The sequence below is a fragment of the Chenopodium quinoa genome, unplaced genomic scaffold (genome assembly GCF_001683475.1).
Source record: "Chenopodium quinoa cultivar QQ74 unplaced genomic scaffold, ASM168347v1, whole genome shotgun sequence".
Taxonomy (NCBI): Eukaryota; Viridiplantae; Streptophyta; class Magnoliopsida; order Caryophyllales; family Amaranthaceae; genus Chenopodium; species Chenopodium quinoa.
In genome coordinates, this window is record NW_018744100.1 from 133070 (window position 1) to 277248 (window position 144179).

Sequence of the window (144179 nt, forward strand, 5' to 3'; positions counted from 1 at the left end):
GGGTCGGGTTTCGACTTATGAGGGTGGGGGCTGAGTTAACGGTGGTTAGGGAAAGGGAAGGGAGGGAGGTCGGGGTGGCGCCGACGCCCGGGGGAGGTGGAGGGGTTTGGGAGTGCTGGCACCAGCAACAGGCGGCAGTAGGGTCCGACTGATGGCTAGGTGGGTGGCTGAGTGGTGGTTTTAATTTTTTTGATTTATTTTTTTAAAAAAATTAATCATGGTTAACCAAAGAATAAAAAAGTTAACCATAAAACCTAAAAGAGGACACTATGCTTAATTTTTCTAAACCTTGGTGCCACTTAAGAGAGTTCGAATAAAGTTCGTCTTCCACGTAGAAAAATTGAATTCATGAGGCCACCATGTAGAATTTCCCATTAAATTATAATCTTAATTGAGGTGACGGCATAGTTGTTTCGGGGTTTTCTGATGTCCTGCGGGAGAGTTACAATTCCGAGACTGGAACCGGACGCCTGTACCTGCAAAATAACGGAGACTCCTGAGAGCTCCGCCTCCAACGGTCAAGTTAGTACCTGATTAAGGAGTAATTAATACAGAAATTAAAGTAATAAGGTCTCTCTAGGTGAGAGTATTTAATGTAGGTAATCTGCTTTGCTAGCGAGATCAGCCGGTTATTAGTGTGTTCCGTAATGTATTCGGTCCCCTGATTAATGAGGATTAATCGAGTATTTATAGCCTTGGGAAGCGTGCAACTCTCTAGGTTTAAGGTAAACCTAGGGCCGATCGGGCTTCTAGACTGAAATGGGCCTTGATGGCCGGTTGTCCCATTTGGCATGGGTGGACACGTGGCGTGTCTTAAGTGGTCCGTGGAGGACGCGTGGCGGAACCTGGTTGGTCCACTTGTCAAACGGCGCTTGGTGGATAAAAATCCCCTAATCATTTGCCCCTCACAGGTGGCACGCGACTGGTCACGTGTCGCCTGTGACAGGCGTCGCACGGTGACAGGCGACGGCCCGTTACAGGTGTCACCTTGCAGACGGCCGGGAGACTCTCCCGCCCAAATTTGAATTCGGAAGCGACCCTTCGCCTTCTCATTTTGCCTATAAAAGGAAGTGCTGACTTCGGTCATTTTCACATTTGAGAATTTTTGCGAGAACATTCGGACCCCTGAACTTGCTCTGACATTTTCGGACTTTTTCTGCCTACCGCCTGTTCTGACAAGCCGACTGACCCGAACTTTCAGGACTTCATCAACTGTCATCCGTTCAGGTAACTCAGTTCTCTTACTCTTAATTTTCTTTTTATTTTTTGAAATGGCACCATGGAAGCACACGACACGCCCTAAGTTAGTGATCAGCCGGTCACCGGGGACGGCTGAATCTAGGACTAGGAGTGCCGCCTGCCCTTTTCTGGACCCATCTTTGCCCTTTATACAAAGTCCGACTGAATCTGTGTCTGTGCAGAACGTGATGGCCAGAACAAAAAAGACTGCTAGAATATCAAACTCAGACGGCTCCTCCCAAAGGGTACTCCTTAGCGAAACATCTGACCAGGCGCCAGATGTGGAACGAGGCGACTGTCAAGCTGACAGTTCTGAGAGAGGGACCAAGGTGTTCCCTTCTCATCTAACCGTGGACATGTCTAATTTACCTTCTGCTCCTTCTAAGGGAGAGGAGGCGGGCCCCTCTAGGAGAGGGGAGGAGTCGTCCTCTTCGGACTCGTCAGGGGACGAGTCCGATTCCAGCTCTTCTGACCATAGTTCTTCTAACCATAGTTCTTCTGACTCAGAAGAAAAACATAACCGCCTACAAGAGGCGAGAAGTTCCCATGCAGTGGAGAAGGGGGATAATTGGGCAGAGCCGTCCGCCTCTTACAGAGAGGAAAACACCCCCTACTACTGCAGGGTGCCCCGGGGCCGGATCGCAACCATGCGAGACAACGTGGCGAGCTTTATTGCTAACCACAAAATGGGCCCGGAGTATTTACTGTTTGTGCCGGATCCAGAAGATACTGTCGTCTGGCCGGCTGGTACCAGCTATGGTGACGGCTGTTTTGGCTGCTATGTGGCGGCCATCAAAGCTGGTCTGCGCTTCCCATTACATCCGGCTGTTCAGCGGATTTTAGATGGGTATGATCTGGGGTTATGGCAGTTAGCCCCCAACTCTTGGGTAAACGTACTCGGCTATGTGGCCGGGTGCGAACTGAACGGGGTGGAGCCAAGTTTTGAGGCTTTCGCCCACATGAACTATCTCAGCCGGACCCCTAAGACGGGAGGTACCGGCTGGTATCAACTAACAAGCCACAGGGGTTACCTCATGACGAGAGGTAAGGCAAACAAATGGAAGGATTGGCGGAACACCTTCCTTATTATCGAGAGTTCAGACACGGAGCTGAACAAACGTTTTAACAAGTGGAACAGAGATCCGCCTCTTCTTGCAGGCGGCCGCAGCATGCCGCCTGTTCCCCCAAAGGCTAAAAGAGAGATCCTAGACAAAGGACTCTTCAAAGTAGAGACTAGGGTGAACTCTACTTCAGGGGTACGAGAGCAAGTACCCCTACACTGCGTCCCGAGCTTCAAGTGGCTCTATGATGAGTACTTCTTGGCCGCCTGTGGCCTCGGCAGTCGGTGCTCTAGAGGTAGCCGGCCTGACGAATACTCTGTTTTCTCACGCCTTGTTTACTTGGGATTTTTACTAACTTTGCTGTTTATTTCTTTCAGCCGACGCCATGAGTAAAATAACAGCATCTAAGACTGCGGCGGCCATGCTGCGGGTTTCGCTAATGAAGCAGTCGTACGCCGACTCCCCCAGCAAGGAGGCACCCTTGGTAAGCTTTGAAAACTCTTCCCCTTTAAGTTGTATTATGCATATACTAACTCTTTTTGTTTTCAGTCTGGCACTCCAAGGGCTTCTTCCTCGCAACAGCCGGACCCCAAGGCCCGGAGAACGACTGTTGCAAGCTCTCCTGGGTCTTCCAGGAAAACAGTGGCGGCTGAGAAGCAGCCGGCCACTTCTTCAAAAACCCAGGCGGGGCCGCCTAGATGTATGGACACTTGCTTGTAAAAACTCACTCTTGATTCCTTCTTGATTAGGTCTAACTTGTTTTTCCTTCTGCTTAATGCAGCCGGCCCCCAGGGACTTGACTTGGTTGAGGTAGCCAAGTCAATGGTTAAAGTAGTTCCTCCCTCTGACAGGGAGGCGGTCAAGGGTGCCGGCACCCTTGACCTCGATGGAATTTCGGGGATCCTAGCTGAGGTATACCCTTTTGAAGTTCCAGGACGCCTGTTAACCCTTATGATTGGAAACTGACGCCTGTTTTTCTTTGTACTTAGGCCCTGCTCCGAGTCAACAGCCTTCGCAAGCCGATTGATCGGAAAAACAAAGAGGTAAAGGCCGCAAAGGCTATGGCCGCCTCCAGCTGTGATAAAGCAATGTTTCAAATTGCCCAAAATGAAGTACTGACCATTGATCTTCTTTATTATCAGGCGCAGGCGACCGCCGCTGTTCGGGCTCAGCTAGAGGCGGCCCAAAAGAAGGTTGACGAGCTGGAGGGGACCGTCACCAAACTTAAAGCCGAGCTGAAGCCCCTTCGTCAGAAAATGCACTCTTACGAAGCCATGGAGAAATCTTTGGCTAACGTAAAAGAACGCCTGGTGAACCAGGAGAAGAGTCTTACCCAAGAGCTCTCGGACAAGGCCGAGCAAGAGAAACAAGAGCTCGTCCGGGAGATGGTGGAAGACTCCGCCCAAATCCAACGCATGACCTGGGAACGACTGTTCCCCAGTGCCGACTTTGCCTCATGGGAAAGAACGTACCGCCAGTGTTCGGAAATATATAATCAACAGATCCTGGCGGCTGCTGAAGAAGAGGCGATGGACGTTGCGTTGGAGGAGGAAGAGCCGGTTGTGGCGCTTGTGCCACTTGGGGGTAAGGCATCAAAAGATGATGCAGCTAAGGCCGAGTCCAGCAAGAAGAGTGCTGACCAGGCGGCTGCTGCTGATACTGAACTGCCCCCTTCTTAAGCTTTAAGTATATTTTTTTTTTTTTTTTTTTTCACGGCCTGCGTGCTGTTTGCTTTGTAATTACCCGGCCAGGGGGCCGGGGTTTTGAATATTCTGCTGGTCTTTTATGGCCGGCTCATTTTAATCAAATTTTTTGTTTTTGTTCAAATTTGTCTAAGTATTTGAAATTTGCTCACTAGACAGACTGTTGTGCATGGCCGAACGTTAAGATAGGTACAAATAGTAAGTATGCCGCCTATGCCCCTGGACGACTGGTTGTCTGTTTCCAGGATAGATGATCAGTCGGCCATTTAATCAATCGGTATTCGAACTCTTTATTCAATTTGACCAAGTAAATAGAATTACCAAGTAGCCAAGGAATTTAAGTAGGAAAACAAGCGGCGGGTACCGGTTGTTTCCCTTTATTGCCAATGTTGGCCTCTAATTTGTTATTTGTTAACCTAGCAAGAGTATTGGTTGAGAGCCTTTGTTTATTAAAAACAAGTGGACGACTCGTACCTTTTAGGCTCAGTACTAAGTTTGAGTGACTATTAAGTTAACATAGGAGTTACTTAGTCTTCGTCACAATCTTGATTGAGTAGTAAAGGTATCAGGCGGCGTAGGCCGGCTAGACCCCTTGATTTACCAATGTTTGTTGGCTATTTACTCAATAGGTTATCCAGTAGGAATAGGGGTTCGAGTGCCCTTGTTTGTATAAAACAGGCGGACGACTCAAACTTTTTAGGTTCCGTACCAAATTTGAAGGAGTGACTATGAGTTAACTTTGGAGTTACTCAGTCGCCGTCACTTTTGTTTGAGAAGTAGAGGTACCAGGCGGCGTAGGCCGGCTAGACCCCTTGATTCGCCAATGTTTGTTGGCTATTAACTCAATAGGTACCCCCTGCATTTATCCCAAGTAATACAGGCGGTCATCTGACTCAGATGTCAACTGCTACCACTGGTTTGGTTAGTGATAGAGTTATCCTTGTCTCAAAAACGGCTACGTGGTTGCCCTTTGGGACAGTCGTATAGGTGCCGTGTAATTAGTTTATAGAACAATGTTCCACCCAAAAGGGAGCTGCTCTCTGCGACGAATTTCATCCGAATGGATGCCGCCGGACGCCTGCTATAATGTTGGGACAGGTCGGATTAGTTTTTAAAAGTTAGATCAGTTGACTAGGCGCCTGGTCTGATCATTCGGCCAGTGGCCTTGGTATGTTCTTGGTGAACGTATGTGCTAAGTAAAAGAAGGGTAGCCGCCTGTTAGTTACAGGATCGGCCAGGCCCTAAACTTTTTAGCTAAGTATTGTGAGTAAAATACTCGAGGGAGAGTAGCCGACTGTAATGGAACAGACGGCATGCCCCTGTAAAGATAAAGAGTGAAACTCAATGGAGAATAGCCGACTGTAAAGGTACAGACGGCATGCCCCTCGTAATACAAAATTGAATAGTAAGTGCCAACTTTTTTAAGTAGCTCTTTACTTTACATCATTCAAAAGAAATATTTCTTAAGGTTATCTACATTCCAAGTTCGAGGCAACGGTTGTCCGTCTGGTGTTTCCAGACGGTAGGTACCGTCCCTGACTTCCGCATAGATTCGGTAGGGTCCTTCCCAGTTGGGAGTTAGTTTGCCAGACTCGTTAGCCCTACCAACTGCTTCCATTTTTCTAAGTACAAAGTCCCCTACTTTGAGTGGACGCCTGTGCACTTTTTTGTTGTATGATCTAGTCATTCTCAGGCGGTAGATTTCATGGCGCAAAACAGCATTGCCCCTCTTTTCAGGAAGTGAATCTAATGCCAGGCGCATAGCTTCCCAGTTTGCCTCTTCGTCATATAGCATTACTCGAAGAGTCGGCTCGTAGTGTTCTATTGGAAGAACAGCTTCTGCACCATAAGTTAGGAGGAATGGAGTTTCTCCAGTCGCCCCTTTTTCAGTCGTCCTAATGGCCCAAAGAACATGTGGTAGTTCATCTGCCCATAGGCCGCCTGCTCGTTCAATTTTTTTCTTGAGACCGTCTGAGATGATTTTATTAAAGGCTTCTACCTGGCCGTTTGCTTGTGGGCGGCCGACAGATGCAAAGTAATGTCCAATTCCTTGGTCTCCCAACCAGCTTTTGAGAACAGGCGTCTCAAATTGGGGACCATTATCAAAAACCATAGACATGGGAACCCCGAACCGAGTGATGACGTTTTTCCAAATGAATGAAATTACATCTTTCGTCTTGATTCCCTTTACAGCCTCCGCCTCTACCCATTTAGTGAAGTAGTCAACGGCAACAAGTATATACCTTCTGCCGCCTGTAGCAGGCGTATATGGACCCAGAATGTCCATGCCCCACTTAGCAAACGGTAGTGGGCTGTGAATGGTAGTGAGGTCAGTAGCCGGACGGTGAATTAATTTGCCAAACCTTTGGCACTTGTCACATTTTTTCACCATCTCCATTGCATCTGCTTCCAAAGTAGGCCAAAAGTAGCCCTGCCGCCTTGCCCTTTGAGCAAGCATCCTACCACCTATATGGGAAGCACAGAAACCAGAGTGAAGATCATCTAGTATCTCTCGTCCCTTTTCAGGAGTAACACACTTTAAGAAGGGTTGGAGGTGCCCCCTCTTGTGCAGTTCCCCCTGTATCATTTCAAAACAGGAGGCTCGTTTTTTCAGTGATGCCGCCTGTTGAGGATCATCCGGCAGTTTACCGTTTGTCAGATATGCCCTGATTGAATCCATCCAGGTTGAGCTTCTGTCTAGAATTCCAATAGGATTTTCCTCGATGCTTCTCTTCTCCATTACTTCCCAAAACACAGTTCGAGGAGTATCGGAGGAGGCGGATGATGCTAATTTCGAGAGTGCATCTGCCTGGTTGTTTTCTGATCTCGGTACTTGGATCAGATGGAAATCCTCAAGGGAGCCGACTGCTTGTCGGACCGCCTGTAAATATTTGATCATGGCCGGATGTGTTGCTTCGTATTCGCCATTGTACTGACTCACTATCAGTTGTGAATCAGAACAGGCGTCTATTTTCCTTGCCCCGGCCGCCTTACACATGCGGATCCCGGCTAGTAAAGCTTCATATTCTGCCTCATTGTTTGAAGCCTGGAAACTGAAGCGTAGAGCATACTCGAACCTGTCGCCCTCTGGAGATTGACATACGACGCCTGCTCCACAACCGTTTGAAGTAGAGCTTCCGTCCACATATACCTTCCAGACTTGGTCTGGAACTTGAGAGTCAGGAGGACGAGTCATCTCTACAATAAAGTCAGCAAAGGCTTGCCCCTTCACTGCTTTTCTAGGCTCGAAAGTAACTTCGAGACTCTGCATTTCTATGGCCCATTTGATCATTCGTCCGGAGGACTCCATGGTGGTAAGGGGCCGTTTGATCGGTTGGTCGGTATACACGACGACTGCATGTGCCAGAAAGTAGGGCTTCAATTTTTTAACAGCCATGAAGAGTGCAAGACCAAATTTCTCCACTAGGGGATACCTCAACTCGGCATTTTTCAGTACGTGACTGACAAAGTAGACCGGAAGTTGACAGCCGTCCCTTTCAGCAAGGAGCACCGCGCTTAACGCATGATCAGAGACGGCCAGGTACATGTAGAGATTTTCTTTGGGCAAAGGGCTGACCAGCCTTGGCAAGGAATGCAAGTGAACCTTTAATTTCTGGAAGGCGGCCTCAGCATCCGGCCCCCATTCAAACCTTGCCTTTTTCTTAATTGCCTGGAAAAAGTATAGGCATTTGTCGCCTGATCGGCTTAGAAATCTTCCCAAGGCCGCCAGACAACCTGTTAACTTCTGAACCTCTCGGACGGTACGAGGCGACTGCATGTCAATGACCGCCTGTACCTTCTCAGGGTTCGCCTCTATTCCTCTCTGGTTGATAAGGAATCCGAGAAATTTCCCAGACTCAACTCCAAATACACATTTCTTGGGATTGAGCATGACATGGTGCCGCCTGAGTGTGGCGAAAGTCTCTCGGAGGTCCGTCAGATGATCTTTCTGAAGTTTAGTCTTGACAATCATATCATCAATGTATGCCTCGACGTTTCTCCCAATCTGATCAAAGAACACTGTGTTTATCATTCGTTGGAAGGTAGCCGGAGCATTCTTAAGACCAAACGGCATGACCGTGTAACAGTATAATCCCTGATCAGTGACGAAGGCCGTCTTCTCCTGATCTTTCTTCCACAAAGGAATTTGATGAAAACCAGAATAGGCGTCCATAAAACTCATCAAGGCATGGCCGGCTGTTGAGTCGACCAGGTTATCAATTTTGGGCAGAGGGTAACTGTCTTTGGGGCACGCCTTATTCAAGTCTGTGTAGTCTACACACATTCGCCAGGTGCCATTCGGCTTTTTAACAAGTACCACATTTGCAACCCAATCTGGGAAGTAACATTGCCGAATGAACCCTGCATCAAGTAATTTTTTGACTTCGGCGGCGGCCGCCTGACCTCTTTCTTCACCATGGTTCCGCTTCTTTTGCCGTACCGGCTTCTTTTTCGGATCCACAGCGAGTTTGTGTACTGCCAGATCAGGACTAATGCCTGGCATTTCATGGACTTCAAATGCAAAGATGTCCTTGTATTCTTTCAACAGGTTGTGAAAGTCATCACCAAGGTTTCTCAGAGCAGTCGTCCCAACTTTGACTGTTCGGTCAGGGCGGGAGTCGTCTAATATCAGGTCCGTATGCTCACCAGCCGGCTGAGGGCGGAACTCATCCGGCCGGTCCTCTGCCAATGATTGCTATTTTCTTGCCTTTCTGGCGGACTCTGTCTGGGACGCCTTTCTTTTTCTGTCGCCTGTTTCTTGAACAGGCGCACTTTCCTTGACATTGTCAAGGTCTGTTTTTTCTCCACTTGACCCAGTGGCCTTAGCAGTGAGTTTGACATCCGAGAGATAGCACTCTCGGGCCATCCTCTGATCTCCCCTTAGGGAGCCGACTGTTCCATTGTCCCTTTCAAACTTAAGCAGCATAAGTGACGGGATTATAACAGCCTTGGCACTATTCAGGGTTGGGCGACCCAGAATCATGTTGTAGGCAGAGAGTTCCTCTACAACTAGGAATCGGACTACCATGTGTCGTCCTTCCCCTTTTTCGCCCAGGCGGACGGGTAGATCAACTCGTCCCAGTGGGTGGACGACTCCTCCTCCAAACCCTATTAAAGGGTGGGAGGCCGGATGTATGCAGTCCGTCTGATATTTCAGTTTTGACAGACATTTGCTGCTGATGAGATCTGAAGAGCTCCCAGTATCTATGAGGATTCGACCAACTCTCTGGTTGGCCACTTTACATTCAATAACGAGAGGGTCGTCATGCGGCCCCCTTATTCCTCCTAGATCCTCTTCAGTGATGACAATCTCAGGAAATGTATATTTGGACGGTCGTTCTTGGTGAACGGAATTTACATCTAACCGCCTTATATTATCTTTGTTGCCCCTGATAGTGGGGCCGCCTCCTGAGAAGCCGCCTGCAATGGTGTAGACGACTGCATCATCTGTATCGGAACTGTCGGCCTGTTGATTCTTTTTGGCCGACTGCTTTTTTGAGGAAGTATTCCCCGTAGATTTCTTGACATAAGTGTCAAGATCACCTTGATCAGCCAAGCGGTCTAGGTACCGCATGAGACTAATGCAGTCGTTGGTGTGATGACCAATGTCGTCATGATAAGCACAGATTTTGTCTTGGTTCCGGTTGCTCGCAGAACCCTTCATGGGGAGCGGTTTCTCAATTGAGAGCCGTCCCTTTATTTCTTTTAGGATAAACTGATTATCCTTGTTAAACACATACTTTGGGGAGTATGGTTTGAATTCCTTTTTCTTCTTGGCCGGCTGTTTAGAGGAATCAGCCGCCCAGACCCCTTTTCTTTTTTCATCTTTGTTGGACGACTGTTTCTGTCGTCCCTCTCTATTGTCGAACCTCTTCCCGTCCGACTGTTTCATTGTACACAGATCAGTCGCCTGTATATAGGCTTCTGCTTCAATCAAGGCCTCTTGAAGAGTCGCCACCCTTTTTCGAACTAAATCAAATTTGAAGGTAGACCCGTCTTTGAGACCTCTAAAAAAGTCAGTATAAGCTACCTCATCCGGTAACCCTTGAATCTGTATTCTCATCAGGTTGAACCGCCTGATGTAGGAACGAAGCCCCTCCTTTTCACCCTGCTGAATTATTCCCAAATCAAGGGTCGTTTTCTTCGCAGGGATGTTCATTGCAAAGTTGGAGGCAAATAAGTAAGCAAGCGTCCTGAAACTGTTTACACAACCAGTCGGCAGGTTGCCGAACCATTGCTGTGCAATTCCCTTGAGAGTTGCTGGGAAACACTTGCACCAAGTGGGATCATCCAACCCTTGAAGGTACATCAGGTTGGTGAATGCCATCAGATGGTCTTCCGGGTTAGTAGTGCCATCATAGGCGCCTACTAAAACATTTTTTACTTTGGCCGGCTGAGCGGCTTCAGTAATTTCCTTGGAGAAGGCCGACGGCTGTTCACCAAGTCTAAGCAGCCGTAGCTGCCAGTCCATAGGTTGGACGTTTTTTGCTGCAGGTCCACCAAATGGAGGTGGCTGCATAAAATATTGTTGTTGCGGCACAAATGGCAAATTTGGTACCGCCTGCGCACTATGAAAGCCAGACTGACGGGAGGTGCCGCCTGACTGACTCTCATGGTACGACTGAGTTGACCTCATCGAGGCATTTCGCAAACTGTCCTGAAAATTTGAAGTAGAAGCCGACTCTGATAATCGGTCACTCTTCTTCTGCTCTAGCAGGTGCCGAGCATCTGTGAACGTTTGCTTTGACCCGTCCGCCTGAATATGACGAACCGGTTTCCTATTTCCCGTAGGATAACGGAGTTTTGTGAAATCAAGAGCAGACGGCTCCCGCTTCTTAGATTTAGGATGGGGAGTCGCCTCTCGCCCTTGAACTGGCTTCCTCTTCAGTGAAGTGGAAGGTTTTTTGGCCGCCTGCTCTTTGACTGAAGCAGGCGGTTTTTTGTTGATCAACTCTTGGATCTCTCCCTTGAATCCCCTCATGAAGGTCATGAGTTCGTTCCTTGTGATGGGAGCAGACCCATCAGTCGGCTGTTGCCGAGCAAGCGGTGCGCCTGCTGGCTCGCTTCCTGTTTGAAGATACTCCCGTTCCCTTATTTCAGTATGACGGGTACGGCGGGCTCTTAGGGTCCCGTCTGGAGCTGTATGAGTTTCAACTTCAAATTCACTTTCGGTATCATGGTCCGACTGAACTTGAGGGTCGTCTAGGGGACGCCTCTCTTCTGGGGTCGGTACAGACTTGGATGCCATCTCTGAAGTACTCTCCCCACAGACGGCGCCAAATGTTTCGGGGTTTTCTGATGTCCTGCGGGAGAGTTACAATTCCGAGACTGGAACCGGACGCCTGTACCTGCAAAATAACGGAGACTCCTGAGAGCTCCGCCTCCAACGGTCAAGTTAGTACCTGATTAAGGAGTAATTAATACAGAAATTAAAGTAATAAGGTCTCTCTAGGTGAGAGTATTTAATGTAGGTAATCTGCTTTGCTAGCGAGATCAGCCGGTTATTAGTGTGTTCCGTAATGTATTCGGTCCCCTGATTAATGAGGATTAATCGAGTATTTATAGCCTTGGGAAGCGTGCAACTCTCTAGGTTTAAGGTAAACCTAGGGCCGATCGGGCTTCTAGACTGAAATGGGCCTTGATGGCCGGTTGTCCCATTTGGCATGGGTGGACACGTGGCGTGTCTTAAGTGGTCCGTGGAGGACGCGTGGCGGAACCTGGTTGGTCCACTTGTCAAACGGCGCTTGGTGGATAAAAATCCCCTAATCAATAGTGGTACTGCTTCCCACTCTAAATCATTGGTTTAGTGATCAAATCTCGTGAAAACTCATTCGATACCAGTTAACTAATTTTCTTCCAACCGTTAAAAATATTAAGTGATACCAATGTACGAGAGCACTTCTCCTATCCCACTAGCCGAGAAAGTACTAATGCAATATTGTTACGCATTTGCAAATGCATAACAAATACTAAAATATTAAAAATCACATGAAAAAGAGAGAAAGAAGGAGAAAAAAAGGTGAGTTGCACCACTATTAATTATACCACTTAAAGCTTATATAATACCATTATATTAGTTATTTAGTGATACTATATATGCACGTAATTAGTACTACTGAATGCATATATAGTACCACTACATACATACATAGCACCACTGAATATTCAATGGTACTATTTGATCACCCAATGGTACTATTGATCACTCAATGGTACTACTCTAAAGTCAGAATATACATTACGTGTAATTACGCCTTTACCTCTCGTTATACAATTGTTTATGCATAACAATACTCCCTTTAAGCTCCCTCCACTAGCTAATTTTACTCGATTCCCAATTCCCAAGAAAAAAAAAAATTTGGAGTTATTTTAACACCTCCACGTTACGTTGCATGCATGCAAAAATCAACAACACTCTTACACGTATACTTACAAACTGCCACATTACACTTTGAAACCGCCACTTATCAACAACTAACTAACCAATTCTAACCACAAAACCCTAATTAAATAGAAAACAAAATCCAATTTTGCTACCTTCAACCAAAAAACCAAGCAAAAATAATATAGCATAAATAACATGGTAATAATAAAGAGCTCAACATCATGCGTTACAATATCATTATTAATCGTTACACTAAATTATATCGCAGTTGTTAAAGCTCAAAACTATAGTAATTCACATAATAATTATATCTACCAAGTTACGGAAGATAGGAATTTAGTAGGAGTTGAAGGTAAGTTTGTGAGTTTTATGCGTGAACATGGGAAGGAGTATAGTACAAGGGAAGAGTATGTCAAGCGGTTGGCGATTTTTTCGAAGAATTTGGTCCGGGCCGCGGAGCATCAGGTGTTGGACCCCTCGGCGGTCCATGGGGTTACGCCGTTTATGGACTTGTCTCCCGAGGAGTTTGAAACCGCGTTCATGGGCTTAAAGCCCAATTTTGATCATCATAGTGGTTGGGGTGCAAATGGGGCCTCCGCTGATGCGGTGGCCCCTAGGTTGGATGTTCGTGGGTTACCTAAGAGTTTTGATTGGAGGGAAAAAGGGGCTGTTACTGATGTCAAGATGCAGGTATATGCATGCTTAAATTAATTTCTATTGTTTATTTGTAATTTTAATGTGGATTTTTTGGAAGAGATGAGTTCATGCTAAGTAGTGGAAGGCCCAATTAATTTTAGTATTGTTTGAAAATCTAAGGTACAATGTTTATATTACTCCCAAGTAATAATGTTTGTTAATACTTCATTTTGACACTTTATTGACACTTAAGAGTAGAATACAAGGATTTGGACTAGATCAAACTATAGCTCTTTGTTTCCGTTAACTTAATTTTCAATTTCTTTGATTGCAATTGATAATATACTTCTACAAAGGGAGTGAGGGATAGCTAAGGTGGTTAGAGCTCCCTTCTAGTTAACTGGATTTTAAAATCGATTCTAATCACCCGCCAAATTTGAAAGGGCAAATCGAACACCCCTTTTTTTTGGCCCAAGTTCGGTTGTTGCCCTGCCCAATCGAACAATTGTTCTAGCCATACTATATACTTCGTACTTAGTACCTTTTTATTTAAGGCCATCTTTGCATAGAAATTATTCAAATTCAATACAACATACTCCGTACAACTATACTTCTTCATGGCTTAAGGAAATTTATAAACTACTAGTTAGAGTGCTTAGACTAGTAACGTGTAACGTCATCCTACGACTTACATCATGTGTTAGTAAGGGATTTCTGATGTAGTGAATTTCAATCAGGGAACGTGTGGATCGTGTTGGGCTTTTAGCACAACTGGAGTTATTGAAGGAGCTAATTTTATTGCAACAGGCAAGCTTTTAAGTCTCAGTGAACAACAGCTTGTGGATTGTGATCATAAGGTAATAAGCTAAACGATTAACAAGTTACGGAGTACATATTAATTAAGAGTAATTACAAATTGCTAGTACTAGTAGAGACCGGGATTAATTTCTGACTTGATAATGTGCTTCTTAATTATGTTGGCTAGTGTGACGCGAGCAAGAAAACCGAGTGTGACAGTGGGTGTCGTGGGGGTCTTATGACCAATGCCTATAACTATTTAATGGAGGCAGGAGGCCTTGAAGAGGAAAAATCTTACCCTTATAATGGCAAGCAGGGCAAATGCCAATTTGACCCTGACAAGGTGGCCGTCAAAGTCGAAAACTTTAGCACCATCCCGGTTGATGAAGAACAGATTGCAGCTTATCTCGTTCATCACGGTCCTCTTGCAGGTATACCATCTTATTGAACATCTGATATTTAGAATCACTATATGCACAAACATTTGTTACAAAAATATTCTTAGGGAACATATTTTTTTTTGTTCATGTGTGTTCAACTTAGCTATGAATATCATCTAATTTGAACATGGTACAACCATCTCAAAACAATATAGTTAGTCATGTTGATATATATACTATATATTTATATATGCTCAACTCTGATGTGGTAATATCGTTCGATTTATGAATTTATAGGTACTCATGTAAGTATGTAATTACGTTACCACTATAAATTAAGTTGATATGATAATTTGACTTACAATGAGAATTTTTATTGTGGCATTGTGAGATCGATTGTAAATATGATTTTTGTTGGTTATCACGTATGTAGTTGGATTAAACGCTGTGTTCATGCAAACATACATTGGTGGAGTATCGTGTCCCTTGATATGTGGTAAGCGAATGATAAACCATGGTGTTTTGCTTGTTGGTTATGGGGCAAAGGGCTACTCCATTCTGAGGTTCGGCTACAAACCTTACTGGATCATCAAAAACTCATGGGGTACAAAATGGGGTGAAGATGGATACTATAAACTGTGCAGGGGCCATGGTATGTGCGGGATGAATACAATGGTGTCCGCGGTTGTGACTGGAGCCTAGTATTAATATGTAACCATTTGTCACTCTATTTTACTAGCTCGAATGATCGAAACAAAAGTATGCAGCAAGCTAAGCATGGTTTACGGCTGTCATAATTAGTTCCAGTAGATTACATTTCCTTTCACATAATGGTGCTAGTTGTAACTTGTAATATAAGTGCAGTTTTTGCTGCATCGTTTTTTCTTTTTTTGCATCTTTCTGGATGTTTGTTTAGTAAGTGAAGAATCTGAAAACTTATTTGCTCGATAATACTCTTATTTGATGTTCTTAAGCAAGCTTTGATGTTTTTCGAGCATATTTTTCAAGCTGTTATTCATGCTTCATTGAACATGTTTGAAAATTCACCACTAGATTTTGTGAAGCCAATATTGGGTTCTTCTTTAATCAGCAACAAAACAATAGAAAACAGGCATTTTCAAATATTCTTCACATCGATCAATTTACAATGTATTTTTTCGTGTATTATCATGATATGATAGATTTTCATATACATTTAAGACATGTTTTTGATTCTCAGTGTAATCCTTGGCTTATCTATAAAATTATTGGAAAATCACTATTTCAATCAAAGGAATTTTCACCATCATCCAATATAGTACCACAAGTCACAACTAAAGTTTTTCTTCTAGATGACACCACCAAGACCCTAGTTTTCCTTGCGCCAAAACCCTCCTCCAACTCCCACTAATGACTTTCATCCTTCTCGACTCTAAGGGGTTAGGGGTTCCTTCTCAAATCGATTTATAGCATTAGCACATTTTTATAAGCCATTTGACATTTTTTTCTAATTAAAAAGCAAAAATTATCCATACCTTCTCTCTACCCTCATCTCGAGTGAACCCTCTTCTTAGTTGTCAACCTACGTCACTACCTTCTTTCTTGCTAGCAAGCTTGCTCTCTCGGCCCTCCCTACCCAAACAACCACAAGGGCACAAGGTACGTCCAATCGTCTTGTCGTCCACAAGACGACTACCACTTTCTCTCTTAGTTGCCTTGTCGCAAGCTCGTAACCCCTCCTAACAAAAAAAATCCCTCCATACCTTCTTTCCATAATGCATAGTTAAAATGAGATGCCCTTCATTGTATATTAAACTATGTAGAGCCTTGCCATTCTAGTAGCCAAACTTCAGCACCTCTACTCTCTATCATCCCTCAAAGTCTTAGCCACTTCATATGACATGCGAAAGATAAGTAGATAAATTTTAAGATGTAGCTAAAAATTAAAGTGATCGGAAAAAATGTAGGAATTAGTAGATCTATGGTGGTCGATGATAGGAGGGAGTATGACACCTAAAAAAATCCTTTTTTGAAACTTTGAATTATTAATAGATTAAAGAAAATAGACACACAAGTTATTGTTAAACTTTATTTTATAAGAAGCTCATAATATTCGCTCTAATTATTAAAATTTGATTATGGGTCTGAATATTAAATATCATTGTTTTCAAGGAAATAGCTTAATGAAATCAATTTCGAAAATAATTTTGGCTCTATAAAATAAATTAAGAGGTATTTTGTGAAAAAAATAAAAAAAAAAAACTAATCAAAACAAACCAAATTTGAATTAGGGTAAACCAAATTTGAATTAGGGTATAAGTTAAGAGGACCAAGTGTATAGAACATACGAGCTCCTCTTCCATTTTATTACTTCAATAAACTAGGCTTTTACTGATGCATTGTTTCCTTTGTTACAAATTGGTTATGATTATTCTCACTTAAGTTCATGCTTAATAATGTCACATAATTCAGGCATTGTCAAACACATTCAGATACAATATACGGGTACAATTTATAAGGAGATAATTCATGCAATTTATGGAGTTTTGACCATTTGAACAATTAAAAAATTACTCTATATGCCGAATTACCGATCACTATTAGGTTTGAACCCACTCACAAATAATAACCCCAATGACCGGCTTGGAATTTGGATCGGTTTCACCGGTCTATTCTAATTCATGTCTTAACCATAATCGATCCAGCCTCCGAATCTTGAATTTTAAAATTTCCGACCTTCGGTCTTGTCCGGTTTGGTCCAATCTTGGACCGGTGAAACAGCCCTAATTCCTCCTCCTATGTTTACTTTACAGTACTTCCCCCAACCTCCTTGAGCCTTTTCACGTTCACGCTGGGTTGCTGCAAGCCTCCCTCTCTCTCTCCTCCATTGAAGCGGCTTCTAAGCTTTCTCTCCTCCATTGAAGCAGCTTCTCTTCTTAGGTAAAATATTCTTCTTTCCTTTTCTTTTTCTTTAATTAATCATGGAATTCAATTTCACAAATCTAGTATTAATCGTTAATTTAATTGTTACTACACTCAATTTAGGGTTCATATTCTGAAGTTGTGAAATTGAACCATTTCTCACCCTGGTTCAGCTTTGATTTTAAGCTAATTTTTGTGCTTTCGTTTGATTAATCGTAGTTTCAGCAGGAAGAGAGATGGGTCCAGCTCCATTTACTGATATTGGCAAGAAAGCCAGAGGTAATTTGGAATTAGGTTTATTGTAATTGTGATTGATTTTGTGATATTTTGGTTGATTAATTTGTTTTTATACCATTTTATGTTATGATGATGTAATTGTGATTGTGATTGCCTTTTTGTCATTTTATTAGATTGAAGTGTTAATTTTGTATGCACATTTCAACAACTTTGTATTTAGGATGATACCTTAATTGCTTCGTATTTTTAATGATACCTTAGGCAAAATGAGTTTGGTGCATAATGAATTTGTGTTTTTCAAGCTTTCTTGGTAAGGGGATGAATTATAGCAAGTCTTGGGTGAGACGGTTTACCAATAATTCATTGTGAGGCATTACATGTTGCACAATAGCTTATTGTGGGATCTTTTCAAACAAAATGTTGCGTAATTTGAATGTTTGTTACCTTTTCTGTTTTGAGATTCCTTAGGCAAACGTGCTTGAAGCAAAAATATTAGTTATGGAATTTAGAAGTTTGATAATGAACTGTAAATGACTGTGGTCTTTGGAAACATTAGTAACTATGGTAGTACTGTATGACTGATTTCATAAACCCGTATTTCAGAATAAGAAATGAATGATTGAAATTTAGGATGTTTTGCTAATAAGATTTTGAGATGAGGATTTTTAGTATTGAAGTTGTGAATTTCACCTATGTGAATATAACTGAAGTAGTTAATCATGAAAAGTCTGGAAATTAAGCAACCATCTTCATGAGCAATCATACATATATTAATCCCTTCATTGCCCAAATGCTGGCATTTATGTATTGATCATTAGTGTTTTTTATTTTTTTTTATTTCCACTGAATAGAAGTCTATTTCTATTCTGTAAATAAACTTGAAATGTTTCATTTCTATGAATGGATTATTAGTTATCATGAAAATAGTTGGCAAGTTTTACCATTGGTAATATGTATAATTTGAAATAAGATTAGATAAGAAAACTTGTATGTTGACTTATATCCAAGACACTTAGATTTTTATAATATTCTTAGTCTTGAGACTAATCTTAACATGTATTGAGGTTTTCCAAGGTGAATTCCAATTTTATTATTGTGTGGGATGTTATTGGAATCATCTTGGGCTTTAACACATGAAAAAAATGAATTGATATTTAAAGTTGAACCACTGCGCCACTACCCTGCAAACTAGTCTGTTAGATAAGTCATTTTGCACCTTGAGCCCTTTATTGAAAAAATTATAAAAATAAAAATAAATAAATAAAAAGGGTGAAGGTTGAAGCTTTATTTCTTTCAGCTCTCCCTCTTGGATGGACCCTAGGGGTGATCGTTTTGGAACAATTTTAGAATTACAAATTACAATGAACTTTTTATTTGTTAATTTCTCTAGGATACATTTTGTATAATGTTTCATCTCTAAAACTTATTCCAGCTCCAATATAGAACTGTTGTGAAGTATTATATCTGATATTCTGCTGGATCCTGTTCATAGCTTGCCTTTTTCTTCATATTGTCTGGGTTCTCTTGGAGATGGTTGTTAGTAGGCTTGCTCGGAGTTGGAATAGTCCTTTTGTTATGAGATAAATTATGTCTGTTGGGCATGTAGACTTGTATGATTAGATCATAGGGGGCATACCTTTGCCATGTTAATGATACTTTCTGGAAGGGCATACTCGAAATATTTTGGACACTTCAAATCTTCAATGCGTATACTGTGTGGTTTATTGGTTGAAGTATGTGTGGTTAAAGATGATACCTGGGTGACCTGTGAGTTGCTTAGCAATGAGCCAATGAGTCCTTTCTTGTTTATTTCATGACAAAGCAATATATGATAACTACTAGACCCAAAAAAAATTATTTTTTTTTTTAAAATTTTAGATGAGAATAGAAAGCAAAAGATGGATTATTGGAGTGTTACCATACCTGCTAAGAGCATATGGTAGACTGGTAGTTCACAGTATGTTTCTTGTGACATTATTTACCTCAGAAACTTAATTTTTTTGCTTTGTGTAAATACTGGATGTTTAAATGATATTTATAGCCTGCTGAAAATTTTAATCATCCCTTATCAGTGGTCTGGATGCTAATTGAAGAAAGATATTGAACATACTACAAATTTTTATTGTATTTTTATCTTCCAATCTATCAATTTCTGAAGTTCCATTTATTTATTTATTTGTTGATAATATGGTGATTTTTTCACTTCCAGATGTCTTAACCAAAGATTACAACTTCGATCACAAGTTCACCTTGTCAGTGCCCAGTATCACTGGAATGGTATGGATGGTTTCTATCTTAAATCAGTCTCTTATCATTCAAATGAATTTCAGCATGATTTCACAGTTTATATTCCAGCTCTACTGAAGAAAAAATGTGGGTTGTGATATCGAGAATGACCTTTTTCTCCATGAATGTCATTTACTCTTCTTTCTTCTTCTTCTTCATTTTTTTTTTTTTTTTTTGTGTGTGTGTGTGTGTGTGTTTGTGTTTGTGTGTGTGTGTGTGTGTGTGTGTGTGTATATATTAGTGTTTTAATCATGCCATGTATATAGCTGGGCCTAATTGCCTGAATGATTAGTATCTGTGCTCCAACTTGATCAATGGATTTTATTCATTACTTCATTAGTCACAACACAAGACGGCCTGGTATTGGTTCTCCTTCATTGGTTTCCATAAGTTGCAATAAGTGCCGCTTGCAGCCTTTTTCTTCAGAACTATACCATGTCACTTCTATGTTTCTATACGAATTATTATCCATGAGAATCGTTTTATCCAAATCAGTTTGTTAATGGAACATATTGCATGCAACGTCTTTCATGAGATTTCTGGTGCACTTATTATCAAACAGTGTCTCTTTACTCGAATTGATCTTATTTATAGTTGAATAATACTTGTTGATTCCTCAAGTATTCTAAAATTGTTATTCTTTGTAATCAGGGATTGACAGCCACAGGTGTCAAGAAGGACCAAATCTTTATTGGTGATATAAGTACACAGTATAGGAGTGGAAACATTACAGTTGATGTGAAAGTTGATACTTATTCTTATGTAAGTATATGTTATCAAGTTTCCCTTTTTCATTGTTTGTTTTGACCCCTTGTCTATGTTCATCTATGTGCATGTGAATCTCTCCTTTGTCCCGTATGTTTGGCATAACTAAGAGGACCAGAGTAGGATGTTGCTGATGCACTGTATATGATCACACTGACACTTTTAACTCTTCTTTGTTCGGTAGGTTGCCACAAAAATAACTTATGATGAAGCTTTACCAGGCATTAAAACAGCTCTCAGCTTTAACATTCCTGATCAGAAATCTGGCAAGGTATGCAATTTTTTTCCATTTAGCTTCTTGTTTGTATATCATCGTTAATTCTATATACCCATGGATTTGAAATTTAAGTGTAAAGAAGGGCCTTAGGAATTTGAGGGTATTGAAAAGATGGTTGTCTTACTGCAAGATGAAAATTATTTTTGCTGAATTTAGGTATATTTGATTTAAAATTCCCACATTAGAATTTAATTTAAGGCCAAGCAGAATAGACAAAAGAGCCAGAAAAGAATCATAGAGTGACAGAGATAGAGGGCCAGAAGTACTGATGATAAGAATATTCACGCACATAGCAAATATGCGCACTCCTTTCCATCCTTATTCCCAATATTCTATTTTCCCATAATGTGGTTTAAAAAGTGCTACTGTTAGGGGTTTCACTCCTGTTCTCCTCTCCTACCAGTCATTGGCCCATGCCCCTCTCTGACTGTTGGTCATCCTCTCATCCATAGGCCTGTATTCAGTCTAGCCACTCCTTAACTTGGTCTTGTGAGGACGCTTCTACTTGACCCAACTTATGCTCTGGACAAGGATTCTATAGCCAGCTTAAGGTGCCAGGATCTCTTTTCTCGCTTTAAATTGTTGGCATTACAAGTAGTAGGATCCTGTGACCACTATTCTGTCTGGCATGTATGCTCAGCTCTAGTGTTGATGGCTGCTCCTATTAAGGGTAACATGTCAGCTCTAATTTCTGTATCTTGTTTGAATTGTTACATACTAATAGCATCAATGTATGGGATTGTTCAGGATTGTGAAGTCTAGTGGCCTGTCATAGTTAACATGCCTGGCATGTATGTAAAATTCTAGTGTTAATGGGTGTTCCTATTAAGGGTCACATTTCAGCTCTAATTTCTGTATCTTGCCTGAATCGTTATATACTACTAGCATCAATGTATGGTATTATTCAGGATTGTTGAGTCTAGAGGCCTGTAATAGTTAACATTGAGCACTCACAAGTCACAAACCAGCCCGTATCTACAAGAGTTAGAAATGAGTTTCAGATATTTACAAGATTTGGTAGCTAATGGTTCAACTTAAAAGAATAGAGAATTTTTAGATTTCTTTTGATTTATGCCTGATGTTTATTTGTATTGATACAGTTAGATGTGCACTACCGGAATTATCATGCTGCAGTTAACTCTAGTGTTAGCTTGAATCCTTCCCCTACAATGGACATCAATGCTGCCATCGGCAATGAGGACACCAGCTTGGGTGGGGAAATGGCATTTGATACTGCATCCGGTTCATTCACCAAATACAATGCTGGGATTACCCTCAATAGACCAGATTTTTCTGCAGCCCTTTTACTGTATGTATAATGTCATTCCTAGTTTCATTTATTGTAGAGGTTTACTTTCCTCCTTGTTTATTTGCTATTTGACTGAATAACCTTTTATTTGACTGAATAACCTTCTATTGCTGATGCTTTAAATTCCTGTCTATTTGATTTAAGTTCCTGTTTAAGATGAGGGTAAAAATCAATTAACTTGCTCTATGCGATATGTTTCTCTTCCTTTATTCTTTGGAACTGGTAAAAGTAGTGATTTGTAGTTAGAATTGGCAGGAAATTTTATGCTACCTCCAAAAACTTGCTGTCATCATACCAAATCATTTTGTGTAAGAGATTAATCTCCATACACCTCAGTCACCACGTTGACTGCACCAATCTCTATGTAGCACCTACCAGTGTTTGAGATATCAATTGCTGGTTTTTGAAAAGTCGTCGGGTATAAGAGATGGAGTTGCATCAATTTAAAATGGAAAGCTGCGTATGTTAGCAGGTGTCGCCAAAGATATCAGTTACTTATCTGGTCATCTAATGTGATAATAAATGGAGGTTTAGCAATACGGGTTGCTTAATAGAAAATTATTTTAGAAGGTTATTAACTGTTTGAGTTGAGGACTAAATGAAGGAACTACTGGGGTAACATGGACAGCAGATTGGATAATAAGGAACCTGCCACTGCTGTGCATGCTAAGTGCAAATCAGAAGATAGGAGTAAAGAAAGAAACTTGTTTGATGTTTTCTGGACATTTTATTGTTGCCCCTTGACCCAAGTATTCTCCTCTTTCTTCTGTTACACATAACCCTTTTACTACGGAGGTGGAATTGTGGAGATGGAAAGAAGCATGGGTTGGTAAGCAATGGCTTTGAAAATACAAAGTACACATCTTGAATACTAGTCTTAATATGCTGAGACTAGATTGGATTTTATGGTACACATATTAGGTTTGATGTATTAATCTTAAGCTTGTATGCATACTTAATGATCTCTTGAAATTTAAGTCTGTCTCCCTTCTCTCTTAATTTTTATAAGCATTTCATGAGAAATCTTTGGCTGCAAATTTGGTGAACCTTCGAATCCTCGATTGACAATAAATTTTTCCTTCTCTGGCCATTAAATTTTTTCTTTTAACATTAATAAACTATTGTTTATTAGGTTGTCTGGCCTTGGTTCTCTTTAACATTTATGTTCCTAAAATGCAGGATGGATAAAGGACAGACTCTTAAGGCTTCGTATTATCACACTGTGAATCCTTCAACAGCTGTTGCAGCCGAAATGATTCATAGATTTTCTAGTTACGAGAACGGGTTTACAATTGGTAGCTCACATGTAGTTGATCCTACTACATTGCTGAAAACTCGTTTCTCTGACAACGGAAGGGTCGGAATGTTGTGTCAGCATGAATGGAGGCCAAAGTCCCTGGTAACTTTTTCAGCTGAGTATGACACAAAGGCTCATTCAGCCGCTAAATTTGGCGTTGCCTTGGCTCTGAAACCTTGAGATCCTACCATTGTGCAACTTTTGGTAATACTCTGCATCAATATTTTCAGATTATACAATTTTTTTGACCCCAAATGGGTGTTGTTTACCCAAATGTCAAAAACTAGACTGAAATGTATTCATGAGTAGAACATTCTAGAGCATTGATGGGTTTTAGACCCAGTTTTGAATAGTTTGAAGATGCGCTACAAAAGTTCAGCATCGCGTAGCTTTCTTTTACCATAGATTTTCTGCTGATTGATAATGAATCTCGTCTTGAGAGAGATTTTCTGTTATTCTTCTTTTGAAACCGTATATCATGTTCAAAAATTTTACAATAATTTCTGTAATACTCGAAAATAAATGTAGCTCTGCATTTACAGTTTAATTATGCATGATCTTAATTAGTGTTATCAGTATGAGCTTGTCTAAGGGAAGACGCTTTCAGTTTTCTTTCCGATTATTGCATGGAAGATCTGGAGGGATTAAATTATACAGGGCTAGATAAGGGAAAGGAAATGTTTTTCACTCTTTTTTAATACTCCCTCCGTCCCATAACATTTGACACAGTTTCCATTTTCGTCCGTCCCACAATATTTGACTCTTTATTAAATATGGAATAAGATCACTAATTAAAAAATATTTTCCCACATTTCTCTCTCCTCATCTACCCCGCTCATCCCACTTTTTGTAAACTTGCAATATAAAAATACAAAAGAAAATCTTTTATATAATAAACAAATATTTTAAATGGATCTATTTGTAGTTTTCTTAAACCACGTGTCCACCCCAACGTCCCAAGTATTATGGGACGGAGGGAGTAAACCAAATTCCTCTATTGTTGGACAGATTTAGAAGGAAAATAATGCGTTATTTTTTCATGCCCTTGGAAAACGAACTATACAAAGCTTGACCTCATGACTACGAGGTCCAAATAATACATTATCTAAGAATGGCTGATATAATATCCAAATCCACTACTCTAAATTGGTAAAATCCAATAATAAAATTGAAAAAGTAAATAAGATCACACCATCTTCTTTGAGAAAGAACAAATCTGATGAATGAAAATGGGATTCCAAGCAGAGTCAGAAATCAGAATATTAGCAGATTTGATCCGTTAAGAGGTTTAATCAGAATATTCTGTTACATTTTGTTGCAAACGATGGCTTTTTCATTGGTTGTTCTTTTTTCTTATTTACATGTAACGTGACCACTGTATTTGTCAGCTGATGAATGATTTTTATCTGTTTTTTTTTTTTCAAATTTTACAAAAATTTAATTAATTTATTTTATGTTATTTTATTTTGTTTACAGTGGTAATTTCTGACATTAGGGATACAGAGTCAGAGTTTACTTTGTAGGTGAGTTTTACTTGCAAGTGTAAAAAACTACAAATAGAGAGTTTCATGAGTAATTAATAATTTAATAACCACCATCAAATTCTTTTTTTACCTTTTATATGCAAGTTAAGATATGAGCCAAATTTGTCAGAGGATCATGTACCCACTACCCCAAATAATCTAAAATGATTTTGCTAGTTACTTTCGCCTTTTTTTTTCTTTTTTTTTTTTTCAAGGTTGGTTCGAGTAATTTAGATGATATTGCCTAACAGTGTTTATTGTCAACAATTAGTAATGAATGTTATGTCCAAATATTGTAAAAGTCGACCTCGATAGAAAATGTCATGATCATATTTATCAATTAGAAAAATGTGAGAACATAGGAGATGGAGGGATGGATAGTCTCTCCATCCCCCCCCCCCTCCCAAAAGTGGTTGGGGCGACCCTTTCGTATCTTACCGCATTTAAAAAAAAATTAAAAAAATTTAAAAAAATGTTATAAAATTATTTAGTACAAGACTTTACCATAGAATTATTGAAATGATACTAGATTTATTCTACCCTAGAAAACGACCATAAGTTGGTTATTTGGAATGAAAATCTCAAAATATGTTGTAGGGCATTATTGATTTGGATTTTCCTAAGGGGTCACTTTTGAGAAAGAACGGTCTAGTAAGTTTCTTTCATTTGTACTTTTCCAAATTAAATAAAAAAAATAGAATAGATGAAATGTACAGAGGAATGTTTATTTGTTTCAATAGTTGATATATACTTTATATATAATGAAAAAAAATTATAATGTTTACTAGAAAAATTAAAGATATTCATTGAAACATAAATTTTCCAAAGCAAAAATTCCTTCCTAAATGGATGCCAAACAAAAGGAAGCAAATTAATAATCAAAGTCAATGCAAGATAAATGTATAGTTGTTGCCTTTGTTTGTCTTGCAAAAGTATTTCAAATATTCTTTAAACTATTTATAATCTATGAATACACTATATGTGTAATTTTGTTGAACTTACTTTTTTTTTTTTCAAATTTAGTCATTTTCATCATAATAAATTGAGAGGATGATTAAATAGTAGGCCTAAGCATTTTGTAAAACCCTTTTTCATGCATTATACTTCCTTTGTTCCACAAATATTGCAACAAAGATGAAATCACGCATCTCAAAGCACATTTTATTTGCTAAATATCTATACAATTATGTAAGAGTAAAAATTATAAAAAGTTGATATTGTAAAAGTATTTTACGTGACGAATATAACAAGACCGCACATGACTATATTTTACTTAACGTATAAATCATAATATGTGGTTAAACAAACGTGATGAATAGTATAAAATTTCAGTTGTTGCAATATTACTAGAACGGAAGAAGTAATAACAGAAAGATAATACTTCTTATTAACATATGTGAAAGGAAAATAATCAATACATGTGATTCAAATATTCTCAAAATAAATATTTCGTACATTATCACAGATACAATATATATATAGAAAAAAAAATTAAAAAAAAAAAAAAACTTACTATTCATATAACAGCACAATAAACCATGTTACGTACTTTCGTAGCTATAGAACACTTATATATATTAAAAATGATATGTCATCGTAATTTCGCACAGCTCTTGATGACAACATGCATCTAGGCCAATAATAAAACATCAATATACATATAGGGAGAGAGTACAAGGTTCCAAATGAAGAATGAACATAAGCTAATTTTTAATTTGACCCTACTATAATTTTATTTTTTTTTATTTTTTTTTTTTGACAAAAGCAAATGATATTAATAAAATCAGAGTTTACAACATACAAAATAAAACCTAAACCTTATTATATGGCTTTTAACATTTAAGCCATTCCAACTTTCGACACTAAAAACCAATATACATAACTGGAGTTGGCCGGAAAAGTTGTAAATCAGGACCTCTTTATAGGCCAAAGAGCGGATACCTACTTCAAAACACAAAGAGAGCAGAGAGTATCGAAACTGTTTGATCATGGCTAGTTTAAATTTACCTAGTAGGATCAACTTATCACCACGTAGGTCTTCAAACCGATCACATGGACATGTGACCTATCATTCCTAAGCTGTTCTTGTTTGCAAGAAAGCTTTAACAACGTCGAGGCTCCTGAAATCCCAAAACAAAGTTTGGGCGCCTGCTTTGGATAGAAAACATCAACAAAGTTTGGGCGCCTGCTTTGGATAGAAAACATCAAGAGTAATGATCACTCCGATGAAAGGAGTAGAATGACAACCATAGTCATTCCACCATAATACACACCACATCCTAGCCATGACCAACTTCTCATTCGTCCCCTATACAGCGGCAACCCAAGTTACCTCTCTCGACACAACAACACCAAATCCCTTGACAAGGTATCCAAATTCCCTCCTCACACAACCATCCAATAAACTATAGCCAAAACAACCAGAAAAACAGGACAACAACCAAGAAAGGCTAAAATAAACCATACATGACTTTGAAAAATAAAGCAAACTCTGAATAGCAATAAAAACATACATACTTAAATTCAACGACCAAATCAGAAAGCCCCTTTCGGATCTTAAATCCGAAACCATAAAAGCAAAGAACCTCAAAACCCTAACCCTAACTTCACCGTTTCCGTCACGAAACACTCTTGACGGCGGCGTTAGGCCTAGCCTCCAGCGCAAGGACCCACGAAACCCTAATCCTAATTTTACCGTTTCTGTCACGGTCAAAATTACCAATGACCTTTATGACGGCGGCGTTAGGCTTAGTCCTTAGACCGCTTGTTTCGCCGGCGAAATCCTTTGAAAGTGAACCTTCCACTCCAAGGTGGGTAAACAGGGGCTACTCTAAATCTTCTAGCCGTATAACGGGTCACAAACCCCTTCGAGACCGAGATTAAGAGGATAAAAGAGAAGGGATAAGGGTGACGGCTCAATCGGAGTTTGAAGCCGCCCCACAGCAGAACGAAAAGGGGAAACGAGAAGGGAGAAGAGGAGGTAGAGAAGAGGAGGACAGAGCCTCGCCGCTACGGCGCCGGAACTCTGGAGACGAAGAAGAAGAAGAGGGGGAACGAGAAGGGAGAAGATGAGGACGGAGCCTCGCCGGAGAAGGCAAATTAAAAAGAGAGAGAAGGGAGGAAACTCGCCGGAGATCCGGCTCGTCCAGCGAGCACCTAGGTTTCCGGCAGTAAGCTTGTTTGGAGGAGGAGAGAGAATAGAGAGTTTTTGGGGTAGAGAGAGAAGCAACCAATTACCTTTGTAGTTCTTGACCCTGCTATGATTATGGTTGTAATTATATATTGATCAAAGCTCAATTATAAATGTTTAGGATGAACAAGTGTACGTACCAAAATAAAATTCACTTTTAAATAAATAGACAAGAATAATACTTTGTATATATTTTTTTGTATAAAATTTGTAAAAGAAATTAAAAAAAAGTTTAGTAACAAAGTAACATCTGACTTATAGTATAAAATTATATACGGACACTACATATGGTACGGCCAAATGGGTCAAGGTGTTTCACATGTTTGAGCTAATAATTGTTGTTATTTTCTTGCAACTTTTTTGTTCAAGTGTTAAGTCCAAATCTTACCTACATAACTTTTTGAAGATGCATAAATATTGCAAATATTTGAATGTACTTCAATTTCTTCATTATTATTTGGGGATACTTCAAACTGGCTTCCAGCTCAATTGTCACTCAAGTGGGGGTTGTATTTTTATTTATTGCCTACAAAGGCTACAATACTTTGCTAGTGAGGTGAACAACATCAAGGATTGTACGTACTCTAGTTATCTATTGTTGGATGTTGGCTGATTCATATATTTTGTCCCCGTAGTATGTACTAATAATTACTTAGTACTATTAACATAAATGTACTAATTACTCTATGTGTATAGTACTCTAGTATTAGTAAGTATACGTTTATGGTGGATGTGGATATAAATTACAAACAAATAAGAAAATTAGTATGAAAGGAGCCGTCCCCTCCTCTCTCCTCTTCTCTTCTACGGTTTATAATATTTTGGCCGTTTATGTCGAAAATAGTCTTATTTTTCAGAAATTAGATTGTTTCCGACCTTTTCATCTTGTTTAGTGTTGCATTTTAGGTTTCAATAAATCTACACGAGTAGTGTAGATATTCGTTGTCTCCCTATGGTGGTGTCGTTAGTTTTTGTTTGTTTAATTGTTTGTTTTTCGTTAGGGTTTATTTGTGCGTAAGAGTTTATCAAAAAAGTAATCATCGTTTGCCCTATTATCAGTTCGTTGGTAAACTATTGTTCTGGATCGCAACGGTTGTCGAATTCTCAAATGCATTCAAGCGAATCATAAGATAATCATCCTTACGGCTACAACAAATCGTCAGACCGTATCTCCGAAAAGGCTGCATTTTTCAGCGATGTGTGCGAGGGATATACCACAATGCAAGATCTTTTCAACGATCGTATGTAGCTTTGATGAAGGAAACCTTTACTTTATTCTATTTTATGTATTTTTTTTTTGAGGAAATTTTATTTTATGTATTTGTTAATTTAGATTTCATTTGTAGATGGCGGGTGACTTTTTATTAATGAATTGATTTTGTTAAAAAAAAATAAAAAAATTACTATGAAAGAAAAGACAGTAAATTGATTTAATTATCTACTAAAATTGATTTAGAGGGCTCCTTAAAACTTGATGATCATCTTCTTACATTTTTTTTTTTCTCCTAAGTTAATGGCTTGGAAACAAATGGATTTTTTTTCACCCTTTCAATTATAAGACGTGAATTTCTTAATTTAAGGATTTTTTTTAATGTCTCACAATTTGTTATAGAGTAATAATTGAAAAATTATAATACTCGTATGCAATAGATGAAAAATGATGTCAGCACTTTCCGTTGTGAGAACGTAGCGATGTGCTATAGTCATAGGTGGAGTGCCAATAACAATTGTATTAACTTTACTCGATCATCTATTGATTTTGTTCTCTTTTTACACAAACTTTTGTACATGCAGGGAGGATGAGCTTAATGCATGCAGGACGTATGATATAGCATGATTAAACTGCAACTGTATGCATGCATGAAGGATGAGAAAGGCCAAAAGTTACCATGCAAATACAATTTTTCTTTTTGTGTTGTGTGTGGGTAACTTTAATTTAAACACCAAATTGGACTAAAATATAAGTCTACAGACTCTTCACTAGCCAAGAAGCTCGAGGGAAGGATGGGAGGGAATAGGATAAGGATGATTTTCAACTCTGATAACTGTGGCCAGTAGGGATCAAACCCGTGACTTCAAAGTAATAAGTTGAAACCTGTGAACTACGTTAAATACAGTACTAATGTAATAATTCATTTATAATTAACAGTAGATACCAAAGAGATTATACTTTTCATTTAGCAATCAAACAAGATTTGATATAGTTACTAATTAACCTTGAGGTAATAAGGTTGGATCTTTCCATTTGCTTACCTTTGTCTTTAAATTTTACAAGATGTCTAACCAATAAATATTGGACTAATTAAGAATCGTATAATAAAGTAAAAATAAAACATATATAGGCATAGAGGCCAACTACATCTACATATAGATATAATAATTAAAATGAGGAAAGGTCCAAGAGGAAAAGAATCATCATGATGATATCTTCCCTTTCTTTTAATTTGGCGCTAAATCCCAAATTTATTAGCACTATTGATTGTTTTAAAGATTTTCATTCCCTTATCAAGCAAGGTTGTTCTTTTTAGCTTCTATATGTCTGCCAAATATTGCCTGTCGATTGCCATACATGATACATACTATTGGCTAAGCTAGCTAGGACTCTAGGAAGACCCCAAAAGACCAAGAAATCAAATCTGACTATTTTTTATAATTAAAATAAGTTACTAATTAAATTTTATTTTTATGTAATCCTTCACCATATTGAATACACTAAACTAGTTCCAAAAAAAAATAAAAAAAAATAAATAAATAAAAAAAAAAAAAAAATAACTTTCATTTTGTTTGTTATTAATACAACTCTAACTGAGAGATGTGTCAAGTGTAAAAAAAAGAAAAAAAAATAGACTATACCATTGTACACTCCATTCGTTTCGAAACAATTAACACATTTCCTTATAATGTTAGGCATAGAGTTTAAGAAAATAATAGACGAGGACAATAAAATGAGTTATTAAATGTGTAGAAATTGCAATTATCCGACCTTTAGCTCATTCTTTATTAATAATCCGACCTTTCGATTATTATTTAATAATCCGATCTTTGGGGGTCTTTAATTTTTATTGGTCCCAACCGGTCATATAACCTTTTATAACAGGTTACATGACACGTGGTGGCCTGTGATTGGTAAAAAAAAATAAATAAAACAAAAACAAAAAAAAAAAATAACAAAAAAATAAAAATACAGCCAGCCCCCTGCCGCCGGTACCTGCTCCGGCAGACGCGCCGGCGGCCGCCGGCCTACCTCCCCTTCCCTCTCCCCCTGCTCTTGCCCTACCATCACTAGTAGCACCAAACCACCCCCGCATCTCCCTCACACACAACCCTGCTCCCTCACTGCCACCACAGCAGCCACAATCAGCACTGATTAGGGGATTTTTCCCCACCAATCACCATCTGACAAGTGGACCAATCAGGTTCCGCCATGTGTCCGTCACATGGGCCAATAGGAGCTTGCCACGTGTCAAGCAATGATCCGTCCACTATGGACCAATTACGACACGACACGTGTCCTTCCCATAACACCTGGGATAACCGGTCACCTAGGCCCAACTTCCGTGGGAAGCCCAATCAGCCCAAGGTTAACCTAAACCTAGATTGGCACGTTTCCCGAGGTTATAAATACCTCCCTTAATCCTCATTAAGGGAGATTACGCAGATTACACACATTAAACTCTATCACTTAGAGAGACCCAATCACTTTAATTTCCGCATTAATTACTCCTTAATCAAGTACTAACTTGACCGTCGGAGGCGGATCTCCAATCATCCGGAGCATACAGGCGTCCGGTTCCAGTCTCGGAATTGTAACTCTCCCGCAGGACATCAGAAAACCCCGAAACATCTTGGCGCCGTCTGTGGGGAGAGTACTTCTGAGATGGCATCCACGTTTGTACCGGCTCCTGAAGAGAGACGTCCCCTGGACGACCCTCTAGTTCAGTCGGACCACGATACTGAGAATGAATTTGAAGTTGAAGCTCACACAGCTTCAGACGGGACCCTAAGGGCCCGACGTACCCGTCATACCGAAAGGAGGGAACGGGAACATCTTCAAACTGGAAGCGAGCCAGCAGGCGCACCGCCTGTTCGGCAGCAGCCAACTGATGGGTCTGCTCCCATCACAAGGAACGAACTCATGACCTTCATGAGGGACTTCAAGGGAGAAATTCAAGAGTTGATCAACAAGAAGCCGCCTGCTCTGGACAAGGAGCAGTCGGCTAAGAAACCCTCCACTTCACGGAAGAGGAAGCCAGTTCAAGGGCGAGAGGCGACCCCTCATCCTAAATCTAGGAAGTGGGAGCCACCTGCCCTTGATTTCACAAAATACCGTTTTCCTACTCTAGGAAATAGGAAACTTGTTCGTCATATTCAGGCGGACGGGTCGAGGAAAACATACACAGACGCTCGGCTACTGCTAGAGCAGAAGAAGAGTGACCGATTGTCAGAGTCGGCCTCTACTTCAAACTTCCAAGACAGTCTGCGAAATACCTCGATGAGGCATACTCAGTCGTATCATGAGAGTCAGTCATGCGGCACCTCCCGTCAGTCCGGCTTTCATAGCGACCAGGCGGTACCAAACTTACCGTTTGTACCGCAACAACATTATTTTTTACAGCCACCTCCGTTTGGTGGACATGCAGCAAAAAATGTCCAACCTATGGACTGGCAGCTACGGTTGCTTAGACTTGGTGAACAGCCGTCGGCCTTCTCCAAGGAAATTACTGAAGCCGCTCAGCCGGTCAAAGTGAAAAATGTATTAGTAGGCGCCTATGACGGCACTACTAACCCAGAAGACCATCTGATGGCATTCACCAACCTGATGTACCTTCAAGGGTTGGATGATCCCACTTGGTGCAAGTGTTTCCCAGCGACTCTCAAAGGAATCGCACAACAATGGTTCGGCAACCTGCCGACTGGTTGTGTAAATAACTTCAAGACGCTTGCTTACTTATTCACCTCCAACTTCGCCATGAACATCCCTGCGAAGAAGACGACCCTTGATTTAGGAACAATTCAGCAGGGCGAGAAGGAGGGGCTTCGTTCTTACATCAGGCGGTTTAACCTGATGAGAATACAGATTCAAGGGTTACCGGATGAAGTAGCCTATACTGACTTTTTCAGAGGTCTCAAAGACGGGTCGACCTTCAAATTTGATTTGGTCCGAAAGAGGGTGGCGACTCTTCAAGAGGCCTTGATTGAAGCGGAAGCTTATATACAGGCGACTGATCTTTGTAGTACGGTAAAACAGTCAGACGAGAGAAGGTCCGACAAAAGAGAAGGACGACAGAAACAATCGTCAAACAAAGACGAGAAGAGAAAAGAGGTCTGGGCGGCTGATTCCTCTAAACAGCCGGCCCAGAAAAAGAAAAAAGAATTCAAACCATACTCCCCAAAGTATGCGTTTAACAAGGATAGCCAATTTATCCTAAAGGAAATCAAGGGACGGATCTCAATTGAGAAGCCGGTCCCCATGAAGGGTTCTGCAAACAACCGGAACCAAGAAAAATTCTGTGATTATCATGAAGATGTTGGTCATCACACCAATGAATGCATCAGTCTTATGCGGTATCTGGACCGCCTGGCTGAGCAAGGTGATCTTGACACTTATGTCAAGAAATCTACGGGGAACACTTCCTCGAAAAAGCAGTCGGCCAAAAAGAATCAACAGGCCGACAGTTCCGATACAGATGATGCAGTCGTCTACACCATTGCAGGCGGCTTCTCAGGAGGCGGCCCCACTATTAGGGGCAACAAAGACAATATCAGACGGTTAGATGTAAATTCCGTTCACCAAGAACGGCCCTCCAATTATTCATTTCCTGAGATTGTCATCACTGAAGAAGATCTAGGAGGGGTAAGAGGGCCGCATGACGACCCTATCGTTATTGAATATAAAGTGGCCAACCAGAGAGTTGGTCGAATCCTCATAGATACCGGAAGCTCCTCAGATCTCATCAGTAGAAAATGTCTGTCGAAACTAAAATATCAGACTGATTGCATACATCCGGCATCCCACCCTTTAGTAGGGTTTGGAGGAGGAGTCGTCCACCCAGTGGGACGAGTGGATTTACCCATCCGCTTGGGCGAAAAAGGGGAAGGACGACACATGGTAGTCTGGTTCTTGGTAGTAGAAGAACTCTCGGCCTACAACATGATTCTGGGGCGAACAACCCTGAATAATTCCAAGGCTGTTATAATCCCATCTCATATGTTGCTCAAGTTTGAGAGGGATAATGGAACAGTCGGGTCCCTAAGGGGAGATCAGAGGATGGCCCGTGAGTGCTATCTCTCGGATGTCAAGCCCACTGTTATGGCCACTGGGTCGAGCGGTGGAAAAATAGACCTTGACAATGTCAAGGAGAGTGCGCCTGTTCAAGAAGCAGGCGGCAAGAAGAGAAAGACATCCCAGACAGGGGCCGTAAGAAGAGACAGAAAATAGCAATCATTGGCAGAGGAGCGGTCGGATGAATTCCTCCCTCAGCCAGCTGGTGAGCATACGGACCTGATCTTAGATGACTCGCGTCCTGACAGAACAATCAAGGTTGGGACGACTGCTCTAAGGGACCTGGGTGACGACTTTCACAAACTATTGAAAGAATACAAGGACATCTTTGCATTCGAAGTCCATGAAATGCCAGGCATTAGTCCTGATCTGGCGGTACATAAACTGGCCGTGGATCCGAAAAAGAAGCCGGTACGGCAGAAGAAGCGGAACCATGGCGAAGAAAGAAGTCAGGCGGCAGCCGCCGAAGTTAAAAAATTACTTGATGCAGGGTTCATTCGACAATGTTACTTCCCAGACTGGGTTGCAAATGTGGTGCTTGTTAAAAAGCCGAATGGCACCTGGCGAATGTGTGTAGACTACACAGACTTAAACAAGGCGTGCCCCAAAGACAGTTACCCTCTGCCTAAAATTGATAACCTGGTCGACTCAACAACCGGCCATGCTTTGATGAGCTTTATGGACGCCTACTCTGGTTTCCATCAAATTCCTTTATGGGAGAAAGATCAGGAGAAGACGGCCTTCGTCACTGATCAGGGGTTATACTGTTACACGGTCATGCCGTTTGGTCTTAAGAATGCCCCGGCCACTTTCTAGCGAATGATAAACAATGTGTTCTTTGATCAAATTGGGAGAAATGTCGAGGCATATATTGATGATATGATTGTCAAGGCTAAACTTCAGAAAGATCATCTGTCGGACCTCCGAGAAACTTTCGCCACACTCAGGCGGCACCATGTCATGCTCAATCCCAAGAAATGTGTCTTTGGAGTTGAGTCTGGGAAATTTCTCGGATTCCTTATCAATCAGAGAGGAATAGAGGCGAACCCTGAGAAGGTGCAGGCGGTCATCGACATGCAGTCGCCTCGTACCATCCGAGAGGTTCAGAAGTTAACAGGTTGTCTGGCGGCCTTGGGAAGATTTCTAAGCCGATCAGGAGAAAAATGCCTATATTTTTTCCAGGCAATTAAGAAAAAGGCAAGGTTTGAATGGGGGCCGGATGCTGAGGCGGCCTTCCAGAAATTGAAAGTTCACTTGCATTCCTTGCCGAGGCTGGTCAGCCCTTTGCCCAAAGAAGTACTCTACATGTACCTGGCCGTCTCTGATCATGCGTTAAGCGCTGTTCTCCTTGCTGAAAGAGACGGCTGTCAGCTCCCGGTCTACTTTGTCAGTCATGTACTGAAAAATGCCGAGTTGAGGTATCCCTTAGTGGAGAAATTTGGTCTTGCACTCTTCATGGCTGTTAAAAAATTGAAGCCCTACTTTTTGGCACATGCAGTCGTCGTGTATACAGACCAACCTATCAAGCGGCCACTGACCATCATGGAGTCGTCAGGACGAATGATCAAATGGGCCATAGAAATACAGAGCCTCGAAGTTACCTTCGAGCCTAGAAAAGCAGTGAAGGGGCAAGCCTTTGCTGACTTTATTGTTGAGATGACTCGTCCTCCTGACTCTCAAGTTCCAGACCAAGTCTGGAAGGTATATGTGGATGGAAGCTCTACTTCAAATGGTTGTGGAGCAGGCGTCATATGTCAGTCGCCAGAGGGCGACAGGTACGAGTATGCTCTACGCTTCAGTTTTCAGGCCTCAAACAATGAGGCAGAATATGAAGCTTTACTAGCCGGAATCCGCATGTGCAAGGCGGCAGGGGCAAGAAAAATAGACGCCTGTTCCGATTCACAATTGATAGTGAGTCAGTACAATGGCGAATACGAAGCAACCCATCCGGCCATGATCAAGTATTTACAGGCGGTACGACAGGCGGTCGGATCCCTTGAAGATTTTCGTCTGACCCAAGTGCCGAGATCAGAAAACAACCAGGCGGATGCACTTTCAAAATTAGCATCATCCGCCTCCTGTGATACTCCTCGAACTGTTTTTTGGGAAGTAATGGAGAGGAGAAGCATTGAGGAAGAACCTATTGGAATCTTAGACAGAAGCTCAACCTGGATGGATCCAATCAGGGCATATCTGACAAAGGGTACCTTGCCGGATGATCATCAACAGGTGGCAGCACTGAAAAAACGAGCAACCAGTTTTGAAATAATAAAGGGAGAACTTCACAAAAGGGGGTACCTTCAACCCTTCTTAAAGTGTGTTACTCCAGAAAAGGGACGAGAGATACTAGACGATCTTCACTCTGGTTACTGTGCTTCCCATATAGGCGGTAGGACGCTTGCTCAACGGGCAAGGCGGCAGGGCTACTTTTGGCCTACTTTAGAAGCAGATACAATGGAGATGGTGAAAAAATGCGACAAGTGCCAAAGGTTTGGCAAGCTAATTCACCGTCCGGCTACTGACCTCACTACCATTCATAGCCCACTACCGTTTGCTAAGTGGGGCATGGATATTCTGGGTCCATATATGCCTGCTACAGGCGGAAGGAGGTACATACTTGTTGCCGTCGACTACTTCACTAAATGGGTAGAGGCGGAGGCTGTAAAGGGAATCAAGACGAAGGATGTAATTTTATTCATTTGGAAAAATGTCATCACTCGGTTCGGGCTTCCCATGTCTATGGTTTTTGATAATGGTCCCCAATTTGAGACGCCTATTCTCAAAAGCTGGTTAGGTGACCAAGGAATTGCACACTACTTTGCATCTGTCGGCCGTCCACAAGCAAACGGCCAGGTAGAAGCCTTTAATAAAATCATCTCAGACGGTCTCAAGAAAAAGATTGAACGAGCAGGCGGCCTATGGGCGGATGAATTACCACATGTTCTCTGGGCCATTAGGACGACTGAAAAAGGGGCAACTGGAGAAACTCCATTCCTCCTAACTTATGGTGCGGAAGTTGTTCTTCCAATAGAACACTACGAGCCGACTCTTCGAGTAATGCTATATGACGAAGAGGCAAACTGGGAAGCCATGCGCCTGGCATTAGACTCACTTCCTGAAAGGAGGGGCAATGCTGTCTTGCGCCATGAAATTTACCGTCTGAGAATGACTAGATCATACAACAAAAAAGTACACAGGCGTCCACTCAAAGTGGGGGACTTTGTACTTAGAAAAATGGAAGCAGTTGGAAGGGCTAATGAGTCTGACAAACTAACTCCCAACTGGGAAGGACCCTACCGAATCTGTGAAGAAGTCAGGGACGGTACCTACCGTCTGGAAACACCAGACGACCAACCGTTGCCTCGAACTTGGAATGCAGATAATCTTAAGAAATATTTCTTTTGAATGATATAAATAGTCAAGGGCTACTTAATAAAAGTTTGCATACTTAATATTCAATTTTGTACTAAGAGGGGCACGCCTACTAACAAACAGTCGGCTACTCTCCATACTCAGTTTTCATTTTTACCTAAGAGGGGCATGCCTACTGACAAACATTCGGCCACTCTCCATGTTTAATTTTTATTCTTATCGGCTACCCTCCTCTTACTTAGCACCTACGTTCACCAAGAACTAACCAATTCTACAAGCCGAATGATCAGTCCAGGCGCCAAGCCAACTGACCCAATCTTTAAACATCATAGCAGGCGTCCGGCGGCATCCCTCCGGATGAAATTCGTCGCAGAGAGCAGCTCCCTTTTGGGTGGAACATTGCTCTATAAACTAATTACACGACACCTATACGACTATCCCCAAGGGCAACCACGTAGCCGTTTTTGAGACAAGGATAACTCTATCACTAACCAAACCAGTGGTAGCAGTTGGCATCTGAGTCAGATGACCGCCTGTATTACTTGGGATAAATGCAGGGGGTACCTCTTGAGTTAATAGCCAACAAACATTGGCGAATCAAAAGGTTCAGCCGGCCTCCGCCGCCTGGTACCTTTACTACTCAAGCAGGAGTGACGGCGACTGAGTAACACCAAAGTTAACTCATAGTCACTCTCTCAAACTTAGTATGGAGCCTAAAAGGTATGAGTCGTCCGCCTTTTTTTAGCAAACAGGGGCTCTCAACCACTACTCCTGCTAGGTTGACAACCTATGAGTTAAAAGCCAACAAACATTGGCGAATAAAGGGGAACAACCGGTACCCACCGCTTGATACCTCTACTACTCAGTTACTTGGCGACTAGGTAACAATCATGTTTACTTGGTCACTCCTTAAAAATTTTAGTATGAAACTAAAAAGGTGTTCATACAACACCTGTTCACACTAGATTTAATATGGTGGGAAACAGTCGGCCTAGACGGCTTAAAGTATCTAGCCTAAAAGCATGACAAGTAGGAAACAACTTTCCTACTTGGTTAAATTTTACAAATGACAGGACCGCCTGCCTAAAGGGGATCCAGTCTTTAAAATGGTTCGAATACCGATTGGATAAATGGCTGACTGATCGTCTAGCCTGGAAACAGACAACCAGTCGTCCAGGGGCATAGGCGGCGTGACTAACTATCTGTACCTGTTTGCAACTATCGGCCATGTAAAACAGTCGGTATAGTGTACAATTGGATATCAGAATATTCAATACTTAAACAAATTTGAAGCAAAACAAAAAAAAAATCATTAAAAAGAAGCCGGTCATCAAAGACCGGCAAAATATTCAGAGCCCCGGCCCCCTGGCCGGGTAAATACAAACAAACGGCACGCAGGCCGTGGAAAGCAGACATAAAGCTTAAGAAGGGGGCAGATCTTCAATATTAGCAGCTGCCGCCTGGTCAGCACTCTTCTTGCTGGACTCGGCTTCAGCTGCATCCTTCTTTGATGCATTACCCCTAAGCGGCACAAGCGCCACTACCGGCTGCTCCTCCTCCTCCAACGCCTCTTCCTCAGCAGCCGCCAGGATCTCTTGATTATATCTATCAGAACACTAGTTGTACGTTTTTTCCCATGAGGCAAAGTCGGCATTGGGGAAGAGGCGGCCCCAAGTCATGCGCTGGATTTGAGCAGAGTCTTCCATCATCTCCCAGACCAGCTCTTTCTTTTCTTGCTCGGCCTTTTCCGAGAGCTCCTGAGTAAGACTCTTCTCCTGGGTCACCAGGCGTACCTTTACGCTCGCCAAGGATTTCTCCAAGGTTTCGTAGAGGACATCTTTTGGCGAAGAGGTCTCAGCTCGGCCTTGAGGTTGTTGATGGTCGCCTCCAGCTCGCTATTCCTCTTCTGGGCCGCCTCTAACTGAGCCCGGATAGCGGCGGTAGCCTGCGCCTGATAATAAAGAATATCAATGGTCAGAACTTCATTTTGGGCAATTTGAAACATTGCCTTATCACAGTCAGAGGCGGCCATAGCTTTTGCAGCCTTTACCTCTTTGTTCTTCCGGTCAAGCGGCTTGCGAAGGCCTTTCACTCGGAGCAGGGCCTAAGTAAAAAGGGGAACATGCGTCAGTTTCCAAACAAAAAAGAAAACAGGCGTCCTGGAATTCAAATACTCAAAAATATGCTAAGTATACCTCAGCAAGGACCCCTGCAATCCCGTCTAGGTCAAGGGTGCCGACACCCCTGACCGCCTCCCTTTCAGCTGGAGGAACGACCTTAATCATAGACTTGGCCACCTCGACCAAGTCAGGCTCCTGAGGGCCGGCTGCATCAAGCATAAACAAACGGATTAGACCTAGTAAAGAAGGGAGCAAGTCTAAAATTTACAAGGATAATTTCATACTTCTAGGTGGCCCAGCTGGAGTTTTAGAAGAAGTGGTCGGCTGTTTCTCAGCCGCCGCATGTTTCCTGGCAGAACCAGGAAAGCTCGCAACAGTCGTCCTCCGGGCCTTGGGGTCCGGCTGTTGGGAAGAAGAAGCTCTTGGACCGCCCGTCTAAAAAAGAAGAAAAGAGTCAGTATATGCATAAACACAACTCCAAAAAGAGGGTGAAAGGTTCGAAGCCCACCAAGGGTGCCCCCTTGTTGGGGGAGTCGGTTGAAGACTGTTGCATGATGGAGGCCCGCAACATGGCCGCCGCAGTCTTGGAGGCGGTAATTTTGCTCATGGCGTCCGCTGCAAAAACAAATAGCAAAGTTAATAAAAGTCATAACAAGAAATGCATGGAACAACAGAGTATTCGACAGGCCGGCTACCTCTTGAGCACCGACTGCTGAGGCCACAGGCGGCCAAAAAGTACTCGTCGTAGTGCCATTTGAAGCTCGGGACGCAGTGCAGGGGTACTTGCTCTCGTACCCCTGAAGTAGAGTTCACCTTCGACTCTACTTTGAAGAGTCCTTTATCTAGGATCTCTTTCTTAGCCTTGGGGGGAACAGGCGGCATGCTGCGGCCGCCTGCAACCTGCAAGAAGGGGCGGATTCCTGTTCCACCTGTTGAAGCGCTTGTTCAGCTCTGTGTCTGAACTCTCAATGATAAGGAAGGTGCTCCGCCAGTCCTTCCATTTGTTTGCTTTACCTCTCGTCATGAGGTAGCCCCTGTGGCTCGTCAATTGATACCAGCCGGTACCGCCTGCCTTAGGGGTCCGGCTGAGGTAGTTCATGTGGGCGAAAGCCTCGAAGTTCGGTTCCACCCCGTGCAGTTCGCACCTGGCCACATAGCCGAGTACGTTGACCCAGGAGTTCGGGGCTAACTGCCATAACCCCAACTCATACCCATCCAAGATCCGCTGAACAACCGGATGTAGTGGGAAGCGCAGCCCAGCCTTGATGGCCGCCTCGTAGCAGCCAAAGCAGGCGCCATCATAACTGGTACCAGCCGGCCAGACGACTGTGTCTTCTGGATCCGGCACAAACACTAAAAAGTCGGGGCCCATTGTGTGGTTTGCGATAAAGCTCTCCACTTTCTCTTGCATGGCTGTTATCCGGCCCCGAGGTACCGTGCAGTAGTAGGGGGTATTTTGCTCTCGGTGAGAGGCGGATGGCTCCGCCCAATCGTCCCCCTTCTCAACTGCGTGAGAAAGCCTCGCCTCTTGCAGGCGACTGTTTTTCTCTTCTGTGTCCAGAGAAGCATGGCCAGAAGAGCTAGACTCGGAATCGTCCTCTGACGAGTCCGAAGAGGACGACTCCTCCCCTCTCCCGGAGGGGCCCGCCTCCTCTCCTTTAAAAGGAGCAGGAGAGAATGTAGAATTGTCAACTGTAAAATGGGAAGGGGTCACTTTGACTCATCCCTCAGAACTGCCGGCTTTCAAGCCGCTTTGTTTCACTTCCACATCTAGCGCCTGGTCAGATGTTTCACTAATCGGCACCCTGTGGGAGGAGCCGTCTGAGTTTGAGATCCTGACAGTCTTTTTTGTTCTGGCCATCATGCTCTGCATAGACACAGATACAGTCGGACTTTGTATAAAGGGCAAAGATGGGTCCAGAAAAGGGCAGGCGGCACTCCTAGTCCTAGATTCAGCCGTCCCCGGTGACCGGCTGATCACTAACCTAGGTCGTGTTGTGTACTTCCGTGGTGCCATTTCAAAAAAGAATAAAGTAAAGAAAAAATTAAGAGTAAGAGAACCGACGGTTACCTGAACGACTGACGATTGATGAAGTTCTGAAAATCCTTTGCAGTCGGCTTGTCAGAGCAGGCGGTAGGCAGAAAGGGTCCAAAATGTCAGAGCAAGTTCAGGGGTCTGAATGTTCTCTCACAAAGTTTTCAAGTGTGAAAATGACCGAAGTCAACACTCCTTTATATAGGCGAAGTGAGAAGGCGAAGGGTCACTTCAAGAATTCAAAATTTTGGCAGGAGAATCTCTCGGCCTCTCGCCGAGTGACACCTGTAGCAGGTCGTTGCCTGTTACAGGGCGATACCTGTCACAGGTAACACGTGACCAGTCACGTGCCACCTGTGAGGGGAAAATGATTAGGGGATTTTTCCCCACCAATCACCATCTGACAAGTGGACCAATCAGGTTCCGCCATGTGTCCGTCACATGGGCCAATAGGAGCCTGCCACGTGTCAAGCAATGATCCGTCCACTATGGACCAATTACGACACGACACGTGTCCTTCCCATAACACCTGGGATAACCGGTCACCTAGGCCCAACTTCCGTGGGAAGCCCAATCAGCCCAAGGTTAACCTAAACCTAGATTGGCTCGTTTCCCGAGGTTATAAATACCTCCCTTAATCCTCATTAAGGGAGATTACGCAGATTACACACATTAAACTCTCTCACCTAGAGAGACCCAATCACTTTAATTTCCGCATTAATTACTCCTTAATCAAGTACTAACTTGACCGTCGGAGGCGGATCTCCAATCATCCGGAGCATCCGTTTGTTTTGCAGGTACAGGCGTCCGGTTCCAGTCTCGGAATTGTAACTCTCCCGCAGGACATCAGAAAACCCCGAAACAAACACCACCTCACGCCACCCAGCAAACAATAGCAGCAGCTCACTTCACTGCTCTCACACGCACCATTCGCTGCTCTCACACACGCACCACCAGACAGCAATTAAAGCCATCGATGCACCGTCACTTCACCGCCACCACTACACCCCTTTTTCGGGGTTTCGGGTTTTCTGAGTTAATCCGATTTTTTGGTGGTGTTAGGTGGGGGAATAAGATTTATGGGGGTCGGAAAACATGGTAAGGGGTGGTTTCGGGGCTGCGATGATCGGGAAGGGGTGGAATCAGAATTGATGTTCGTGAAGGTGGAGGTTGGTTGCGATTTTCGCGGGTTAGGGTTCGTTTGGATGGGTGGGGCGACGGTTAAGGGGAGGTCGGAGTAATAGAGGGTGGGTTAGCCGGCGGTGGGTGAGCTGGACGCCGGCTGACCGATTTCTGGACTGGGGGAGAGGGGAGCTGCATGAAGGGGAGGAGGAGAGGGAATGGTGGCAGGGGTGGTGGTTTTTATTTTTTATTTTTAATTTTTTTTTAATTTTGGACAAATCAAATTGTGACACGTGTAAATTAAACTTAAAAAAAAATTACTTTTTCAACCGGTTTCTGGTCAAATGAGACCAATAAAAATTAAAGACCCCCAAAAATCGGATTATTAAATAATAATTGAAAGGTCGGATTATTAAAAAAGAATGGGCTAAAGGTCGGATTATTGCCATGAATTTTTCCTATAATAAAAGTGACTAGATTTAGTCTATACTCTTATTACTAAAAAGTGAGAGTGGTAAAAGTTAATGAGTCATGGTGGATGTGGTATATATAATCTAACAGTAGTCTTTTGTCACTTATAGTAGTGTGCCAATTATTCTGAAACAGCTAAGAAAGAAAATTGTGTCAATCATTTTAAAACGGAAAGAATATATGTGTCAATTATTATGAATTGGACCTAGAAAAAAGAAGTGTCAATTACAGAAACGGAGAAAATATAAACATAAACCAGACAGGATATAAAGTATGTGGAACCTATAATTTAAAATCAAATATAAATCTCAGAACAACAAGACAAAAAGAGAGGGGGTGGGAAAAAAAGAGAAGAAAGGAAACAAATCATAAACCTACTCATAATCCCATCCTGCAACACATTCACATAAATACAGCCTAAAAAGATGCCTCTCTTTCTGTCCCTTATGATGATATCCCATGTCCCTCTCACTTGACTACTTATATAACCCCCTTTCCATTTTATCCCCAAATATTTTCATTTCTTTTCATCTTCTTCTCTCACTCACCCCTACTCTACTACTCACTCTACCTACAAATTAATTTCATCTATAAATTCTATTTATGAAACAACAAATTTTTATCATCACATAAATTTTGTATTAGAAAAACCCATCAAAAAAAACCAAAAAATGAGAGAATTTTGGACCTCATTAGCTTCATTAATGGGGGTACTAGCTTTTTGCCAAAGTTTACTAACAACAATTTTCCCACCTTCATTTCGTTACACTTTTCTCAAATTCTTCAACCGAATTTCTAATTATTTCTCTTGTTATTGCTACTTTGACATAACTGAGATCGACGGCGTGAACACGAACGAGTTGTATAACGCCGTCCAGCTATATCTTAGCTCTACCGCGGCCGCAACAGCTGCATCCGCGGGTAGGCTAAGCTTAACCCGCTCAATAAACTCCTCGGCGGTAACGTTCGGGTTGGCACACAATGACACCCTCTTTGATACATTCAAAGGGGTGGCAGTTCAGTGGGAGCACATTGTAACACAAAGGCCGTCTCAGTCCTTCTCTTGGCGGCCCGTGCCCGATGAGAAGCGCGGGTTCAGTCTCCGGGTCAAGAAATCAGCCAAGGATATGGTGTTGGGCCCGTACTTGGATCACATCATGGACCGGGCCGGAGAAATCCGGAGGTTGAATCAAGACCGGTATTTGTACACCAATTCCCGGGGCGGGTCAATGGACTCGGCCCGGCCCGGCCACCCGTGGGAGGCTGTGCCGTTCAAGCACCCCTCCACGTTCGATACGCTTGCGATCGACCCGCGGAGGAAGGCCGAGATCATGGCCGATCTTAAGGAGTTTGCAAGCGGGGAGTCATTCTACCGGGCCACGGGCCGGGCTTGGAAGCGCGGCTACCTATTGTACGGCCCGCCCGGGACGGGGAAGTCGAGCATGATTGCTGCAATGGCGAATTATCTCAATTATGACATTTACGACCTCGAGATTACGGAGGTGTCGTCCAACTCTGAGCTCCGGAAGCTGCTCATGAAGACGACGTCGAAGTCGATTATTGTGATCGAGGATATCGACTGCTCGATCGACCTCTCGGACAGGCAGAAGGACAACAAGCACAGCAAGTACCGCCAGAGGGGCGGGCACAGAAATTACCCGAGCCCGGATGACGGCCCGCACGGGCCCGGTTCGGTGACCCTATCAGGCCTGCTGAACTTCACGGACGGGCTGTGGTCGTGCTGCGGGAGCGAGAGGATATTCGTCTTTACGACAAATCATGTGGAGAAGCTTGATCCTGCATTGCTAAGGTGTGGTAGGATGGATATGCACATACACCTTAGCAACTGTTCTTTTGAAGCCTTGAAGATTTTGCTTAGGAATTATGTGGGGTTAGAGGAGAATGATCTAGATTCCGAGACGATAGCCGAGTTCGAGGCGGTGGTGGGGAAGGCGGGGATGACCCCGGCTGATGTGAGCGAGGTGTTGATTAGGCATCGGAGAGAAAGGATGAAGGCGGTGAAAGAGTTGCTTGTGGAGCTTAAGAGGAGGGCGGAGGGTGGTAAGAATGAGAGAGTACGAGGCCGGGTTTCGAGTTTCGAGGAGCAAGAGGAGGAGGAGAAGAGGGAGCTTGAGATGATGCATAACAATGCAAATGGTGGTGATCAAGACAAGGAGGGCAATGTTGTGGTGGATGATGATGAACTCTATTTCAAGGAAAATGATAAGAAGTTCAATTAAGACAAAATAATATGGTACATTGGTACTGTTATAATTACTATTTACTAGTGTAATGCTTCTTGGTTTTTCTTCAATTTTTAGGTTTTTTTTTTAAAAAAAAATATATGAAAGGAAAAAACAAAAATTGAGGGATAGGGTAAAGGGGACAAGAAATTGGCAATGTTAATGATGAAATGAGTGAAATTTGATGATTTTGGGAACAAAAAATGGTGAAGAGTAGGATGATGTTCATCATATCATAATTTCTTGTTATTGTTACTGTTAAGAAATTGATTAAGTTGTAGTTGTAGTACATTATTATTATGTCATGAAAGTAAGACGATTAGATGCATGAAAATCAGACATGACAAGAGATGCAATTTACCCTTATATAAAGTGATGTTAATCCCTATTTTGTCATTTTGCATATATCATCTTAATCTTTATACCCATTATTTCTTCTTAATCAACCCCTGAATAAAATGCCTAAAGATTACTCGTATCTTATTGTTACAGTAAATTATTATTTTAATTCACAATTTGTGGAATAATTAATTGTAATTGTCAATAATAGTCATGTTTTTATAGTCTATAATTTGAACCTATCAAGTTAATTTCTTAGGGGAAAAAAAAAAAAAAAAAGAATTACTTAAGTTTAATGCACTTCATGTAATGAGATTTTACATCAGATGCAAGACGAAAATTTCATATAATTAAGGAAAAAATTACCTTAGTTACTTGAAAAAATTTAAATACATTGATAGTAAAAACCAAGTCGTGAATCGTGAGGTGTAAAATGATGACGTGATGAATTCGAGCTCGAAACTTCGGAAGCTAATAATATACTCAATATAGAATAACCTCTATCTTTACCAATTTTTTTATTTTTTTTGGTTAAAAAATATTAGTACATGTTTTTTATGGGGGGCATAAACTGACCTCACATAATAAACAATAACAACCTTTATTCCAATGGAATAATATGTGTCATGCCACCACTACTGTTGGAAGTATGATGCTCTACCAAGCTTGACATATTAATCATATATAAATTATGCACTTCTATTATCTAAATGGTTAATTAAGTGAATAGTATAATTCTTGGAGTATGTGTGTAATTTGTTTTCTTTTGTGAGCTTAGCATACTTAAGTGCTAAATTAATTAAGAATAGAATGGACCCATAAATAGTAGTTCTATTAATTATATACTTGTATTAAAAAAAAAAAAAAGGAAGCAAATAAAGCCAAATGACAATATATTAGCCTAAGATTATAATCAAAGATTGAGCTGGATGGATATTGGATAACTTAAAAAGTTGGCTATCTAGTTTGCATGTGTTGGCTAATTAGTCCAAAATAGAGCTATTTATTTGGCTGACTTAAAACTATACGTTATACCAGAACAAGTGTTGAGGTAGGACATCCTAACTTTCTTTCTTTTACAATTTGCCACATCCTAGTGGAGTTGGTTTGGTACTCTTAATACTATAATGTGCATCTTACATTTCCACATGTATAAATGTAGGATGTATTCATCTTTACTTTCCCTTCCCTTTTATATGAGTACTAAACAGTGGAACAAATCTTCCAACTTAGCTGGTGGGTGGGATCAATGAGTAGGATTCAGGTTTGAAGTCGAAGTATTGGTTACGTTCGTTCATATGTTCATTTAATTTAAAAACTGATATGTATGTCCAACTACTTATAAGAAAATTTCAAAAACTTATATCTAAATGAAAAGTCGAGATATTTAAATTTAGTGTATGAAATGCCCAATAACTTATTTCCGTTTCATTGGTTCTCAATGCATGATTTATGTATCAAATATTACAAATGAGATGGATATTAGTTGGTCGACTACGAGTTGGGTAAAGTAAATAAAATATTTTGTTTTGTTACTAAAGTGGTTGTATGAAGTTCAACCAACAAATGTTAGGATCAGTTAATAAAGAAGTTGTCCAGCTTGACTAGAAATACCTGGCTCAGACCTGGCCTTGAGAGTGTATATCATTGTTGGGTAAGTATTCTTCTAATTGAGGTCGAACGTATCTCAAATCCAAGTTAGTCCTAGTTTAGTAGGCTTGAGATTACTGAGTTCCCTAACAAAAGGTTATATCACACCTTAATTAATTCGAATAATCAAGTAAGAGATTGTCAACTCTATTTATAAGAATTCTAATAACCTAGTATATATCAAAAAATTGAGTTTCAAAAAATCAAATTGTCCGCAACATAAAAAGTGAGAAAAATTATGATGACAGTGCAAGGTACATGATTGAAATTAGATGGAACAATTTCTTGTGATTAACTAAATGGAAATTGTTGATTGAATTCAAAGTGTTACTTAAAACTTGAAAGTGGAAAAGTTCACTGGAAAGTGACAAAGTTGATCATACAAATTGTATTAAAATCCAAGGCAAAGTCGTCTATCAAAATCATATTCCTAAGACCTTATAATTTATAACTAGAATAATCTTTTACAAAGTACATTGAATATTAATTGGTGCCTTAAAATTTCAGAAAATATTAGGTATCTTGTTTTTTCATATAAATTTATTACTATTGTCTACTTTAGAATATTTGATTATCTTACTGAAAATGTCAAACTTACAATGGTTACAGATTCTTAGCTTCTAGAATGGATGTCTTCACCATCAAATTATACTTCATGGATCACTTAAACCTTAAAATAAACCCATTTGCATATCAACAGTTCATTGAACTAGATGGAGAATCACTCTTTGTCTAATTAGCTGCATAATCACTATATTAAGCTACTCATATATAAAAATTAGAGCAAATATTAAGATGATGTTATGTTCAACGTAAGTACAAAGTATTTGTATTATAAACTTGTCGATTGAAGAGGACCGTGCAATTTATGTGATGGAAGTTAAACAACCCACACAAAAAATTAGTTCATGGCCTTTTTTTTTTTTTTTTTAATTAAAAAGTACTACGAAGTATTAATTTTGTCTCTAAATTGATGGCAGAGATCATATAAATCATCTTTGTACATATTATATATATTGTGAGTTATATATTAACAATGATGTTTTACTCCTATTTGTGTCAAATTAAAAGTTACGAATTATAATGGCATCATGCTATTCGACATTTCGACCTATATGTTGTATATGTACTTTTATATCTTTACATGACACCAAGTCATTAGCAGAGTAGACAAGTAGTCAAACCACCTAATGAATGAAATTTGGTGTCTTTTAAACTGACAGGCAAGACTACGATGTGCAAATCAAATTAGATTATAGTTGAAAAAAGAGCAATATAAAGTTCTCAAGAAGTTTGTAGTGTGACAAGATTGAAGAAAGAGAACATCTATAGAGGTAACTATGCAAAACTACAAATTAAAACCATTGTAGACTTCTACTAGGGATGAAAGCCTTGTACTAGGCAATCGTCACACCCGTGCAAAATATAAATCCTAACTAATAGGGCAAGTAAGGATCTAGTCCACAAAGAAAGAAATCATACATAATTGACCTTTCGATTTCATGGCGTTGCATGCAAGACACATTAAGAGTAAGGGAAGAAATTAAAGAAATTAAAACTCCATCCCAAAGTACGATTGGTTGCATTACCTTGAAGTCATGCTTATCTACAACTGGTTGATATACATATATTCAAGTAAATTGTATTCATAATGTATATATATTTTGTAGATGTCAACTAAACTTTTCGATAAAGCCAATAAGATATTAAAATGACTAATGTGCAATTCAAAAGTTAATTTTGCTAAACTTATAAAACCTTTAATATGTTATAAGGTCCCATTATGGATACGAAGATTATGAATTGAAGAAATTTAGAATAGATTTGATCCCTTTATTTGTAAAAGTTGGTCCCTTTGTGCATGAAAACTTTTCCCATCGAACCTTTTAACACCTACAACAAATTTTTGTGGGTTGACGTGATCAGCTGCAAATTGTTCAAAGTTTCTTTTTTCTTTTATATCCACAATTGACCTTTTTTTTTTTTTTTTTTTTTTTTTTTTTGTTTAGGTTTTCTAACAAATTTATTTATTGTCAAATTCAAGACCTCAAAAACATTAAAAGAAAATTAAAAAGAATGGGTTATTTAGGAAAGTATGTAGTTAGCTCTAGTTGTAATCTTGAAATATTATTTTTCTTTGGTTTTAGCCGTTTAGTTTTTTACGACGGAGTTAACGAGATTATAGGTTACTTATGGCTTGGGTGCATAACCAATGTCACGTCTATGTTTCAATAGTACGGGTGAGTAGAGGTGTCAATTCGGATGATCGGATCAGGTCTGATGAGGTCGGGTCGCATCGGGTGTGTTTTTGATGACACCTCTACAGGTGAGGTGATATCCGGAATGTATCATGCAAAGTATACTATATGTTGTACATATTGCACTATATGAAAAGAATGGTTACCAACAATGGTTAGTACAACAGAATTTTTAGTGCAAGTAGTGTTTTTGTATGGGATAATTAGAGTATATAAAAATTAAAAGAGAATCAAGCAATGAAAGTCAAAAGTCAGTATATTAAGAAGAAATAATCCACTCAATTGGTTGATGCTTAGAAGAAACTAGATACAAAGTTCTTTTGATGAATGGTAAGATTTAGTCAAAAAATATGCTAATTCTTCCTTTATTTTTTACTAAACATAGAAGTGATAACAAATAAACAAAATTTGAGTCTATTTGGATTGATATCACGATAAATCAATTAATATTAGTAATTTATTTGAGTTTTTTTGGAATTGGTTTAGGCTTGAGGTTAAAGTTGAAACATGTAATTTGCAAATAAATTTCGATTTCGGATTGGATGATCAAATAAGGGTCACACTAATGTATCTAATCATGTCTATTGTTGCTTATTATGTAAATAAAGAGTAATCATGATCTTTATACTGTATTGGCCGTAATTCAATTTATTGTGATCATCAGTCTATCCAGGGATTATTTCAAGCTTTTTCAATAAGAGTCGCATATATTTAGAAATACTAGAAAAATATGTGGTATACCCAAATAAGAAAATGTAGCACAAGTCATCAAATTCTTAGCAATCAAATTTATATCTAGGAAAAAAATTTAAGATATTCAATCAAGATGAGTTCACTGGCTTTGTTAAGCAATCTAAAATATAAATCATTTATGATTACTATTTATCTATGTCAAAAAAAAAAAAAAAATCCCAGAAGTATATCGCAATCATTGATAAGCTATTTTCACCAACTTTTATTAATGGAAAATTGGCTTAAAATAATCCCAACTATTAGCAGTGGGTCGAAAATAATACGACCTCATTTATTTGCTTTCCGCAGTACCACTTTTTATAGTATATGTGCAAAATGGTATGCCAGCCATCGGAAAAGGTATCTCGAAATTTCGCCCATATTCATAATTAAATTATTTTCATATCATTTATTAACTTATTTTTTCAAAATACATAATTCCTACATTTCTATTTACAATAACAAACTACTTTGGCATGATACACACTTTAAGAGAGATATTAGACTAGATAATCGGACAAATTAATTAACAAAATTTTACAACCAATAAGAAGAAAGTGTTATGTTAAAAAAAAAAAAAAAAAAAAAAAGTGTACGTGTTAAGTTGGTACGATTTAAATTTATAGCGTAATTTGTCCACTTACATCACTTTTTCTAATAGCTTAGCATGTCAAAAAGGTGTGTTGTAAGCATAAAAAACAAAGAAAATATCATGTTAATTTTGGTTTTTAAAACATTTTTTGAAACTAATTATTATCAGTATAATGCATTTAAATACCCTATTTACTTTTGTTTGATAGTAAAAATTTATTTCTTTACTGAAATTAATTTACTAGCCTAACAAAGGGGCAAGGCATTATTATTTTGGATAGGATGAAATTATTAGCCTAAAATGTATCGGGAAAAAAAAATACTTTAATATAAAAAAATTATAATAAAAATAATATAATAATGAATATGGACGGATTAATAATTGGGATTATTTTAAGCCAATTTTCCTTTTATATAAAGTATATATCAACTATTGAAACAAATAAACATTACTCCGTACATTTCATCTAGTCTATTTTTTTAATTTCATTTGAAAAAGTACAAATAAAAGGAACTTACTAGACCATTCTTTCTCAAAAGTGACCCCTTAGGAAAATCCAAATCAATAATGCCCTACAAAATATTTTGAGATTTTCATTCTAAACAACCAACTTATAGTTTTTGTTTGTTTTTTTTTTTTTTTTTTTGACAATAGAAAATGAGGAAAAGGAAAACTACGTCCAATTAGTTAATTGGACTCGACAATTTCAAGCAATATCATTCGCCCTTTGAACCTGATCCCTATGAACCTTTAAAATCGTGCATCTTTGAAATAATGCACCAACTTCCCTTAATTCCTTTAGCAACTAGGTTATCGAAATCTCCTTCCCCGGAATTCCCTTTAACTTATAGTTGGGTTTATAAAGTAGAATAAATCTAGTATCACTTTTCTATAATTCTATGGCAAAGTCTTGTAATAAAGAATTTTAAAACATTTTTCTAATTGATTTTTTTTTATACGGTAAGATACTGAGGGGGTCCCTCCACGGGGGAATGAGGATCAAACCCCCAACCACTTGGGGGGGAGATGGAGGTTGCCCTCCATCTCCTATAACCTCACATTTTTCTAATTGATAAATATGATCATGATGGACATTTTCTATTGAGGTGGACTTTTACGATATTTGGACATAACATTCATTACTAATTGTTGACAATAAACACTGTTAGGCAATATCATCCACATTACTTGAACCAACCTTGAAAAAAAAGAGGAGAAAGTAACTAGCAAAATCAATTTCTATTATTTGGGTACATGATCCTCTGACAAATTTGGCTCATATCTTGCATATAAAAAGTAAAAAAAGAATTTGATGGTGGTTATTAATAACTCATGAAACTCTCTATTTGTAGTTTGTTACCCTTGCAAGTAAAACTCACCTACAAAGTAAACTCTGACTCTGTATCCCTAATGTCAGAAATCACCACTGTAAACAAATTAAAATAACATAAAATAAATTAATTACTGTAAATTTATGTAAAATTTGCCAAAAAAAAAATCATTATCAGTTAACAAATACAGTGGTCACGTTACATGTAAATAAGAAAAAAGAACAACCAATGAAAAATAGTACATTGGGAGTGGTTGTAACTGATGTTTTTTGAGCAATAAAACTACTTACTTAGAGCATCTCCGTAAGCTAATTGTTAAATTAGCTTGTCATGCCACATATGATTTCAAGCTAAATTCTTTTTGTAGCTATATTTGTGTCCCAATGGTTGGCTACTAGCTTGCTAATTAATAAGTTTGACTTTCTCAATTAGCTTTATAAATTTAATTATTTTAATATATTAATCTCCTAAAATTTTGAAAACTTTTTCTCAAGCAAATTTGCTTGGCCAAGCTAACTGTATTTTTTAGCTCCAATGGTCAAGCTAGTAGCTAGAAACTTTTGAAAATTGCAAGCAAGTCCCTACCTACAACCATTGGAGTTGCACTTAAACCAAAAAAAAAAAAAAAAAAAAAAAAAAAAGGGTTGTAAATAGTAGTAGAAATTGACTCACAGTAGACATTTCAAAGTAAATTTCTTGGTATTCAGAACTAATCTGTTTTCACTCTTTCAGTAATACACAATACACTTATACCAGATTATATGCCTCAAATGAGGAAGGTCCAGAACAAAATTGGTGAAGGGCAAATTTTGACCATGGGTTACGAACTTACAATCTTACAGTGCCTTTACCTAGGTATACTATCTTTGCTACTTATGCTAAAATTACAAACAAAAACGGACATACAGGGCGAGTATATGGGTCCAAGGGAAGCTGAAATTCACACTGATGATAAGCAGAAAAACAGCAGGAGCACTCGTTCTACCTGAAGCTACAGCTAGCCATCAATGTCCTCATCCATGCATCTCTTGAGTTCATGTGTCACCATTTTCCGTCCAGCTTGACAGGCAGTCAATATAGAAGAAACAATGTTTCTCTGCAAATCTTTGTACTGTATTGCTAATTGTACATCCCACTTCTCACTTAACCTTGCAAAATGCAAAAACATCAGCTTTAGGTTCAACATCTTAGTGTTTAAACATGTGCATTAAATAGTTTCTTCGGTAACTAACCTGTCTTCCAGCACTGAGTCATCAAGTCTTTTCATCATGCCATCAAAAATCGCATAAAGGTCATCAAGAACCATCATCTCAGTTTCCAAGCTTTCTTGCAACTGATACAATAATAAGCAAAAAAGTGGGTATGAGCTTCCAAATGTGAAATCATGATTCAAGACAGCCTTAAGCAACACAAACAAATTTTGTCCATCACAGTCTCGATGAACCCAAGACTTCCCTACTTAATTCCCCAATATCATCCTCAGGATACCCAAAACACCCTCGTGATGAACAGAAAAATTCACCACAGTTAATAATAGGGTAAAGCTACTGCACAATCACCCAGCTTCATTGCTTGAATACCATCTGAATTCTAACAATACACTTCCTAATAAAAATGTCTGAGGTTGTGGGCTTGTGGCATTAATTCATACGAAGTATTAGCTAAGTAGGTGACCTTATGATGTTCAAAGTCAGACAAAAGCAAGGCATACCAGTGTCATAGTATGCAAGCCAGGATTCACAGCATTCCGTAGATGCTCTAAAAGTGGTGATGGCAGTCCATAGTAAAAGAGGCCTTGGCTGGTTAAAACTGAAAGCCAAGTACCCCGAACCATGTGTGTGGTAGAATCTTGACAGCCTTCCTCAGAAGAGCAGTCTGGGCCTGCTTCAATATCTACAACGAATTCAATATCAATAAAAAATTCTAGAAAAATCTGATATCAATCCAACGGAGATGATAATAGCTCTGAATAATCAGAAAAGAGCTTTGACTACATTTATTGTAAAATATATGCAAAACTCACCAAGCGGGATAATATCACACAAGGGTTCAGTTCTTGTGGTACAAACCCATAGAAGGTGAGCAGATGAGAACTAGATAGATTTCCATAGCTCAGATAGCATTGCTCGCCCCTATTGCACGGTCTTGAGAGAGGAAATTTGAGTGTGTTTGTCACCGAGTCTACTTTTCCATAATGCAGAATATGTGGGCAAACCTGCAGACAAACAAGATCATATTTACTGACATTCAGAACGAGATTGGCTGTGAGCCCGTGACTCACATGGAAGCGATAAAGAGGAATCCCAAGATAGATATGCTGCTTTCTGGTCATTAATTAAGGGAGTTTATCCAAGAAAGATAAGGTAAACTTCTTATTGATATCAGAAGCTCAGATAGTTGATCCAACAATAATTCATAGATGGGTATTTCAACATCCTTAATTTGGAGCATTGATTAATAAATTATTGAAGGTCAATCTGAAAATTGGAATACGTCAACAAAATGATAAATACACATCACTCTAGCTAACTGAATTGCCCAAAATTATACAAGGGGAGACCTTGTGCAAAAAAAAAAAAAAAAAAAAGACGAATTTTAGACAGGGTTACTAGCAAGGTGAGTGTATGAGTGGATGGGATTTTCTTCTAGTTTCTAGTCTTTCTGCAATTTGAGGATGTAACTGGGTTATAACTAAGAGTAACTAAGACTATGATTTAGCCGTGTGAAAAGCTGGAAACCAATTTTCTGAAATTCTTTCTAAATTAATACTTGTACAACAAAACAAGAGAGTGAGAAGAAAAGTGAACATACAGAGTGGTTTAGGAAACCTGCAACAGGGATCAAACATGTCTTCAGCTTTCCATCAGGAAACATAATTTTCATGGAATTGGAGTACCATAGCTCACATGCCCATAGGTACTGCTCCCATGTGTAGAACTCTGGTGAGAATAAACCAGGAAAACTCACAGAGAGAGCAGGAAACAACTTATCATATTCAGAACGCAAATGCTGCAACGAACATATAGACAGATATGTAAGCAGCTGGTAAAATAGTAAAAGTATAGAAAAAGCAGTAATAATACTCTCACCATCTTAAAGATAAATGTCTCTTTATTTTCCTTGTCCCAATTATGTCCCCTCATTCGTTAATAGATGCACATTCACCCATTTTTCTTTCCCTACTCCAATTATACAACCACACAATTGGTCAAATCCTACTCAATAAATAACTCTTTAAGTAAAAAGTTCTCCAAGGACATTATCTTCGTGAGAAAAGAATTATTTAGTTTGGTGTGGTCAACATCTGAACTCTGAAAAAAGCAAGTGTCAACAATGGTGAAGCAATGCTGCAGGGCATAGTAGTCATATAATACACATTGTAATGAAAATACAAGAACCCTTCAAATTTATAGACCTGGGATATTCTTTAATACAATTCTAGTATTCTTATTTTTCACGGACAGTAAGCAAATCAATGTCCAAATATGCAAAAAAATGAGTTGCTACAAATTATAAATCCAAAGAGATTTTATATCAGTACCAGGAATTCCTTTAACCAAAATGTATATTAGTGTTACTATACATTTTACTTCCAAAGAGAGAGTAATTATCTACTCCATTGTCCACATTAGTTCCACGAACTCCTTTACCACAACAAAGCAGAAATACTATTAACTACATTTTGATAAACAAAAAAAACGTTTTAGACAACCTGCTTCGCTTGTAATATCTCTTCTAAGGCCAAGGTTCCATCCAAAGTTATCGTCGCCTCCACACCAAAGCTCAATCCTATTTGAAAGAATACATATGGATTTAATGAGATCACTATAAATAGTGTGAGAACTTTTTGTTAAGATTCGGGGGATCAGTTAGACAAGATAAAGCTGGTAGAGCATAGGAGATAAATTCTTAAGAAGTAATCTCCTAGATGCTAATCATTTAGCTTCCAGGTGATCATAATGAATGGGATAAATGTAAAGCTTAAAACATTTAAGAAAAGAGTTAGGCAGCAGGACAAACCAGTATTAAACTGTTCGGGAAGTGCATCAAAGTAGAATTTGTACTTCGAGTCAATGTTGTGCCTCTCCCTCATACTCCACAACAACAACATAGTTTCAGCGGAAATGCCATCTATCTTTTCCAAAATATGAATCTGATTAGAAAAGGAATACAAAGTTATTATTATTATTTTCCCTCATAAATATAACAACATAATGTATCCAACTGTTTGGGAAATCACGTAATTCGGAAGGTGCTGAAGGATGGAGCACTTTGAGTCATAGTACATGTATTGATGTATATAGTTTATGCATATGTAATCCTTTTGCCAAATGAAGCATACCATGTCAGATTCATAGACAAGGTCTTCTGAGATAATAACAGAAATAGGTATCTCCAGAGCTATGTCTCCAACCCCAAGGTCTTCTGTTGCCAGTACTCCTCTCCCAGCTCCTTCAACATCTAGGTTGTCACAAAATGTAAACATCAGCACAGGAAAGGATTGTAAGCAACTTTCCTAATAAATACCTCTGATTTGAACAAGTTTAAATTAGAGCATTCCTGACATACAAGCTATCTGCAGCTTAGATATGAGACCATGGCTTTCAGCCCAACTCATAAGATGCTTCTCACTGTTACATGCTTCCTTTACAATCTCTGTTTCCAATTTATTTTTGTTCCCAAAATTGCAAATTCTTGAGATAATTGCAACTCGTAGAGCTTTCAGTGAAGCATTAGTCACATCACTTTTCCCACTATAATGATCAACTAGAGAGAGGACACAATTGAGAGCCTCTAACTCATTCCGAGGACTGTAAAATTCTTCTGTTATACCCTCATCTAAAGCACTAGCACCAAAATAAAGCTCCGTCTGCACCACAAAAAAGTTAGCTTTTCAGCATTACCGATACCATGAGTTCCAGAATATTTAAGCATTCTGATGAGCTTTATCATCCTGTACTAGAGCAAACATACAAAGTACTGGATGGACAATATGAATATAACATAGAGTGGATACTTTAGCTTTCATGCTGAATTGAAAGGAACTATTGACAGAGCCATTTATAGTCTACAGCCGAGTTTAGATGTATATACTTAATAATTTTAACCAATAAACCACTTACCTCATTCAAGTGGATTATCCGAGCTCTCTCAAGCAAGGCATCCAACTTGACTCTCAGACTATGAGGAACTAAAGTCTTCTGCAGGTATACACTGTCACTTGGACCAAATCCCTTATCTTTAAGCAATTTCTGTAATAAAAAAGAGACCCCATAAGTTAGCACAATAATCCAGATAAACATGTTTAATTTATTCATGAATTAAGCACAAAGAACTGTCTTCAGGCATCTCGCAAGCCTTAAACCAAAAAACCTTGATAAGTACATAAGGATAAGCCAACTCAAACACTATCAAGTAAAAACAATTCAAAGTGCTCTGACTTCATTGCTTCTAAAAACGTCTCACTCCATTTAAAACCCTAAAAACTCCCTATAACATGATTACTACAAATAACAACACCAGTCAATGACATTCCAAGAAACAATTCCGTCAAATGATCACATCCAGAAAGTAATGATCACTCCCTTAAACCAAAAAACCTTGATAAGTACATAAGGATAAGCCAACTCAAAACACTATCAAGTAAAAACAATTCAAAGTGCTCTGACTTCATTGCTTCTAAAACGTCTCACTCCATTTAAAACCCTAAAAACTCCCTATAACATGATTACTACAAATAACAACACCAGTCAATGACATTCCAAGAAACAATTCCGTCAAATGATCGCATCCAGAAAGTAATGCATTAAAACTAGGTCATTAACAATCATTAATATGATCATGGATCAAACTGGTCGAGCCCTGGAGTCATAACACAGTTCCTAGTCCTCCTAAATCATACCAGTTTTACCTAGTAACTTAACAGATGAATTATCAAATCAACTGTAACAAGTCAGCAACTAATCCAAATAGCCAAAAGCCGAAAAAGGTGAAAACTATAACACTAAAATAGAGAAATGAATCACACAAATTCTTCCTATTTTGTAAATCCAATGCTTAATTTTTCAATTCAAATTTTGGAAAAAAAAAATTAATAAATAACTCACAAGCTTCTTTTCAAACAAAGGGTCATCTTCAGACAATTCCACAACCAAGAAACAATCATCACTCCCACCTACATTATTTGAAGAAGACGGCTGCAATTTAACAAAGATCAAAGTTAGTAAAAACCCATTAAAACATGAAACAAGATTTATAACAAGCAGTTAATTACATAAACAATGTTGATTTCAAACACCCAAGAAAAACCCACATTCAAATATAACTTATATTTGCCCACCAACTGTTTGATAAAAGTACATACATCATTAGAACAACAAATTCAAAGAAACTTTAAAAAGGATTCTTATGTACTGTTTTTAACTTACCAATTTCTTTCTGAAATAGTAATTTTAGTAATAAAATGAGCAAGAAAACAGAGGAGTACAGGTTAATTCTTCATGACCAGTTCAAGGGAATTCAAATAAATGGATCCAAGAAAATTGGAGTTCATCAGATTATGGGTAAGAAAATTGAACCCAGAAAATTACAAGATAGAAATGAGCTAAAATTGTAGCGATTTTACCTGATTATCTTCAATGGAAACCACCATTGTTGCGAAATTTTGGAGTAGAGTTTAAAGGGAAGAAGAAAAGTAATAGAATGTCAGTGAACTTTAGCGTCTCTTAAACTAAATTTGATGAACTCTAAAGCCCTCCAAAAGCTGAGAAATGGTTTTCAAGATTGTTTAGTAACTTTGCTTAACAAGTTGTGATTATGATTTTACTCATGTAAGTCTTAACTCGATTTGACCTTCATAGTTGATAGTTCGGAAGTGTTATGTGAGTTTTTTGTTTTTTGGTGTTGTTGTTGTTGTTGTTGTTGCTGCTGCTGTTTGACAAAGAGAACTTCGTTACAAAGTCTAAAGGAAACAAACTGCATTGGTTGTATAAGTTGTTCGGATTATACTATTTTATGATTTCGGTGAAGCGATAGTTACGTTGATGGCATTAATTTTGTTTTGGTTTTGTACAAAACAATGGTTTTATTGGGACGTCTTTTTGTGTTTGGATTGAGTAAAATTAATTTCAGGTGTGAATCATATTCTTTTGAGTCGATTGAGAAAACATTGAAGAGAATTAAGAAGTCAACACTACAGTATAACCATGGTTTGCCTTATGCGTTGCACGATTTTTTTCTTTTTTTTTTTAAATACGAGTTCATTGTTATTAAAATCCCAATTTAAATCTTAGAATCTTACGATTTTACGATTCATGTATGTCATACAATTCGATTTACGATTCTAGCCGATTTTATATATTTCTCTTAACTAGCGAAATCCTTACAAGTTTAAAACATGCCTATGTAGTTATTTATAACTATATATTGTCAATTATTGGTTGCTTAATGAGTAAACAACTATTTTCTATTAATAATTAGGTTTCAAACTCATAATTATAATATATTTAATTAAATTTGAATATGTCGTCTTGATTATGCATGTCGATAGAATCTTACGATTATACGATTTGATTCTGAGAACCCCTTCTGATTCAAAGTAGAATCCCGATTTTAATAACTTTGCGAGCACTTTTTAAGTCTTTAATTGGGATGTGTAGTCACAATTTCATGTTTTTTGTTCAATTGTTGTCTTGAAACTTGGAAGAAAAAAAAAGATGTCATTAGTAGTTTAGACGTGAAATTCTTTAATGAGAATATGACATGTATAAAATCAACAATGACCTATATAAATGTACGGAGTATATCAAAGTACATCTCATCTAAATCTAAAGTTAAATACGGAATAAACAGCTTTTGTGCACGAGTGACAAAATAAAAACAGTACAGTAGATATTGTAATATACGAATAAATACACGTTCAAACTAATTTTCTATTGTTCGGTAAGATACTCCGAATTTAATAATTATAGACCCATTTTTCAACAAATTATTAGACCAAATTCAAAGGAAACAAATCATAACTTCATTAACTCCTAGTTATAATTTACATCAAAACATAGAAAGAAAAATCATGGAATAATACTCTCCTAATGCAAAAATTCAACCCAAATATTTATTTTTTGTTTTAATATAAAATAGGAGAGAGAAAGAAAGGGAGTCAAGTATTCCATGACCTTAATGTTGATTCTCTGACTATGAAGATTAACTGTCGTAGTGGGCCCCAACCCCAAACACCCCAACCAATGACAAAAATGTGATTGAGTGAGTAGGCAGTACTACTTCGTACGGTCGTACTCTGCTCCTCAACTCTGTTACCTTATATGTTGTGTGCAGATACAGATGATTATCACCCATTTTTAGTGAGAGAAAACTTATCAAAATTAATCTGATTTTTGAGTGAGAAACAGTCACACAAAAACACAGCATTTTACTCGTACATTAATACTCATTTTAACCCCTAATTCACCTCAAACAAGGTTATCTCCCTTCTGTTTCTCTTGTTGTTGTTGTTGTTGTTGTTGTTGTTGTTGTTGTTGTTGTTGTTGTGTCGTTGCCGCCTCATTGTTGTTGTTGTTGTTGCGTGTTGTTGCTGTTTATCTTATTGTTGGTATAATTCACCATGTCGCCATTTCTGATATTCCTGAAGTTTCTTGCTACGTATTATTTGTTGTTATCAACTGTAGTTTTTCATTTTTTGTGTTTGATTACATGTATGCCTTCAATTATTCTTGCAGTGAATATAACATTGTATCTCAATCTTTGCTTTAGGAGTATTTTTGTTATTATTGTGTATAATATAATAAAATCAAAATTAGACATTACTACCGATTTTTTTAAAAAACTTTTTTGGGTAATTGGTTAATGAATTTGTTTCATTACAACTACTCCCTCCGTCCCAAAAAATAACTCTTGAGTCTTGACAATCACCATTGCACGTGTTTTTAGGGCCATATCTTATAAGTGAGTTATCAATACTTATTTTATTGAAAAGGTAATTGCGGTAGTAGTAAGTGGAAAAATAGATTTCTAATGAGAGAAGATTTTAGTACAAAACTTATTATAGATTTTTAGTAGTAAAAAGAGAGGTATGTAAACAAAAACATGTCACAGGTAATTATGGAATTAATGAAGTAGCTATTAAAGCTCTAATTTTTTATTTTTTATTTTTTTTTTCCCACGTACGCAGGGTTGACAATTTGTGCAAACGAGCTTACGAGCCATGAGTGTGTATAGCATGATGAATCCGAGTTTAGTTCTTTTAATGTTGGGTATGATCTGTGTGACCACTGCTTCAAGTGATATAGAGATGGTCTTTTCTCTAAGAAAGAGCCTAATCCGAAGAAAAAATACAATTCCTAGCTGGTTTAACACGGATACACCCGTCTGCAACTTGAAAGGTGTGGAATGTGGAGGATCGAAAGTTGTTCTTGGGCTTAAGCTACCTTGTAGCTCTTCAGCGCTAAAGCTTCCAATTCCTAGTAGCATAGGGGAGCTAAAACATCTGAAGTTTCTTAATCTCAGTCAGTGTGGGTTGGTGGGTGTCATTCCTGCAAATATATGGAGCCTTGAGGAGCTCCAGATTCTGGACCTGAGTCACAATAAACTGTCTGGAACTCTGCCTTCAACAGTGTCCAGCCTGAAAAGTCTCAGGTATCTTGTACTTGATGATAACAACTTTTCTAGTCACTTGCCTTCGACTATTGGCCTTTTAAGTGATCTTATTGAGCTGTCGGTTAGTACCAATCTTTTCTCTGGGAATCTTCCTCCAGAACTTGGAAACCTTTCGAAATTGGAGTCTCTTGATCTTAGTAAAAACTCTTTCTCTGGTGCCCTCCCTTCAAGTTTGGGTGACCTTGCTAGTCTCTTATTCTTTGATGCTAATTGCAACGACTTTAGTGGTCCTATCTTTTCTGGGTTTGAAAAGTTAACAAGCCTTAAGAAGATTGATCTCTCTACAAACTCCATAAGTGGACCCATACCAAAGAATATAGGGAAACTGAAGAACCTAACTTCAATAAACTTGGTGAACAACAGCATCAGTGGAGTAATTCCATCCTCTATTGGCAAACTCAGGGCGCTTCGTGAGCTCAAAGTCAACAAATGCAAGCTTACAGGTGCCATACCCCATAAATTAACTGAACTATCTAACTTGGCTTGCTTGGATATTGGACAAAACTCGTTTGTGGGAGAGTTGCCAGCAAACATTGGAAATATGACCCATTTATGGAGCTTGCTCGCTGCAAATGCTGGGTTGAGTGGGAGCATCCTTGGACAGCTGGGCAACTGTAAGAGCCTTGAGGTTTTAGACCTTTCCCGCAACTCTTTCTCTGGTCCTTTGCCAGATGGTCTTGCGGGGATGGAATCAATTAAAACTCTGAAGCTTATTTCCAACCGCTTAACAGGGATGATCCCTAGTTGGATTTCAAACTGGAAGCAAGTGGAATCTATAACGATGGCTGATAACCTCTTCACAGGGTCTATGCCGTCACTCAATCTGCAGAATCTAAGATCGCTCGACATGAGTTCTAACATGCTTTCTGGTGAGTTGTCTTCAGAAATATGGAATGTGAAGTCGATAGAAAATTTGTCATTGGCAAACAATAACTTCACTGGAAGCATTGAGAAGACCTTCAGGAACTGTGGTGGCCTGACAGAATTAATATTGTTTGGAAACAATCTTTCTGGTGAGTTACCTGATTACTTAGGTAATCTCCCTCTGACCACCCTAGTATTGTCAAAAAACAGATTTCATGGAAAGATTCCTGATCAGCTATGGGAGTCGAAATCTCTTGAGGCAATAGCTCTTGATAATAACTTTCTTTCTGGAAAGATTTCTCCAGCTCTAGCTAAGGTTCAGACATTGCAGAGACTGGAATTAGGTGATAATTTTTTTAAAGGGACCATCCCAGCTTCCATTGGTGAGTTGAGGAACCTCACCAACCTTTCTCTGCGCGATAACCAGTTGACAGGAGAGATCCCTAAGGAACTTTTCAACTGTACAGGCCTATTATCCTTGGATCTTGGTTCAAACAACCTTATTGGTCATATTCCAAAGTCCATTTCAAGATTGAAATTGCTGGATAATTTGGTATTATCCTGGAATAACTTCTCTGGTCTCATACCTGAAGAGATATGCTCTGGATTCCAAGAGATGCCCTTGCCAGATTCCGGGTACACTCAGCATTATGGTATGCTTGATCTCTCCCACAACAAGTTTGCGGGTCCAATTCCTGCATCAATTGGTCACTGCTTTATAATCAGGGAACTGTTATTAAACAACAATGAGCTAAATGGCATCATTCCTGTTGAGTTATTTGGTCTTTCCTACATGACCACCCTGAATTTGTCTTCCAATCATTTAGCTGGTCCAGCCATACCCAAAAATTTCACGTTGAAGAGTCTTCAGGGCCTTATTATTTCCCACAATATGCTTTCTGGTGCTATTCCTGATAACATGGCCTCATTAATGCCTCGTTTAGCTGAGCTGGATATATCATGGAATTTTCTCAGTGGTTCACTGCCGCCATCCGTGCTCAGCATTGAAAGACTGTTCTACCTGGATATCAGTGCAAATTCTCTTTCGGGGACCATACCTTGTCACTTTGCATCTCCCAGTTCGCTTGTTCATCTAAATGCTAGCAGTAACCAATTTTCTGGCCCCCTTTGTGACTCTCTTTCAAACCTAACTGCCCTCTCCTATCTTGACCTGCACAGCAATGCTTTGACAGGAAACCTTCCACCCTCAATATCAAACCTTGCTTCTTTGACATATCTAGATCTTTCTAGTAACAATTTTGAAAGCTATGTTCCATGCACCATCTGTGGCATTGAAGGTCTCTCCTTCATCAATCTCTCTGCCAACAAATTCCTGGGATTTGTGCCCAAGTCTTGCACTGAGCATACTGGATCATGCTTAGCTTCTGCCCATCGACCAAATAAGACCCGTGTTTGGGATGCCATGATTGGGGCTATAGTCTTTGTCCTTGTTGTTCTAGTCATCTATCTGGGTAAACAATGGATATTGAAGCGAAATGCGTCACTTCTTGACAGTGGAAGGGTTGGACTTGTAACAACGGTTGAGCGAGGTATCAATGAGCCATTAAGCATTAATCTTGGTACATTTGGCCTTTCTCTCACCCGCTTTGATCATGGAGAAATATTATCGGCCACTGAAAATTTCAGCAAGACACATAGAATTGGTGCTGGCGGTGTCGGTACAGTGTATAAGGCATCCCTTCTGGAGGGGCGAAGCCGGCGAACTATGGCTATCAAGCGGCTTGATAAAGGACACTTTCAAGATGATCGACAGTTTCTAGCTGAGTTGGAGACTATTGGAAAGGTTCAACACAGAAACTTGGTTCCATTAGTTGGGTACTGTGTCTTTGCTGAGGAAAGGTTTTTAGTATATGAATACATGGAGAACGGGAGTCTTGATGAGTGGTTGTGGAACCGAGATCCTGGGGTGGAAGCCCTAGATTGGCCCACCCGCTTCAAGATCTGTTTGGCGACTGCCCAGGGCATTGCCTTTCTGCATCATGGGTTTGTGCCTCACATCATTCACAGGGACATTAAGTCCAGCAACATACTACTAGATCACAACTTTGAGCCCAAAGTCTCAGACTTTGGACTGGCCAGAATAATAAGTGATTATGAGAGCCATTACAGCACCATTCTCTCTGGCACATTAGGTTATATTCCTCCCGAGTATGGGCAGTCAATGGTGGCGACAACAAAAGGGGACGTATACAGCTTCGGAGTGGTGATGCTGGAGCTGGTGACTGGCAGGGCACCAACTGGACAGGCTGATTGTGAGGGTGGTAATTTGGTAGGTTGGGTTCGTTTGATGTTGGCCAATCAGATAGAAGATGAGCTGCTTGATTCGTTTGTTCCACCAATGTGGAGGCATCAGATGTTGAAGATCATCAGTATAGCTCAAATGTGCACCAATGATAAACCTACAACAAGGCCTGAGATGCATCAAGTAGTACAGTTATTGCATGAAATAGGAGAGTAAAAGAGATAATTAAGTTCCCATTGTTTGGGAATTTGGTATTCATTTAGTTATCGTAGTCGTGTACACTTTGGTATCACCAATCTTACTGCTTTCAGCAAAGTATGAGTATGTAATCAATGACAGAATGTACATTATCTCAATTGAAAAGGTTTGTTTGCGATCGCATTTTGATCATTACTATTCTGTTCCCAATCAACATTGCTGTTCATTTTAACCTCATTTCTTATATGGTTAGTAGCTGGTAAACTTTGCTTCTTCCACTTAACATGTAATATCAGATTTGTTCTGCTATCATAATAAAACAATATTTAGTTGTGCCCAAAAGAAATCAATCTAATTTGATTGAATCGAAATCTCAACACTCATTACTTAATAGTGATTGATGCATCAAATCATCATTTAATTCTAAAACTCTATTCCAAGAACAGATACAGAAGGAAATGAAGACGATGAAAACAGCAGAACGCAACATAGAAGATGAAATAGTGCAGCATATAGCAATGTAGCAGGCTAGCAGAAACACAGCAGTAGGAAGTGGAATACACCAGGAAAAGGACAATAATATTTCAACACCTTATTTCTACATTTCAATCATAAACATCATCCAGCAGGAAATGGCATACTTTTCCTCGATACATTTACGTCATTTAGTTAGATTTGCAGATACTTAGATCAGCTCAATATTTTTGAAAAAAAGGTGACGTTTATATGAAAGTATATCAACCACAATTACAAAGATACAATTTCTGAGTGTCAACATTGAACCATTGACAGCCTACATAGGATTCGAACCTACATTCCTCCATGCAAGCGCATAGTGCTCTACCGGTTGAGCTAATAGGCTTTACAATACCTAACAAATCAACACATCATAAGTAGGCATAATTCTGTCAACACAACAACAGCAAATTCAAGATTATTGTAAATTAATATCACCAGCTCTCACCACCATAACCATTCAACCTTCAATTTCATCGATAAAAGTCGTACTGAATATTGACAACAACATAAAAAAAAAAAAAAAAAAAAATTAAAAAAATTGCTAAGACAGTAGCTAAAAATTGATCAGCATCATCACCAATAATTGTTATAACAACCTAGTAAATTGGCAATTGATGATTGATAATTCAATTAAAAAAACGGAAAGACAATAAACCTAATTGATCCGTTAATACAATTACAAATTAATCAATTAACACAAACTTAAACCTAGGTTTTCAGAACTCTAATTTTGATTCAATTACTTGAACAATATTCTTTAATTGTTCCTTTTTCCCCAAAAAATACGGAAAACGAAGAACATTCAAATGAGTAGAGAAGTAACAGCGGCAGAACTACTAACCTGCCGGTGAGAGTTACGCCGGAAAATCGTATTGACGGCGGAAATGGTTGCCGGAAAAGAGGGAAACGGCGGCGATTGGTTGCCGGAGGTGTGGTGAGGATGGAGAAAAGTGTTCGGGAATCGTGAAATGGTCCAAGGGGATGGGCCATGTGAAGAGAGTCAAAACGCGGTCCAATTTGCACGAGACCCGCGTGCACGGATCTACGACTTGAATTAATTCAAAGATTTGAACTTTTTTTTTTTTTTTGAGAAATAAAATTATTTAAATTTCTAAGTTTGGATTTACTATGATGTCTTCGAAATCTTTTTATGGTAAGTAGATATGATCAATACCTAGATAGGTATGAAGCTTTTTCAAAAAAATGAAAAAAATTTGATAGGGGGATCGTATAATAATATAGTTGACTTACGAATGCTAGTAGCATACCTTTTCATAAAGAGATCATGATCCAGATTCATATACGTGGCTAAAAGGATCAGAGCAAACATCGATATCATTGGATCGGATCTATAAATTTAAGTATTTAACATGTATGCAAAGATTAAAATATTGATCTTATTAGAAGAGTTTTCCTATTTGAAGTTTATATTAATATTTTTCTTCTAGTGAATAAATAAAATTGATCATTGAATCATATTAATATGTACTTCCATTCTTAAAGATTGTAATTGTTTCTCTGATCAAGCAGATTAAGATATAGGTGCTCTCATTTGGACATTTCGACCACCGTCAAGGACGTATCATCATCACAGTATAACCATCAAGCCCCAGCCTCTCAATTAGGCTATAACCCTTACAAAAATTTGCTTTAACAGCTGAAACTAGTCCACCACCATATCCTCAACACAACCATTATCATATCCTTGATGCTTGGGATTATGCATTCATGCCCAGTAAACACAAGCATGGTTTAGCTAGGTCCTTCTATTGTTATGGTCGAGCTATTTCATAGCCTCAACTTACTCCCTTAGACTAGATCCTAGTAAAATTGTGAAAGTTGTGATGAAAAGCTCTCAAAGAAGAAATATGTGGAGTAATTCTATAAGATAGTCCACTTTATAAAGATTAATAAGGGGAAAATTCACAATTTTATACATGTTGGTAGATTAGAAACGTCACAAAACAAATACCTACATAAGAACTAATTAAGTTCTTCTCAATCGACGAATTGAGCCATCAATTTGAGGCACCAACCTCGTCGCCATCCTATCTACTATTACTTACTCCATCATTGAAAATCATCCAAGCAACCACTTATTACACCAGTTTTGGGCTCCCCATATCTCTCTTGCTTTATGCTTGTTCATGGGATAATCATGCATGTCAACCACATCTCCAATAATTTCCAACAACAATCTCTTTTGACCTTGCATGCCACCAATCTATATCTTTGCAATCATAGTTGGGTCCTAGTATTTTCATCTTATTTTTACTTATTTAAACTATTTCAAATAGAAAAAAAAATAATTTAGATAAATTTCAATAAGAATAATTAGTACTAATATGATGATAAATATACAATAGTAAAGTAAGTTCATATAAATTAAACTAACAAAAAAAATAAGGATTATTCAAATGAAATTCACAACAAATTTTAAATTTTAAAAATAAAACTTAGGTGAACAGAATATACCCTATACCTTTTTTTTATTTAGTAATCCGTATTTGATAGATATTTTGTTGGTTCATGGCTTTATGTAGTACCATTATTTGTACAACTATGGACTTATATACTAAAGTAGTGGCCACCCACATCCATGTTTCCCACTTGTTTTTATTTGCCAAATTAAAGAGTACTTGACTAACTCTCTCTTAAATTGAAGGATTAATTAATTAATAATATTAATGCAACTTTTTTATTTATAGTATGCCCATTATGTTAGTAGCTGTGAAGTATAAATTCTAAGTTGCTGTTAAACAAAATGCACCAAATTTTGTACACTATTTCAACTAACCTAATGTTTCCCCCTCATAATTATATTTTCTCAATAATATGAAATTTAATTTTAACTACTATAATTGCATTATCCAACAACACCCTAAAAAAAATGATGACATGAAAATGAAATAAGCAACCCAAAAATTCAATATTGAACCATCAACCCAATTGGCCACGTGGAGAAAAGATGACCATTATAACCTCTTTAACCATGATTAGTAAAAATGGTGTTAGGTAAGTTGACTGGTTATTTCTCTTAAGACTTGTAAAGGATGTTTGTTTGTGGTGGGGGGTTGGTGAGCGTTGGCGCCCTATTTTTTTTTCTCTTCTCTCTTTCCACCTCCTTCCCCTTCACCTTCTTTACATCACAAATTAATCTACCCCACAAATTAATCCATCCCATCACACTTTTTTTTTTTTTTTTTTATATCGACGTAAACTTGTATACAACAGGGGAGATCACTCCACTTAATCTCCACTATTTACCTAAAAATTCATCAAGATCTGCAATTGATATTTATTTACTAATAAGCAACTATGAATCCAGGATCGTGTATTTATTAATTAACGACTATGATCGCATTGTATAGAGTTATGTAATGGCAATCATATACTATATCAATGATACGATTAAAAAACATATTAGAAAAAAGTAACATTATGTTTATATTTAATACGAAATCACCACACAATTTCTAAATTTTCATGCTAATCATTTAAGGAGATTGACTTAGAGTTCTCTCGTGTATTGACGTATAATATATAATCCGTAGTAAGATTAGTTGCTTCAAAACAACAAAAATTTGATTTCAGGTATCGATTTGTAATCCACTCATGTTGGCGTATAGGCTATAGCAAGTAACGAGTCTAGTCACTTCAAGTTACAAAAACTCCAATTTTAATTACTAAATTTTATTTCATTCTAGATACGGAATATCACTTCATTTAGTAATGAATCATACTACGTAACATATACACATACACTCGTTGTATACCAGACCGACATTGATCAATTATTATTATATATAATATTAAAATAAAAAAAACCCCAACAAAACTTACATTATTAATACCCCTTCCCAACTTCCATCTCCCTTTCTCTAACTCTCTCTTCTTCCTCAGGAGTCTCTCCTACCCCCACCTCACTTCCAACCACAAAACTGGAGGAGAGAGAAAACTCATTTTTGCGAGAGACTCCATTTTACTTTCTTCTATAATTATTTCTTCCCACCATTTTTCTTCCATTTTTAATTTCTGGGTTTTAATCAAATCATCCAATTTCTTCAAAATCCCAATTTTTTCATCAATAAATCAACCAAATTTGATCTGGGTTTTATCAAATGGATTCCAACCCAATCAAGGTTTCACCTTTAGATCTAATGAGTGCCATTTTTAAGGGTAATTTCGAGCAGCTAAACGCGTCGTTTGAAGACTCTTCTGCTGCTGCGATCATCGTTGAAAATCGTGAAGTTGTCATGTTTGTTACAACCTCCATTGCTTTACTCATTGGTGTTGCTTTCTTGCTCATTTGGAAGAAATCCAACGGCGGTAAATCTTCCAGAGTTGTATCGGAACTTCCTAAGCCGTTGATTCTTAAGGAGGAAGATGATGTTGATGTTGACGATGGCAAGAAGAAAGTTACCGTCTTCTTTGGTACTCAAACTGGAACTGCTGAGGGATTCGCCAAGGTTTTTATTTTCATCCTTGTTTGATAATTCAATTACACTGATTGACGCGTTATTGATCACTAATACGAATACCATTTTCAAAAGTATATTTAATGCTAGCTCGTATATACCGTATTTTTCCTATTGGTACCTGGAAAATTGGATTTGTTTTATTGTACTGTATATGATTTGTTTAGAAATATGTGAATCTTATTTTATTTTATTTTGTTTCATTTTAATTTTGTTTGATTGGTTAATAATTTTGCTGTGTTTTTACTTTTTTGTGGTTGGTAGGCGTTAGTAGAGGAAGCCAAAGCAAGATATGATAAAGCGACTTTTAAAATTGTTGATTTGGTAAGTTTGACCTTTTTCCCTTTTTCTCTATTTATCTTACTTTTATTTTAATTTTTGTAACTTACTTTAATTTTTGTAATATTTGGATTTTAATTTTTCAACTTTGAATAATATGCAATAGAGGGAAAGTGTTATAATTTGGTATTTTGGAATATGTTCTGAACCTTTGAATAATGAATAGGATGATTATGCTGCTGATGATGAAGAATATGAAAGAAAATTAAAGAAGGAATCTTTAGCTTTCTTCTTTTTGGCAACGTATGTATCTTCTTCTTTTCCTTGATTTCCCTTTTTCAATTGATGATTGTATGTGAAGTAAATGATGAATGAAATGCTTGATTCAGGTACGGAGACGGCGAGCCGACAGACAATGCAGCAAGGTTTTATAAGTGGTTCTTAGAGGTATAAAATTATGAGTACATTTTAGTCGAATTCTGTTTATGTCATTGTCCATTTAAGATTGCGGTCCATGTATGGATTCCAATTATCTTAGTTGGTAAAGTGTCGGGGGTGGTTATTGATATGTGAGTTGAATTATGTCTACTTCATTGTCCTTTGTAGCTTTGTATACATTTTAATGATGATGGAGTATGTTAGTATGTTATGCGGGGCATGTTATTATGTTATGAAAATTTCGCTTTTGATTTAATCTTCATGTTTCTTTACTTGTACGACTTTGAATATTGACCTTAATTAATTAATGTAGTGAGCTGATTGCATGATGAAAGAAGTTTTTTCGAATAATCATTATTATGGTGCATGAAAAAATTTGATTAATAAATCGTCAGCAAATCAATAATAGGAAATTCATTTGTTTTTATATAAGTTATGTTGTTGTCATTGAAAGATTCTTTGGATCCTAAAAATGCGTAAAAATTCTATATTACTTGTTTATTGAAAGTGGGTGTTCTTTCTTCTGTATTATAGGGCAAGGACAGGGGTGAGTGGCTTCAAAACCTCCAGTACGGAGTGTTTGGGCTTGGAAATAGACAATATGAGCATTTCAACAAGGTATATACTTCTTTCACCTAAAATCTTATCCTTCCCCACTTGGATCGCTTCTTCAGAAAATGGTAAATTTATGTCCAAGATTAAGTGTAACATCGTCCAAACCCCTCAGCTAATACTATGACATGGTCTTGTAGAAAGACCCTTTACAATAGCTGAGCCATATCAACCTCTAACCATCACTTGATTTGAATAGTGCCATATTGGGAATTTTATTTTTAACCATTACTATTATAAGATAATACACTTTTTTGGACTTTCTTAAAATAGCATGTCATTATTTTTGTAGACAAAGTGAATTTTATTTGGAAGTTATTTTTTATTGTTGGTGTTAATGGTATTATTATTTCAATTATCAACAGGTTGGTAAGGAGATTGATGAGCTTCTCGCTGAGCAAGGTAGCTTTTACTTATTTTAGTTGTTCTACTAGTATAATATATGCATCAATTTGATTGTTGAGCTGTCAGTGACAGTTTGCATGTAATTGCAAATGACTTCTTAATTGTTTAATTGTACCTTGTTAGGCTTAAAATTATGAAAGTAGTTTCTTGTTGGGAACTTGTTAGAAAGTCCGAGAGAATTTCTTTTAATTGCTCCAGTTCTTTGCTGTTAGACAATTGACTTGCTTCTTTCTCATTTTTATGGTATTTGTGGACTTGGATCATTCATAATTACGTATTGCAGTAGGTGAACTTTAAACTTATGCTTCTTGAAGACACTTTCTAGAGGAATTAAGAAAGTATTTGTGTTTTGCATAGATATCTCTTTGAAACTATTGATGATCAGACATTTGAACCTTTTAGATGAGAATCATGGGTAGTGCAGCCTTTTGAGTAACATTCATAAAGATCTTATACTTGCAAGAGATGACCTTTTAATCTCTTATGTCAATCGCAGGTGGAAATCGCCTTGTTCCAGTTGGTCTTGGTGACGATGACCAGTGCATTGAAGATGATTTTTCAGCTTGGTATTGCCTGGAACTTTACTTCTTCGGTTAAAATGAATTTGTAATTTGGTGAAAATATACTGAAGTCTGTCAATTTCAGGAAGGAATTAGTCTGGCCAGAATTAGACGGGTTGCTTCGGGATGAGGATGATGTAGCTGTTTCTACTCCTTATACTGCTACCATACCAGAATACCGTGTAGTTTATCACGAGGCTTCTAATGCGACTCAGCAAGACAATAGCTGGGCTAATGCTAATGGTCACGCTGTCTTTGATGCTCAACATCCCTGCAGGTATAGTATAGAGATTGATTTAATGGATGAAGACCTTAGAATTTTGTCTTGTTCTTCTATCTGATTTGGCTACTATATTGGTGAAGATCAAATGTTGCCGTGAGAAGGGAACTACACACTCCTGCTTCAGATCGTTCTTGCACCCATTTGGAATTTGACGTTGCTGGTACAGGACTAAAGTAAGTTTTACATCCTAGATCCATGGTTCATACATCTAATATGCTTTTTTCCTGCCTTCTTTGTCCCAATGGTACATGTTGTGCTCTTTATTTGACTGCTTGGGAAATCTTGGCAAACTGATTCTCCTCCCGATCTTCTCTGATTCTAATTTGTGTTTATTTTTTTTAGATATGAGACAGGGGATCATGTTGGTGTCTACTGTGAAAATCTTGTTGAGACTGTGGAGGAAGCTGAAAGGTTACTAGGTGTGAAACCTGATACTTTCATCTCTATCCATACCGATAATGAAGATGGCACTCCTGTTGCTGGAAGCTCACTGCCACCGCCTTTCCCGCCTTGTACTGTTAGAGAGGCTCTAACTAGATATGCAGATGTTTTAAGCTCCCCTAAGAAGGTTTGTTATATCCTATCAGCAGCTGGACCTTCATCTTTTGTATGCTTTGAATGGTTCATCAGTCTGACACGTTTTTCTTTAAGTCTGCTTTGCTAGCGTTAGCAGCTCATGCTTCTGATGCCAATGAAGCCGAACGACTGAAATATCTTGCATCTCCTGCTGGAAAGGTGAAAAGGCTTTTTATGTCATTTAATAAATATTACTCCTATAGCCTTTTCTACTTGTCTTTTAAATAGCTTGAGTTATGCTCTGCAGGATGAATATGCCCAGTGGATAGTTGCGAGTCAGAGGAGTCTCCTTGAGGTCATGGCTGAGTTCCCTTCAGCAAAACCATCACTTGGAGTTTTCTTTGCTGCAGTGGCACCACGCTTGCAACCAAGATTCTACTCGATCTCATCCTCCCCACGGTAATTTATTCTCCCACTTTCTTGGTGAACATGCTATTGACATTTAAATTTTCTATCTTCCTTGGTGCACATGCTATTGACATTTAAAGTGATTATATCCGTCATTATTTAACTAGTTTATTTAAGCTTGATTTTAGTATAGTATAGTTTGACAGACTGCCAATATTGAGCGCTTCTATCTTGTAGTTGGCCATCTCCCTCTCTGTCTTCCCATTTTGATTGCTTCTTCTTAGGTCCTGATAGTTGTTATTCGAGCTCTGTCATCCCTCTGTGTATTGCTATCCTCATAGCGAATGAAGAGCTGGCAACGACTGTAGTGATAAAGGAGGATGATTTCTCATCAATAGTTGCTGCTTGTTTGTTCTCTTATTGCAACTGAAATGGGATGCTGTGAATTGCTTGGATATGTTTGTTCCTAGTTCATTTAGAAGCAGTCTAGTTTGGTTATTGATTGTTACTACATACAAATTCGCTTATTTTTTGAAATAATTGGCTCACAGATGATGGTGTGGTATACTAACCATTACTGATTTGGCTGTCTTGTGTGTGCAGAGTGGCCCCATCAAGGATTCATGTTACATGTGCATTAGTTCTTGATAAAATGCCCACTGGAAGGATTCATAAAGGAGTGTGCTCAACTTGGATGAAGGTTTGTTTTAGTAGAATATTTCTTGATTCTATTATCAAATTTCTTGTTAGTGCAGTCGTTATAATAGTCTTTTGCCTTTGATTCTGGAGCCTACTTTTTGATTTGGAGAAGGGGTAGGGGGATACCTATCTATTGCGCGACCAGTTGAGGGTTTGTTGGTTGGTTATAGACTACTGGTTAAGTTCATAATTCAATGGCGAGAATATGACAATGTCTTCAACTTTCTTGTGGAAAAGTAAATTTATGTACATAATTTGTTGGGCAATAGTTAAATGATCCATCCATCGTATTCCTTTATTGCCTACTTGAAATCATGTTCTATTGATGGGATAAAGCTGAATGAAATGCGAAGTATATTGTTTTTGCATCTGATTAAGCCCTTCTTTCTAACCATGTATTTGTCTTTTCAGAATTCGTTGTCTCAAGAGGAGACCCATAATTCTAGTTGGGCACCTATTTTCGTGAGGCAGTCCAGTTTCAGACTCCCAGCAGATGCATCTGTCCCAATTATAATGATTGGTCCTGGAACTGGATTAGCACCTTTCAGGGGCTTCTTGCAGGTTTGATTGACTAACCAATATTTCTCTTTATCAAGCGTCCTTTTCCTGTAATATTTTAATACTCATATTTTCCGTGGTTCTCAACATCAGGAAAGGTCTGCTCTGAAAGAAGATGGTGTGGAGCTTGGGCAAGCATTATTGTTTTTCGGCTGCAGAAACCGTAAAGTGGTGAGACATACTTGAGTTTCCTACCCCATTTTACATTATTGCATATTGCATCTTATATTTAACGTGTATTGATGGATAAATTTTTTTTCGGTGAAGGATTATATTTATGAAGATGAGCTCCAGAACTTTCTTGATTGTGGCGCACTTTCAGAGGTAATAGTTGCTTTCTCACGAGAGGGCCCCACGAAAGAATATGTACAGCACAAAATGATGGAAAGGGTATGCCTACATCTTCATCATTGTGAACATTTGGTTGGATACTTGGATAATCAATAGGATGTAAAGACATCATAAATTTTAATTCTTCTTTTTATTGCCAATTCTAGGCTTCAGATGTGTGGAACGTAATATCCCAAGGAGGTTACATTTATGTTTGTGGTGATGCCAAAGGCATGGCACGCGATGTCCACCGCACCCTTCACACAATTTTACAGGAGCAGGTATGTCCACATGTAAAAATACTTGAGGCTAGGATCACTTGCATATATATACGACACATTATATGTAATTAATACAATTCATTTAACAGCACTAGTTGTTTTCTTCAGGTCCCCCTTTCTCAAGTCCTTTGCAATTTCTATGGTTTTGAATGGTTCACAGTAACTAACCTCCAGCCTTTGATTAATCGTGGTTTTAAGAAAATTTGTCAAAAACATCTTTTCAAGCACTTCCTTTTTCCTCCCCCGAAAAGTGCTTTTTAAAAATGATTTATTTTAGCTAACCACCTTTTACGATAGTTTTTTTTCAAATTAACTCTGCTAGCCTCCTTAAATGGCCATTCTGCTATTTAAGGCATTTTCAAGTAAATTTGTCAATTTGAAGCTACCAAACCAAAGGAAGAATATTGCAAAGAAACTAAAATAAAGTCTTCTAGTTGTGAAAGTGGTTGTTTTTAATAATAATGGTTTTTCAGGTAGCCGTCAATACATGGCGGTAATGATAATGATTGGGTATTAAATAATAGCAGTTCAATGTCCGTGGAAATGCATCTTCACTTTCAAATACAGTGTGTTATTCTTCATAATTTTCCGTTATCACTTGTTACCGGTCTTTGCTGTGGTATCAAGTGAATGGATATGAAGAAAAACATCTGGAGATGAATTTACCTTGGACTTGGGCATAAAATTTTCCTTGCAAACATACTTACAAGCTTATTCCCATTTCCTTCATTTGTTACCGTCAACCAACTTATTACACCGATATACTTGGTACATACTAGTGAGTTGTGAAATGTTGTGAGGATACTTATTGGTTGTTGATTAATTGGTTTGTAGGGCGGTATGGATAGTACCAAAGCAGAAGCCATGGTGAAGAATTTGTCTTCTACTAATAGATACTTGCGCGATGTTTGGTAATGACGCGGCTTATTAACATTCAGAAACAGCAGTTGAAAGACACAAAAGTTATCAAAGGAAAGAATGGAAGGAATATACATTTGTTACGATTACCATCCTTGAAAGTGATAAGGATGCTTAATCGTAGCTTAGTTAATTATTTATATAATTCATTTTTCTGTAAGATGATCTTTTTATTTTTTTTTATTTTTCTTTCTTTCTGGGCGGGTAATTATTTACATTTTGTAACATAATAAGTTGATATCTAGAAGTATAGTCAAGAATTGAAGGAATTGTAATTTAACAGTAATTTTGTGAGACAGAAAGCTGTAGCATGTATGAAAATGGACCTTCTTTATTATACAGTAAATGAATTTATGCATTTACATTAGTTACATTGATTTAAATGGTGCAATCTGAAATGGGAAACAAGGTACAGGAATTTGTCAAGTGCCTAATTTTTCTCACAATTCACCATAGTTTGTCGAATTAAAGTTTGGCAAGATTTATTTTGCACCTCATTCTTCAGTCTAACTGAAATCAGTGATTGAAACATAGGATGAAGTACTTCCAAAATCCAATTAGAGAAGTGTGATAGTTTAGGCTGTAAGTAGGCTTGGGCTGGTATGATCTTCGGCAATAGATGGGTTGAGGGTTGGCGACGAGCAGAACTGGCTAAGATCTGGGCATTGTTGCAAATGAACAAGAACAAATGATTTGGTTTGCAACTTTGCACCCATTGAATATGAATAGACTTGTGAAAAATAATCCATACCCAATCACCCAACTCGAAAAACTTGACTTGAGATACCAACTTCACGTGAAATTACCATTTTTCCTTGATCCCATTCTCAAAATGCCAACAATCAATGTTTCTAATAATGATTAATTTAACTTAGGGCGGCTAATGCGCGCGCCATTACTAGCCAGCCATGTTCAAGAGCTCTTTCGGTTTGGTCTTTATGTCACAAATTTAGTTGTTGACAAGGGAATTTATGTAAACAAATATCTTTTTTAAAAAAAGTAATTAATATTAATGGAGGAAAATTAGCATTTTAGAAGGTATAATTGTCCTAACACTACTCATAAGAGTTATCTCAAACTTTTTTAGAGGGAGAGATAAGCATATTGAATTACTCGTATTGATTATAAAACTGAAGATGACTCAATCCAAACCAGAAATCTCCCAAACGAATCTGACCCGAGAATGACCTGAACCAAAATAGCCGGACCTAAACCTGATCTAGATGACCCGTTTATCATCTCTAAATGTGGAGGGTGTGAAAACGGTGTGTGTGCGTGTATGGATGTATAGTGAGAGAATAGAAGAGGTTGGCTTAGTTTGCAATTATCTTATAGTACCAAACTTTCTCAATTCTTAGTTCTTACCAAGTAATACTTTGTTCGGTTATAATATATCATAACTTTTTGGTTGTAGGATCAAACTCCACTAATGATATTTTAGGCTTTGGTCTCTTTACCCTCCCCCCTCCTCCTCACAAAGGATCTTTACCCACTAACTTAAGTCAAGTTGAACAATAATGCTAGGTTTTACGTTAATATTTCTTTACCTATCTATAATAATAAAAAAATAATAAAAGTAAAAAAAAAAAAAAAAAAAAAAAAAAAAAAACTTTGTATTAATTTATTATTATTTTTTTAAGGTAAGGAGAAGAATCCTGACCATACCTTAACCCTCACGGTTTTTTTTGGTTCGATATTTGCGGATTAGATATTAGAGTGAGGGAAGAAGGGTAAGGGATCCCCACTATACCTGTCAATCCTGACCCAGACCCACTGACTCGACTCGAATGACCCAACCCACACTACAAAAATAAAAGCTTTTTAGCAACTAAGTTTGACAATAGATTTTTAAAACGTTGCTAAATAGCAACTTTCATTGCCTAATTAAAAGCGACATTTTATGCTTTAGTTTTTTTAATAATTAATGACTATGTGTTTTTGATTTGTTGCTGTTTAAAACAAATTGTCTTACTAGTTGTTACTAGATGACATCATATTTTTGTCTTGTTGCCATATAGCAACAAATTATGACAACTGATATTTTATTTGTATTGATTTAAAAACAAACAAAGACAATGAATTTTTGAACTGTTGTCATTAGATACAAGTCGTCTAAACTATTGTTGTTAGATATTAATGTATTTTTTATTTGTTTTCATTTACCAATATCAGTTAATGACAACGAAATTTTTATTTGTTGCCATTGGAGATACTCTTCTTATTATTTATGACATCAAGTTCTAGTTTATTGCCATAGGATACAAGTTGTGTTACATTTTGTTGTTAATTTATAGTAGGCCACTTTTAGCTATTAAGTATAATATTATTTGAAGACACTCTTCTTATTATTTGTTGCTATAATGACATCAAATAGAGACGGATTTCAATTACGTCTCTAATTTAGAGACGGTTTTTTATTTCGTCCCTAATTTAGAGACAGATTTTTCAATTCCGTCTCTAATATTTCAATCAGTTATTATTATTTATGTGCATAGAAGTAAACAAATAGTACTTGGTATAGTTGGTAAGAGTTTCACCATGTGACTTTGAGGTTACAGGTTCGACTCCTACCAACTGAGATTCAAAGAGCCTTACATGCAAAGTCGAGCCGAGTTGACCCGAGTGAGGTTTTGGATTGGTAAAAGGATCGAGTTGATAGCAACCAATATTAATGATTTGTTACTATTTTTAAGAACCAACATTAATAATTTGTTGCTATTTTTAGGAATTAACATTAATAATTTGTTGCTATTTTTAGGAACCAACTTTTATACTTTGTTGCTATTATTAGGAACCAACATTTATAATTTGTTGTATTTTTAGAAACCAACATTAATAATTTATTTCTACTTTTAGCGACTACCAATGGTGATCTGTTGCCAAAGTTGGCAACGCATGCACCAAGAACAGCAACCATCATGGAAACTATATTTAAATGAATGCAATATTGCAACAAAATTGTTTTGCAGTTGGTAGCCAAAATCCCATGGTAACAAGCCTTTTAGCAACAACAAATTTTCGTTTCCAACCCATTGCTAACTAGTGTTGGCAACGGATTTTTGGTGAATAGCAACAAATTTTAGTTGTTGCTATATTTACTTAATTTTGTAGTGCCATGACCCAAAATTGACCCAAAAACATCGACCCGAAATGACCCGAAACTCAAAATTGACCCGACCCGACCCATACCCGACCCAAAAATAAAGTTGACTCGATCCTGACCCGACACCCGAACTAACCTGACCCTAAATTGACCCGAAGTGTTTAATCCGAACAAACCCGATACCCGAAATTAACCCGAACAGACCCGATATCCAAAATGTCTCGAACTAAAATTACTTTATAATTGAACTCAAAATGTCTGGTGTCAAAAATAACTTAAATTGTTCATCTTCAACCGTAGCCAAGCTCATAAACCGTATTGATTGCTCTTATTATAACAATAACAAAATATAAAATTATTGATTTGAGTTTGATCTACAACCGGAACAACCCGAACGTGTCCTGACCTAATTTTGACCCCACCCGAATATAACCCGAACACACTTGACTCGAAAATGGTCTGACCCGAAATTACCCGATCCGAAATTAACCTGACCCGAAATGAACCAACTCGTACCCGAATCATACCCGAAACCCGAAATGACCCGACCCTTACCCGACTCGAATGTTAACTGACCCGACCTATATCTGAACCGAACGGCCCATTTGCCAAGTCTAATTAAAGCTGTCGATTCGGGTAAACGGGTCGGGTCGGGTTTTATAGGTCGGGTTACATGTGAATTATTGGTCGGGTTTTAACGGGTTAAAACGAGTTAGGGTTGTTCTCGAGTTTGAGTCGGATTCGGTTCAAGTCAATAATTTGCGGGTTATAATCAGGTCGGGTCAGTTTTGGGTCTCAAATATTAGGTTAATCTTTAATTGTAAGCTAGCAATGTTAAAGGTAGATTTGTCAATTTGAGTGTTTGGGTCGAGTTAGCTCGGTTCGAGTTAATTTGAGTTAATTGCATTACAATTCGGGTCGGGTTACATCAGGTTTGGGTCGTGTTAAAAACATATTGGGTTGAATTCTATTCGGATTAGTAACAGATCTGGTTGAATCTAGGTCGGGTTGAATTCGGGTTTCAACGGGTCAAAACGGGTTTGGATCAGTCTCGGGTTCAGGTCAGGTTCGGTTCAGGTCAATAATTGACAGGTTATGTTCATCTCAAGTCGAGTTATGTTCGGGTTCGGGTCACGAATCCTAAGGTTAATTTGGGTCTCGGGTTGGTTTTAGGTCGGGTCATATCGGGTTTGGGTCACCAATTTTTCGGGTTCAAATAGGTCAGGTCATGATCGGGTTCAGATAAAATTTTCGGGTCGGGTCAGCTTTTGACAGCTTTAGATCTAATTCCCACCCTTCAAGTGTATGTCTCTAATGGAAATTAAACCCTCAACCTTAAAGTTGAAAGGTACAATTTTTACCAGTAGACCAAGCTTAGCTTGGTAGCTTGAAACTTGGTATTAATTTATTGATTGAATATAAAGTAGTCATACTGAAGAGTACATGCCCACTATATATGACCATGAATTTTAATACGATCAGACAGAGTAAATCGAAGAGCAATTGCCACGATGACCATACTTTTACTAATTGATCTGACTATATTGAAGAGTACTTACCACTATGACCATGATCTTCTATTTGACCCACATCAATTGCTATCTTTACTTATTCAAAGAGTGGTTGATGTATGCTAGATTTTTGGTACTCTAATAATCATACTTTCTTTGAATATTTACATATTATTTGCACCTTGTCTTGGAATACTTGTTTATCTCTAAGCTTCTAACTCCGTATCTTCTAAGGCATTACTTGTCAACCTAAAATTAATTTGTTTGATTTGTATGAGAAAACTACTAGAGATTCTACACAATTGATCATGCATGAATTTATTTATGTATTTTTATTTATTTTTATTTTTTATTTTTTCCTTATAAATAATTTGGGAAGTTACCGATATAAATCAATTTTGGGCTTCAACCATCAGTTAAAATTTTTGGTTGAGTTTGTCCTTTAACATGGTATCAGAGTCAACATGGTTCAAATTTCATCCACCCTCACTTTCAAGTGGAATATTTCACGCAGGGTATGCGGATGACCCATGTTGCATCCACATTTCAAGCCTAAAGGGCTCTCATATAAAGGGGCGTGATAGAGTATATAAACCAATCCTGAATTTCAACAATCAGCTTAAACTTTGGTTGAGTTGATATTTTAACAATTACAATCACAATACAAATAGTAAATGAAGTGATCAAGTGTTTTTTTAGAAATTTCAATTTAATTATGTTCTCAATACGGAGTAATATTTCATCTACTTCGATTGTAGATCTTATCGAGAAGACTTTTATTTGATCGAATATGATATATAATCAGTATCTGTTGATTTTGAATTTATTGTAGATATTGTATGACTTTCAAGAAATGAATTGATTCGTACAATGCCCCAAATTACTACACGGGGAATAGCTGAGATTTGACATGTGAAAACCATGGTTAGACATTTTTCTTTTGTTATACTACCTCTGTTAACGATTATCAGTAACAATTGTACTTTTCGCGAAGGCCTAGGCAAAAGTTTTTAAACATGATTATTGAAATATAAGGGCATGTGCTTAAGCACTAATCCAATTATAAAAAAAAACCAACAATTAATTAAAACCACTAAACAACCAAACCCATAATCACCACCACCACCGCCGAACCCACCGTAAACCACCACCACCGCCGTAAACCACCACCACCACCGAACCCACTGAAAACTACCGTAAACCACCACCGAACCGACTGAAAACCCAGGCACCCACTGGAAACCACCACCAAACCCACCAAATCCCAGCAAAAACCTCCAAAACCCAATGAAAACAACCACCAAAACCCACCGACAACAACCACCAAAACCCCGAAAGCCCCAATAAAACCACCATGAACCAGCCAAAACCACCACGAACCGAGCAAACCAACACGAACCCATCAAACCACCATGAAACCCAATTAAATCGAAACCACCACGAATTGTATTACTCCCAATTAAGCCATCACCACGAAACCAGATCTGAAACCCCTAAAACTATCCCACGAAACTCACGCCACCCCTAAAACCAGATTTGAAACCCCTAAACCCCCCACGAACCAGAAGATTTGTTGATCTTGATGAGATCATCGAGGGACATGTTTAACCGATTTTCCATTGCCAATGAAAGATGTGAAGAAGAAGAAGAAGAAGAAGAAGAAGAAGAAGAAGAAGAAGAAGAAGAAGAAGAAGAAGAAGAAGAAGAAGAAGAAGAAGAAGAAGAAGAAGAAGAGGAGAGAGAAAATTGAAGGAGGAAGAAAATTGCAGAAAAACAGAGATCTAGGGTTGGCTCAAAAGGAGGATGAGAGAGAGAAGACAAAGAAAATGGGAAGATGAATGATTTTTGGTGAAAATGATTACAATAATCAGATTTATTAGGTAAAAAGTTAAATTAGGTTAGTGATTTAATTAAATGTCTAAGTTGTTTAAGTATTGGTAATATGGGCATTTTGTTGGAAAAATGTTACTAAAAGTGGAAAGAAAAAAATTTGTTGCACATAATAGATAGCAATCGAAAATGGCAAATGTTGCAGATAATCGTTAACGGAGGAAGTATTTTTTGTAGGTGCATGTATGTGATAATGTAAATGACATAGAATAAGATGCTTTGTAAGAGATAATTCCATGTGATGGGTGGAATGCAATAGAAACAATTTTTGATACTGTATATTATATGAATGTATGTATGTATGATATAGATAGTGGACCTGGGGATGGAATATATTTGCAAACTCTAGCCAAAATTTGAATAGTAACCAAGTTTGGATAAATTGACTTTAAGTTGAACTAAAATTGAATCTAGCCATGACTAAAATTGATTCCAATTCCTTTGTTTCACAATAACTGAATTATGGCCGCATATTACAAATTTAATTATTATTTTGTAAAATGTTATTTTAAGCTAAATTGCATTTTTGTATACTACGAGTATCTTTATTTATATATATATATATATATATATATATATATATATATATATTAATTGACAATTAAAAATATTAACGATTGGATTTTTACATTGACAAATGTGTTAGCCAAAGTGATGCACTTATTTTGATAGCCTGATACAGAAGGATGCAGTAAATTAATGTACAATGACGCCACTGTGGTCAACCCATATCCATATTCGATATTGAACCCAATGTCTCATAATCCGATCAATTGATCAAATAAAACCTTAATCGAATCCAATCTTAACACCTTCAAGAGTAAAATCCATATGTCCACTTTAGGTCAAATATTAAAAGCATGAACATAAACAATTTATGAAAAACAGGAGAAAAAGGAAACGTACAGTGTTAGGCTGGAAGTCTGGAACAGAAGTAATGCCACGTTAATACTGATCTCTTTGAAATGCACTAATACAGATCTTTAGATTATTTTTGTGTCCTTAAATCTAATGCAACTTCCTTCATATCCAAACAAAATTAAAAAAAAAATACTATAAATTTATACTTTGGGATCAACAAAAAGAAAAGCATCTTCTTTAATTCAGTGTCATGTTTAATTGTTTGTAATTAATAAAATTAAATTTGAGTCAAAATTGTAAGCGAACCATTCGCCGACGGTAACGCTCAAAGGTTTTCTCTTACGTCCATGCAATTTCAATTTACAAGAATTATTTTACCAATTTTATTTAATTTCATGCAATTTTCTCTTATATTTATATGGTCCAACTTAAATTGCTTAGCGTTCACGTTATTTTAATTATAATTATATGATCCCCATAAAAATAATATGCATAAAAATTAGATGAGATCCTATATTTCTTCATGTATTGTTATCAACATAAAATATTAATTATATGATATTGTTCATGTTAGTGAACAAAGATCCAAATATAATGTAATCGTACCATATGATCAACCAACTTTTGGGTTTCGCAAGCAAACATGCCTCTTCCGCATGGGGGCCTTATCTTTGCAAGTAGTTCAAACACAAACACGAGACAGCCAGACAAGGAATTTTAAGTCACTATGTGAAACACAAGGAACAACTTGTTCATTATCTAATTTTTTATTCTTTGGTTTCAAATAATGTATTTATTAATTTCTTATAATAACCGAATCCTTAATCTAGTGTGTGTTTGGTATGATACTTCGTTCTCACATTGTCGATGTATCTCTTGATGCTAGGATGTGTGCTTATGCTTGATCGATATAACTTATTTTAACTTAATTCAAATTAATTCATATCGATTAAGTTATTTTTATTATCAACAAGTTTCAATTCACAACAAACAAAAAAAAAAAAAAAAAAAAAAAAAAGAAAAAGAAAAAAACCACAATGGTTTCATATAGGCGAAATAAGTCAAATTCCGTTAAATTAAGCATAATTAGGACCCTAAGTCAAAGTGGAAGGTAGCTCAGAGGTATCTCAATCTCGCTTGGTAGGAGCTAGGGTTTCTCCTCTATTCTGTAGATCGTGGGATGATCAATTCTTGTTATAATCCATAAGGAAAATAAGAATGCAAAATTTTCACTTGGTTTATCGAGTTATTAAGTTCAAGAGTACAATAGGTTAAACCTCAACTCAGATCAATATATAATAAAAACTTTTTCTTTATACTGAGAACAAAAGTTATTATTTATGATCATCCCTTGTTTCCTTGTTGGCTTTCTTTATATTGAAAATAGACCCATATAATCAACTTGCACCGGATGATTTATAACCATATACCTAAATTGATCTTGACCTAAACTAAATTGAGCTGAATTAAACTTGATTCAAATGACCTGTTAGCCACCTCTTGATACATACGATTATATTTATATCATTTAGTATTAAATCTAATAGGTGGAGGGTTTAAGTTTATTACTATCATACTACAATTGTATTAAAAAAAAAAAAACATCCCAAGCAAATTCAATTCAACTCACCATCTTGACCTTGAAATGAGGAAAAAAAAGGAACTTCCCCAAATATATATATATAATAATAAAATAAAAAAAAAACAAACCCTCTAAATAATCGATTAATTAAGATATATAATTTCAGACATAAATGTACTCCTATCCAACCCTTTCTATTTAAACTCTCTTTCATGTTATATAATTTCATTCATTCCAAACATACCACTAAAAGCTAGCTTGATCACTCACACTAACTACCTCCTCCACCGACTCTCTCTCTTTCTCTCTATTCTTTCTCTCTCTTCAAAAACATATTGAGAAAAAAATATTTCAAGAATTATAATATATGCTTCTATATATAATTATTAGAAGCATATATTATATATAATTATCATATATACATATATTATCATGTATAACAATATGAACAATAATATTATTGAGGTTCAAAGGCAAGAATCCTTAAAAAGAAGATGGCATGATACCGCCCCTACTAACCCTACTACATCTGTGGCGTCGTCCTCGACGTCACAACAATCATCATTATTTATAAGTAAACCACCCCATGGCCATCATCATCACTTCCTCCAACCAGGGAGGTTAGATGGTGGTGGTGGAGATCTAGTCCTAAACGTCGTGCCCTCGATCACAGTTGTGCTCGAGGGCCGTTCGATCTGCCACCGGATTAACCTACAAAACCATGGTAACTACCATAGTTTAGCCAAGGCTCTTAGACAAATGTTTGTGGAAATAGCAAATATTCAACAAAATGATGATGAAAATAATAATGATGGACAACAACAACAGCAACTTGATTTGTCTAATGCTGTTCCTGGTTATGTTATTGCTTATGAAGATATGGAGAATGATCTTCTTCTTGCTGGTGATCTTCAGTGGAAGTACGTCTTTTTTTCTCTCTACTTTTTCTCTTCTACTTTTTTTCATTTTATCATGATTATGTTTTTATTTTATATATTTATTTTAATTTGAAACGGCTTTTTTTTTATTATTAATTTAAGGGTGTCTGTTTATAAATAAAAATTTCGCGAAATACAGAATAAAGTATTGTCGTTGTGTATGATATATTAAAGATCGGAAATTTTAAACATGATAATTGAAAAACTATCATAATATTTGGGCAAAATAATACAAGAATTTTTGGTGTCGATATATATTTTAATGAAGTTTATTGCAATTAATACCTATTTTTTTTTCTAAAATATAAATAAATTAAAGTTATGTTTTACGAAGTAATAATTTAAGAAATCCAATTCATCAATTTAAATTACATTAAAAAAATAATTTATTCGAAAAAAATTTCATTACAAGCAACACTATATAGTTTCTAAGGTATAGTAAAAAATATATTATGTGGGAAGTTAAATAATATGCTTATCGCTTAATGCGATGATACTTTGTACCAATACTAATTTCTTCTGAATTTACTTCCTTTGATTTTATTTTTCACTTTGTTATTAGTACAATTCACATAAATTATACTATCAATCTGACTATTTAATTAATAATACGGATGGAGAAAGTGATATTTAGTAAAATAAGAAAGATGCAAGAATCACAGGATTGGAGACATATGCTGATGGACAACACCTTAAAAATAATAAGTGTCCTGGGACACTGATTTTCAAGAAATTACGTGTGTAGGTACTTATAAATATGCATGAATAATAGATTATTAATGTGTTTGTTTTTGGGTGTGCATAAATATTTAAGTAGTCTGTGTAAATGTCAATACATAATTTGGTCCCAAAACTTGTCCCATATTATGAACTTGTTTTAGAGCACCAAAAGTTAGTAGTTATTGTTGTGCACTATATGTTGTATTAATTCCCAAAATATATGTACGTGATTTCACATCCAACCTCCCCCTACCAAGCAATGAGTTATTTACTTCAGTTAGGTGTGTGTAACTGATGACACCAAAATTAATCACCTATTTAAGCCTATGGACCTCAAGGTATGTAGAGTCGGATCAGTTGTCATTTATTTTTGCGTAATATGTATTATATGTCTTTTAAGTAAGGGATGTAAGCGTTCACCATCTGACCTACTTTGAAATTGTATGCAAGTAAAGCAATCCATTGACAAATAATACTTTGGTAGGGATCTGACATATATACAGACATAATTTTTAAAGAGTTCTCTCTAGTACTTGAAATCTTGAATACTTTTTTTTTTTTTTTTAGAATAATAATATCACCAACATGCTAGTAGTTTAGCACTATGTAGATGGTTTAAACATCATCATCTTAAATTCTTAACCCTTTTTTAGGGCGTGTCCAATAACTTGGATCACCCTTTTCATTTAGAAAATTTAGGTAGAGAAAATTGGACTTTTAATTGTCATGTGTGCTTCTTTCTAAGAGGAAAAGAGGGAGAAATTTTTAAATATTGTGAGTTCATCTTGTTACGTGCTGTGGTATCCAACAATTACTTAAGTAGGATAACTTCTTTTAAATTTATGTTTTTTCTTTTTTATTTAAATTAAATCAATGCATTAATTAATAAAATGCCACATGACATTTTCAAATGAAATCATAGCTTTAATTTATGTTTTTACTTTGGGTCAAGTGATTATTATTTCATATATTATTAATTATATAAAAATGAATTACGAGACCATAAAAGGCTTATGTGGTATTTAATTATATATATATATATATATATATATATATATATATATATATATATATATATATATAATATATATATATATGAAGAAGTCATGCATTACAGAAACATATTTGGAAAATAGGTTTCGTCATGTATAACTATAATGAGGGAAGAAATAATTGGCCATTAATCATATGACAATAATGTATGTCACATTTGAAATTATATGTTAGAAAAGTAGTACTCCATACATAGAAGTTAAGACATACCTCCTCCATTCTTCATTTAAAGCACTTCTAGCTAAAAAAAATAGGAAAAAAAAATAGAAAAAGTAAATAGGTACAATAATTATAGATTTGAGAAAAAAGAGATTGTTTTATACAAGTACGTTTTATTTCATAAGAAGGATTGAGTAAGATGTTCCTCATCTCTTATGATAATTTCCTCCTTAAGATGGCTAGCTAAGCTAGTTATTATGTTATGTGCATGTCGCTTGATTATCAACTTGCATTATGTTTCTTTAGTTTGAAGGAGAGTTTAGTTAATTAGGATGATTCTTGATTGTCCTATAATAAAGCCTTTAATAACTACCCTTTCTATAAAATTTCCTTCATCTCCCAAGCTACTCTTAACACTTTCCAAATCGTTCCATGGCTTTAAGCAGCAAGGTACAAGTATAATATACTAGCTAGCATGTATATATGCAATTGTAAGAGTCTAGGACCTTGTGGTTCATCATGTTAAAATGAAACTACTATATAATTCCCTCGTTTTCTCCCTCCAAAAAAAAAAAATAATAATAATCCCCTTGTTTTCAAGTTTTACATGTATGGTGTCGTCTCATATTACTATCAGTAATTAAGAATATTTTCAAATTCACCGTATTACAAATTGATTATAAAATCAAACCTTTCTTTTTTTTTTTTTTTTTTGAAAGAAAAATCAAACCTTATCATATAAGCATTGTTTGTGTGTATCGGGTATTTCTACGTACATCTCATGTGCCCTAACGAGAAATTACGGGCGCACACTGTATAGAGAAATTGTATTTCATCCATTTCTTATAAGAAGAATAAATTTTAGGAAATATTTTTTTTCATGAAAAAATAAATTAAAACTCATATTGTAACATATGATTGTGGGCAGGGATTTTGTACGAGTGGCAAAAAGAATTAGGATACTGCCGGTGAAGTCAAGTTCAAGGAAGCAAAAGAGCACAAAACACTAGTCAATTTATTTTCCAGATTTTGAGGGGATAACGTACCAATTCTTTAGTTCAGTAACCCCTCTTCCCCCAACTAAGAAAAAAGAAAAAATCAAACTTGTAATGCTAGCTTGATTCTTAAATTTATCAAGATGGTTTTATATGTGTCTTCAATTAATTTAAACTTCTATCCACAGCAAATTTAATAATGTCTCAGTAAGCCTAATTAAGTTCTATTCATTTACAATAAACCCGATAATCAAGGATTACGGATAGAATAATACGAAGTAGCTCATGTCTTTTTTCCGCTTATTGGGGATGTAAAAGGTTGGTGGACCCTCATGTTGCATGATCAAGTAAGAAATAAAGCAAAAATAGGTACAACTAAAAAGACGGCTTATGAGAGAAAGTAAACACAAAACGAATAGCATTTTTTTTAATTTTTTCAGATGGAAAATTGTGTATGAGGTTAGTAAGTATCTAAATTAAGGCTTAAAAATGTAGGTCCAATTATAACGCAAATAAATTAAGAGAGAGTGTAAGGGATGAGTGGATGACCCCAACCCTAACCCCATAGTCCCCAATCGCTTAAAATGTCTAAAGACTTACGTAGTATCTATCATTACAATTTACAAATTTCAAGTTCTCTTGAGGAAGCAACTAAGGAAATTAAACACTCATATTTATATTGCGTCTTAATATAAAATTCCTCATTGATTTGACATGAAAATTATGGACGTGTACTTGAATGATTACTTATGTTCCACTATGTTTGTAAGACCACTTTTAATGGTGAGCAAAAAAAATGCTTGTCCAATATCTCTCTATCCACTTTTTGTCTTAACAAATCAGTTTTGTCCATGGGCAAAAAAATTTTCATAATTTCTCTCCCAATGGTGAGTAAAAAAATGCTTACCCACCATGACTTTCTCTCTCATACCCAACACTTCTTTATTTATTAATTACATTTATATTTTAATAATATTACTCCAAATAAATAAAAACTAGTCTAAATTCGTGTAACTTATTTATATTTATTTGTGTCGTTTTTATCGTTAAAATAAAGAATATGGAGCATTTATGGTATTTCTGAAATTATACCAAAATATACCAAAATGCATGTTTATTTATAGAGAATTAAATTTTATGACCGTTGGTAATTTTAATTTATTTTTTATAATAAATATTTATTTCAAAATTTGCATTACAAAAAATATAACCATTGCAAATTGTGGGGCCCACACAAAGCACTATTCATCCTCAAATTTGCCCAAGTCTTGGGCATTTTTAGAAATGCTCGTGAGCATATTTTTGCATTTCTTCATTTGATCACCATTGTAATGCATGAGCATATTTTTTGCCCACCCAAAATGTCCATGAGCATATTTTTTTATCACCATTGGGAGTGCTCTAAAATGTTATGGTTATATATTGTTTTCTTGGCTCTAATAACAACACATGCATTTACAACAAATTTCTTGACTAATTATTATTTACCATAATCTTGTACACAAATTCTTGATTAAGGCAAACTTTCATTAGTTTATTATAGGACGGGTTAAAATTACCCTAAAAGTATTTAAAGTTTCCTTTATATATACAAAAGTTACCATTTTCTTAACATAAATTTTATTCTTACAATCCACTTATAATGTATTAGGTTAATCATATTAGCTTTCATATCATATATTCATTAGAAATAACATATTAAAATACAATCAAATTCATTACAAATTAAAGTTACCCTTACATAGATTAAAGCTACCATATAATTAAAAGGAAAAATTGACAAAAATTATCCCAACTTTTGCCGGTTCACTCAAAATAATCCCAAATTTGGATTATTTATAAATAATCCAAACTTTGGGGGATATTCGCTTTAAACAATCCCAACCGGTCACCGAACCTGTTATGTCAGGTTACGGGGACATGTGGCACTACATGATTGGTTGAATTTTATTTTTTTTAAAAAAAAACAAAAACTAAAAAAAAAAATTAAAGAGGACCAGCCACCGACAACCCTCGATACCGCCGGCGTTAGCTGCTTCCGGAGCCACCAACCACCACCGCCAACCTTCCCTCACGCCGGTCGGCGCTTCCCTCCTGCTTCCCCCTAAATTACCTAACCTCAACCGCAAATAAACCCGAAAGCATAAATAAATATAAAAAAAAACCAGCCACCACAAAAACCCCCCCAAATCGGTGCTCCCCCACCCTCGGAACCCTTGCGCTAGGGTTCCGAGGGTGGGGGAGCGCTGATTTGGGGGGTTTGTGCGGTGGGTTGGTTTTTTTTTTTTTTAAGGGTTTTGGGTTTAGATTTGGAGGTTCACGGTGGGGGTTTTGGGGGAAAGGTCGTCGGGAAAAGGCGGTGCCGGCGGTTGGGGAGGGGGTCTGGGCTAGGCCGGTGGGATCGGAGGAGGGACGCCGGAGTGACGAACTTGGGTGGTGGTGGGGTTGTCATGGAATGGGGTTGGGTGTTCTTTTTTATTATTATTATTTTTTCCAGCCATTCACGTGGTGACACGTGTCACTTAAACCCCCCCCCAAAAAAAATTACCTCTTTAACAGGTTACCGATCACTTGGGACCATTTTGAGCGAATACCCCCCAAAGTTCGGATTATTTTGAGCGAACCGGCGAAAGTTGGGATTATTTTTGTCAATTTTTCCTAATTAAAATTGTTAAAGTTACCCTTATATTGACCGTCTTACAATAAAATTAATGTAAGCCCGCCTTACACAATACTTATTGAATCTCGTATGGTTTATCAAATTGTAATGTTTGTACTTAACTTTAACGCGCGGATTAACTTAAGGTGCGAACCTATTAGCTCATCATTATCTTCCTGACTTACTTCAAGAATTCCCCTTGCAACTTCTTTTAAAGTACATTTTCAGTTTGTTTTTAATTGACACATTTTAAGTTTGACACTAATCACAACCATTCTCCTTTGATCGGTCGTGTTTTGTGATTCATATTTTTTTTTTGACGGGAATTTTGTGATTCATACATAATGAGAAATATACGAGTAGTATGTGAAATTTTATTAGATTCTCTTGATTTATAATTTTAAAATATTAACTTTTTATTAACATATATTTTTCTTTTGCCGATGTTCATGCTATATATTCCTCTCAAACTTATATTATCTTGAAGCATTTCCAACATGGAGTAGTATTAATTGATAGTCATCTAAAAGAAAAACTATGATTCTGTGAATACACAACCTGATATGTATGAAAGAAAGCCCACAAAACCTTCCTACAAAAAGTTTAGTCCAAGATTTATATTTAAATTAAATCATCCTAAGTGTGTACCATTGTAAATTAAATTAAATTTTTACAATTTACCCTTCTATGAGTTCTATCCTATTTTACCCTAAATTATTATGGCACACGAATTAACATAAACTATTTTGCACTCCTAAATCCTTATACAGTTATACTTATTTTGGAAAAGAGTATTTCCTTGTACATAGATAATAGGAATAGAACATTCTCGTTAACATATTTAAATTTAACGAACTGTGTGTAGAACTTTATATCCATAAGCATGATTCGTCTTCTTTTATTATAAGTGTTTCGGATGAAAACAATCGAATCTCGGAAGATCCTTTTATCTTGAGGGAACTTGGTCTCGGTCCGAACGACGCAGGAGCCGAGGGTTTCCTGCACAACAAATACACGTAAACTAGCCTCGGGGGGGACGCCGAGGAAGGCCCCTCCGATGCTTAAGTCAGTATATTAGAGAGAGAAAGCTGTGCAAGAGTTTAGTTGCTTGAGGCTTTTTTGTCTTACCAAGAATTGACCAAATTGTTGGCTTTTATACCTTGGCTAATGAAGGAGGCGGATTGGGCCCGGAAGTCAGTTGGGCTGGGCCAAGCTGATTGGGCCGTTGACTGACCTTGACATGGCTTTGAGGATGTTTGATTTTTGACTTTAGCACATTTGGAGAGTTGAACCTTAACCTTGGGCTTTTAATTGGATCATTCAGTGACCAGGCCCAATTGGACTAAATTGGACCCAAACAACTTGCCCCCCAGACCCGATTTGGAAGGATGACGGGTCGGGTTTGATTTAATCAGAAAAGGAGGGAAGTGAATGATTTGTTAATCCAAAAATGTGAATTTAAACCGTAATTAACCCATGATTAATGAGATAACAACAGTTAATGTGGATAATTGCGGAAGTTGGACGGGTAGTGGGCGATTTAACTGCAAGGTCGTGTGTTTAACGGTTACTTAGTGGGGTGCTTGAGAGAAATTGAAACGCAGACTCCTTGAATTCCCATTTCTGGAGATATAAATAGAGGCGCGTCTTCTCTCCCCACTCATTCATCAACACAAACCCAGAATTCTCAAGAACGCTCAAGAGCCCGCATCAAAACTTCGCAAATTCCCCGAGCATTAAGCTTAGAAGCTGAGACTTGTCACTACCAATTCGTAAATCGGCGACTTTTGCTTCAGATCAAGGTAAATTCCTTTGATTTTGTTTCATTTTTCTTCGACTTTGCACTCTTTCCCCTTTTTCGACTTTTTCCTTCGAAATTCGTCAATGGTGAGGGGAGTTAGAGGTGGAGCCCGTGCTCCAAGGAGAGCAAGGCTAATCCCCGATCCCAGGGACAGGATTGGGACCTGGAATGGACGAAGGACAGAGTCTGACCCTGCTGAAGGGGTTAGGGCGACTCCCATTTCTTCGGCTCCTCCTCAGAGGGCTGAGGGGGTGAGCGCTTCAGGACGGGATGATGAAGTTCCCGCTGTCCTTTGGGATATCCTCCCAGGGTTTTCAGAGTGGGAGGATGCCGAAGTCGCTTCGGCCATGATAAAGAACCGCCCCTACTCATGGTGGGTAGAGAACGCCGATCAATATCGATTTGCCGAGCAAATTGAGTTGCACTACGGCATTTTTGAAGCTGATGGATATTGGTGCCGAATGCCCTCAGCATCCGATAGAATCCATCGTCCACCCCCGGGGTATGTGGGGGTGTACACGAGACAGCTTCAGTATGGGCTGAGGTTCCCTTTGGACGTTTTCGTCCGAGACTTGCTGATCCATTACAACATTTCCCTGTGCCAGCTGACCCCCACCAGCATCCGAAGGGTAATGACGTACTTATGGGTCTGCAAATTCTTCAGGTACGTGCCGAACCTGCATTGCTTCAAAAGGCTCCATCGGCTAGTGCCAAACATTCAAAGTGGGCACGGATGCCATGGCTCTGGGTGGTATCGGATTGAGTCTCGGCCCCCGTTCCTAACCATGTGGCCGAACGACTCTTCAGACAAGGACTGGAGAGGTCAATGGATTTGGGTTAGGGCACCCACGGAGCCGAGCCACCCTTACGTTTTCAGCGCTCCCCGGTATCTTGCCGAGCCGGATCCTGATATGGGAAGTTTAGGTCCTCCCGAAGATAGCGGGCCAGACCCGAACCTTAATCAGCAGAACATCTTCGGCAAGCTGCCGAACCGGGGAGGCAGCGGCCGAATGCAGCATATCCCGGAGACTTGGCTCCCCGATACGCACTATGTTTTCCAAGAGAATATGCTGGCAGCTGTCGGCCTCAGCCGAAAGTTTAGGGATGGTAATCTTCTTCGGCTGGGGCCGAGGCCTTTTAATTATCTCTTTTCTTCTTTCATTTTGCTTTCTTGTGATGTGCCGAACTAACTGAATTGACTTCTCCCCTTTTCTTTTTCAGAACGGGACGAGACCAACGTCGGCATTGATTACGCTCGCCTTGGCGTCAACCGAGAACGAGTCGTAACTGATCGGGCTCCCCCTATCACTGAACCAAGGCGCCGAGAGGTTCACCTAGACTCTTCCCACTTCCAAATTGAGGCTGTTGCTCTGTATCAGAGGCAGAAGCCTTGGTGGAAGAAGAGAGATCCCTTGTTTCAGCTGCTGGAAGAAGAAGCTGAAGCTGCCCGTACAGCCGAAGAGGTTGCACGGGTTATTGAAGCTTGTGAAGGTGGAGAAGGGTCCTCCAGAGTTGCTGAAGAAGCTGCGGCTAGGGCAGCTGAAGAAGACGAGGCTTTGCTGAAGACCTCGGTGAGCCTTTAGACTTAACTTTGTCTTTCTTCTTCTTTTTTTTTTTACTCACACTCTTCTTCCCCCCTGTCTGTTACAGTCTGAAGAGAGTAACAGACACAGAGAAGGCAAAGCTCCTGTTCGTCCCGAAGATCAAATACAAGAGTCTTCAGACTCAGATATGGACGAGCAGCCTCTTCTGAAAAGGCGCCGAAGGATGGCCATCATCGGCCCTCATGACTTTCAGCAGAGGCCGATGACCATCGGCGTCGCAATAAGGGAACCTGAGGAAGGCAATGGATCGCCGAGGGTTCCCCAGCCAACACCCCAATCTCCTCAAAAGACCCCTCCGCCACCTCCTGAGATGGAGGTGGATCAGAGGACTCCCGAACCTAAGGGAGGGGTCCAAGAAGAAATCAAGGAGAGTGCTGCTGAGCACGGAAATAAAGATGCCGTGATGTCAAGTGCTGAAGGCTTCACGGCAGATATCGCAAGAGAGGTTGAGGCTTTCGTCCTCACCCCTGAAGAAGAGGAGGTCATAGTACTTGACTCCTCTGAGAAGGACGATGCTGAGACAACCAAAGCTAATCAAGCTCCATCGTCGTCCTTCCCTTCTTTCCAGACTCTGCATTCTGGAGAAATGGGTTTCTCGGCCCCCCGAATTCCAATCCCAGATCACATCTGGGACCTCATATGGGGTCAAAACCGAGAAGGAGCTGCAGCCTACTTCGGCAATTTTGCTGGCATGTCCGAAGTAGACAGGGCAAGGATCTGGTCGCTGAAGGCCACTGCTGGGATGGGCGAATCCAGTAGATCAGTTCCTGACCCAGCCAGGTCTAACCAACTGCTGATGATGCAGGTAATTTTCCTTCATTTCCTCCGAAACTCAGCTCTATTTTTTTTTCTTATTACTTATTTTTTTTGTCTTCCTGTTTTCAGTTCGTGCACAATCAGACTCTCACTGTAGAGCTGATTGATACCCTACAAGATAGGGTAGACGCTGCTGTGCACGAAAGGAAGGTGGCTGAAGAGGAAGTTAAGCTTGCTAAGCTGAAGCAAGCAGCAGCTGAAGAGAAGCAGCAGGAGGTTGAGGAGTACGGTAAAAAAGCTGCCGAAGCTCTGAAAACCTTCTGTGATGCTATGGAGATGGAGGTTTTTCCCCCACTGATGGAAGGGGAAAAATTCCTCCAGGAGCATATGGGAGTGGACGTCTCCAAATTCAAGGCTGCTATTGAGAGCCGAATTCAAGAAGGAACTGCTGCACAAGCTGAAGTGCAGCATCAGCTAGAATCTCTTGAAGCCAGCAGAATGGCTGCTGAAGAGATGCTCCAAGCTAGGGATGTCCAACTCTCAAGGGCTGCTGCTGCTGCTGAAGCTCAAAGAGCTAAGCTACAAGAGGCTGAGGATCAGCTCACTGCCAAGAAGGAAGAAATGGTCCAAGTTCAGGCCGAGGCTTCCCGGGTTCAGCAAGAGTTTACCGAGCTGAAAGGCTCCTCCTCCAAGCTCGTCGATGAGCTGAAGAGATCCGAGGAAGACTTGGAGGAGACGAAGAAGAAGTTGGCCGATGCTGAGGCTCTACTCAAAGTCCGTATCTATACCCAAGAAGAGTATGAAATGGGTTTTAGAAACGGGTTCAGAGTGTGCCGAAGGGTCTGCCTTCATGCTGAGCCGAAGCTGGACTGGTCCAAATGTGCTGAATGGGTCCAAGATCCCGAAGACCCTCACATGAAGTATGCCACTCCAATCGAAGCTGAAATCCTTAAGGCTGAGGAAGCCGAGGAAGAAGCTGAGAGGATGGAGTTGGAGGCTGAGCAGAGGGAAAGGGAGGCTCGGCAAAGTGCAAAGCCTGCTTCTTCTGCTGCTGGAGCTGAGACCACCATTGGGCCCAATGAAGCTGATCAGTCTGATCCTCAGGCTGAAGCATAGGAACTCGGGCAGTCGTCTTCAGAATCTTGCGGTTCATCATGCGCTCAACTTTAGACTTGCCGCTTTCTGAATTTTTGCCTTTTGTTTTTTTTTGCTTCAGCTTGCCTTATCGTACAACAGCTTATTATATTTTTATTTTGCCTGTACGCATTTCGGCAGCTGTTACTTTCCGCTTGTGGGCGGCTGCCGACTATTTTTGTAATTCAACATTTTTATTTCAAAGTTCACTTTCTCAGCTTTCTTGTGTATTATTTTTTTTTTTTCTTCGCTTTACCAGTCTTCGCACTTTACTGCTTTCTTTGAATGATCTTTCAAATATTTGCTAAGTGCAGAACTTCGGCTAGCGAGAATCATTTCTGCTGAGACTTCTTTTTGCCGTTTGTACTCGGATGTTTTCAACTTGTGAAAAAACTGACATAAGTATCAAACTTTGGCTGGCTGAGCTGAAGGGTATTAGATCAGTTGTGCCATTTCTCTATTTCCCTCTGCCCCCCCAGAAATCTGAAGATGAGGTCTTCTGAATTCTGGAATGGCTGATAATTTTTCTCGGCTAAGCCGAGGATCTTTGAACACTTTGCTTTATTTTCTACATCTGTTTTTAAAGTACTGATTTCCCACCTGAGAGTTTTCACTCTAGAGATGGTACTCTTGTGACACTTTCTTCAATTCATCCAAGGGAACAACTATCCGAAACACCATGCCGGGGCAGCAGTTTATCTGAAGTACGAGGCATCATCATGCAATACTTCAGAGTTGCAACTACCACCCGGAACTGATTCATCCGAAGTACAAGGCATCACTATGCAATACTTCGGGGCTTTATCAGTTCCTATTTTTTAGGCTATGTTTCGGATAAGTCTATGGCCTTTTTGCCCAAAGGAACAGATTCTCCGAAGTACAAGGCATCACTATGCAATACTTCGGGCTTGTATCTTTTTTTGGCAGGTTTTACGGCTTGCCGAGGTACAAGGCATCATTATGCAATACCCCGGACAGCGCCGAATGAAACCTTGAATTTTTGAAAAACCGTAGAAAGCATAAAGACTTAAAGAATACACGCAATCTGAATGAATACTGGCTCGATGGCCTTTTTGTAAACAAAATCAGTGTACTTACATAGATTGTACTATCCGAAGGATTTACACATAGTATTTTTTGAGCACATCGGCATTCCAATGGTTTTTCAGCTCGGTGCCATCCATTTGTTTGAGTCTGAAGGTACCGGGCTGAAGCTCTTGATAAATTTCATAAGGTCCCTCCCAAGATGCTGAGAGTTTGCCATGAATGCGACTTTTTTGAACAGCTGCAGCATTCCTCAGAACTAAATCCCCAACTCTGAGAGGTCGTTGATAGACTCTTCGGTTGTAGGACTTGCTCATTCTGAGCTTGTGTGCAGCCATCCTTTCTCGGGCTAGATCTCTAATCTCGTCAAGGAAGTCGAGGGACTCTTTCATGAGCTGCTCATTTTCCTCGGCTGAGAAGAGATTCACTCGTAGGCTTTCTGAGCCCACTTCCACTGGAAGCACTGCTTCGGATCCATACACCAGCTGAAAAGGTGAATGCCCCGTTGCCTCCTTCTCGGTTGTCCGGAGTGACCAGAGGGTTCCCGGAAGTTCCTCTACCCACTTGGACTTTTGATCCTCTACTCTTTTTCTGAGAGCGTTAAGGATCTGTTTATTTGCGGCTTCGGCTTGGCCATTACTCTGAGGGTGGCAAACCGCGGAGTAAGCCAATTTTATCCCGAATTGATCAGTGTATCGGCGCAAGGGCAGGTTGTCAAACTGTCTGCCGTGGTCGAACACAAAAACTTTTGGGATGCCGAACCGAGTTATTATGTTCTGCCAGATGAACTGTCTGACAGTTTGCTCAGATATGCTTGAAGCAGCTTCCGCTTCAATCCATTTGCTGAAATAGTCGATTCCGACTATCAGCCACTTTCTTTTGTATGGGGCCTCGGGAAAGGGTCCCAGAATATCCAACCCCCATTGTGCAAATGGAAGAGGATTAAGAATTGGCTGGAGATCTTGGCATGGCCGATGGATTACCGGTGCAAATTTTTGGCATTTCTCGCATTTTCTGACCATGTTCTTTGCATCCGAGATCATTGTAGGCCAAAAATACCCTGCCCTGAGAGCTTTGTGGGCTAAGGTTCTCCCTCCTATGTGGTTTCCGCAGATGCCGAGGTGAATCTCTCGGAGAATATAGTCGGCATCCGTTGGACCCACGCATTTCAACAATGGAGCGGAGAAGGATTTTCTGAGGAGTTGGCCGCCGAAGACGAGGAATCGTGAACTGATCCGCTTTATCTTGGAGGCCGAATTCCTATCCTCGGGGAGCTCGTCCCTGAGTTTATAAGCCAGGATGTCATCCATCCAGCTCGGCTCGAGTGCAGCGCAGCAGATTGATATTGCTTCGGCTACACTCTTTTCTCGGCGCACCTCCACATAGACAGAACGGCTTAACTCAGTCAGAGTTGAGCTTGCAAGTTTGGAGAGTGCGTCCGCTTGAGCATTTTGACCCCTTGGGATCAGCTCTACTTCGAAAGATCTCAGCTTCGCAATTGTCGATTTGATCCTTGTGAGGTAAGCTGCCATTGAAGGCTCTTTAGCCTCATACTCCCCCCGGATCTGATTGGCGACCAGCTGAGAATCTGTCTTGAGGTAGACATGCTCGGCTTCCAACGATATGCACAGGTCTAAGCCAGCAATGGCTGCTTCATATTCGGCCTCGTTGTTAGAGGCTTTGAATGAAAATTTTAGTGCATACTCGAAGGTTTTGCCTTCGGGAGAGGTGATGACGACCCCTGCCCCCGAACCGTTCACGGTGGAGGACCCATCCGTGAAGACGGTCCAGATTTTCCTCCTTGCATCCAGAGTCTCCTGATAGGAGCACTCGGCCAAGAAGTCTGCCAAGGCTTGCGCCTTGATGGTTGTTCTCGGCTGATAACCGATACTGAACTCGGTGAGCTCGAAAGCCCACTTTGCTAGTCTACCGGATTTTTCAACCTTGCCGAGGACTTTCTCTAACGGCTGATCAGTTAGAACCGCTATTTGATGAGAATCAAAATAGGGTCGCAACTTCCGAGCAGCCACCACCACTGCATAAGCCACTTTTTCTAACAATGGGTAGCGCGTCTCGGCATCCGTCAGGGTGTGGCTGACGAAATAGATCGGCTGTTGAACTTTTTCTTCTTCCCTTAGCAGCACCGCGCTTACCGTGGCTGGACTGACCGCCACGTATAAGTATAGGATGTCTCCTACGACTGGCCTTGCCAGTGTTGGGAGTTGAGCCAGGTGTTCACGGAGCTGCTGAAAGGCTGACTTTTGTTCGTCTCCCCATTCAATGCCTTTTGAATTTTGGAGCTTCAGCGCCTTGAAGAAAGGGAGCCCTTTGTCTGAGGCTCGTGAGATGAACCTGGACAAGGCAGCCATTCTCCCGGCTAGACGCTGAATATCCCTTTTTGTCTTCGGCTCGGGGAGGTCTAAAGCAGCTTGTACTTTGGCGGGGTTTGCATCAATCCCCCTCTTGCTGACCATGAAGCCGAGGAACTTGCCTGACTTCACGCCGAAGACACATTTCTTCGGATTCAGCTTCATTTTGTATTTTCTGAGGGTGGCGAAGGTTTCGGCTAGGTCCGTGACATGATCTTTTTCTTTTATGCTTTTGACGATTGAGTCGTCAACATAAACCTCCATGTTTCGGCCTTTTTGCTCGGCGAAAACCTGATCAACCAACCTCTGATATGTTGCCCCCGCATTTTTCAATCCGAAGGGCATCATTCTGTAATTGTACAACCCGGAACTTGTTATGAACGCTGTTTTAGCTCGGTCCTCGGGGTGCATGAAGATCTGATGGTATCCCGAGAATGCGTCCATGAAACTGAGCAGAGCATGCCCGCTTGTCGAGTCGACCAGTTGGTCGATCCTCGGCAGCGGATAGGAGTCCTTGGGACATGCCCTATTCAGGTCCGTGAAGTCAACGCACATCCTCCAGTTACCATTTGCCTTCTGAACCATTACAACATTGGCCAGCCACTCCGGATACTGACAGGGTTCAATGAACCCAGCATCTAGGAGCTTATCGACCTCAGCTGCGATGTTCTGGTTCTTTTCGGCGGAGTAGTTCCGCTTTTTCTGCTTAATGGGTCGACTGGAGGGGTCGACATTAAGCCTATGGGAGACGAAGTCCGGATCAATCCCGGGCATTTCTGCGGCTGAGAAGGCGAACACGTCTCCACTGGCCCGTAGGAGTTGGACGAGTGCCGCACGGGTGTTTGGCTCCAGTGACGACCCGATGCTAACACATCTGTTCGGATCTCCTACGGTCAGTTCTATTGACTCGGTCAGGTCATCCGTTTCCATGCTCTTAGAGTTGGATTCCTCGAATTCCGGCCTGCTATCAATATTAGCAGACTTTCCTGACCGCGGCTGGCCATCAGAGTCGTTCGGCTCTGAGGCGGAGTCAGCCTTTTGGCCCCCATCAGATTTCTCGTTGTCTGGGGCTTCATTAGCCGAAACGTCTGAGCCTCTCGGCTTTTTGGCGTTTCGGTCCCGGTGCTTTTCCTCCCCATCGCCACGGTCGCCTCGGCGAGACGTGGATGGCTTGAGGTGATTGCATCGGCGGGCTTCTTTTTGACTGCCCTTTATTTTCTCGGAGCGTCCCTCGTCTGAAACGTATATCATGATTTGATGATACGTGGAGACGACTCCTTGAATGCCGTGAATGAGGGGTCTCCCCATGATCACGTTGTATGCAGATGGAGCATCTACGACCAAAAATTCGGCCATGATATTCCTAGCTGCTCGGCCTTCGCCGATGGTGACAGGAAGTGTAATCTTCCCGTCAGGATACGAGGAAGAGCCGTTGAATCCAGACACCGGGTAGGGTGCGGGGGCCAGGTGCTCGGCTCCCATCCTCAGCTGGTCGAACGCTCCTCGGAAGAGGATGTTCGCCCCGCTACCGCCGTCGACGAGGGTCCGCCAGACGTTGCGGTTGGCGATGCCCAGAATGATTACTAGTGGGTCATCGTGGGGGTATACCACCCCCTCACAGTCTTCGGCTGTGAACAGGATGTTCGGCGCCGGTGACTGGGACTGCCGAAGCTCAGCCTGATGAATCTGATGGGTTAGACCCCTCAGTTGGCGTTTGGCTGTGCCTCGCGAGATTCCCCCGGAAATAACCAGGATGTCGAGGGACTCCTTGCCCTGAGGTCCCTTATCCTTCTTCCGAGCGAAGTTGAGGTCCTGCCGAGAATCTTTTTCAGCTTTTTTCTCCTCGCGCCTGTCCGCGAGGTATTGGCTCAGGTACCCCTTGCGGACCAGATCCTCAATCTGGTCCTTCAGCTGGACGCAGTCCTCGGTGCGATGTCCGGGTGAGTCATGGAACTCGCACCACTGGTCCTTTCCCCTCGTCTGATGCCAGGGAGGCAACGGACGAGGTTTTTTGAATCTCCCCTCGTCCTTCGTCGTGCTGAAAATCTTAGCACGGGGAAGGGAGAGTGGAGTGTATGAATCGTACCTTCCCGTGTAGGGAAAGTGTCTTTCCTTCTTCGGCTCGGCAGCAGAGGACGGTTCTGAGGCCTTAGCCTTCCCTTTCCTCTGCGCCGAGACTTCGGGCTGCTGCCCTTTCGGCTTCTCAATTCTCGGTCGAGACTGAGACCTGGATCTGTTCCACTCCTCGGCTCGGATGAACCTATCCGATGCTTCCAAGGCTTCCTCCAGGGTCTGCGGGGGATGCATGACCATGAAGTCCAGGAACTTTCCAGCTTGGAGGCCGTTCCGTAGCGCGAACACGGCCAGGCCTTGATCCAGGCTTGTGATTCCGGATGACTCGTTGCTGAAGCGAGTCAGATAGTCGCGGAGGCTCTCGTCCTCCGCCTGCTGCAGACTCATTAGCTCTGCAGTGGTCTTCTCTCGGCGGTTGGCCGTAGAGAATTTGCTCTTGAACTTGTTGGAGAGGTCGTTCCAACCGGTTATGGAGCCTTCCTTGAGCCCTTTGGTGACCCAGGATTGGGCAACACCTTTGAGGGTCGTAGGAAAGTATTTACACCAGGTAGCCTCAGACCTCGGGTTCAGATACATGTGCCCCTCGTAAGAGGCAATGTGATCCTTAGGATCTGAGGTACCATCGTAAGTAATATGTGCCGGGATTTTGACCGTTGGCACATGCTCTTCCAGAATCCACTTCTGGAAGGGCGAGTTCGATGGAACCATGACCGCCTTCCCCTTGTACCCGGCCTCAGGGACCTCGCTCCCTCCTCTCTCAGAGGTGGAAGTGGTTTTCGTCCCCGGCTGAGACAAGGTTGGGTGGGGTCCGGTATCCTCTGGGAAGGTGAGGCGGCTATGCACACTCACCTCCCTCGAACCCAAGCGTTCGTGAACGCTTTGGCGGGCGAATTCCGGGTCCTTGGAGGGCCCCATGGAATTCTGAGCTTCAGAGTGGTCAGAGGGTTGAGGGTTCCTCCTCCTCTCCTTACTGGAGTTTCGGGTGTCCCCTCGCCACCTCTGGCCGAGCTCTCTATGTGGTGGAACTTGTCCACCATCATCCTGACCGATCCTCCTTTTCTGGTTTCTCGGCTGGTGATCATCAGGCATCTGGATTGGAGCCCCTTGAGCTTTAAGGAACTCCATGCAGATGGCCACTGCTCTGGCCACTTCCTCGGTGGAGGGTCCGGAGGGAGGAGTCTCCCGCGGATGTGACCTGGATTGCACGCTATGGCGCGGCGGGGAGTTCCTCGCACCTGAGCCACTCGGTCTCGGGGATGGCCCCGGCTGCCGAGTGTGGTGCGAGGTGTTCTCCTCCTGGAGGCTAGGACCTCTTGAGGCTTCCCTTTCCGGAGAAATGGGGGCCTCCGATTCGGAAGAGGCTTGCTCCGGGGAGGGATAAACCGGCTGGCGTTCCCTCACCGTAATCCGGCCTCCTCCCTTCTTAGCCTTCTTGGAACTCTTTCCACTCTTAGTCATGGCGACTGCCGGAGTGTTTGATGACTGACGCGAAATTTAGTAGCGTTCCCCACAGACGGCGCCAAATTGTTTCGGATGAAAACAATCGAATCTCGGAAGATCCTTTTATCTTGAGGGAACTTGGTCTCGGTCCGAACGACGCAGGAGCCGAGGGTTTCCTGCACAACAAATACACGTAAACTAGCCTCGGGGGGGACGCCGAGGAAGGCCCCTCCGATGCTTAAGTCAGTATATTAGAGAGAGAAAGCTGTGCAAGAGTTTAGTTGCTTGAGGCTTTTTTGTCTTACCAAGAATTGACCAAATTGTTGGCTTTTATACCTTGGCTAATGAAGGAGGCGGATTGGGCCCGGAAGTCAGTTGGGCTGGGCCAAGCTGATTGGGCCGTTGACTGACCTTGACATGGCTTTGAGGATGTTTGATTTTTGACTTTAGCACATTTGGAGAGTTGAACCTTAACCTTGGGCTTTTAATTGGATCATTCAGTGACCAGGCCCAATTGGACTAAATTGGACCCAAACAATAAGTAATCAAATGATTGATCTTAAATTTTGAGTCTCATTTTGTTTATGGATAACTACGAGCGAGGATCTTAAGGTGAATTTATGCTTTTCTCATGTTGAAGTCTTTCTGAAAAATTTCTCATTTTGTAGAGTGTTGTATGTCGATATAGTTTAGTTGTCGAAAAAAGAAATTCTTGAAATAATTAATTTTTTAAAAGATTGCAAAGTTGACTAGATGAGGGTAACAACTTACAAAAAAAACGACAAAAGATACTTCGTACTCGTACTAGTTAAGTAGTTAGTTCATTACTTCATTTAAATATCTAGGATTCTAGGTTAGTATTTTATCCTCATTATTTCATTAATATTGATGTGGGAAAAAATCAAAATTTGGTGGCGGTCTTGCTAGTTGCTAGCTAGTTGCATGAGTTCTATCAACATTGATCTTAGATTAGAGATAAAAGTACCAAATTAAGCTTTTATTATTTTTATTCATCAATCACTTAAGAACATGACCTTTTCAAGTGATTTCATTTTCTTCATGAAAGTATATGTTAAAGAACCATCTCAATCAAAAGCGTATCTGTTAAAAGACCATCTCAACTAAAAGTTTAACCTGATAGTTGAAATCAAGGATCGGTTTATATACTCTATCACGCCCCCTTATATAAGAGCCCAGTAAAGTGTGGATGTAGCGGCTCCATCATACCCAACATTTAATATTCCATTTTGAAAGGAGGGGTGAATGATATTCGAACCCGTGACCTTTGTGTCACGCTGGCTTTTAATACCATGTTAAGGATCATCTCAATCAAAAGCTTAACCTGATGGTTGAAGCCCAAAATCGGTTTATTAGTATCCTATTCATCCATGCATCCCCTTCCTCCCAAAATCGGTTTATATACTCTATCAGTATCTAGAAGTCCCTCGATTACTAATAAACGTAGATTTGGTTTCGCAAGAATAATATTTGACTTCAAAAGAAGTTCATCATGTTAAATGCTGTATTGTATTTTCTAGCTAGAAAAAAAATCTATATTTAGTTATGCCTTAATTCTTTAGGCCCAATCTCTATGTCATTTGCTTCAAAAGAACCCAAAAGTACTTGCTGTCCCGCTTTGTTTGTCAATATACCAGATTCCTACCCACTTTATATATCCCAATTTCCGTGTCCTTGGGCACGTTTGTAACTTTTTTTTCTTTTTCATTTTTTTTTTTTTTTTTTTTTGGTGTGGAGAGAAAGACATCAAGAGTAATTATGGAGATGAGGTTTGATGTCATATTTTAAGTATCATCCTCTTAAACTTTAACCAATTAAGGTAGTTGGAATCCACGATTTGAGCACATTCGCTCGTGATCATATGAGTGTGTAAATTGTATCACCCATCAGTTTATTTTTACACCAATTTGTGAGATTCTATACATTCATTTCCTAGCCTTTGAAGATTATATTCCATAAATTCGTCAAAATTTTCAAACCTAGTCAAAGCATGATTCATTGATCTAGCGTTTTTCAAAGACTGATTTATTGTTTTATCGTTTCTTTAAACTTGAAGGCTTCCTAAAAAAACCAAGTTTTCTACTCAAAAATATATAGGATCACTCTTCTCTCTCCGAAATGAAAATTAGAGTCTCTCATTTTGGCATCGGTCACAATCGTTCTCAATCTACCTCTTCATACTAAACCAATTAGACAAAGGCTGTGTAACCTAAGAGGTTGATTGATAAATAAGAGACCGTTGAAGATTATACCTTGCCATAATTTTCGTCAAATCATCGTATTTAATATAACAGTTACAAACGTTAATCAACAAAGCAGATTCGTTGAACTTTCATTTTCAAAAACTCATTTAATGTCTTTATTTTCAGTTTTTCAGTCATGAACGCTTCCTATATAAAAAAAAATTAATAATAATAATAATAATAATAATAATAATAATAATAATAATAATAATAATAATAATAATAATAATAATAAAGATGGCTTTCTTCTCATAAATAAGCAATATATAAAATCACTCTTCTCTCTCCCAAAAATGACACAGAATTACAATCTCTCATTTGGACATTTACCACAATTGTTATCAAAGTGCCTCTTTATACTACACTAATGAGAGTACGAGACAGTGGTCAGGTGTACAACCTTTGAAGTTCATTGTTAAAAGATCGTGTGTACCGTGTACGTAACGAGATAGATTCAACTTTCCAATAGTGTTAATTCATGCCACAATTCAACTCAGATAAGTTGGTTAAAATTGCTACTTACTATCGTTCCTACCTTATTTTCATGTTTTAATGTGAAATTTATTAGGCCATCATAATTTAGTTTGTTTATGCTTAAGATTGTTCTAATATAAATTGTTGTATTCTTTGTCAGAATATAAAATTTATTATTATTTTTTACCTCGATTTGCATCCCTTATTACAGAATATCAACTCCCTCTAGCTTTCATAAATCCTACTTCTCACCACAATTCTTCACATGGTTATCGCTAGATAAAGGTGGGCACCGTGCTGGGCCGTGCCGCCGCGGGCCACCGTGCATGAGAAGACGTGTCGTGCCGTGTCGCCCAAAGTCACAGGCCAGCCCACGGCACGGCACGGCCCACGTGCCATTCGGGCTCGTGTCGTGCTGGCCTGCGTGCTGGCCTGGTGGGCTGGCTTGCTGTCTTCCTCCCTTTTTTTTAATTTATTTATTTATTTATTAATTAATAGTTTATAACTTATAATCTTATATTATTATTTTTCTAAAATAAATTAAGTTTAATATTTATGTTTTATTATTTTTTATATTTAATAATTAAATTTATATATTTAGTTTATACTATTACTTTATAGTTTAATGTTTATAATTTATTACATTTATTTTTGTATTATTAATTATTATAATTTTATTTTTGTTATATTAATTTACGAATTATAACTTAACGAAAAAAAGGCAAATTAGACTTTGGATGTGAATAATGCATACTTCATATTATTATTACTTGAAAAAGTTGTACAATGATAATAATGATAAAAATCGTACAAGGATATTAAACAAAAATTGGATAATGATAAAAATCGTAAAATGATAATATTGATAATGATAAAAATCGTACAATATACAAAAATTACCTATTCTTCTTCTTCTTGTGCGTCTTCGTCTTCGTCTTCGTCTTCGGCTTCAAGGTCATCGGCTAGTTGCATAGATTGGGAACTAGCCGAACCCATACGGTCGGAAGCGGAGGTTCCTTCATCGTTGTCGTTGTCGTCGTAAGAACGGTCTTGTGACCGATTTTCAGCATCTAACCAATCTTTGAAACACACGCACATTTCAAGTGTTTCGGGTTTTAGACTTGTTCTTCTATCGTCTAAAACCCTCCTGGATGCGCTGAAAGCTCGTTCGGAGGCAACGGAGGAGACTTGGATACTAAGAATGTCTCGTGCCATTGCCGCCAAAGTTGGATGCTTCGTGCTTTGTTGTTTCCACCATGCAAGGAGATCGAGGCTGTTTATCTCATCGTCATCCATGCCCTTGGTGAAGTCGTAACTCAGGTACATTTGCAACTCCAAGACATCGCTTTGCGTTCTCCTTATTGATGAATCACCTGAAAACCTTGAAATCAAGTTAGTAGCTTGTGAAAATAAATGTTTGGCCTTCTTACTTACGTTTTTGGATGGTTGGGAAGGCCCTGAGCGAGGAACGCTTCCATATTTGGCTTCATAGACTCTATATAAAGCAAAAAATTGGTCCTTCACATTACTCTTATACGTTTCTACATTATCGTCAAGAAGCATGCATTGAAAATAAAAGTCAACTAACATAAATGTGTTTTCATACTTTTGCCTAGGATCTAATATGGAAGCAAAAATATAAATCAAAGGAATTTCACTATAATATTTACGCCACTTTGTTTCCATTGCTGGAAGATACTGATCATAATCACTTTGGTTGCGATGATCAGCCAAAAGTTGGGCGAGTACACATGCATTTGAAAGAAAGTTTTGAGCACAAGGATTATAAACAGAAAAAAAACAATACGTCATGTTATATAATAACTGTAAAAATTGCATATATCGTTCACATTTAGCCCAATCATCCTCATATATAGCATTGTTTGGAAATTTTTGGTTGTAAAACATTGTCAACGGATTCTTGTACTCAATTGCGGTGGTTAACATGTCATAGGTGGAATTCCACCTAGTTGGGCAATCGGTTTTGATTTTTATAGCCCTTATCTTTTGTTGTCTTAGAAAACTCTTCCATTCTTGGTATCTCATGTTTGAGCTATTAATAGACATAATAACTTCTCTAATTTTGTTATAGTATGGACCCATTTCTCTAAGTCCATCCTGTACACACAAGTTAAGAACATGGCAAACACATCTAGTATGAAGTGCATCACCATCTAATATTACATCGGTCAAGTTTTGTTTGACATAATTAGCAGTATATGTCATTGCGGTTGCATTGTCAAATGTCATAGACATCATTTTATCTCGAGGGTTGTATTCATTTATTGCTTCCATTAAATGGTGAGAAATGTTAATACCGGTGTGGGGGTATTCCAGCATTTTGAAATGGATTATTCGTTTTTGTAACAACCATTGATCATCTACCCAATGGCAAGTCACACATAAATAGTGATATTTATAACCACTATCCCAAGAATCGGCAGTCAAAGGCACTCTACAGTTAAGGTTACTCAATTCGGCTTGTAACCGCATTTTGTACTTTAGGAAGTTTTTCATGGTGGCGGAACGAACGGTTTTCCTAGAGATTCTTTTATGTTGGGGTTGTAATGCTTTGTTAATGTAAGTGTTAAATGGGTCACTTTCGGAGAAAAGAAAATGTTGTTCGGCGTGTACTATCATTTTCCCTAGTTCATCCCTATCCCTCTCATAGTTGTAGGTAAAGCCGTGTGGATGGAATTGGGAAATTTTTGGCTGGGTTGGATCACTAGCTGGTTTTGCACAACTTCTCATGTGTCTATTTAAGTGTCCCATCCCCGATGTCGATTTTGTCGAGAATGAATGATCACATGTTTACATTTTGCTCTTAGGTGGTCTCTACTTAGGAGGAAATAACGCCATACCTCACTTTTGCGGCTTTTGACAAGTACCATCTCACTCTCGGTTAACCATTCTTCATGTGTGTTTGGGAATTGGGTGTTTGTAGAATCGGGGTTTTGTTGGTTAGTAGTAGAACCGGAGGCATTTAGGGTTTGTTGGCTACCTTGGCTAGAATAAAAATTTTGTGTGTCAAAGTAATTTGGTGGAAATTGACCGTATTGTGGAAATTGGTTTGGTGGTAGAAATCCGGGCATATTGTAGGGTTGAAAACCGGAAGTACCATCATCTCTAAATTGTTCAAAGCCTAGAGGGAGGTTACCGGGGTCATTGGTTGGAATGGCCGGACTCGGAATTTGGGGGCTCGTTAGATTAGGTGATTCCCTAGAACTACTACCACGGGCAAGTCGGCCTTTCCCCTTCCCCCTAGATGATGGGTTATTAGATGCCATAATTGATAATAATAATAATAATAATAATAATAATAATAATTAATAACAACAATTTTAACAATAATAATAACAATAATAATAATTAATAACAACAATTATAACAATAACAACAACAATAATTAATAACAACAATTGTAATAATAAAAATAACAACAATAATAATTAATAACAATAATTTTAATAATAATAATAACAATAATAATAATTAATAACAACAAATATAACAATAACAATAACAACAATAATAATTACTAACAATAATTGTAATAATAACAATAACAACAATAATAAATTGAACATTAGTTTAGATCTTACAACCGTGCTTCAAGCTTTCCACTAATTACGATTACGAACTTTTAATTTTTTCCGATATTAAGAAATAATATTTAGAGAATTATTAGAGAATATAAGAGATTAAGGATTATTAGAGAATATAAGAGATTGAGAGAGGAAGATTGTGAATTTGTGATTTGGGAAGTGAATGGAATTGGGTATTTATAGGGAATTTGGGAAAACTAGCCGTTAATTGCTGTTTGAGACAAAAAATTAGCCGTTAATTTGTGGATTGGCTACGGCATCATAGCCGTTATTTAGCCGTTGGCACGACAGGCCGGGCCGGGCCGGGCCGGCACGCGGTCCGTGCCTACGTGTTGTGCCACGACCCAGCAAGACGGGCCAGAAGCGGGCTCGTGCCAGAATAGCAAAACGTCGTCCGTGGCACGCCTATGGCCCACGACTGGACCATGCCGGGCCGTGCCCACCTTTATCGCTAGAGGTGGCAATGAGTCAAATTTGGACCAATAATCCTATTGGATCCCTTGTTCAAATATGTTTTATAGACATGGACCTAACTTCACGGATCTAAAAATCCAGAAATTAGATTAGATTCACGGATCTGGATCCGCATGTTTTTTTTTTTTTTACTTTTGTTTTAAAAATTTATTATTTTAGATATTTTTTAAAAAAGAAATCAAACTAAAAATTTATTTTTAAGTGTACTTAGGGGATGTTTGGTTAAGAGTTTGGAGCAAAAAGAGTAGTTTGATTATTTCGAAAAGTTATTTGGGGTATTTGGTAAAGAGCCGTTGAAAGAGCTTTTTTAGGTTTAAAAATCTTTTTTTCAAAGAGCTTTTTGAAAGACTTTTAAGCTTTTTGGTTGTTTATACATTAAAACAACTAATAGCTAACAGTTATACCAAACACTTTTACAATTTTACACAAACAACTAATTGCATTTATCTAGTTAAAACGTCTACCAGCTAACAATTACTTGCCAAATAGAGCCTTAATTGACTTCCATGCTGAAACTACCAATTTTCCCAAATACTAAAGTTTTTTTTTTTTTTTGGAAAAAAAAAATTAAATAAAAAACTCATTCCGTTTTATTTAAGTGCCCCAGTTTGATTTTTTACACTACATACATATATAATTTATTTTGATAAATGTTAGTGATTTACATACGAGAATAAATTTAGTCACGTGAGTATTTGTTGGAATCATCACAATGTATATTATCCGAATATTTTTTTATATAATTTATACTTATCGATAATTACAAATATTATTAATCAAAATTTTGCATTATCATACATGTCTAGTCAAACTGTAACATTTAAATAAAAACAAAGGAGTAGGTAAATATGAACATTACAGAAACACTTTAAAATCGTTATTTTTTATTAGAAAACTCAAATTTATAATTCACGGGTTAGATTTAGAGTGGATCTAAATTTCAAATATAGGATCAGAAATGGGCCGGGTCCAAAATTTGAAGATTCGGATCCAAGATCCATTGGCACTTCTTGTTTTCGCATTTACTTTGTCATAATTGGGAGTGGAGTCCCCTACTCCCCTTACTTCACTATATAACTAACTGATCCTAGAGCTAGGTACAACCACAATTTATTTTTATTTTTTTTTTTGCTCATTTGTATTTCAAATGAAAAAATTTCAAATGAAAAAAAATAAAATAAAATTAATTGTGGTTATACAACTCTAAGTACAACCAATTGTATAATAAAAATTGCACCTTACCTCCCCTACTCTTAAATGTTAACGTGTGTCGCTAAAACTAATTGACGTGTAAGAGATGTTGTTTTAGCATAAAGGTTATCCTTCCCAAAAAAAAATAAAAAAAAATAAATCCTAGACCAAGGTACACATTTACACAACTACACAAGAATAAAAACGAGTATAAAATATAGCTAACTTTGCTTTCCAAGGGTCAAAGAACAAAGACCCTTTCGACCGATGGAAGGAACTAAATAGTAAATAGCCTCCAACAACACCTATTAAATGAATGTTTCGCCAACAAAAAGACAAAGTGAATGTTTCTTTATCAACTTATACACGTGCTCTAAAGAATAATGAATTTGCTAACAAAATTGGTGTAGGCTAAATGGGCCGGGCTGAGTCAGCCCAAAAGGGATAAACAGAAACTACCATTTTTCCTTCTAATCAGATTATAGTGGGAAAATTCAAAAAATTGAGAACATGCTCTCCTTCTCACACTACCAAAACACTTCCACATCCAACTCTAACCAATTTGATGTGAGTATGTGACCATGGCAAGCCAGTCGATCTTCGGTCAGTACATTGATACCAATCGAAACCAGCCTTTGCACCATCACAAGGGCTACAACATAATGTCGCCTTAAGAGGCATAGAGACAGAAATGCAGGTAAGCTGCCAAAGGTTATCGCATATAAACCAGCATTTTCCATTCTGATGAAAAAAACAGTAGAAATGAGGCAGTTTGTTAAAAAAAATTACATGATTTTCCTAATGTTACAACTTTTCTACTTCAAATAGTAATTCCTAACTGTTTTGAGGTAAATGTCCTGAGTTCAGAATGTCAAGTATAATGTGCATTTGCAGAAACCAGAACAAATCTCGAGAATAATGCAAACATATCAGTTAACAGTTAAGACTTTAGTCTAATCGATAAGGTTAACAAAATATAGAAGCAAAATCCAAGTCCTGTGACACAAACGATCCAGAAGTTTCACCTACCCAAAAGACGCATGCCGCCCTATGTGAACTTACATAATTCGTATATAACAGCAGTCAGCATATATGTGAATGAACTAGAAACAAACTTCAGAGTTCTGAGTTCTGACATTCCATACTATACGAAAGCAAAGATTGGATTTTTAAAAATTAATCATCATTTCCTCCCACAAATACCCCAATGGCCCTGAATCTAGGTTCTGCTATACTTTCAACTCAAAATATGAACCTGTAACCACGAGAATGGATACAAACACAGTAAAACACAAGCAGCAGCACATGAAAGAATAAGCTCAAATGACTCGAAATGTGAGAAACGAAATCAATTATATTGATTGATTGATCGATAACAAGTACTCCGAAGAAAAAGAAACTAACATATCAGCTCTAGTTATACTCCCAACTGGCCAACTATACAACAGAGTTACCAACACTTCTGCCTGAAACCCCTGATCCACAAACACTTCTACACTATAATTCCAATTCCAATACAATTACAGTAGAACTAATCTACTTGTATCATATCCTACCACTGTCAATGGACAGCAACCTCAAAACTCCCGCAATACCACCCATCGATTATCTCATTTTCACTGCAACACCAAACAAAATAAACCAAATTTTACAATCCCATTCAATCAAATCAATACTTATCATAACCATTAAACCAAAACATTGCGAATTCAAGATTACTCAAGACGGCGAAAAAATCACATTTTTCCAAGAACTACATTGTCAAATGTGGATTAGATTATAATTTGAATCTCAAAGTTTTCAACTTTTAAACCCAAATTAATTTACGAAATGAGCGCCAACAACATCATAAGGAAATTATCACCAAAATTCAAATGAAACTCAATTTTTCACAATCAATTAAATAATTTCCAACCTTAGGAGCCTCCGGAGTCTCATTAACTTTGTACATCTCCGGCGAAATCTCAGACAACCATAGCCCCGGAAAAAGCGTCTGTAAGATCAAAACTCGAAAAATCAATCAAATATTGAATTCAAATTTCCCGCAAAATTCACAGAAAAACGAAAACTTTTGCAAGAAAAGAAATTAATCAAACTTACATCCAATTGTCTCTGAACATAACGAGACCGTTTCTTCGGTTTCCGGGGAGGACGTCTCCCCGTCATCTCCACAAAATCATCCTCAATCTCATTCCTCGACAACGGCACCGAAAACTTCGCTCTCCCGCCATCACCCCCCGAGACACCAACCTCCACCGGCACCGTCGCCGGAGAAATTTCAACGGTCGCCGGACTCCGGCGAGTCCGGAGATTCCACGGTCGAGATTCCGGTGGAGGAGGCGGCGGAATCGCAGGGGTAAATTCGGAATTTCCCAGATAATCGGCGTGAATTTTATCGACTTCAGAGCGAAGATTGAGCATTAGCCTTTCTCGAATGACTTCGATTTCATTATCGACTTCACCGCGGCGAATCGACGGCGGTTGAGGAGATCGAAACGACGCGTTTCGGAGTTTCCGGTCGCCGGAGGAAGCGGGAATTGAATCGGAAACGGCGTCGTTTGAGGAAGAGGGGTTGTTGGAATTGGTGATTTTGGCGCAACGAAGAAGTTTTTGAGTACCCCAATTCAAGCGTGGTGGTAAGGAGAAGTTATGGAGAGGTCTAGATCTTTCTGGAGCCATCGCCGCCATATATATGATGATGAATTTCTCAATCAATTTTCTCTCTCCTCTTCTCTTACTGTTCTTGTTCTTGGTGGGTGTTTTCTCTGTTTCCTGGAATCTGGGTGTTACGCCATTGATGATTGAAGTGAAGGGTATTTGATTGATTGAATTTCTGGGAATTTGCCTAAATTTGCTTGTAAAATTCTAAGTATTTTGGGGGGAATTTGGAGAATTTACAATTGGGTTTTATTTTTTCAATGGGATTGGAATTGGGAATTTGAGATTTGAATTGTATTTGAGATGAAATTGCTGAGAAGAGAGAGAGAGAGAGGGAGAAATATGGAGGGGAAATGGGGGAAGAGAAAGAGGAGAGTTGGACAGTGGAGGGAGGAGAGAGAGAGAACCGATTTTAACGTTCGGATTATTTTTGGGCTTTTTTTCTCTTTGTTTTTCTCGTGTTTAAAAGGTTTTTTTTTTTTTTTTTTTTTCCCTCCAATAATTGATCGATATCAAATTAATTGCAACAATTTGATTGGTGCAAGTGCAACTTTGGTTACACCCTCTCTTTTTAAAAAAAATAGATTATAAATAAATAAACTTTGGCTACTCACTCGATTTTTTTATAGTGTGTCACTTTAAGTTTTGCATTATTTAAATACTAATATTAACTATTTATGCACATAATATCAAAGAAAAAAATAATGTAAGTACGTGAATAGTGCAAAAGTCAAACTATTGTCATTGTGGAGGTAGTATTATTTCTTAATAACCTTGTCTTGAACATGGTCCATCCATAATGATTTTGGTAAGAGGCAATAAAAAGATGTATTGTAATGAGATTTGTGTATCAGCAAAATTTTCGTTACAACTTTAGTGATGATTTCCTTCAAAAATGAAGATCGGGATGGTGAGAAATTAAGATATATGGTTGATATTTGCATGAATACGAGCTATCTGGGTATGTAGTTGAAAACCTATTTTTTGTTGAATAAGAATTCCCTACGTGATCATGCTTAAGACTTCCGTTACTCGGCTCCCAAACTCGTGGAATAAAGATTATTCCCAAATACTTTATGCTAACACTTAAAACATTCGTTACTCCTAAACTCGTGGAACAAATATTATTCCTAAATACAAATTCTTAAATGGAACTGGTACACACTAATTTATTGTGGACCACTAACATCAGGAAAACTATGGTTATTTTATTAGTTAAAAAAAAGAGTCACTATAATACTTAAAAAGGTCTCTATGTTGAAATAAAAGTCATTTTGGTAATATATAGGTTATAAGAGGTTAATATTTTAATAAAATATTTTATATACCGGTTAATTAATATGAATAATAAAAGTCACTATGTTAAAATTAGGGTCATAACGTTATACTTTAAGTTCACAATAATATTAAACGTTATACTAGTTTTAATAAAGGTTACTATGTTAAAAATAGGGTTACTATGTAAAAATTAAAGGTTACTATGTTCAATATAATGTCAGTTGTGTGTATATAAACCTCGGGTCCACAATAACATTATTGTGGACCAGGTCTACGCAAGTCTTTTTGATTCCTAAATACTTTGCAGCCACCTCTAAAACTTTCGTTACTCCTGGAGTAAAGATTCTTAAATACTTAATTCGTTACATAAATACAATATACGAACAAAATCACAATTTATTAAGACCTAATATTTTTTTTTTCCTGCAAGTTAATGTGATATTAATAATATTAGCATGGGAGGTTATCAATTATTGGGATTAATGAAAAGATAAAATTGGACAAGTATAGATGTAAATTCTTAAACTTCCAATCTTTAATTATTACTCCAATCTCTATATTAACTTAGAATTGTCACACTCATAGACAACATAGAGAGAAATAAGGTTATTACACGCCTCAAAATGTATGTAATAAATAATTTTGATAATTACTTATTTCACTATATAACCAGTTGTACCTAAAGCTAGGTATAATCACATTATTATTATTATTATTATTATTATTATTATTATTATTATTATTATTATTATTATTATTATTATTATTATAACAAAAACCTACAAAGTCGAACGATTTACAAGAAATTAGTGGGGAGCCGAGATACAATCTAGGCCCCCACCCCTCCAGCTATAGCGAACCCGATCCTGTTGAAGACGTGAACAGCTGCACGAGCACCAATATCTTGAGCCCTAGCGAACGCCTTAACCCGCTTCAGCAACACAACAGCATCCTTCTCTAATTCCCCCAATGAAGAAAAGGTGAAAGGAAGAAAACATAGCCAATAGCCCTGCAACGCGCCCCATACTTGTCTCGCTTCCGCTGAGCCGCAGCCGACACAACACGGCCAGGAACAAAGTCAAACAACCCAAATTGTGTCAAACGAGAAGACCCCATCAAGTCAACACATACATCAAGACCTCTATCCCAGGAGTAAAACAACACATCTGCTGGTCGAAGAGCCTCGTCATTCCCTCCAGTCAACCCAACGTTAACCTCCTTCCTTGCAGAAATCCCAGAGCGAAAACAAATATCAACAAAGGTATCACGAACAACGTTGTGGCAATGTTTAATACCCACCATCCCAGCACAAGACACTGCATGATCCCCATAAATATCCCCATCATAAACCCTTGAGCAAGCAGAACATGGTGTCGAAACGGAGCACAGGGGAACACCCAACCGGTAACAAAGAACAAAACGATAAGTCTTATTATTATTATTATTATTATTATTATTATTATTATTATTATTATTATTATTATTATTATTATTATTTTTGCTCATCTGTATTTTTCAAATAAGCAAAGAAAAGATTGTGGTTGTACCTAGCTCTAGGTACAATTTGCAACTGGTTGTATAACAAAAATTACACAACCCTGAAACATTGAAACTAATACTCAATTGGGCAACCAGCTAACTTCTGATACTAGCTATGGAGGCTCTATTAATCAACTCGGCTGGGGTGGTCAGGGAGGGGGTAGGATAGGGAGTGGGGACTGGTATTCTCAATTTTTTTTTTTTTTTTAAGTTTTAAATTTTTTGTTTTTTTTGTTTTTGTAGTTTTTTAAATTTTTTTGACTAATTAGCTTTCGACATGTGGCATTTAATAAAAAAAATCATCTTTTCAACAGATAACTAGTCATTGATTATCCAATTGATTAATTCAAAGTTGGGATTATTAAGGCCTTGTTTGGCAGTAGCGGTTAGCGTTTTGACCACTCAAAACACTACTACAAAAAAAAAATTAGAGTGTTTGGCAAGGTAGCGGTTCAAGTAGTGGTTAGCGGTAGAGATAGCGTTTAGGTAGCTCTTCTCAAACGTTAATAATAGTAGCGTTTAAAAGTAGCGGGTAGCGTTTGTCAAATTTTAGTTACATTATAAACATATATGTATAAATTTTTAATATACTTTGGTATTGTGACTGCTACTTATATTATATTGTGATTTATGCGGAAGAAAAATAAATTATGTGAGATTTTATTGAATTCATCTCTACTTGTACATGATTAAAATCTAAATTTTACCAAAAACACAACTATATACTTCGTATGTAAATAATTTACTTAAATTGTGTGTTGACGAATTACAAAGAAACATTGTCTAGTTACCAACTAATTTTTTTTTTTTTTTAAATTCTTTTTTGGGAAGAATCACCAACTAGTTAATGTTACATACTTGTATAATCTAGATGCCAAATGTTACAATAAAAACTAGAGGTGTCAAAACCGAACCGAACCGAAAAAAACCATCTGTTTCGAATTGTAACCGATCTGATTTGATTCGAGAAACTCAACACTCAAACCCGATCTGTAAGCGAACTAAACTCACCCAAATCCAAATTTGACCCGATTTGAACTTAACTCGGCACCAATTTGACCCGACTTGAACTCAACCCGACACCGATTTGACCCGACTTGAACTCAAATCAAACCGGTTTGACCCGACCTGAACTCAATTTGAACCGAAATTGACCCGAAAAACACCCGATTCAATCCGATCCGTTTTTTTATCCGAACTGATATAAACCCGACCCTATTTAACACGACCTGATTTAACTTGACGTGGGTTAAAACTAACCATAATTTTAAACCTAACTTATTATTTACCTTATTTTTTTACTTAAACATATATTAATGACACAATATGGAAAAATGACACATTAATGACTTGATATCGACCCAATAACAAGATAAAAAAAAGCTCAATAATTACTCTAATTTAAAAAATGTACTTATTTGAATATTAAATTTGGTCAACCTAACCAAAATTCAGCCAAACACAAAAAGTATCTAAATTAGAATTGACCGAATACTGAATCAACTTTATTAATCAACCTAAACTTAACAGAACCGAAAGTAATCGAATCGAAACCAACCCGATCCAAAGTATCCCGACTCGAGATTAACCCAGTCAAACCCGTTTTGAACCTGATTCAATTGTATCCGAACCGAATATGAACCAATCTGAAGTTGACCCGATCTGGACTCGGTAAATCTTGACCCGAATTTGACCCAACCCGAAAGTGATCCGATCCGACCAGAAGCGGATTAAAAGGGTAATTTTGAATCGAATATATCTAATCCGAACAAACCCAACCCAAATAAACCCGACCCAAACCCGATTATCCGTATTAACACCTCATAGAAACATTCTTATTCCAAATGTCTGGTTTAATTCTACTGTAACGTTAGCTATTTCACCATTGGTAAATTGGGATTAGGGGCAAAAGTGCAAAAATACCCGCCTGATTTGTATGGCGGGCAAAATGTGAAGGATTTTCGAGTAATTATAATATAAAAATTTATTGAAATGGTTTGCCTTTACAACATGGTTTTGATGAAGCTCAATTTTAGGTTTTCGACTACTATAGTATCCGTGCGATGCACGGTTAAGAAAATATTTATTTTGATGATAATTTAAAATAAATTTAAATATTAAGTATTATTGGACTCTAATATATTAATAAATGCATCATTACATGTTATATATATAATTTACGATAATGGCCAACACAAAAATTATGGAATGAATTTTCAATCAACATTATATAGGCGGAGTTAATTTTAGAAGGAGTCGGATCAAATTTATCATAAACACCTCAAATTAGTAAAGGCCTTACTAACAAAAACTCTGTATATAGGTTTTACAAAAGAAAAAAAAAATCAATTATATAAGTCTATGGAAAATGATTAGTTATTTTAGAAGGCTTATGTAAAATTTGACTAAAATTCACTAATTTGACTCATATACTCAAAAAAAAAATATTAATAGTAAATTATTAAGATAAATTTTCTATTAGAGTATCAATTAGTTGAATTAAATACGTGCTTACTGTTACTCATAAAAGTGTAGTTTTGATCTAAAAATATTATGATTGAATAAAAATAAAAAGAAAGATAGTTACATATTCATGCAATTTTTATGTATGATTAATGACAAAAATATATATAGATGGAAAAATATGTATACATTTGATATATCAATTTTTAAATATAATATTGAGTTATCAAAGTTTTATGGTTGATTGATTTAAACAATCATTCTATGTTTAATGCGATAAATTAGTTCCTTTTATTATTATATTATAATATAATATAGTACTATAAAGTCTAGTTATTTAAGTCTATTATAATCTTTTATTTTTAGTTATGTCCATAAATACATAGTGAACAAAAAAATATATAGAATGATTAAGAATACTTTTCATTACTAATTTTTTTTTTTTTTTTGGAAATAAGTTTTGGAGGGAAAAAAACTACACCAGGAAATAATACGTGTCATTCCTGGTGTTTGTTTTAGTATTATGTTATTGATTGATTAATTGTTTGACTTAATAAAAGAAAATTAAAAATACTTTTTCTTATAAAATTAATATTTGGATTTTGGGCCAAGAGTTCTTATACGAAGTATAAATTTTCTTACAATCCAAGCATCATATATACAGAGTATACAAGTATGATTTAATCTTGTGTGCTTTTCTTTTTAAATAGTTATGATCTATTGTACGTAGTAGTTCATACTTTGTAATAAATTTAATTCAAGTTTATAGTTAATTTAGTAAAATTTTTATTAATTACATACTTACGTAGTACAATTGACTAAAATTAATAAATAAATAAATAATTAAAAAAAAGGCCGGAAAAAATACAACTTGTTTTTCAATTAAAGGTATGTTATGACAAAAGGAACAAATATAAAGTACTCCATACATTTAATGGGATGATTGATGTAGGCTCACATTGTGTCGCAATCGATTGACAATTTTTTATCGGACTGTGATTAGTTTAATGAGCTTAGGAAGAATAAACTAATCCTAAACATAAAATTTTAAAAACCTCCTTTACATATACATATATAATATGTGTGGTTTATTAGGGGTTCTAAGCCATCTCATAATCATTTGAATAGAACTTCATATATGAGAGTGGAGATGAGGGACAACAACTGTATATGAAAAAAAAAAAAAAGGATTGTACATAATTAATCAACTACTTACAGAATAATTATACATCTTGATTTTGAATTACATTAAATATTATTTGTAAGAAAAAAGATTAATTAAGATATGTATATAAACAACTTGCTTGTACAGTTGTACATGTGTTACCTTATTACCTTAATCACTTCGTATTTGCCCATTGCAATATATAACACTAATACGGAGTGTGTATGCAGTTATGCTCAAGTATGTAGTTAGTTCATATAAAAATTGGGTGGCATACAAATTTATGGAAATGAGAATCAAAACTTAACGTCTTCTACAAATATAATAATATATATCTACTCTGTTTTATTGTAAGTTTTATCTTTCTCCCTAGTAACAACCTGTTCACTTCACCTTATTGTTGTGAACTGAAATTATTTTTACTGAGCTGAAATTATTTTTGCTGAATTAAAAATAATTTTACTGAATTGAAATTATTTTTACTAATAATCTATTATATTTTTGTTTTAAAATAACTGATTTTTACTTAACTAAAGAACTAAAATTATTCCCATTTAATATTCATACTTCATCCAATTTGAAAAGATAAAATTTTCAAATTTTATGATTGCCCAAGTGTATTTATTAGCATGAACAAGCAAGGGTCCACTTCTTTTAGGCCTATGATTAACCTTCCTAATCGGAAATTGATTAATAATAATTTTATAAAAACCATTAAATTAAATTAATTAAGTACAGTACTTAATAAAAAATGAAATTTTTAGAATTATATGTAATGTTTCAGATTTGTGATGCTTATTAGTTACTTCGTATTATATACTAAGTATATAGATAAGTGACCACATCATGTTCAAATGTTCAATTGAAAGACATTTTAAAACTAATTAAAATCTAGATCTGCTAATTATTTTATAAACTTTTAAAGGCATTTTCATAGAGAGGTTGGTCAAGATATATATAATTTTTTACTACCTCTGTTACATATTATGTGCAACTTTTAAATATTTTAAATATCACAAATAATAACCAAAAGTTGCATATAATATGTAACGGAAGTAGTATATACTTCATATATAAACAAAGAATTGAATAATGTTGTAGGCTTGTAGCTGAGGTGACCTTATTAAAAAATTTTAATCTAGTAATAAGGGTGATGGACATGATTCCACCATCTCTAAAATGCTTAGTCATGCATATAATCATTGTTATTAAATATAATAAGGTGGTTGTTTGATACGTACGGATTATATTATACAAGTACTGTTGATAAGTATATTAGGTGACTCGTACTTCGTAGCTTTGTCCGCCCGATCGGGCGGACATTGCCCGGTCTGACCGGGCGGAAGAAGAAGAGGTGCCTGGCAAATTCGTTGAAGAAGCTGCTCTCGCGCCCGACCGGGCGAGCCTTCGCCCGACCGGGCGAGCCTTCGCCCGATCGGGCAGACCTTGCCCGGTCTGACCGGGCGGTGGGGGTTGGATACGTTGAAGCATTCGTATGGAGTTTTCTTCTCGCGCCCGATCGGGCAGACCTTGCCCGGTCTGACCGGGCGGAGAAGGAAAAATACGGAACGCGGATTTTGCGGTTTTAGGTTATCTTATTTTATTATCTTTTTGCCCAAGTATCTTTTAATTAGGGATTAATATAAAACCTCCCTAATATCAGTATTAGGGTGAAGAGAGACAGAGTGAGAGCCGTTCTTGAGAAATACAAGAATCATCTTTGTAATCTTTGCAGTTTATAGTGAAATCATTCGATCTCGGTGCCCGTGGACGTAGCTATCACATCGATAGTGAACCACGTAAATTCTTGGTGTTGTTCTTATTGTTTGCATTGAATTTCTTTATTGTTTTCTTGTTTGTTTTCGACCTTTGCTTCCGCTGTCGCACAACAATTGGTATCAAGAGCTCAGGTTCAATCCTTGGAGAGTTTCTTGAAGATAACAATGGCAGGAGATTCAACAATAAGAATTGAGAAGTTTACCGGGAAAAATAGTTTCGGGCTATGGCAAATTAAGATGAAGGCTCTGTTAAAACAACAGCAGATATGGCGTCCGTTGGCTCCAAAGAGTACTACTTCGGAGTCAGGAGACGGACCGACTGACTCGCAGTTAGAAGTTATGGAAGAGAAGGCACACTCTACCATATTACTTAGTCTTGATGATCAAATCATCACGGAGGTTGCTGATCAGGAAACGGCGGCTGGATTGTGGCTGAAGCTGGAGTCATTGTATATGACTAAGTCGTTGACCAACAAATTATTACTGAAACAGCGGTTGTTTAGCCTCCGGATGCAGTCAGGTACTTCCTTACGGGAACATCTAGAAAAACTTAACTCTATTTTGCTTGATTTACGTAATTTAGATGTTAAAATTGATGATGAGGATGCTGCGTTGATTTTACTTGTATCTCTACCGTCTAGCTTTGAGAATTTTGTAGAGTCTTTTGTTGTTGGTAAGGATTCTATAACCTTAGAAGAAGTGAAGGCAGCACTTCATACTAGGGAACTCAGAATGAAAGCTACGAGTGATAATGGGGATAATGGTAGTGGGTTATTTGTTAAGTCCGGAAAGTCTAAAAAGAATAAGGGGTTTAACAAGGGGAACAATGCTGGGTCGGGTGCTGGAAACGGCAAGGATGGATCTAGTAAAACTACTACTAAAACATGTTATTACTGTAAAGAACCGGGTCACTTTAGGAATAATTGTCCGGTGAGGAAAAACAAGTCCCAGGCTGCTGTAGTTGAAGAGAAACCGAATGAGAGCTATAATTCAGAGGAAGATTTAGCATTAGTCAGTTCTGCTAGGTCTGATGATTTATCTGATAACTGGGTTCTAGATTCGGGGTGTTCGTTCCATATGTGTCCACGTCGAGATTGGTTTGATACATATGAACCTCGCAATGGGGGTATGGTTATAGTCGGTAACAATGCTCCATGTAAGGTCACAGGTATTGGTTCCATGAGGTTGAGGACTGTTGATGGGCGGAGGTTAACTTTGACTAATGTACGGCATGTTCCTGCTTTAGGAAAGAATCTGATTTCATTGGGTACCCTGGATGAATTGGGGTACAATGGTGTGTTTTCAGATGGGGAGTTGTGTATTTTCAGAGGTTCTGAGTTGGTACTTAAGGGTATCAAAAGGAACACCCTCTATGTTTTTGAGGGTGTTACACTGCCTAGTTCTGCGGTTTGCGCATCTGTATCTCACCAGGAGATGACTAAGATTTGGCACATGAGGCTTGGTCATATGGGGGAGAAGGGGATGCAGCTATTGTCCAAGAGGGGTCTTCTATCCGGGGTCAAGGTTGCCAACCTTGAATTTTGTGAGCATTGTGTGTTTGGTAAGAAACACAGGTCAAAGTTCAGCAAGGGTGCTCACATTACTGATGCAGTGCTCGATTACATCCATTCAGATTGCTGGGGTCCATCTAGAGTTGAAGGTATGGGAGGTTACCACTATTTTGTGTCATTTGTTGATGACAAGTCCCGATACACATGGCTTAGGTTGCTTAAGTCAAAGGATGAGGCCTTCAAAGTTTTCAAGCAATGGAAAGCTTTGGTGGAAAATCGACAAGGAAGGAAGATCAAGAAGCTACGAACGGACAATGGGCTAGAGTTTTGCAAAGACGAGTTTAATCAGTTCTGTGCAGATGAGGGTATAGGTCGGCATCATACTGTCAGGAAGACACCACAGCAGAACGGTGTAGCAGAACGGGTTAATCAGACACTGCTAGAGAGAGTCCGATGCATGCTCTCTAATGCAGGGCTTGGGAGGAGGTACTGGAGTGAAGCTGTGTTAACAGCTTGTTATGTCATTAATAGGGGTCCTCATTCTGGAATTGATTCCAAGATTCCGTTTGAGATCTGGAGTGGTAAGTTGCCTAATTTTTCGAATTTGAAGATTTTTGGTTGTGTTGCTTATTATCATGTTATTGAGGGTAAGCTGGATCCACGAGCCAAGAAGGGGTGTTTTGTTGGGTACGGGGATGGTGTGAAGGGGTTTAGAATTTTTTCACCTTCGGAGGGTCGGGTCATTCTTAGTAGGGATGTTACTTTCGATGAAAACACCATGTATTCAATTAAAAATGCAGAGATTTCAGATTTGAGAAGGGAAGGAGACAATTTATTACAGACAGATGGGGTACTTGAGGTACATCAGTCTACCATTGCTGATTTACCTCGGGTACAATATATTGATGATGATGCTGATGTTTCAGTGCCGGGTACTCCTGAACCTGAGATTACTCCTACTCATTCTAACTCTGGGGATGAGGTGGAGCAATCTAATCAGGGGTCATCTAGTCAACCTGACACCATTCTTGAGATGCCTAAACGAGTTATCAAGAAGCCTGTTAGATTGATTGAAGAGATGGAGGGAAGAAATTGCTGTGTTGATGCGATGACAGGTTATGCATTGAGTGTAGCTGATGATGTAGAGTCATTTGAACCTGCCACATATAAACAAGCAATTAGTTGTAGTGAGTCTGCGCAATGGCTTGCCGCAATGGGTGAAGAGATGCAGTCTCTTTACAAGAACAGAGTGTGGGAACTGGTAAAGGTACCGGAAGGGAGGAAGCTTGTGGGTTGTAAATGGATTTACAAGAAGAAAGAAGGGTTGTCGGAAACTGAGCAAATACGTTTTAAGGCTAGGCTAGTTGCTAAGGGGTTCAGTCAGGTAGAAGGGGTTGACTTTGTTGAGATATTCTCACCTGTGGTTCGACATACTTCTATCCGTGTGTTATTGTCAATTTTAGCACATTTTGATCTTGAGCTGGAGCAGTTGGATGTTAAAACGGCTTTCCTTCATGGCGATTTGGAGGAGGAGATTCTGATGAAGCAGCCCGAAGGATTCGAAGTTCCTGGAAAGGAACACTATGCCTGCAGATTGCTAAAGTCATTGTATGGACTTAAGCAATCCCCCCGACAGTGGTACAAAAGGTTTGATTCTTTTATGGTTTCACAAGGTTTTGACAGGAATTCATATGATTGCTGTGTGTATCATAGTAAGCTGGATAATGGTTCCATGATTTATCTTTTGTTATATGTTGATGACATGTTGGTTGCCACAAAGAATAAATCTGATATTGCTAGATTAAAGGAGATGCTTAACTCGGAGTTTGACATGAAAGACTTGGGTGCAGCTAGGAAGATTTTGGGTATGGAGATCTACAGGGATCGGGCTAGAGGTAAGCTTTTCTTGACTCAGAAAAGCTACATTGAAAAGATTTTGTCTCGTTTTGGGATGGAAAAATCGAAGCCTATAAGTACGCCAACTACTGTTAGTTGTAAGTTGTCTTTGTCTATGTCACCTCAATCAGAGGAGGAGTTGTCTTATATGTCTAGAGTTCCATATGCAAACGCGGTTGGTTGTTTGATGTATGCTATGGTCTGTACTAGGCCGGATATTGCGCATGCTGTTAGTGTTGTAAGCAGGTTTATGGCTCAACCTGGGAGGGAACACTGGCAAGGGGTGAAAAGGATTTTTCGCTACCTGAGAGGGACAACTGATATTGGTCTTGTGTACGGGAATGGTAGGGAATGCTTGGTCACTGGGTACAGTGATTCTGATTATGCAGCTGATGTGGATACCAGGAGGTCTGTGACTGGTTATGTGTTCACTTTGGGTGGTTCTGTGGTTAGTTGGAAGTCTACATTGCAGTCATCAGTTACGTTGTCAACTACTGAAGCTGAGTATATGGCTTTAACTTCTGCAGCTAAGGAGTCTATTTGGCTCAAAGGCCTAGTAGGTGAACTGGGTATTGCACAGGATTTTGCTACAGTGTATTGTGATAGTCTAAGTGCGATTTGCTTAGCTAAAGATCAAGTACACCATGATCGGACGAAGCACATTGATGTCAGGTATCATTTCTTGCGTACTGACAAGAGGATTAAGGTGAAGAAGATTGGGACTGCTGACAACCCGGCTGATTTCTTCACTAAGCCTGTTCCGTTTAGCAAGTTTAAACATTGCTTAGATTTGCTAAATATTGATTACTACGTGATGTAGTAGGCCCTGAGGGGCGAAGTTGGGGAGCTCCTGGTGTAGGTGTGTTGGCATTAAGGTGGAGCTTGCCCGGGGCTTGTGATGCAGGTGGAGCATTATGAGTTGTTATACTTGGAGACGAGTATGTGATGGGTCTTGGTTGAAGACTTATCGGGATGTATGGCTTATGCATGAGTCCTGCATCGGGTTTGGCTTGAGATGTTTTTTCACTATGTCTTGATGGGGTCGTTTGCTGACTACGAGTTCTCGTCAAGGTGGAGATTGTTGATAAGTATATTAGGTGACTCGTACTTCGTAGCTTTGTCCGCCCGATCGGGCGGACATTGCCCGGTCTGACCGGGCGGAAGAAGAAGAGGTGCCTGGCAAATTCGTTGAAGAAGCTGCTCTCGCGCCCGACCGGGCGAGCCTTCGCCCGACCGGGCGAGCCTTCGCCCGATCGGGCAGACCTTGCCCGGTCTGACCGGGCGGTGGGGGTTGGATACGTTGAAGCATTCGTATGGAGTTTTCTTCTCGCGCCCGATCGGGCAGACCTTGCCCGGTCTGACCGGGCGGAGAAGGAAAAATACGGAACGCGGATTTTGCGGTTTTAGGTTATCTTATTTTATTATCTTTTTGCCCAAGTATCTTTTAATTAGGGATTAATATAAAACCTCCCTAATATCAGTATTAGGGTGAAGAGAGACAGAGTGAGAGCCGTTCTTGAGAAATACAAGAATCATCTTTGTAATCTTTGCAGTTTATAGTGAAATCATTCGATCTCGGTGCCCGTGGACGTAGCTATCACATCGATAGTGAACCACGTAAATTCTTGGTGTTGTTCTTATTGTTTGCATTGAATTTCTTTATTGTTTTCTTGTTTGTTTTCGACCTTTGCTTCCGCTGTCGCACAACAAGTACTAGTTACTTCTTTATTCTAATAAAACTTTCCAACTTCATCATGATAAATTGATAACGTTATCATTAGATAAAGACTCACGTCTTAATATGGACTAGCTAGCTATAAATAAGCTCAAATTTTCATTATCGATTTCTTTAATTTAAGCACTATTGTCTAAGGTTCGTTTCAAATCTTCCAAAAACATGCTGCTCATTAAATTTACATGTACAAGTCGAGAATCAAGTATAGGTTTGATATCAATTCAAAAGGCTCAAAACTCGTCTCCTATCATTCAATCTACATACTCTTCATATACTTTGTTCTTGAATCTTGATGGTGCTAAAGGCTATGGCACGTAATAGCATCTACCGAGTAATTAAAAGTATAGAACTTTCTACTCGAACACACATAAGAAATTGAGGAAGCAATACTTCAAACAAAGTGCAATCTATATTATTCATGTAATGTGTAATGGTTGCTTAGGTTATACTTACCAAAAATAGCTAAATGTTGAGAAGATAAACTGAAGGATGAAGTTGTTCCAACAATCGTCAAGTTTTTGCTCTATAATAATGTGAGAGTTCAATTTCGAAAATTCCTAGAGGGGTTCGTTGGGCCAATAAAATCAAAATTCCCACCCATTTGCATGTTGGGCCAACTTTTAGAGTTTGGGTAGAACTTTGTAATTGGCCCTTTAAAGCCCAAACAATCTGTTATTGAATCATATAGGCTAAATTGGCCTCAACAGCACGAACTTTTAACAAGGTGCAAGTAGCAGCGCAACATGAACTTTGACTAGTAGCTATAACAACACAAACTTCTGCATTAGGTGCACAAAATATCATAAATGAAGCTCAATACCAAAATTTTTGCCGAAGACAGGGTATCTAATATTTTATTATTATAAAAAATCATCTGGTATTGCGTGTCTCAATTAGTATGCGGAAAAAAAAATGATCAAACGAGGTTTTGGAGGTCAATTTGGTCAACATGGGTCAATTTTGAAATTAAATTAGCAAAAATAAATTACAAAAAAGCATCAATTTGCATGCTATAAAAATGTCTCAATTAAGGTATTGGGTCAATTTGGACCTTGAGGACTAAATATGATTTCAAAAATTTGTAAAAAGTTAATAAAATATTAAAGATTCCACGTCTTCGACAAAATTTCTGGTCTTAGGTTTCATTTATGATATTTTGTGCACCCGATGAAGAAGTTGGTGTTGTTACGGCTACTAGTCAAAGTTCATGCTGCTATATGCACCTTGTTAAAAGTTCGTACTGTTGAGGCCAGTTTTGCCTATCATATAATGTTATACACTCTGTATGTTAGTATGTTACAGTGTAATGTGTTGATTTTCCTAATGTTATGGAGAAGTATGCCCTCAATATCATTTTACTTACCTCATATTCATAGTCATTTACACAAGATTTTATGAAAAAAAAAATAGTGAAAAATAAAAAGAAAATGGGTAGGTTGTAGGATCCAAATATATGGAAATGTTGAAATTGAAAAAAATCAAAAGTATAAAGGAGAGAATCATTGTGCATATAAAATAAAGTTGCAATTTAAGTAGATGGTTATAACAAATATGTAGAAGAACGAGGGTGGTTTAGTTCAGACAAAGAGGGTGAAAAGTGAAATGGTGAATTCATTTTTGTCCTTTTATAAACTACGTATGTAATAGGTCCATTTCATTCGTCTAATTATGTTATTGTCAAATCAATCAATCAAACCCTTAATTATGTTACTATCAAAGAGGGCGAAAAAATTATTGTTGTTTTATATCTGAACAATAAGGGCAACTAAATTAAATCGCCCTCTAATCACTTGCTTGAACAATATGTAATCGAATCCCAACTACATCTACTATACGGAAAATAATAAAAGATTGTACAACGTATTAGTTTTACAACTACGTAAACAACTGCCCTAAACGTGTTTAACTGGTAGTTCTAGTGACTAATAAAATGCTTCGTGTATTATATTGGTTGTTGAAGAGGTGACTAGCGTGGTGAAAATATGGCCAAGAAGTGACCCGGAAAATTCAAGGTAAAGCTCAAAAAGGCTGAAATAAGTCCATTGACATAATTGGGGTCACTTAATGCTTGTTTGACAAGTACCAGGACGTCTTTGTTTGGGAACCTACTAATACGGTCGTATACTTGTATTACATCCATTCATATTTTTGTTTGGCGGGTAAGATGAGCAGCTCTATCAGATCGAATACTTATATTATATCCATTGATATTTTTGTTCAGTAGGTAAGATGAGCAGCTCTAACGGATCGAATCAGTTAAAGATCAACCCAAACCAATTTTGTGGGTTAAACACTTTAAAAATCGAAAGTAAAGGGGAAGAATAAGAGATCGGAAATCCCGGCCCTACCCTAAAAGTGCCCCTAATAGAGATTAAATCCTCAACCTCAAGGTTGAAGGCGTTAATTCTTACCACTACGCCAAGCTTTGCTTGGTATTACGTCCACTCATATGACCAATTTAAATTGCTTACGGATGCTCTTGACTCGTATTTGTATTTTAGTACCTATCAAGGTAATAATTTTGGTTTTTACATCATACCAGTACGTACATAGCAAGTAAATTATGACTTCCCTATGAAATTTTGGTAGTGTATTTGTATTTTCATGGAAGGTTTTTTACAAACTTATGTCTCATTTATCTCTTTAAACTTGTGTGCTTGTTTTTTTTATTTTTTTTCTTCAAGGCATTTAAATTTAGGAGCTCCATTTTATTTTTAAGAAATCTTTTCTCTATATTTCTTTTTTTATTGAGTTGTACCTCACACTAATTAACCTTTTTTTTTTCCTCGCTCTCAACTTTTTCACTTGTATAATTTTTTACATTTTTACACCTTGTCTTCATATTAGTTTAGAACAAGGATTATTCTTTTTCTTCAAAAAGAACAAGGATTATTCTTCCGTTCTTCAATACATTGCTTCACCAAGCAACTTTGAAGTCAAATTTCGACCCTCACCATCTACTTGTACTTGAGACTGGGGATTTCTTTACCTTCACCTATCTTCACATGTGTTGACATGTGTAGAAGAATTGATCAATGAGTCAGAGGTGTCAATCATCAGTTCATTTTAAGCTTTTAAGGGATAATACATAAAAACATTATATTGTATTCCGCAAATTGCATTGATTTTTGTAAGAATTTTTTACACATTTTATTTATCACGTATGTCAACGCACAAGTTTAATGATTAATACCTCTTATTATCACCCAACATTTTAAAAAGTTGAAGCAAACTCTTATAAATAAAGTACAAACATGTATACTCCGAAATTTTATAAATATTGTCAAAAATCAAAATGTGTTAACTTAATAATAACATACAAAGTATATAGAAAGCACTCCCTTCAGTATTTCTTAAAAAGGAAGAAAGTAAAATGAGAAAATACTCTCACATGGATTAAAAACAACTGATGTAATAATTAATTAACACACTCTTTACACTATGGAACACTTTTTACGGTCAAATTTTAATATTTTTAACATGAACATAATAGTCCCATCTTTTACAATTGAAATAATCACCAATCATAATCAAAGAAATAATTACTAATAATTAAAAATGTAAATAGTAATCCCAAATTATACAATTATTCCTCATACAATCATACATAATTACATACCTCCCACTAGGGGTGAGCAAATTGGGTACCCGGTCAAAATTTTAGGACGCGGACCCGGGATTGGTTGGGACCGCATCCTAAAATTTAGGACTTGAAATTAGAACTACGGGGTTCCGGTTCTGGTTCCGTGTACCCACTTATGTATATAATTGTTAAAATATAATATAAATTATAATACTTATTTTAGTCTATTTTCATTTTTAGTGTTTAACACTTGTAGTTATATATAATTAAGCTATTTTATTTATGTTAGGCATTAATAATATTTTTTTTATTTTATTAACTAGATACATTTAACATAATTTTATTTTTAAAAACTTATTTAGTGTAACATATGTTGGGTAAGCGGGTACACACCAGTTCCGAGTCCATAAAATCGAGAATTGGAATTGAAATCGATTGCAACCGATTCCTTCATTTATTACCCGAAATTAAAACCACCGGGTTCAATTCTAATTCCGAACCCGCCAATTCCTAACCATTTTCGATTCCAATTTTAGTTATCAGGAATTTTTGCTCACCCCTACCTCCCACCCCTAACTTCATTCTCCTACACATCTCATTTTCCAAACCTCTTTTTCTCACGCTTCTAGATTACATTCAAACTTTCAAATCATTGTCTCCTTTTACCACAAAAAAAAAAAATAAAAAAAAATAAATAAAATATTTTCTCACCACCCTTTAAATTCACTCCATACCTTTAATTTTTTTTTTTTCCTCTTTATTAAAAAATAAGAAAAGGTACACATTTTTATCCATTTCTCCCCACTACAAATACCATTTTCCCTCCCTTCTTTATTCCACACTTCTAAAAAAAATGCAAAACACCATTATTCCTCCCTATTTCTCAAAACCAACAATAGAGGAAGAACAAATTGAAGAAGCTCAAAAACTATTACACTACCACAATGAAATAGATGATCATCAACAACTAGACAATCTCTCACTCCGCGATCTCCCTATCGCCAATTCTTCATCACCCCTTCCTCAACATAACACCGCCACAATCAACCACAGTCGTCATTCCTCCACCTCCTCCTCCTCCGACCCTACCTCGGATTTCTTCTTCGAGTTCCTCATCAACAATGACGATGACCTCATCACCTCCACCGCTGATGACGTCATCTTCCACGGTCGTCTTCTTCCTTACATTCCTCCTCCTAGACCTCGGCGTTCTCTTTCTCTCTCCTCTGCCGCGGCTCGCTTGACTCGTCCTCAGCTCAATGAGTCATCATCATTATCACCTCCTAACTCGTTTCCGAGTATTCGGCCTAGCCGCTCTCTTAACTACCGGAAACTACGTCGGAATCGGTCCAACACGAAGCCCAAGACCGAGGCAATAAATAGAAGTTCGTGTAATGGTAACACTCGGTTTAACTCAGACAAAAGTCCGGCGAAGTTGCCGTGGTATTGGGCGTTGGTTTTCGGCTTACCGAAGATTCCGGCCGAAATGGAGCTCAAAGACATTAAAAACCGGCAGTTTCGCCGGAATTCTACTCCGCCGCCACCGCCGTCGTCGAGATTTTTTTCCGGTGACCGGAGTTGCTCCTCTGCTTCTTGGAAACTTCTCAATGTTTTGAGCTGTAAAAGTCATGCCACGGTTGACGTGTCCAACACGGCACCTTTTCGTAATTCCTTATTTTGAAATCATTCTGAGCGATTCATCAGCTTGTATCGAATCCCGTCTATATTATTGCCATTTATGACTATTAATCTGTAGACCGAAAATGAAAAAAAGCTAGAGAGAGGAGGTTAGATTGAAAAAGAGGCATGAGAAGAAAGAATGATGTAAGCGTTGGAGAGTTAGAAGCGTAATGGAGAAGAGATATAGTGTATAGTAGTGGTTATTACTTATTAGTGGAGTTTGTGGAAGATCATGCTAAATTTTAGGCAATTATTATGTGCCCCCTTCTATATTTGTCATCACTTGTTCAAAAGAAGCTATTTTTTTATTTTTATTTTTCTATATATATTTCTTTTGATGATGTCTTTGTTGATTATGAGGTTTTAGTTAAAAGTTTATTTAATCTTAATTACGTAGTACTTATTAATTATTACTTGTATAATAATGTAAGGAGCTAAGATAGATGTAAGAATATGATGAGTAATTAGGTTATTTTGGCCCAATTAAATAAGGTAGTATAATTCTTCTACATTATGTAGATCAAATATCATTATTTTTTGTTTGGTGAAAACCAAATCTCATCTATTTATAGTAGTACTATGTAATTTAGTTTCTCACAAAAGTGTGATCTCCTTCTATGATGTGGAACAAGAATAAATGACTAAAGACTTGTGGTCCTATAAAAACAACTTTACATTATGAGGTTGAAGAAGACATAAATTAAAGCTATGTTAATTGTAACAATTTTCCAAAAGTAATAAGCTAGAGGAAAGTAAAGGAGTGAGTTTGGTTTTAGTTGCCCACCTCAATTTATTTCTATTCCAAAAAAAATATATTACTTTTCATCATATTCAAGTTGAAAATGTAAGTTTTTAGGAGGATGATTTTAATTTTAAGTCTAACTTTTAATAAAAGTAACAGATTGAGAACTTCCTACACTTCTTGTGAGTAATACACTTCCAATACTCTGTAGTTTTACCTCATAAGAATGCTGCTTTACAAAATTAAAAGGCTACACCTTTACGCATTTACACGTTAAATTTTACTACTTTCAAAAGTTCTGCAAAATAACGGGAAGACCGAAAAAGAATAAATTCAAGTTTATGTTGTAACCCTTAAAAGACTTTATATGAAGTTTATATTTTGGGTATATGCATGTAAAACGACATAAGATTAAATGAATATCATAATATCACGGGTGATGCGTTGGTTGACATTATGGCGTCTGCTACGAGCCAATTACTACTCCCACTTTAATTGCACTCTTTCTTTTTTCTATTTATATAAATTTTTCTTTTTAATGGGATCAAATATAAATTTGATATTGACATATTGCATACGTCCTTCTCATTCCAACTATACATTTTTCGCCAAATGTTAAGAGCTTTTTTAGGAAAATAGAAATTTTTTGGCTCTACCATATATACCTTCCCTTAGCCCCAAGTACATCCAGAATCTTCCGAATTTAGTGGGAAATAAAGAAAAAAAAAAACATAGATTATAGAATACGTATGTTTTTAATTTAGTTAAAGAACATGTATTAGTAGAAGTGGGATGTTTTTCTTTGGGAGATTTTATTTTAAGTGTTGATGTTTTATGTTCTTTGGGAGTCGGATTGACGTAGTTGTTTAGACATTTGTACAATTCCAAAGTGAATGAATATTAGAGATACGTCGAACCCTATTCCGTTCACTTCACCTTATTTTTGCTAACATAAAATTATTTTGGGAAATTATCAGTGATACACCCCAAATTTTGACTTTTATCAATGATACACCTGCTTAAGTTTTAATTATCAGCGGTACACCTATACTTTCAACTAATTAATTACAATAAGCATTTCATTAACTAAACGTTAGTAGTAGGTTAATGACTTGCAATTTTGACCAATTTTAACTCCCTTCTTAGTTTCCCTCCTATATTTAAAATAACCCACCCACCCACCTCTGTCATTATATAAACGAAGTCCCCTCATTTGCTATGATTTATGCAGATGCTTCTTCTTCATTTGGCTTTTTCTTTTTTTTTTTTTTTTTTTTTAATTTCTTCTCTATTTTTTCTATTATATAATGTACTATGATTAACATTGATGTTGGAAAAGATACCAAATTTAGGCGGGGTTTTGGTAGTTAGATAAATCATAATATAACTACATTTTGAATTTGGTTTCCTATAGTTCTACGCTTTGGAGTGAGATGTTGGAATGGGAGAACTTATTTAGAGCACAGATATAGATTATAGCTTTGGTTTGGGTGGCGAATATCCACATTAAGTTTGTGGGTGGACCGTGAATATCTACAAAACTATCTCGACCTCTCGAGTTATGGGAGATGATGATTAGATGGGAATTTGTTATGGGTGCAGTGGTGCACTTACATCATATTAGAGTAAATGAGGGGGCTTCGTTTATATAATGACAAAGGTGGGTGGGTTACTTTATATATAGGAGGGATATTAAGGAGGGAAAAAAAAAAGAGGGAGTTAAAAATTGGTCAAAATTGCAAGACATTATCCTATTACTAACGTTTAATTAACGGAATGCTTACTATACTTAATTAGTTGAAAGTACAGGTGTACCGCTGATAATTAAAACTTAAGCAGGTGTATCATTGATACAAGCCCAAACATGGGATGTACCAATGATAATTTTCCAATTATTTTTACTAAAATGAAATTAATTTTACTGGACTAAAATTATTTTTTATTGATTTTCTATTATATTTCTTCTTTAAAGTTACTGATTTTTACTGAATTGAATTTTTTTTTTACTGAACTAAACTTTTTTTTACTGAACTGAAATTATTTTTACTAAATTGAATTTATTTTTATTAAATATTATTATTTTAAGTTGAAGTGAATAGGACCTTACAAGACGATTAGATGAGGATTGAGCTAACTATTTTTTATCAAAAAAAAGGGGTTAATTTAGCTAGTTTTTGAAGAAGAAAGATGGCCGCAAGCCGAACTAAGCACCACCCACCTAAACCAGCCCGATCATCTGATAGATGGGGTGTAGATTGTGGGTGAAATTATGGTCCACAACCCATTTTCCAACCTAGTCAAACCCGTCATGTACCCAATCCACCAAACCTGTGGTGGCTGTGGACCGCCCTAAACCTGAGGCGACCCTCGCTAGGGGGCTATCGTGCAAACATATGATTGAATCCTTCCCATCATCGAATGAAAAAGAGACAAAAGCAAAGCCATTCTATATTGGAAAAAAACATTATAAAAAAAAAAAAAAAGGGAAGACGGTTAGCAAAACGAATAAGTGGCCATTGAACCCTGCTGAGCGGCTCCTTACTCAGAGCCATCTTTCAAAAAACTACAATGCAGAGCTATCAGTGACATCCGCCTTGGAAGCCATGAAAGGGGGATTAAGTGGAACAGAATTGACTGGGTGGGACAAATCAATAGGAAATGCTATTTGCTTCGTGAGAAGACTTAGCTCAACTGGTAGAGCGCCGCTCTTGCAATTTTTTTTTTCTGCTAAAATTGGTTGACTGCCCAGACAACACAGCACAACACTCAATCAACCCACAACCTAACCCAATTTGGTTTAGCCCATGAACAACCCAACCTGATTCAGTCCTGTGTCACCTCGCCTTTAAGTGGCTCGGTAGCTATCTGTGGGTGGATCTAGTAAAAAGCTTTCACCTGAAATACCCCTCATATTGGTGAGTTAGGATTCAAAAATACCAATTGTATAGGTAAAAAGCTTGCAATTTACACCCTGCCCTCCTGCCCTAAGCTACAATAAAGACAACCAGCCTTCACATAGGAGATACAAGGCTACCACCTGCAACTCTGCGACGGCTGCAAGCTGCAACATAATTAAATTATTTTCACAGCTGAATCCAGAGTTCTGGACCCCTTCTCACTACTTACAATAATGAAATCGTCGAAAATACATAACTTTCTCATCGTGATAAAAGCTCTAGAAGAATGACAATGAATCTGGAAAATGTAAAGGGAAGGAGCAAATGTTCTTCAGCTGTCAAAACAATTTTCACAAGCCAGCTGATAATTTCCTTTCCAAACAACAAGGTACCAAGAAATACTTCTGCATTGTAACAATATCATAAATTCGTAACCATTTAAGAGATGAGATCCTATCTTCTCATTAATTGCGCCAATACACTTTGCTAAAAGCACCACCTCGGATCATTTCACTGATAGTGTTCATATGAGTATATGACTGCATCTATGCTCTAAAACGAAACTTTCCAGATTACATGCAGAAGCTCAGAAACAAACAGGTAATGGCATCAAATCTAACCACTAGGAGTCCAGGATCATCTACCATTTGCAATGTACATGCAACTCCGGCAACATAAAGCTCAGAAACCGACAAAAGTAATGGCATCTTGAAAAATTAACCACCAGAATCATTTACCATTAGCAAAGCACATATGCAACATAAACAGTTTGTGTTCGATTGATTAGCATTATGCCATGCTGCTGCCACGATTAGTACCCCTAATACCCCTAGAATAAACCAAAACTTCTTCCATCCCTAACTAATAGTTTACTTTCTAAATTTAATTAGTTAAACTTTGTACTCTAATTTTCTTGGTAAGGTAAATTTCATTAGTGCCCTAAAGAAGGGTCCCTAATATAACTTATCCCAATCTCCCTTGACGAGGTTTGAACCATGACCAATGTTATGGGAGATAAGGTTAGTGGGTGACTACCACCTCAGCTACCCCTTAGACCTAGAACAGCTATAGGCCTATAGCACAGAAACTCTGCCATACAGACCACAAGATAGCAAATGTGGGAACAAGGTGACCACTGAGTACTGACCTTATCACAAAACTGTGTCAAAGGAGTTCTACATAAACAAAAGTTTCCATGGAAGAGTTGTCAACTAAAACTTTGGAATTGCTTTGTCACCTCAAACACAATAAATCTTTGAAAGTCAGCATCTAACAGAAATTTGTTTTGTATACAGAATTTTGAATAGCATGATCAGCCCCTTGTAACAGTAACTAGTGCCTGTTCTGACGGTTCGAGCAATAATAGTCATAGCCTCATAAGCTTACACCACCAAAATTTAGTACTCTCTCTCTCTCTCATAGGGGCTTATAACACTCAACAGGTTACTTCTACAGAGTAATCATGCGTTCATGCCTAACAGATCTCCATGGTAACACTTCTAAGTATTATATAATCTATCCCTCTTGACCTCTTCCTCTTAGACAATGTTCAGAGAAGCAATTAATTGCGGCTCTCTATAATGCCAAATGACCCCCCCCCCTCCTCTTGAATATTTTATCAAGACTCCTAACTTTCCTATCTTGCTTCAAATTATTCTCTCTTCTTAAGAGCAATACCCTTCAACAATTCTCAAGTTGATTGCTCATCACATCAACCAAGAAATAAACAGTGTACTTGAAGATGATTGAGAGATTAATCACCGAATCATGCAGAATATCAACTTGGTCAAACAAGATATACAATATGTAACCATTCAGTTCATAACACAAAAAATAAATAAAAATCTAGGATGTGTAATTTTCACACATACTTTAAACCAACAGGAATAGCCTCATATGGAATTCAACTATAGAAAAAGTTGTTTACCAAGGATTTCAATTGTAGTATGATAGCCCATAATAAAGCTAAAGAAGCACAACTTATGAATCAGACATCCAATGCAATAGAAAACGTAGCCTTCCAGAATTGGGTATTACATGGAACTGTGGAAGATACATCATAAAGCATGAAATGAACAAGATTGTAGTCGTGAACAACAAAAACCCCAAGTATGTCAAGGACATAATTAAAAGTTGGGAAGTATCTACCATTCTGAGATCTTTGTCTATCATTATGGCTTATGAGCAACAAATTGTACATATCATTTCTTCCTAACTCATTTACTTTTAAATGCCATATTTCATTTATCCTGTCATATCTTACATGATCCTTGCCAACAATTTGATGTAGCAATACTCCTAACTGATTTGCAACAGAATTGATTTGCAACAGAATTGAAAATATAAGCAATTTCTGAACTGTTGAATTAGACTCCTAACTGATTTGCAACAGAATTGAAAATATAAGCAATTTAGCACTAATTCAACAGTTCAGAAAAATGTTTGCTGGGTAAATAATGTACAATTTCACCAGAATAAAACTTTCAATGAATTCTACGATAAGTGCCATCAAAAACTAAAAGAAAATGAATCGAAGGTTAAAAAAAAAAAATTAAAACAAGAAAAGATGACAGCCGCAAGAACAGACATGCCTTCACACCAGATAAAATATACCAAATCAAAAGCTACATGCTCACTACTTCAGGCAAATGATACAAAACCTTATACAAGAATAACCATTCATAAAAAGAATCGAGAAAATACAATCTACAGGCAGTGAGGGTGGTACCAGGTCAAAATGGTCAATTGCAGATGTAAGTCCCGCTTTCAACCTTGTGATCTACCACGTAAAAGTCTGTTGTAGCTTCAGAAGCAGGCCAAAGTGAAACACCAGAAAGCGTTTTAGCCCCTTTGACAGAAAACTTTACATGACATACAACGTCAATTTCTTCTTCAGTATCCTCTTCATTTATATCAACAGGCATCCGTGCCCTAAGCTTCCCAGGAGTACCCTTTAATGGGATCTCTTGTATATGCCATTTCAACTCCCTCTCAGTCCTATTCAAGACAGCCTTAGGAGAGACGTTCAGTAGTGTAGGATCAACTGGCAGTTTGAGAATAAATGTAACATCTGTGAGTGGTACCAGCAGATCAGGGTTCGAAATGTATTGAATCATGACAGAGAGTAAGGTCCCAACATGGCGTTTAACAAGCCTAACACGCAAAGGAATGGGGGTCATCTGGGGCATCAAACTGTACTTCAGAACAGGTAAAGGCTCTTCAGAGGCTGCCGTTCTTACATGAAACATCCCATTGCCAAGGCTGCTAACACGAGAGCTCTGCATAACAGTTTTTTTAACAGAAGTTGTACCATCAATCTTAAATGAGAACTCGGTTTCTTTATCACCCGTCATCTTTGGAGGCAATGTTCTCAAATAAATCACACCCATCAATCCCACTCTAGAAAGCAATGACTCCCTAAATTCCGCACTGATCTCCTCAACAATGAACATCTCAGGGCCCTTCATCTCTGACTTCTGCACCAAGAGATTTTCAAGTGGAGTGGCAGCTGCACCACTGGCAGCAACAGGAGCCCCATCAGGCCCTGTCTGTAACAACTCAAGTCCACCAAGACCCTCCCTCTTCGCAGCTTTAGTAGTGCCCACAAACTCTGACGCATCCAGCCCACCACCAAATGCATCACTAAACCCTTCAAACGTCTCTCTAAGTGACGCCTCCTCATTCCCAAACTCAATCCCACCATAATCCCCTTCAAACCCTTCCACAGCAATGTGGGTAGGCTGAGCAGCCTCAGCAGGAGGCAACGGAGTCACCTCAAGCCCCACCAACGCCTTAGTCATATCCGAAGCCACATCCTTATCCTTTTTAAAATCACCAACCAACGACTCCGGCTTATTAATCGAATCACTAGCAGCAAACGGATCCTTCACCCCCTGTTCCTCCTCAATCTTCACCCCACCATCATGCTCCCCTAACCCCGCTTGCCCCACAACAGCAATACTCGCCCCCACCTCATCCCCCACCGTTAAAGTCTCACTAGGCAACTCAAACCTCATATTCGAAAATGACTCCACCCCCGCCTCATGCTCCACCGCCAAACTCTCCGCTACCCCAACCCAATTATCCGCCCCTCTAACCTTATTCTCAGTATCAATAGCAGAATGCACCATCTTAGCAATACTCTCACCGTGCATCGACGCCAACATTGCCGCCAACCTAATATTATTAACACCCCTCAAAACAATATCCAATGCCATATAAATTTCAGCATATTTCTTCCCTAATTTCTCTGGGGTCACATCAACCCCTCTACAAGCAGTAACAACAACACTAACAGCTTGATTAACAATACTAATACACTCAAAAACATTATTCGTAGTAGTACTATTATCATCATCATCATCAACAGTTGTAACACCCAGAACATAAATTGAATTCACCAAACGATAAACAACACGATATCGAGATTCAACCCCAACAATTACCTGACCACTGTAAGCAGCAAGTGGGTCATCGCCGACAATGGTGGGGTCGCCGGAAACGTCGTCGTTTTGGTGTTTGGAGGAGAGAGAAGCGGCGGCGGCTGCGGCGGAGGAGAAAGCGAGACGGGTGTTTCGGAAGGCGGAAACGGCGACGAGAGCTCGAGCTGGAGGAAACCATTCCCGGGTTTGAAGGAGGATGTCGGGCCCATTGACGGGTTGGAGAGAGAGAGCTAAGCAGGACATTGAAGATCTGGATCTAATCGATCAGAAATTTGGTGGTTGAATTGTGATTTTGGGGTTGATCAATGGAATTTTGGGAGGAGAGAGAAATTGAATGAGAGTCGAAAGAGAGGTTTTGGGGGTTGATTTCGATCTGATCTATTGTTCATTTGTTCTTTCTTTTCCTTTTCCTGTGTTTTTTTTTCGGACCTTTTTTTTACAAAAAAAAAAATTAACAAATGATTTTGGCTTGGTAATTATTGTTTGATTGATTAATTAACACACCCTGTTCTTTAGAGCTGCTCTGCTGAGTCCTGCTTTACTTTTGTTTAAAAATAATAATTAATATTGAATTATTATAATAATAATAATTAATATTTAATAATAACAATAAATAATTAATATTTAATAATTATAATAATAATTTATAATAATAATAATAGTAATAATATAATGATAATAAATATTATTATTAATAATAATAATAATTGATTTTTTATAATAAAAATTAATATTTTAAAGATAATAAATAATATTTAAAGATAATAATTATTAATTTTTAATAATAATAATAGTAATAAATATTTAATAATAATTAATATTTAATAATAATATTTAATAATTATAATATAATAATAGTAGTAGTAGTAGTAGTAGTAGTAGTAGTAGTAGTAATTATAATAACAACAAGATCAACAATGATGATGATGAAATTTGCTCTACTCTGCTAAAATCTGCTCTGCTGACTCCTGCTCTACTCTGTCCAGAAGCTCAAAAGAACAAGGCCTTAGGTGTCAATTCAGATAACTGGGTCGAGTTTGGTTAAGTCGAGTTAGACTAGGTATAATTCATTCTTGAATCTTGCTAAATTGTCGTGCCTATACTCCCTCCGTTTCATAATAATCACAACACTTTGACCGGCACATATGCCAATGCACAACTTGACCATTAATATTTGTACTTATATATTATTTAAAAAATATAAATGCTTGATCTAACGAAAATATACATAAAGACTAATCTACTTAATATTTTACATGATACATACTTTATATATTGATAAAAAGTATAGACAAGGTAAGCATATAAATAGTGTAAAAATCAAAGTGTTGCGATTATTACGAAATGAAAGGAGTATAACTTATAAGAGTATAAGAAAAAATCTGAATTAGGTTTCTTTCAGGTCGGGTCAATTTTTGACACCTAATCCCAACTATTATTAGTAGCGACAATATTTTTCTCTATTGCAAGGGAAATGTCATGTTCATATAAATCTATTAACAGTAACTAATATTGATTAGGGGATTTTTATCCTCCAATCACCGTCTGACAAGTGGACCAACCAGGTTCCGCCACGTGTCCTTCACGTAGGCAAATAGGAGCCTGCCACGTGTTAATCACAGATACGTCCTCTGCGGACTAATTGAGACACGCCACGTGTCCACCCATGCCAAATGGGAAAACCGGCCACCAAGGCCCAATCCTGTTTAGAGGCCCGGTCAGCCCTAGGTTTACCCTAAACCTAGAGAGTGGCACGCTTCTCAAGACTATAAATACTCCTCTTAATCCTCATTAAGAGGAGGACGAAAAAGAGAGAATCAGAGAGAGAAAAAGTGACAGAACACTAATCACTCACGGATTATACATTAAACACTCTCACCTAGAGAGACCTTATTACTTTAATTTCCGTAATCATTACTCCTTAATCAGGTACTAACTTGACCGTTGGAGGCGGAGCTCTCAGGAGTCTCCGTTATTTTGCAGGTACAGGCGGCCGGTTCCAGTCTCGGTGTTGTAACTCTCCCGCAGGACATCAGAAAACCCCGAAACATTTGGCGCCGTCTGTGGGGAGAGTACTTCTGAGATGGCATCCAAGTCTGTACCGACTCCTGAAGAGAGGCGTCCCCTAGACGACCCTCAAGTTCAGTCAGACCATGACACCGAAAGTGAATTTGAAGTGCAAACTCATACAGCTCCAGACGGGACCCTAAGGGCCCGACGTACCCGTCATACCGAAAGGGGGGAACGGGAGCATCTTCAAACAGGAAGCGAGCCAGCAGGCGCCCAGCCTGCTCGGCA

General features: G+C 38.3%; 10 protein-coding genes and 1 long non-coding RNA gene across 12 annotated transcripts; 7 read left to right on the plus strand and 4 right to left on the minus strand.

The window, feature by feature from the left end:
• Window positions 1-12168: 12168 nt before the first annotated feature.
• LOC110692368 (probable cysteine protease RD19D) lies at window positions 12169-15089 on the plus strand. The gene is made up of 4 exons (XM_021869373.1): window positions 12169-13079; window positions 13763-13882; window positions 14011-14254; window positions 14637-15089. Exons 1-4 carry the CDS (start codon window positions 12585-12587, stop codon window positions 14903-14905), a joined length of 1128 nt encoding a protein of 375 aa, XP_021725065.1. The 5' UTR covers window positions 12169-12584; the 3' UTR covers window positions 14906-15089.
• Window positions 15090-16841: 1752 nt separating this feature from the next.
• On the plus strand, window positions 16842-23829 carry LOC110692243 (mitochondrial outer membrane protein porin 4-like). 2 transcript variants are annotated; one of them, XM_021869236.1, is made up of 7 exons: window positions 16842-17122; window positions 17330-17383; window positions 19551-19618; window positions 20279-20389; window positions 20577-20663; window positions 21770-21978; window positions 23158-23829. In XM_021869236.1, exons 2-7 carry the CDS (start codon window positions 17341-17343, stop codon window positions 23453-23455), a joined length of 816 nt encoding a protein of 271 aa, XP_021724928.1. In that variant the 5' UTR covers window positions 16842-17122; window positions 17330-17340; the 3' UTR covers window positions 23456-23829. The 2 variants fall into 2 exon arrangements, with proteins under 2 accessions (XP_021724928.1, XP_021724927.1); XM_021869235.1 differs by having other exon boundaries at window positions 16844-17122; window positions 17324-17383.
• A 19634-nt stretch (window positions 23830-43463) lies between these two features.
• On the plus strand, window positions 43464-45923 carry LOC110692244 (AAA-ATPase At4g25835-like). The gene has a single exon (XM_021869237.1). It carries the CDS (start codon window positions 44063-44065, stop codon window positions 45629-45631), a length of 1569 nt encoding a protein of 522 aa, XP_021724929.1. The 5' UTR covers window positions 43464-44062; the 3' UTR covers window positions 45632-45923.
• A 7293-nt stretch (window positions 45924-53216) lies between these two features.
• LOC110692245 (N-lysine methyltransferase SETD6-like) lies at window positions 53217-60110 on the minus strand. Its single transcript, XM_021869239.1, is given in 13 exon segments — window positions 53217-53684; window positions 53769-53869; window positions 54248-54429; window positions 54560-54581; window positions 54584-54751; window positions 55348-55545; window positions 56249-56325; window positions 56557-56689; window positions 56879-56997; window positions 57106-57406; window positions 57660-57788; window positions 58644-58733; window positions 59162-60110. Coding segments are annotated over 13 exon segments (1698 nt in total). The 5' UTR covers window positions 59189-60110; the 3' UTR covers window positions 53217-53533.
• Window positions 60111-61756: 1646 nt separating this feature from the next.
• Window positions 61757-65551, plus strand: LOC110692347 (leucine-rich repeat receptor protein kinase MSP1-like). Its single transcript, XM_021869354.1, has one exon. It carries the CDS (start codon window positions 61757-61759, stop codon window positions 65549-65551), a length of 3795 nt encoding a protein of 1264 aa, XP_021725046.1.
• Window positions 65552-66093: 542 nt separating this feature from the next.
• LOC110692246 lies at window positions 66094-67246 on the minus strand. The gene is made up of 2 exons (XR_002505438.1): window positions 66894-67246; window positions 66094-66404 (listed from the first exon to the last, which is right to left on the minus strand). It is a non-coding gene; the product is annotated as an uncharacterized LOC110692246 (long non-coding RNA).
• Window positions 67247-69881: 2635 nt separating this feature from the next.
• LOC110692247 (NADPH--cytochrome P450 reductase-like) lies at window positions 69882-77190 on the plus strand. The gene is made up of 18 exons (XM_021869240.1): window positions 69882-70521; window positions 70795-70854; window positions 71036-71112; window positions 71199-71256; window positions 71782-71865; window positions 72225-72261; window positions 72761-72830; window positions 72910-73101; window positions 73188-73280; window positions 73450-73675; window positions 73759-73842; window positions 73931-74082; window positions 74635-74731; window positions 75142-75291; window positions 75382-75459; window positions 75556-75678; window positions 75786-75899; window positions 76734-77190. Exons 1-18 carry the CDS (start codon window positions 70174-70176, stop codon window positions 76812-76814), a joined length of 2124 nt encoding a protein of 707 aa, XP_021724932.1. The 5' UTR covers window positions 69882-70173; the 3' UTR covers window positions 76815-77190.
• An 8408-nt stretch (window positions 77191-85598) lies between these two features.
• On the plus strand, window positions 85599-90426 carry LOC110692248 (auxin-responsive protein IAA33-like). The gene is made up of 2 exons (XM_021869241.1): window positions 85599-86684; window positions 89563-90426. The coding sequence occupies exons 1-2, from the start codon at window positions 86197-86199 to the stop codon at window positions 89642-89644; spliced, it is 570 nt and encodes a 189-aa protein (XP_021724933.1). The 5' UTR covers window positions 85599-86196; the 3' UTR covers window positions 89645-90426.
• Window positions 90427-112159: 21733 nt separating this feature from the next.
• LOC110692250 lies at window positions 112160-115617 on the minus strand. The gene is made up of 3 exons (XM_021869242.1): window positions 114615-115617; window positions 114430-114507; window positions 112160-114133 (listed from the first exon to the last, which is right to left on the minus strand). Exons 1-3 carry the CDS (start codon window positions 115200-115202, stop codon window positions 114131-114133), a joined length of 669 nt encoding a protein of 222 aa, XP_021724934.1. The 5' UTR covers window positions 115203-115617; the 3' UTR covers window positions 112160-114130.
• Window positions 115618-132448: 16831 nt separating this feature from the next.
• Window positions 132449-134141, plus strand: LOC110692251. The gene has a single exon (XM_021869243.1). The coding sequence runs from the start codon at window positions 132974-132976 to the stop codon at window positions 133799-133801; it is 828 nt and encodes a 275-aa protein (XP_021724935.1). The 5' UTR covers window positions 132449-132973; the 3' UTR covers window positions 133802-134141.
• A 5692-nt stretch (window positions 134142-139833) lies between these two features.
• On the minus strand, window positions 139834-142330 carry LOC110692252. Its single transcript, XM_021869244.1, has one exon. The coding sequence runs from the start codon at window positions 142122-142124 to the stop codon at window positions 140181-140183; it is 1944 nt and encodes a 647-aa protein (XP_021724936.1). The 5' UTR covers window positions 142125-142330; the 3' UTR covers window positions 139834-140180.
• Window positions 142331-144179: the final 1849 nt, after the last annotated feature.

Coding starts and splice junctions, on each gene's coding strand:
- LOC110692248 (XM_021869241.1), top strand. CDS start 86,197: ATGTATAACAATATGAACAATAATATTATTGAGGTTCAAAGGCAAGAA. Junction 86,685..89,562: donor GCTGGTGATCTTCAGTGGAA/GTACGTCTTTTT, acceptor GATTGTGGGCAG/GGATTTTGTACGAGTGGCAA.
- LOC110692244 (XM_021869237.1), top strand. CDS start 44,063: ATGAGAGAATTTTGGACCTCATTAGCTTCATTAATGGGGGTACTAGCT.
- LOC110692368 (XM_021869373.1), top strand. CDS start 12,585: ATGGTAATAATAAAGAGCTCAACATCATGCGTTACAATATCATTATTA. Junction 13,080..13,762: donor TTACTGATGTCAAGATGCAG/GTATATGCATGC, acceptor AATTTCAATCAG/GGAACGTGTGGATCGTGTTG. Junction 14,255..14,636: donor TCATCACGGTCCTCTTGCAG/GTATACCATCTT, acceptor TCACGTATGTAG/TTGGATTAAACGCTGTGTTC.
- LOC110692250 (XM_021869242.1), bottom strand. CDS start 115,202: ATGGCGGCGATGGCTCCAGAAAGATCTAGACCTCTCCATAACTTCTCC. Junction 114,508..114,614: donor ATGTTCAGAGACAATTGGAT/GTAAGTTTGATT, acceptor TTGATCTTACAG/ACGCTTTTTCCGGGGCTATG.
- LOC110692247 (XM_021869240.1), top strand. CDS start 70,174: ATGGATTCCAACCCAATCAAGGTTTCACCTTTAGATCTAATGAGTGCC. Junction 72,831..72,909: donor GAAGATGATTTTTCAGCTTG/GTATTGCCTGGA, acceptor TGTCAATTTCAG/GAAGGAATTAGTCTGGCCAG. Junction 75,900..76,733: donor ACACAATTTTACAGGAGCAG/GTATGTCCACAT, acceptor ATTGGTTTGTAG/GGCGGTATGGATAGTACCAA.
- LOC110692251 (XM_021869243.1), top strand. CDS start 132,974: ATGCAAAACACCATTATTCCTCCCTATTTCTCAAAACCAACAATAGAG.
- LOC110692252 (XM_021869244.1), bottom strand. CDS start 142,124: ATGTCCTGCTTAGCTCTCTCTCTCCAACCCGTCAATGGGCCCGACATC.
- LOC110692243 (XM_021869236.1), top strand. CDS start 17,341: ATGGGTCCAGCTCCATTTACTGATATTGGCAAGAAAGCCAGAG. Junction 20,390..20,576: donor AAGTTGATACTTATTCTTAT/GTAAGTATATGT, acceptor TTTGTTCGGTAG/GTTGCCACAAAAATAACTTA. Junction 21,979..23,157: donor TTTTCTGCAGCCCTTTTACT/GTATGTATAATG, acceptor CCTAAAATGCAG/GATGGATAAAGGACAGACTC.
- LOC110692347 (XM_021869354.1), top strand. CDS start 61,757: ATGAGTGTGTATAGCATGATGAATCCGAGTTTAGTTCTTTTAATGTTG.